At 41.8% G+C, this 144179-nt stretch overlaps 8 protein-coding genes and 1 pseudogene across 21 annotated transcripts; 4 read left to right on the forward strand and 5 right to left on the reverse strand.

Moving 5' to 3' along the window:
• Window positions 1-13623: 13623 nt before the first annotated feature.
• LOC127754268 (heat stress transcription factor B-2b-like) lies at window positions 13624-14372 on the reverse strand. The gene is given in 3 exon segments (XM_052279746.1): window positions 13624-14304; window positions 14306-14332; window positions 14334-14372. Coding segments are annotated over 3 exon segments (747 nt in total).
• A 439-nt stretch (window positions 14373-14811) lies between these two features.
• LOC127754793 (protein translocase subunit SECA2, chloroplastic) lies at window positions 14812-26593 on the forward strand. Of its 3 annotated transcripts, XR_008012896.1 has the most exons (30): window positions 14812-15234; window positions 15350-15414; window positions 15534-15654; window positions 16108-16199; window positions 16366-16431; window positions 16707-16771; window positions 16890-16977; window positions 17102-17167; window positions 17260-17375; window positions 17941-18031; window positions 18876-18959; window positions 19091-19183; window positions 19268-19363; window positions 19457-19542; window positions 20072-20150; window positions 20219-20332; window positions 20434-20529; window positions 20602-20665; window positions 20762-21051; window positions 21442-21497; window positions 21601-21718; window positions 21828-21908; window positions 22224-22303; window positions 22541-22595; window positions 22683-22752; window positions 22820-23009; window positions 23108-23231; window positions 23596-23670; window positions 23758-24028; window positions 24114-26593. XR_008012896.1 is itself a non-coding variant. In XM_052280375.1 (29 exons), exons 1-29 carry the CDS (start codon window positions 14847-14849, stop codon window positions 23929-23931), a joined length of 3183 nt encoding a protein of 1060 aa, XP_052136335.1. In that variant the 5' UTR covers window positions 14812-14846; the 3' UTR covers window positions 23932-26592. The 3 variants fall into 3 exon arrangements, 2 of the variants coding, with proteins under 2 accessions (XP_052136335.1, XP_052136336.1); XM_052280375.1 differs by having other exon boundaries at window positions 23758-26592; XM_052280376.1 differs by lacking the exon at window positions 14812-15234 and having other exon boundaries at window positions 16137-16199; window positions 23758-26591.
• A 6143-nt stretch (window positions 26594-32736) lies between these two features.
• LOC127754879 (lipase-like PAD4) lies at window positions 32737-37081 on the forward strand. Its single transcript, XM_052280478.1, has 4 exons — window positions 32737-32911; window positions 33096-33468; window positions 35136-36337; window positions 36423-37081. Exons 1-4 carry the CDS (start codon window positions 32874-32876, stop codon window positions 36787-36789), a joined length of 1980 nt encoding a protein of 659 aa, XP_052136438.1. The 5' UTR covers window positions 32737-32873; the 3' UTR covers window positions 36790-37081.
• A 13808-nt stretch (window positions 37082-50889) lies between these two features.
• On the forward strand, window positions 50890-53068 carry LOC127753758 (amino acid permease 3-like). The gene is made up of 3 exons (XM_052279182.1): window positions 50890-51623; window positions 51720-52077; window positions 52185-53068. The coding sequence occupies exons 1-3, from the start codon at window positions 51187-51189 to the stop codon at window positions 52818-52820; spliced, it is 1431 nt and encodes a 476-aa protein (XP_052135142.1). The 5' UTR covers window positions 50890-51186; the 3' UTR covers window positions 52821-53068.
• A 3670-nt stretch (window positions 53069-56738) lies between these two features.
• Window positions 56739-58566, reverse strand: LOC127755375 (uncharacterized). Its single transcript, XM_052281031.1, has 2 exons — window positions 58024-58566; window positions 56739-57208 (listed from the first exon to the last, which is right to left on the reverse strand). The coding sequence occupies exon 1, from the start codon at window positions 58344-58346 to the stop codon at window positions 58032-58034; it is 315 nt and encodes a 104-aa protein (XP_052136991.1). The 5' UTR covers window positions 58347-58566; the 3' UTR covers window positions 56739-57208; window positions 58024-58031.
• Window positions 58567-59165: 599 nt separating this feature from the next.
• LOC127755137 (uncharacterized) lies at window positions 59166-60493 on the reverse strand. Its single transcript, XM_052280777.1, has one exon. It carries the CDS (start codon window positions 60355-60357, stop codon window positions 59392-59394), a length of 966 nt encoding a protein of 321 aa, XP_052136737.1. The 5' UTR covers window positions 60358-60493; the 3' UTR covers window positions 59166-59391.
• A 4155-nt stretch (window positions 60494-64648) lies between these two features.
• LOC127754656 (probable pre-mRNA-splicing factor ATP-dependent RNA helicase DEAH6) lies at window positions 64649-66021 on the forward strand. The gene is made up of 2 exons (XM_052280224.1): window positions 64649-65585; window positions 65702-66021. Exons 1-2 carry the CDS (start codon window positions 64649-64651, stop codon window positions 66019-66021), a joined length of 1257 nt encoding a protein of 418 aa, XP_052136184.1.
• A 16427-nt stretch (window positions 66022-82448) lies between these two features.
• On the reverse strand, window positions 82449-85994 carry LOC127755016 (uncharacterized). 12 transcript variants are annotated; one of them, XM_052280643.1, is made up of 7 exons: window positions 85857-85994; window positions 85705-85783; window positions 85396-85469; window positions 84884-85035; window positions 83345-83396; window positions 82744-82780; window positions 82449-82659 (listed from the first exon to the last, which is right to left on the reverse strand). In XM_052280643.1, the coding sequence occupies exons 1-7, from the start codon at window positions 85981-85983 to the stop codon at window positions 82632-82634; spliced, it is 549 nt and encodes a 182-aa protein (XP_052136603.1). In that variant the 5' UTR covers window positions 85984-85994; the 3' UTR covers window positions 82449-82631. The 12 variants fall into 12 exon arrangements, 2 of the variants coding, with proteins under 2 accessions (XP_052136603.1, XP_052136602.1); XR_008012937.1 differs by adding an exon at window positions 83615-83719 and having other exon boundaries at window positions 82449-83396; XR_008012935.1 differs by having other exon boundaries at window positions 82449-82780; window positions 83345-83719.
• Window positions 85995-130334: 44340 nt separating this feature from the next.
• LOC127754657 (uncharacterized) lies at window positions 130335-138472 on the reverse strand (annotated as a pseudogene).
• Window positions 138473-144179: the final 5707 nt, after the last annotated feature.

The raw sequence follows: 144179 nt of genomic DNA on the forward strand, positions 1-144179 counted from the left end.
ATGGAAATGGTTTACTTCGTTTACATATGTGAGATATTTGCGAGATCTTAGCAGCTTAACCCACGATTACGATCGGCGTACGGACTAATCACTTGCTTAGATGATTACCGATCAAGCTTAATTAACTAATTAATTTGCGACCGATGATATTCTGCTACCTAATTTGATTTGCATTATCTTCATAATTCAACTACTTACGCAACAAATATTTCTGGCCGATGGATTCATGGATATATAATACGTACGGAGTACTACTTTCAGGTTGCGATGAAGAGGTTTTAATTATTGTCGAAAAAAATAGGCAACTCATTAGTAACTTTATTAAAATCCTAAACACAAAAGGGATCATTAATCAAAGGAAACTTTTACTTGGTTTAACTTTTTGGAGTAGTTTCTACGTTTTTGTACGTTGGCCGTTGCATCACAAATTTAATGAACTGCTTTAAATTAAATCGGATTTCTTCAGACGTATGGTCATATACAAGTCGTATCCTTAATTATGTCTTGCTTGATCTGATTAAACAAGTCATCCGATAGCGTTATGTATTATTGTCTCCACGTACTCTCCATTTTGCCACATCAATGATCAATCTAAAGCTCATTGCTAGGTTTCAGAAAATAAAAGTTCCATTTAAGAGGAAAAGGTGCAATTAATTCTCTAATAAAATTATATTATGCATGTGATAATTTAATTTGTTTGCCCTTTTGGTGCCCTTTTGGTACAAGATGCTACCACCTGCCATCATTATGTTGAATTAAATTAAATTGTGCATATGCATATGAACACACACCTAGCTAGGCTGCTAGGGTCAGTTACCTTGACATACTTTTCCACATGGTTTACGGAGCACAACTCTAGTTATTTACTTTTATCAATTATATAAAAGAGTATATACTGCATGAACTGGTGGCAAATCAAGTCAATTGTGTACATAAACCAAACCGAAGGTTATTTACCCTATATTTATCTGCAGTTAATTAAGGTTTAAAATTATTGGAGTATATTTGTTTTACTTAAAAGGAGTTTTAAGTTATAATTGTTCACCTTCCTTCGTCAATTTAAGTTTTTTGTTGAATTATGATAGATGCATGCAACCTAATATGACAATAGAGCTAGAGATATCTAATATATGAATCCTGAGTAACTCACAATTATGGATACATTTGGAACACAAAGATTTTAGAAATAATACAGGAGTATTAAAATTCTAGGGATAAAATGTCATGCTCTTTAGAATCCTACAGGATTTTCAACACACACAGAAATACTAGAGTTGATGTCTTTGGTGGTTCAAAAAAGTAAATATAGGGATTTTAAAGGAAAAGCCTCCACGCGAAGGGGAGTGTTGGAGTAAATAAATTGTTCGGTTGGCTAGTTAGCTCTACATATTGTCCCTAAAGCACAATGGTATGGATTGGGTAAGAAAGAGGATGTCGGTGAGAATGAAAATTGCAGGTTGGTATTGCACACACACATGACACATGCATGTACACAGGACCTCCATTAGCCAAAGGAGTCCTTTTTGTACTCTCCCTTTTCCTCTCTTCTAGCATTCTCCTATCTATCTTCTTCGCCAATTTGATTGCTACATTTCAGATTGCACCACCACTTTATACCTACTTGACCTATATGCGTGCGTACATGGTCATCTCTCGTGGTCCACAACGAACTCAACCTGCATATATAGGTGTATTATTTTACAAAGAGATGAAGGCAACAGTGGAAAGTAAACTATGAATCCTACCTTGATAGATTATGATATCTAGAATTGGTTTCTTTAAAGTGGAATTGCAGCTTGGGAATGATTTGTTTGTGACCAAATTGATGGCTCTCCTTTGAACTCGAGAAGAAGATCGAATCAAAAAGGATGAGTGGCATGTGACCATCATTCCAATCGTGAGACTAAGAATGTTCTTTCCTAAAAGCTAAAGTTAACCGTACATGCTATAATCTACTTATATATCCACCGAGTAGGTAAGCATCTATTCCTTTACTCGTGGTATGCATTAGGGCTATTTGTAACAAAGAAAAAAAAGTGAAGGGTCTTCTAGGGATTTGAATTCTTAGGATAAAACTCCTAATAAGTCATTTGGAACAAAAGATTGATGCCTAAAATTTCTTGTGGAGATCTTATAAGTTATAAAATAAGCCATTTAGTTGTAATTTTGGGGAAAAAAATTCAAATATGAGATTGTACCATGTAGATTTCTCTTCTTGTATATGAGATTTCTTCTTTTTTCTTGTGTGTCATTCATATATTTATAATTTCAGTAGGAATTCGAAAGACGAGTTATTGTAATTATGTGTTCTTCTTCTATTTATATGTGTTTAGAAAGGCACCCCATCCTAAAAAAACAACTTCTAGAGCTTAAATTTTGTTAAAAAAATCAACTTGTATCTTCCTACATACCCTTGGTACACAAATAAAAAAATTTATTCCTTAAATAGCTCTTACTAATCCATAAAGAAAGCACGTAATCTTGCTTGGTAAGGCTGAGAGAGAGCGGCGTGGCATTGGAGGCTACTGCTCTCCCAACCTATCTCAAAATATAGCAATATAATACACTCTGAGATTTATCCTAATACAACAAATCTAACATATATCCAGATTTATTGTAAATGTATCATATTCTATATTAGATTATCATATTTTGAGACGGAGGTAGTAGATGTAATTTAGCGGTTGAAAAAAATAAAGATGATTTGGGTAGCGGTCAATATATTCCTCGGTTGGAGGCGGCCGGTTTACTTGGCGCGAGATCCAAGACCACGCGCCAGCGAAAAGAACACCACAAGGATACTACTAGGACTACTACTACTCCCAAGTCCCAACTATCGTCCTATGTGCCTTCTTCCTGTAATAATCTTGCTCTTGAATTTGCTCGTTTTGGTGTGAGTTGGGACCCGGATCAATTTGTTGTTTGGATTGACCCCTTCCAGAGTTTTTTCTTTCAGAGTTTGTTAAGTGCCTTAGTGGTTCGTGATTTCACGTAAACCTGTTTGGTAAAAAAGAGACACCGTTGAAGGGGAAAAAAAAACAATCGTCCTATGCGTAGGGCCCGGAAGTCAGAGCGTGTGTTCCCCTCCTCCAATATCCTTCCGTACGTATGGCGGCCGCCGTCTATTGCTTTCGACACGACACGGGCTGTGGCTCGCGCGCGGCGGATATGGATTTTGGCTGATCGATCCGCGCGCGTCGCGTACGTGCATGCATGTGGGGGGGGGGGGGGGGGGGGGGGGGTAGAATCCGTTGCTTTTCGCACCCGCGCCCGCCCCTCCGGCAAACGCACGGCACCACCGGCCAATCGGCCATGCATGTGCCCGCGCTGCTGGTGCGCGGCGGGTGAGAACAAACGCGGCCGTTTTCACCTCACCGGGGGTTGGTTGGTTGATTGCGCGGCATTTGCTGAGGAGTGCATGTGCGAGCGGGGCGGCGGCGCGCGGTGGTGGCGGCTGGTGCATGTATTGCTGCTCGATCTGCGCACAGGTGTAGAGAGACACAGAGAGAGCCAGACAGCTACTAGAGTAGGAGTAGAGGAGAAGAGAAGAGAGGAGGGAGAGGCCCGGCAACGACTGGAAGGATTCCATTCACATCTGGATCACGTCGCATGGGCTGATGGACACGGGTCCATCTGACTATCTCATTGTCCCGTATACTCTGGTCCCTCCGTTAAAAAAAAAAAAAACCCACTTTTATAGAATTTGAATTTTATCGCACAAAATACTAACTTTTATCATTCTACCTACCCTCAGTACATAAAACGATAAATTTTATTCTTTAATATTTTTTTACCTACCTATCACTCTTACTACATTTTCCAATGATAAGGGCATTTTAGTCATTCTTCATCTCCACTAATTCCACCTCAGGATGCTAGGAGTTAATTTTTTGTGGGGCTAAACTATAAGGATGGACGGAGAGGTGACACTTCATAGTACTATGAATCTAGACAGATTTTCTGTCCAGATTCAATGAAGTATCTCATCTGTCCAAAATTTCGGAGGGAGTAGTACGTAGTATTGCATCGCCGAGATTGCTAATTAGCATATACACGCAAGATTAGTAAGTCGCGCGCGTTTTACGTTCGCAACGCCTACGCTTCACGTGTGACATGGGTATGCTGAGCCCATCGATGAGGAATTCCATACATATACACAAGTGAATGCCAAACTTAATTAGTACTTCCTTACTATAATTTGACACATTTGTAAATATTTTCACTGTGATTGATTAGTAAGTTTAATTAAACTTTTTAATAGAAGGCTTAATTTTAAATTTGAAAATTTTAAGTAAAATTCAATTCAAATTTGAAAACTTTCAACTTAAATCTTGAAACTTTCAACTCAAATTTGAGAACTGTAAACTCAAATTTGAAAAACTTTCAACTCAAATTATGAAAACTTTCAACTCAAATTTAAAACTTTTAACTCAACTTTGAAAACTTTCAACTGGAAATTTAAGCTTTCAACTTGAATATTGAAAACTTTTAACTCAAATATCAAATATTTCAAATAAAAATTTAAAACTATTAAATAAATTATAATTTATGTTTTTTAAAAAATATAATGGTAAGAACTGTCATTAGAGTTAAGCACTATCATTAGCAATATTAACATGAGCTTTGTGGTGAGGCGCAACACTACGTGCACGACCTACGCGTCCAGAGCACACGCTCGAACTTGGAGCCCCCCTACATCGGTATATGCAGCAAGCGCCGACCGCATATGATGCCTACGTGGCCATGGGAACCCATCCCTGTCGCCAGTCAGCCAGACCCATATGTACTGCACTGCACGACTCAGTTACCTAGAGCTCCTTCTGTTTTATATTATAAATCGTTTTGAATTTTTCTTTTTTCAATTTTTGTAAAAGTTTGATTAAATTTATAGGAAAATATAATCATATTTTACACTATCAATTTAGTTTCAATATATTTTGATAGTTTCTTTGTTTATGTTAAAAATATTACTATTTTTTATAAATTTTATCAAACCTATAAGGTTTGGCTTAAAAAAGGTTAAAATAATTTATAATATGAACCGGAGGTATTACTACCTACTCCGGACTACCCTGCACAAGGCCACCTAGCTTACCTCTCCAAGTTCGTTTGGCTGGTTAATTGTTTCGGGTGTTCGGTTGGTTGTCCAAGAATGTTTAAGCTTGTTAAGAATTTATCACCTTGCCAATACATCTTGATTATAGGAATCTCATAAGATTTTAATTTTTATAGGATTTGTTTCTAAGCATTACACATTATGAAATCGTATGTAATTAACTATTATGTAATGTCTCGTGCAAGTTTTGAGGAACATTAATTTTAACACAATATCTGCATTCCGACAAAACAGTCATACATGTATTTTTTTTTATGTGTTGCATTCTTATGCTTTACCCTTTATAATCCTATCATAAATATATCTTATGTTTTATCCAGCCTATTCTTGCATTTTCTCAATCCTACATTTAAAACAAGCCCTTAATCAAATTATACAATACCAATTAATCGATCTAAATTGCGATATTGATATTACCTGGTATTAGTATATACTTATACTTATCATACTACACCGCCACTCATCATTGCGGACTACAACAACATTTCGAACAATGGCTATATACTCCCTCCGTCCCTAAATGTTTAACGCCGTTGACTTTTTTAAACATGTTTGACCGTTCGTCTTATTTAAAAACTTTTGTGAAATATATAAAACTATATGTATATATAAAAAAGTATATTTAACAATGAATCAAATGATAGGGAAAGAATTAATAATTACTTAAATTTTTTGAATAAGATGAATAGTCAAACATGTTTAAAAAAGCCAACGGCGTCAAATATTTAGGGATGGAGGGAGTATATAATTTTGTCTTTGCTACTATTATGTATGTGTCCATATGCATCGCACCCTATATTAGAGCAAAGGAAGCTTCCGATATTTTTTCCCTTTTATTTTGAGGAAGATCTAGTTTTTCTAGAGGAAGATTGTTCAAAATTATTATTGTTAATCCGAATTAAAGGTTGATAACTTGATATATCATATTCCCATGCACCGGCACACGAGCAATTATATAGCAATCACTTAATCAAATAATTAATTAGTACAGATATATATCTATATTTGTTCATATACATATTTAGAAATATGATGTATACATGTATAAGGGTGTATATATATATTACCTGTGCACAGACATGCAACCGATCAAGCATAGCTAATTAGCTACTCCTTCTATTTTATAATTATTTTATATTATAAGTCACTTTGACTTTTTTTTATAATCAAACTTTTAAAGTTTGATCAAATGTATTAAAATGTAGCAACATTTCAAACACAAAACAAATATATTATCAAAGTATTTTAATGTTATATGTAATAAAAACTAATTTGATATTATAGATGTTGCTAATTTTTTCTTTAAATTTAGTCAAATCTAAAGAAGTTTAATTTAAAAAATCAAAATAACTTATAATATGAAATATAGGGAGTAGCTGACAAGCTTAATTTATTAAGCAATTTTACAGTGCTTGAAAAAATATCTTGAGGTATCAAAATTTTACACTAAAATATTTAGTACTATGAGATACTTAGTACCCATAGGTACCAATTATTTTTACAAAAATATAGTACCTCTAGGTGAGAAGGTACATTCTCAAGAATGGTAAAATTGCCCTAATTTATTAGTTGTTCAAGCTATTATTGATTGTTGAATGACTACTCTAATTAATCAGTTAATTTTCCACCCCAGGTTCATTATGCATCTACTTTAAAAATTAAGTTCTCCCAGCTAGCCTGCAGGTTATATTCTCAAAATAATGAGCTAATTAATGCAACATTTTACTCCGTAATTCGAAATTATATATAGCTAACCGGCCTGCTGCGTGCTGCCTGCATATATCATATGCAGGTATATATTATTCTGTCCAATTATATGTGTTGACTACCACTCCAGCTATTACTACTCGCTGGAAATAGTTGGTTGGAGTTCGTTGCAGTGTAGTACTACTAGTGCACGTGCGTGTGTGCAATTGCGAGGAGGCTTCGATCTGATTCCTTTTCTTCATCTGTGCCACATGAGACAGCAAGAACTGATCACCTGAACGGTGAGTTTCATATTTATCATTTTCTTTTTGGGATCTTAGTAGTACTATATATCGATAAATATATATCCATATGCATGATCCACCAACTTAAGTAACCAATCAATCAACTCTCTATAAATTTAAGTCATCCATATCCACCTGTATATATATTCTGCAAATTAAATTAATAGTACACATGCACCTGCACTGGATGGCGTTTTGATTTTCCCAAGCTAGCTAGGCTGGAATTGGATCGAATAGGATCAAGTTCAATTTTATCATTAAAAAAATGAAAAGCTCATTTGTCTAGCTAGTTTTGTACAGAAGCTAATTAAAATTAAATCAATGGAGGCAGAATGCAGAAGGCAAATATCGAAATGTATATTTACAATTGGATTTGTATTGAATGGCATTTGGTTTTCTATTAACTTTTAGGGTATAGAGATTTGTACTCGCGAAAGAAAAAAATATATACATATATAAAAATTTCTATAATATATATACCGATTCTGATTTTTATGCAAAGTTTCTTAGATATCGGTTCAGAGAAACGCTTAGGAATTTTTTGGCTAGCTTCACAAGGTGGTGGGCTAGCTAGCTAGCCTGTTGTTCGAAACCTCATATCTTCTATTTATTTAATATTATATCATTCCCTAATATTTGTGTTTTTTAATATCAGTTTAAGGTGAGTTCTATATAGCGGTTAGAATTAGCTAGTTAGCTGGCAAAAATAGTGTAAGCCTTTAACAACATATGATTAATTTAATATTACGCACTATATATAAACTATAAAAATGTATCAATTTGATCATTTAAGAATTTTTTCTATGTAAAGTTTTAGGACGAAACGTATCATTTAATCTTTTAAAAAGCGTGCGCTTACGTTTAGGAATTAGAGTGCGACCAATTACTTTGGGCGTGTGAGCCTAGCCCGATCGACTAGTAATTAATCGATCGATCCAGCCGAACGTACGTGCACGAGTGTTGGCCACATCGATCGATCGATGTCACGTACGTACGGCTGCTCCACCGACCGACCGACGTGTCCCGACTCCCGATCGATCATCCATGCACCGACCGGTCGCTGTGCGTCGCTGGCTGGCTTGCTGCCTCACCTCAATCGCGCGCGACTGGATGTGGGTCCCAGCTAATTCGCATGTGGCCGCTGGTTGAGAGGCACAGTTTCTTTTTTTTTTCCTTTTTGTCGGGATGGTGTAATATATGGCTAGGCTGTGCGTATATTCGTCCGGTCCGTGCACGATATCTATCGATCGATATATCATGGAGTACCAGTGGCGGATGTAGGTTTAAAATACAGATAGGACGATAGATCTGGCTCTAATTAGATGATAGCACAAGGCACACAAACTATAGCCGCTGGTTCATGGCATTGGCGTAACAACGAAGATTGGTAGTTGAACAAACATATATGACTTGTATGTAGAGAGATAAAACAATGAGAAGTGCTATTATACAATAAGGGGAACCACTTTCAATAGTTCAGGAGTATAAAACGAGATGAAAAATTATTTAGGGGTCTAAGTGCTTCGCCAAAATAGTTCAAGTGAGTAAAATAGATTTTTTTCATTGTAGATTGTATTATACGCTGAAGAAATAGAAAGAAAATCAGATTTTATGTATGGCTAAAATCAGAAACGGTGAAAATGTTACTACTTATACATGAATTTTCATAAATGTTTTTTTCCTACTTAAAATACTTGATTTATCTGATTATTCAATAGTGGTCTAATGACTAATGTATTAGAAATATTTTAGTGGTGTGGGGCGACACGGACCATAGCTGGGCCAACCAACCCACCCTGCCCAATGGAGTATGTTTAACCCACGCTAGCTAGCAAGTTGTTGTCACGTGCTCCTTCCGTTTCAAAATAAACACAAATAAATAAGATGTAATATACTATAAATTTAGATTAAAAAAACAAAGGAGCAAGCAGTAGATTATTTAACTAATCACATTAGCGGGTACATATATATTCGTGTTAGAGTACGTACTACGGAGTAGTACAATATTCGTGTGTTTGGTCGGCAGCTTACAGCTTACCCGTAGCAGAGACCATCTAGATTGACATGCATGCAAGGGCAGCGCAGCATCAGATTGCATTGGATTATATCGAAGCATCAAGCATGGTCGGTCGATCAGGTTGTTAATTATTAGAGTTTTTTTTACCGTACAGCAAGCCAAAACGGTACCAAATCGTCACCGTTGAGTGGGTAGGATCCAACAGCTGTCATCGCTGGTACCGCGAGGTACCAACTCGTCCTTGTGGTGGCACTGTATTAGGATTAGGATGTGGAGGTGGAAGGGTATTTCTGTATTTTCGCATGGCTGATTCGGTCTTATCCACTTCGATCGTTTCGTCCGACGCCGCCTCTCTCTCCATCTCCATCTCCACACCGGTGAATTTTTCCCCACGGCGATCGTCAGCGTGGAGAAGAGAAGCGTGCAGCTGACGGCCCCGGATGACCGCGTCGAGAACGACAAGCTCGGCGCCGCCGAGGAGGAGCTCGTCTCCAAGGCAGAAGCGGCAGCGGCTGATGTCGGAGCGTCCATTGGAAAAGTCGGCGCCGCGTCCGCCGTTGAGAACACCTCCGGCGTCAAGGGTGCTGACGGCAAGACCGTCAAGGCGAAGGGCTCACGATGAACACACACACAAAACTCACGTCGCCGGCAAGAACACACACACAAAACTCCCGCGAACATAGGAATGAACACCATCTTGTTTGGTGCTGCTAACTAGGCAGCTTTTTCCCGACTCTTGTATTGCTTAAATATGCGATTACAAGGAAAGGAAATTATAGCCTCCAATCAGGCCAAAACATGCATGATCACACAATGGATATGTAACTAACCAAATAAAACAAACACTAATCTAGCACACAAGGATTAATCTCAACAGTCGACCGGCGGCCCCGAGGACCAGATGGCTTGAGAGCGTCGAGGAAAGCCGGACCCCTTCGCGTACAGGTTGACGGGGCCTCCTCTTCTCCTCGTCCCCCGGCCGCTGCGCCGTCGACAAGCAGGGCAACAACGATGGCGACGCCGCATCTCCATGGGATGAATCAGCGGAGTCGCACCACACGATGCTGCGCTTCGGGGAAGAGAGAAAGGAAAACGCTCGAGGGGATTGGTTGTACGCGCGGTGCAGGAGCGGTGCGTTTCCACAGGTTCCCATCATGCCCCTTGCGAGCGAACGGCAGGGATGATTTCGGTACCGTGCGGTACCAGTACCGCAAGGTACTATCTGATGGACCAGAGCAAACCTCTAATTATTAACTTTGTCGCCCCGCTGATATGTACTACCTCCACCTCCGTCCCAGAATACCAAGAGTTTTAAAGTTATACACGGTTATTAAAAAAATGTATAGAATTAAATGGTGAAAAATTATGATTTGGTTGAGAAGTGAAGGGAACTAGAAAAATTAAATGATGGAGGATTGCGATGGGTTGAGAAGAGAAAGTTGATAGAGAAGTTGTTATATCTTACTCTATCCGTTTCAGGTTATAAGACATTTTGCCTTTGGTTAAAGTCAAACTACCTCAAGTTTGATTAAGTTTGTAAAAAATAATAACATTTTCAACCAAGACAAACTTATTATAAATATATATTCAATTATTGGTTTAATAAAACTATTTTATTATTATAAATATTATTACTATATTTGTCTATAAACTTAACTAAACTTTAAGCAATTTGATTTTGACCAAAGTTAAAACGTTTTATAACCTAAAATGAAGAGAGCAAGATAAATTATAAAAGCTAAAAAGTTGTTATATTTTGAGACGAACGGAGTATTAATGTCTATATATACATACTCCAGCTCTGGATGCTGCCATACAAATGTGGATTAGTTGGTTGCGCAACTTTACACTAACGAGTGACTAGTTTTAAGGTCTAATTGGGTTAATCCCTTTCTCAAGAGATTATATAGGATTTGAAGGAGAATACTTACACACATATTATATGTTAAATTAATGCTATCCAACCATCATAATGATTAATCGAACAAGATCGAAACGAGATCCATATGCAATGCAACCCCATAAAAAAAGCCTACGGTACAATTTTTTTTACTGTGCATAGGAATAGACCAATGTTGCTACAGCCACTCGTACGAACGGTTGTGTCACTGCGTTAGGCACAGAACACTGCAGCAACAGTGAATTTAAACTTCGCCAGGCCGTGTTCAGTTCCCAGAAAAAAACTTTTCATCCATCATATAGAATGTTTGGACACATAAATAAAGTAGTAAATGTGAAAAACGATCAATTACATAGCTTGCGTGTAAATTACAAGACAAATATTTTAAGTCTAGTTGCCCATGATTTGATAATGTGGTGCTAAGTAAATACTTCCTCCGTTTCGAAATATTTAACACCGTTGACTTTTTAAACATGTTTGACCGTTCGTCTTATTCAAAAAATTTAAGTAATTATTAATTCTTTTCCTATCATTTGATTCATTGTTAAATATATTTTTATGTAGGCATATAATTTTACATATTTCACAAAAGTTTTTGAATAAGACGAACGGTCAAACATGTGCTAAAAAGTCAACAGTGTCAAACATTTCGAAACGGAGGGAGTATTTGCTGTTTGATTAGGCTTATTAAATTCGTCTCGTAGTTTACTGGCAGAATATATAATTTGCTTTGTTATTAGACAACGTTTAATATTTTAAATGTGTGTCCGTATATCCAATGTGACAAAAAAAATTACCATCTAAACCGGGCCTTACTGCAAAAATCCTTGTGAACGGGCCTAGCTATTAATTTTCATAATCTTTCTGATTTTTTCTTTTTTTTTCGATAGCTATATATATTTATAAAAGGAGAAAAAGTAACCTACACAGCAACACATGATCATTTCGATTGGCCGAACCAAGCAAATCCGTCTTAATTAATTAAAGTACGTCGTCATCATCGTCGCGTCTACGTACGTGGTAAGTTCGCCGGCAGCAGAACGCCGACGTATGTAGGCGCGCATATACGCATTTGACGGCCGGCGCCGGCGCGGCTAATACAAGCCATGGTCATGTCTTGAAGTGTGTTGGATTAATTAATTACTCTCTCAGTTGCAAAATAGGTACAGTTTTGTACTGTTTATATTCAACGTTTAACCGTTTAATTAATATTATTATTAAATAATAAAATATAGATATTTCTTTATGTGCGATTATTTTTTTTATTTTTTTATAAATTATTTAAATAAAACGGACAGTAAAACGTTGGACACGATATCCACGGCTAGATTTATTTTGAGACTTAGATAGTACTAATTAAGATTCAGCTAGCGTATCGTGCTAAAATGCATTACCTAGCTAGCACGTATTACTGCCGCTACTGCTACAATATATATTTTATTGCCAGGATGTGTACAAGAGATAGTGCAAGAAAAAAAACAAAAATGATTATACTTGCCAGGTATTTCTATATATGCTTGTATCGAATTTTATTTATCTTTCAGCTAATATGCGAATGGTTATAGCGAGAGTAGCCATCATGAAAGATCCATGACGATCTCGCCGATCTAACGGTGGTGCTCGATTGTGACATTTTTGTACACACAATGGGGGTACACAAACAAGTCGATGTGGCCGACACAATCAGCTCCATGGGCATGGACGATAAAGTGAGACCCGCCCTTCTCATGGACGTGCATGCCGCCCATCATGTGCCAAGGAGCCGAGGACAGGTCCTGAAAAGAAAAATATCACTAATAACATTTTGCAGGAACGTGAGTGTGGTGTAGCGTGTATAGTAATATGTGTATATGCATGTATGTGATGTAATTTATTTAAAAAAAACTATTTCAATCACCATGAGAATGAATTAAATAACGGAGAAATAATACTTGGGTTTCGTTTGGATGAACAAGCCCAAGTAATTATACAAATGGCCCTATTCGTTTTTATTAAAACAGCTATGTGGGGGCTACTTTGCGATGCCTAAATATAAGTGGATGGTGGTTGTGAGACAAACTTACCATTAATAGAGTAAAGATACATATTTTATCTCGGTTTCGTTAGTAGATTATTTTTAAAACATCCGCACAAAAGTTTTATGTGTAGAAATTATTCTAAAATATAGATAATTCAATTTTTAAGTTTAACGTAATTAAATTTAGTTAATTATACGCTAATAATGGCTTTCTCGATGGAATAAGTCCACTTTGACTTCCTTAAAAGTGACCCGAATCTAATCTATATCCCTAAACCGCAAAACCGGATATCTCGACCCCCGAACTATTGAAACCGGTGCAATTTGACTCCCTTGGTGGTTTTGGAGAGCGGTTTTGCTGACATGGCGCTGACATGGCGGGTCTGTGAGGTTGACGTGGCGCTTAGGTGGCATTTGAATTAAAAACGTATGCGTGGGACCCGTTTGTCATTCACACACATAAAAAATTGTGGGGCCCACTGACATGTGGGCCCCACATGTCATCCCCCTCTCTCTTTCTTCTTCCTCGGTTCCTCCCTTCTCTAGTTCTCTCCGGAGCAAGTGCATCGCTGCCGTGCGCCCTCACCGCCCTGAGGATGGTGCTCCACGCAGTAGCTCGATGTCGAAGTACTTGGACATGAGGGGGAGGATGTTGTTGCAGAGCTTCCTCATTTGGCTGAGCTCCCGCGCGAGCTGCACGTCCTCCCGCCGCAACTGCTCGTTCTCATCCCCCATGTCACCGGACTCGACACCGCCGGAGCCGGAGCTGGACGGCGCCTGCGGCAGCATGAGCGGGGGCTTGGGGGATGAGCTGGAGGATATGACCTGCTCCTCGCCGGACAGCACCGGGGAGCAATCCCGCGTCGTCACCGGCAGCGCCATCGGGATCGCGGCCGCGACCGTGACCTCCCCCATCGTCGTCGTTGTCGTCGTCGCTGGCGCCGGCGGCGTCACCTTCTGTCGGTGTATCTCGCAGAGAAGCCGCCATTCCCCTCGCCAGAAGCAATCGTTGGTGACAAGGACGCCACAAGATCCCCTTGCGCGGCGCTGCGGGTTGGTGATGAGGATGCTGCGGAGGAGGCATCCGGGGGCTCGTCTGCTGTGTCGACGCAGCCACACCGCGCAAGAGGATGGCGTTCGACTCGCGGAGGATGGCGTGGCGGCGGTCGGCGGACGTTGCGGTGTGACCGGAGTCGCTTGTGGAGATTGCCACGGCGGTGAGGGGGCACGGCGCGATGCACTTGCTCCGGAGAGAAGAGAGAGAGAGAAAAAGAGAGAAGGGAGGAAGAGGGGAGGAATTGAGGAAGAAGAAAGAGAGAGGGGGATGACATGTGGGGCCCACATGTCAGTGGGCCCCACAATTTTTTATGTGTGTGAATAACAAACGGATCCCACACATACGTTTTTAATTCAAATGCCACCTAAGCACCACGTCAACTTCACAGACCTGCCACGTCAGTGCCATGTCAGCAAAACCGCTCTCCAAAACCACCAAGGGAGTCAAATTGCACCGGTTTTAATAGTTTGGAGGTCGAGATATCCGGTTTTGCGGTTTAGGGACATAGATTAGATTCGGATCACTTTTAAGGGAGTCAATGTGGACTTATTCCTTTCTCGATTTATGTAGTAAAAATAGATGGCCCGTCAGTTCGGCCCATACGGACAAGCCTTTAATGGGCCCGAGCACTGGAGGCCCACGCACGAATCTATGGCCCACATGTAAGTCCTCGTTGCATCCTCCCTCCCCCAACCCCACTGGCCCCACTCTCCCGAGTCCCCACCACCTCATCTCTCACCCCTCTCCCATGGCGTTCGCCGGCGCCGCCGCCGCCTCTCTCTCCTCCTCCGCCCCTTCCATCCTCCTCGTCTCCGCCGTCACTCCCCCGCCCCGCCTCCTCCCCACAAGCTCCATACTCTCGCCGGTATACAGCGCCAGGCCCAAGCGGCCTCCTACTCTCTCCTGCAACGCCGCCGCCGCCACCGTCGCGGCCGCCGCTGCGGGGAAGCCCGGGTCGTGGAGGGACCTATGTAGCCTCAACGCCTGGGTGGTGCGGGACTACCGTCGCCTCGTGGACGCCGTGGGGGCGCTCGAGCCGCGGCTCCGGGGGCTCACCGACGAGCGGCTCAGGGCGAAGACGGACGAGTTCCGCGCCCGCCTCGCCCGTGGGGAGACGCTCGCCGACGTCCAAGCAGGTACTCAACCCGCCGCCGCCCGCCCGCCCGCCCAGTGCTGAAACTGCTGCATTCTGGCGTTTTTGTTTGGTCCCCATCTGATTGCGTCGGTGCGTTGCTTGCTTCTGCTGTCCAGAGGCGTTTGCCGTGGTGAGGGAGGCGGCGAGGAGGACGCTGGGGATGCGCCACTTCGATGTCCAGGTATCCTGACCTCAGCTTGGTCAGTTTTATGTTCAGTAATTGGTTGGGGATGATTGAGCATTTGAGCTGGTGTTGATTGTGGGAGTGATTCAGCTGTGTTTCCTTGATGTTTGTGTTAGATAATAGGTGGTGCTGTACTGCATGATGGGTGCATCGCGGAGATGAAGACTGGCGAGGGGAAGACGCTTGTGTCTACCTTGGCGGCTTATCTCAATGCGCTCACAGGCCAAGGCGTTCATGGTACTATCTGAGTTGATATCGTATTTTGTTGATCAATCTGTCTACTTTAAGTTGTTCTGTGGAATCTGTTACGCCATGTGCAATTAGGCATTTAGGCTTAGTGTATGACTGCACATTTTGTATTTGTAGCTGCCACATTCCATACATTGACTACTGTCTGCTGCTTCTTCACAATGTGTGAAAGAGTTAAGACATTTAGTGGATCAGATCTTTACCTTGTCATTACCTTTAGATAACTACGCATAAAAGACGTGCTAGTCATTTATGTAATCACTGTTAGTATGAAATATATGGTTCTTGGTCATGTTTAAAGATCCGAACAAAGACAATTATCTAAGGTTGATTTTCTTTGTCGCGTATGCTTTGATCTGTCGCACTTAGAACATTTCATATTAAGCTCTATTTATCTTTTCCTTTCATTCAGATTTTATAAGCACTGTGATCCTTTTTCAGTTGTGACTGTAAATGATTATTTGGCACAGCGAGATGCTGAATGGATGGGTCGTGTGCATCGTTTTCTTGGTCTTTCCGTGGGTCTAATTCAGGTATTGACATTATGGTGAACAATGCTTTTGTTGTACTTTCTACACCTTCCTCTTGCTGGCATTGAAATACCTGGTAGTGTTACTTTATTTTGTAGAAATATATCATCGGACGCAAACATATAACATTATAACTTTGTGTCACTCTGTTTTTTTACATATCCTCAAGGCTGGTATGAAGGCTGACGAGAGAAGAGCCAACTATAGGTGTGACATTACATACACTAACAACTCGGTAAGATGTCCAATAGAGGATCAAGATGTCCAATAGAGGATCAACATTTAAATAGTCTTAGCATGTGGTTATCTAGATTTAGGGGACAATCTTTTTCTCCGTGGTATCTTTGTGTATTTCTTCAAGTTGACTTTGACACTTTGATTAGATGCTAATTGTGACCTGCACATACAAATACTTGTATATGTGACCTTTTACCTTCTTATTTAGTACTTTTATGGTATTATTTGGTGAGTTCTCCATCTAGGTTCTCAAAGATTACTCATAACTTACAGGAGCTTGGATTTGACTATCTTCGTGACAACTTATCACGGAACAAAGAACAGCTAGTTATGAGATGGTACATTTTATACTTTCACTTTTACATTGCAGAACTTTGTTCTTCATGTTTCCTTTTTATTCGAAGGGAACACATTGGGAGAAAGTTTCACTATTAAAATTAACACATGATTTAACAGGCCGACACCATTCCATTTTGCAATTGTGGATGAAGTGGACTCAGTGCTTATTGATGAGGGAAGAAACCCATTGTTAATAAGTGGAGAGGTTTATTGCTAATTCTTTCTCTAGGCTTATTCTTTTAGACATTTGTTGTTTCTCAACTGGTCAAAATGTAATATATTTACCAAACTTATTGTAAGACATTTGCTAATTCATGCCCTGTTATTAGGATAATAGACATGCGGCACGGTATCCAGTAGCCGCTAAAGTTGCAGACCTTCTTATGGAGGGTGTTGTGAGTATTGTTCTTGTATGCCAAACCTAAGTATTACAAGGGGTCATGGTTTTCTAGTAATTGCTAAACTGTTGTATTGATTTATTCTGCAGCATTACACTGTTGAACTAAAGAGCAATAATGTAGATCTCACAGAGGATGGAGTTACTTGTGCTGAGATGATTCTTGAGACAAATGATCTATGGGATGAGAACGATCCATGGGCAAGGTGCAATCACTGTTTATTTCTTTATGTAGTTTTTGTCTGAATGTGGTTTTCTTGCTTTGTGCAAGTGCAAGTATTGCAAGTCAACTAATGAAGTGCATTTCTTTGTACTTTTGTCGAATGCATTAAAATTGATGAGCCCTAACCAAGCAAGGCAGAAATGTCATTGTTCTTCCATGGCAACCTTGAGTTGTTTAGAATGGATTGGTAGAGCTAAAGAATGTGAACTATACACACAGTACCCTTTGATGAAATGAAAGAAAGGGCTCCGTGTATCGAGGGCCTCGCCATTTAAAAGGGAACCATAGAAACGATGGAACCCATTATTTTTTAGTATAGTTAGAATTTTTTATTTCTATGCGAAATAACTGAAGGGAGTAGAAGAGAATTGTGGTTGGAAAATAGTAATTTTATGCTGATGCACATCTTTTATCACCTCCACATCCAAAAAACTGCTGAACCTATAGAGTTAATGAAAGCTGCTACATGAGAGGTACAACTAATATAATAGCAACTTGTGCATGCATTAACTAGTGATTTTAACCATAAACTTGTCACAATGCTACAGATTTGTGATGAATGCATTGAAGGCCAAAGAGTTTTACCGCAGGGATGTCCAATATATTGTGAGGGATGGAAAAGCTCTCATAATTAATGAGGTAATATCTCTGTTTCGGTATTGTTGACAAGGATTCTGTTAGTTTCATACTTACCATAAATCCATAATACAGAGACAAAGCTGTCTGTTGCGTAAAATATTGGATAAGAGCATAACATTCTATTTCAAAGAACCAACTCGGCAGATGTTAATTTCAAAACAAGGTTGCTTCTCTAAAGGATATGTTCACAGCAAGGCTTTTTTGGTGGATAGGAAGCAGAAATCTATCGTTGTTACACTGTATCATCCTAATATCGTGTAAAATTAGATTGCAGGAGTCCCAAACAATTGTCAATGTGTTAGGTACAAATATACAATGCTTTCAGTTGTATTGTTGTAAATCTGGTAGAACGTTCGAGAATAACATAGCTCTGTTGGCTCAAACCTTCATTGCATCCAGGATGTGCTATTCCTTTGTGACACTTTCCATTTCTTCAATCTTGGGGTACATCTCCTTCTCTGGTAAAGGTTGCAGTACAACACCCATCTAACAACCACTGAACAGATCCCATTACAATACACCAATGCAATTCTAATGCTGATGTGCCTTGATAGGCTTTGCAAAGTAATCTACTTTATCATGGGATGACTAAGACTTCCAATTGTTGATTTGGAACTTCATTTCATGCTTTATAGATCATAATGTGGAACCTTTCCTTCAAGGTTGTCATGCCCATCCTACAGTACTGCATTGTTCCAATTAATGGCATTAGTATCATTATTCTTACTCTTTTTGAGGTTATGTTCTATATATCCTCTTGATCTTAAATTTGCCTATGGGTCCGTTACCATTACATATTTTGGGAAGCCTATGATCTAGGACAATAATGCTAATGCTTTTCCAGCTAACTGGTCGAGTTGAACCGAAAAGAAGGTGGTCTGATGGTATTCATCAAGCAGTAGAAGCAAAAGAAGGCCTCAAAATTCAGGTCAGTATTGACTTATGCATAGCCGGTTTATACAAATGGATCTAGTATCAGATTACACTGATTAGTTTCCTCTTTTTTTTTTTTGAATTTATGACAATTTCTGTGTCCAATGCTAATTGCAATTTCATTAGGCAGATTCAGTAATCGTGGCTCAGATTACATATCAATCGTTATTTAAGCTTTATCCTAAACTTTCTGGGATGACAGGGACAGCTAAAACAGAGGTACAGATATCTATTTAACTATTTTCTGTGTTACTTTTTACTTTTTATAATTTGTGCTCAAATGGCATGATGATGATTTTACAGGAAAAGGAATTTCTGAAGATGTTTAAGACGCCAGTTATTGAAGTGCCCACAAATCTGCCAAATATACGGGTGGACTTGCCTATCCAAGCTTTTGCAGTAAGGATTGTGATGATTAGTTCATAAAATAATATGCAGTTTCTCTCTTTGGTGACAAAAAAAATTGATCTATATCATTATTACTCGTTGTAGACTGCAAGAGGTAAATGGCAATATGTGCGGGCAGAGGTAGAGTCCATGTTTCATTTGGGTCGTCCAGTTTTAGTTGGCACTACAAGGTGAACTTCCTAATAGCAAATCCATTTTGTTGCAATCCAAAACAATATGTTCATGACTGCTTGAAATAACATCAAATGTACTTTATGAACTATGACTATTAGATTCCATCACCTGAATTTTGAAGTGTGTAATATTTTGATTCTATACTTTTTTCCTAGAGTGATAGTTGCTTCTGTTCATCTGTTGTAACTTGTTTCTATGGTTGTTGGGATTATGAATATATTAATCGTGTAGCAAACAATTTTCACCACATCATCTTATCTCTTAGGGGGTTATGAGTTGATGGGTGGGATGCAGGAGTGCAGATCCCATGTATGCTTTAGAGAGATTCTGCCAATTCAACACAATCCTGATTATCTTCTCTTGTATGATAGGAATACAGTTAAAAGAATTCTAAGTAGTTAGCCTAGCCCAGGCAGAGAGCAAATTTTGTGAGGATGTAACTGTATGCTCCCGTATTTGTTAGTTTGTGCTTGTTTATTTGTCTATTTTCTTGTTTGAAGCTAATGGTGTATATACCTGTTACAGTGTTGAGAGTTCAGAGTACTTGTCAGATCTTCTTAAAGCTCGCAATATTCCTCACAATGTCCTTAATGCAAGGCCAAAGGTTTGATATCTTGCTTTTAGTTCAACTTATTCCTCCTCGTTTATAGCTAATTGCATCATTCTCAACAGTATGCTGCAAGAGAAGCTGAAATTGTTGCACAAGCCGGAAGGAAACATGCTATTACAATTTCAACTAACATGGCTGGCAGAGGAACAGATATTATTTTAGGTGGTAACCCTAAGGTTAGTTATCCATACTTTTAGTCTCTTACCATTGCATTTTCTTATATCTGAAAACCGCTAACAACATTATCTTCATGGTCTGATTTTTTTCCCTTTACTAGATGCTTGCAAAAGAAATTATAGAAGATAATGTGCTTCCATTTCTTACCCATGAACCCCCAGATGTTGAAACCGTAGGCGAATCCACATCCCACAAGGTGGTTCATTTTAGAGCCTTCTCCGCCTAAAAACCTCACAGGTGTTTCACACTTCCCCTTTATTTTCTGTAGGGTCTCTCCAAAATTAAACTTGGGCCATCATCGCTAGGCCTGCTTGCTAAAGCTGCAATCATAGGTATGTATTGAAGTATCAATGACAGTACATTATAGAACTTCTAGAAAACTTTTATTTATTTTTTTTGTTTGGCTCACCCTTTCTTGTTACTTGTAGCGAAATATGTTCAGAGAAGCGAAAGAAATGAATGGCCTTTTCAGAAGGCAAAATCTACTATTGCTGAGTCTGTAGAAATGAGTCATACTATTGGGATGGAGAAACTGCAAGATCGCTTGGCTGAAGAGTCTGAGATGTATCCTCTTTGTGATACAATAGGACTTGCTTATCTTACTGTATTGAGGGATTGTGAAATTCATTGTTCTACTGAAGGTGCTGAGGTGAAGGCATTAGGGGGTCTCCATGTAATAGGAACTTCTTTGCATGAGTCACGCCGAATAGATAACCAAGTAAGGGGACACTTTCTACCTGTGATGCTGCTTAGGTTTTTGTATCACATGAAACCCTACGGGTCAGGTGATTTGATGTTTGAGATCAAATAATTTTAAATTTAGTAAATTAGTACTGAACTGCAAATATGACATGTTGAGATCAGATACTGCTTCTCTCTTCATTTTCTTTTTATATATAAATACAGTCGGTGATTTTGTGTTCATGTTTTGCTATTGTCTCCCCTTTGACTAGTCTGTAGTGTTCTGCAGATGTGTCACATGCAAAATTTGTTCTTCTGATACAATCTTTGACTTCTAAAGCTTGTGGAGTTACTGAATATGGCCCTGAGTTATGAAATGTTTTGCTGCTACAGTGTCATTAAATCTGTATGTTTTTTTCCCCTGTAGTTACGTGGCAGAGCTGGCAGACAAGGTGATCCTGGGTCAACAAGGTTTATGGTTAGGTATGTCTCTTCCCAAACATAAGCATTTATCTCTATAAATTTTGGCATATACTCTGATCTTATCTATTCACTTGAAACTAACTGCCCCTAATTGGTCAACCAGCTTACAAGATGAAATGTTCCGGAAATTCAATTTGGACACTGAATGGGCTGTGAGACTTATATCAAGGATAACAAATGATGAAGACATAGCTATTGAGAGCAATGCTGTTGTAAAACAGGTCATACTGCCTTTTTCTAGCCATGCTGAACGTTAGCAATTCAGTGATTCTTTTGTTTTGATATGACAGTGTTTTGCCTTGTTTACATGCATTACCTTTTCAAATGCAGCTTCTAGGTCTTCAAATCAATGCAGAGAAGTATTATTTTGGTATTAGGAAAAGTCTTGTTGAGTTTGATGAAGTCTTGGAGGTATATTATTATTCCCAGTTAACATACTTATCCCTACTTCTATACGCAATTCGAGTATTTGAACTCTGATTTATTTTACTGGTAGCCACACACTACTGTTAATGTGCATGCCCCTCTTGAGTGTTGATTCATATCAACTGTGCTGTGTGCTACTTTCTAATCCGGAATTCTATACCAAATGGTTTTGCTTTCATTGTGCTTATTACTGGGGCCTTAATTCCCCAATTGACATAACTTGGTTAAGTTCTTAGCCAAATTTTGTATTTTTTCTTCCTTGCATACTTATTAACAGGGCACTGTTTATATTATTGATAGGTACAAAGAAAGCATGTTTATAACCTTAGACAGGTTATATTATCAGGTGACTCTGAAAGCTGCAGTGAGCAAATCTTTCAGTAAGTTTACCTTCTCTTATTAAATTCAGATGTAGTTTATAAAATGGTTAACCAAGAGCTAGACACATTCAGACATATTCTAACATAGTCATTCTCTTGGATCAAAACCGCAGAATAGATAATATATTTTTAAGGGTATAGATGGATAGAGATAATCTATTTCAAGGGTTTAGCCTGATAGGTTTCAGAAGCACGTTACTGACTGGGATATCATTGTGTCCCTTGAAATACTTATAGGTACATGCAAGCTGTAGCTGATGATATTATCTTGGGAAATGTTGATCCCCAGAAGGTACTTCGGCAGATCTGATTCTTAAGTTCCTTTCTAGGATGCATATTTTTTGTTCTATATCAGTTGCTCACCTTACCTTTTCTTCAGCCTCCTAACACGTGGAAGTTGGCAAACCTTTTGGACGAGTTTGGCAGTCTAGGTGGAACGTTACTTGATGGTAATAGACATGATATTTAGCCCCTGCTAATCTTTAGAAGATAGCCTGACCTTGAGATGCTTTGCAGAACCATTCAAGGAAATTCAAGAGGAAGACTTGCTATCGTCACTTGAGCAAATTCATGAATGTGGCCCTGTGAATGTTGATAATTTTACTCTTCCAAATATGCCAGTATCACCTAATTCATCCAGAGGAATCTGGAAGAGAACATCTTCAATGATGCGGTGGCTTGCCATATGTGTTGATGATGCATCGAAGTGAGTTGTGACACCATTTATGCTTTTGCTTGAAGTGTGGTTTTACATCCATCTACAGTTAACAATAGTTTTTCTGTACTCCGTGACAAACAATCCAGGAAAGGAAGATACACGTACATTGTCAATATGCTTCGCAAATATTTTGGGGATTTTCTAATAGCTACATACTTGGATGCTGTGCAAGAGTCCCGTTATGATGATGCATACATTCGAGGAATTGAGGTTTGCTTCTATCACTAATTTGTTTATGCAGTTTTGCTGGAGATAAAACCCAACTAAACCTGTGTATTCTGTGGAGGTCTATATTGGGCACTTCGCAATCAACGAATCATTCTGGGCGTAATGTTATTCTATGTTCATTTTTAAGTCCTGAACAATCTATGTATTGCAGATTATTAGTTCTACAAGCAAATATGTGATTAAAATGAAAAAAAAAACCCTCTCTTATGGGCTAATGTGATCATGCCAACTATAGGGAATTACGGTGTTTATTGACAAATGCTATGCCTTGTTGATATGACTGTACTCTTTTTCTGTAATCAAAGCATATTTGTTGTCCACTATCTTCATTTTCCTTGAATTGCAGAGGGAAATACTACTGAAGACTCTTGATACTCTGTGGAAGGACCATTTGGTGAACATGAACAAGCTTAGTTCTGCGGTAGTTCCAATATGTTCCTTTAAATCTTCTGATTTACTCTTCTCCTGTCACAGCTTTCTGGTGTTGATTTTGATTTTCTTTTTCTAGGTGAATGTGCGGAGCTTTGGACATAGAAACCCTTTAGAAGAATACAAGATTGATGGTTGTCGGTTCTTCATCTCGATGCTGAGTGCCACACGGAGATTGACAGTGGAATCACTACTCCATTACTGGTCATCTCCAATGGAGTCTGAGGAAATCTTCAATACAGGTGATAAATAGCCAAAAGCATCATCATATCATATAAATTTCTCAAGAGAACGCGTATCAGATACTTCCTGAAATTGTGATGCATGGCTCTTCAATATTCCTCATACCGGTATGTGTTTTTGGCCAAAATCACCTTACATGATTCATGAAAGCTTTGAATCAACAGCTTGACTCCTTTTTTTTCCTCGAAGCAGCTTTGACTCTTGAGTCAGTCACAATGAGCTTTCACATGAGTAGATCCCCTGTTCCCCAGGAGTCTAGCTAGTTTAGGCACTTACTAGCACCACATGACATAGAATTAGACCCTGTGTTCACTGTGTAAAAATCAGAACTTGATATGAAGGAGTTTTTATGCTAATGCTAGTTGCGAAGCCTGTACAAATTTTGACTTGCGCTCACATCTTGATGCAAAAGAATAGGGTTCTTCATCAAGAAAGCGGCTGTACTTGTAACGTAGGAGTACAAATTGATAATTGTCCACATTGTATTACCCATATCACCATTGTTATCCCCAGAAGTCCACTTTGTACTTTTGCATGCGAGTGAAATGTGTATCGACAATGTCTGAATTTCAACTTTTTCAAGTACTGGGCACAGAGAGACCTCTCGTTTGCTCACCTCTTGTCAAATGAGTGCATGTGGAATCTCTTTACTTGTGGACAATGAACTCTTGCCCTTCATGTGCTAGTGGCAGCATTTGACGTTGTGTGAATTGCTGCCTTTTCATGATGATGATAAGTCAATCGCCCGAGGTCTGCATTGCCATGCTTTCACATTTGCAAAATACCTTCCCAACCCTGTACATGAGACTGATACATATCATATATTTTGGTATTTATTTGTACCTTGTGTTTGTACTGTTGAGTACTCTATAATTGCATTATCACTATGGAAAGTACCAGTTGATCTTTTATACACTGTTTCCATTTCTATAGCTATTCATGCCATTTAATTGCTATAACTTGATGAGCCAAAGTGATTTTAATTCCTGTTAGAGAAAAAGATTTTAAGCCAATGGGGATAAGGTGCTGCTTGCTGATGATGACCCATGCAACGCGCAGTGCTATGAGTGTTTCTTTTTGGATGTTTTGGAGTAGCTATCAAAGAAGCCATCAGACATGTTGCACATATAAAAAGTATGAGAGGATTTCTCTTGCCTTCCACGCGTTTGTTTCGCGTGGGCGGCTTGCCCTCTCCTTTTAAGCATTGCTTTCATCACTTTCTCAAGAGTGTGCCTCTGACATCATACTGATGATGTACTATATTAGAGCAAGTCCAATAGTATAGTCAACTATTAGCTCCAATTTATCTATAGCCAATCTAATAGCTCATTCATACAATAGTTACATACTATACTATTAATACATGGTCCCACCTGTCAGACACATACTGTGTCTTGGAGTCCGTGCTACAGCTGACTACAAATCTGTAGCCTGTTGCCCTTCTCTCTCCTCATTTATCTCCTTAAAATATGTTTGCAGCTGGCTTATAGCCTGCTATTGTACCTGCTCTTAAAATCATTGCCTGTGCTTGTTATCCTATTACTAGATTCGTCCTAAAATGTAGTAACCTAGTATTGAACTTGAAACAACCAAGTATTATGAATTTAGACATGTTTATCTAGATTAATAGTAGGTTGTGCCTAATTTGGTATCGCTATATTTTGGGACGGAGTAGTATGTCTCATCTACAGTTATATAGTTATCTGGCATGGTTAGGTGGTTCGGATTTAGGATGGATGACTTCCAAGCTTGTGTCAGCATATCTAGTATGAATCATTTTATGACTTCTTAATGATGCACCACACTTCATCTCCTGTTAGTTGTGTATTGTCATCAATCATCATTGCTCAACAAATAAACTAGCATGATACAAGTAACAACAGTTAAACAGAAAAGCAAATTTGGCTAGAGTCTAAGCTAGTATAAAAAATGGATTAGTTTCTTGTGGCATTATATTCCCATCACCAACATACAAGAATGTGATGAACAACATGACAACAGCTATTGCCTCACTGGTAGGGAGTCAGCAGCATCCACAACTTTTATGATTTCAAATTAAGTTCCGAAGCACTGAAGGAGACTTCAAGTGGACTTGGACCAAGACCAGAAGATCTCCATCATTGTAATTGTATGTCCTAGCGTTGGGACAGCCCAACGAGTACATGCATTGTTTGTTCTCGAGGATCTTGACCGACGTTTGCACTGTACTTAGTCGTGTCGTCGCCGACGCACTTCATCTTCCCAGCCAACCTCTCACAATCTCTATCTTGATGTATATGATTATATCATGCATACTAATCGACATTGGCATGAGCCGTTCGATCAGAAACCAACGGCGTGGATCGCATGTTGGATGAAGGAGGTCACACTCAGAAGAAGGGGATGGGGTTGATAGGAGCCTCCTGTGCCTCTCGATCGATGTGAGCCGTCCATCTGGTGTTCTTAGCCTGATCGAACGGCTCAGGTATGGTTTAGCATCATATGACATTACAATGTTTTACTGGTCAAGTGAGGGTACAGACACACAGTGACTTTCACTGTATTATTGTCCTGATGGTCATTAGTTAGTAGGTCCAACATCTGTAGATCTGAAGCAGTAATAATGCAACAAAAAGCATGTAAATTCCTCGAATTTTTTTTCACTGTTTGGCACAGACTTTTGAAGCATAAATTGGCAGTCTTCGCCGAGGGATGATGGATTGAAATCGACTCACATATGATAGGCTCATAGGCAGGCATCAACAGCTAGCTTGGCTTTGAACGAAGACCATGACCACATCTACATCTGGTCAAAGCCTTTGAAGTTAAGTAGTTGACAGTATGGGCCTTTGTCGACAATAGTTAGTTTATTTACCCATAAATCATCCATGACATGTGTCCTTAGGACCCATGTGGCATAGACAGAGGGTAGCGAATCATCAACAGATAAATTTCGCTAAATAATGGGACACCAAATTAAATTTTCCTCTTGTTTGATGAGTACTTTTTTCAATTTATGTGGAGTTAATTACTTTATATAAGATAATTAACTAAAGATAATCCAAATCAGAAACTATCATGCAGTTTTCATACTTATCATGTCATATAAACACTGTGTATAGAGATTATATATCTAATGTGGTTTCTTCAAAAATAAACAGTTTTGCTATAAATCTTTTGACAGATTTTTGGGTAAAAAGTTCAAATCTTGGATTACACAAATCAACGCTTGATTAGCATGGTAGTGTTCATTGAAAATATTTCTTTGAAAGTTGGGAGTCTATTGTCGTACTAATACATCTGAAAAAGATGTAGGAATCCATATAAACAAATTTAAGTATAGGTAATTAAACAAATTTAAGTATAGGTAATTAGTATATATATTAGTTACAGCATAATCACATTATACTTACACTATAATTACAAACTAATTACATATGTAATTTTGAGATACATTTTAGTGTATTTACAATGTAAATACATGTAAACTATTTTTTGGTGAAAAATATGGCGCCATAAATATAGATACTCCCAAAATAAATTCCCATCTAATCACCTCTCTTTTCTCTCCTTTTATCCACCTATCTCCTTGTTTTTATTATTGGTTCTTGTGTAAAGCTAATTTCTTACATGAGAAATGGTCCTTCATCTTTTCTCTCTCACTAACTATTTTACCATCTTAGTTTTTTTTTTTAACTTAAGTGACAATATATTTAAGGGGATGTTCACTGGCTGAGGCGAAAGGTTGGGGCTGTCCTAACAACTCCTGGTCTAAGCATTAATGAAAATGTACACAACCAATACATTGCCATATCTAAATTTGCCGAACCAAAATGGCTGCAAATCTATACTATCTATATAGTTATCTATATAGTTGATGCCTACTAACTTCTAAAACTCAATATACAAGTGTGTTATATCATCACTGACTAGAAATTATTAATAATAATGCATTAACACGATCTAGCATAATTAAGTTTTTCTTTTGCGAGGACCTCAGTAAGAATTTTTATCATTTTGCAAAAAAAAAACCTGATCGCCATCCACCTTCTCAGTTGCTCAGATCCGTATAAATGCTGCTAATTTATCATTTGTATGAATTACATTTTTTTTGTCATATCGAACTAAAAGATCCAGCAAGCAAATCCACCTTAATATATAAACAAAACGTTGTTGTCATACATGGCAAGCTAGTTACCTAGAGAATATTTTTTTCTCCTTTTTATTTCTTAGCCATAGGTTTACAATATTCGTATTCCACGGGAAAAGAGAGAATGACGACGATTTTGATCCTGACACATGGGATGGTAAGAATATGCTCATACTCTTAATGAGTTGATGTAAATGTAGTAACATGAGGGAAACCTCAATTACTCTTTCCATTCTAATTCGATATAACAAGTTAGTATCGAATTTGACATAATAAAGTACTATGAATTTGAATTGGAAATATATGTAAATTCTTAGTATTACCAGGTTGTTCTATTTGGGAAGAGAGTGAATATTTTAATTCAGCTTGCCAAGAAAAATATATTATTTCAGTTTTTCACACCCACACGGCAGGGAAATTAATTAAAGGAAGAAAGAAAAGAGGTTATAAGAAAATGCCAGTAGTAGGGATCTATAGAATTTAACAGGATTCAATGCAGTAACTGTCAGCAACATGTCTTTAGTTCTTTACCCCACCAGTTGATTGATAGATACATTAAATTAAAGCACAGTGTATTCTAGAAGGTAGAATTATATCACCCAATAAAAAACTACTCTCTATGCTCCAAAATATAACAACTTCTAGCATTTAGAATTTGTCTTCAAATATAACAATTTCTCCATCAATATTCTCTTCTCTACCAATTATAGCCCTTCATCATTTATTTTTCCCACATATTTATATTTTTCAACCAATCACGATCTCTCGTCATTTAATTCAACCTACTTTCTTAATAACCGTGTCCACTTAAAACTTTTTATATTCTGAGACAATGTAGTACTGATCGAAATCACTGGAGAAATTATTTCCCTGAAACAAGAGAGGGTCCCGATCCATAATTCCACTTGGGTACTCTAATTCAGTGGTAGTTGAACATATTATTATACTACTCCCTCCATCCCATAATATAAAAACCTAGAATCGGATGGGATATTTCATACAACGAATCTGGATAGATTGCTATATTATGGGACGGAGAGAGTATCATACAAAGTTACACATACAACATTGAGCTCCATCTATTTGGAGTTTAAATGCTTAATTAGGATTATTGCCGTGAAACAATTTAATTTTGTAAAGAAAGGGAAAACGTTCAGGCTCCAAATAGGGCCTAGATGTATTTCTTGTGATCAAACACACCAAAAATTTGAATATAAGACCATCAATATTTCAAATGAAAATAAAACAACCCATTAGAAAACGCTGAAAAAAGGCTATATATATGCTGTAAAAACCAGAAGAGAAATTTTAAACAAGCAATTCCCCATAATTAGTTGAAAAGATTTTAAATAAACACAATGTTCTCAGAATATAATTTGCCCACTACTAAAATTCTTTATTTGATTGCATATAACAATAAGTATTGCTCCAGATGCTAATCCTAAAAGAATACCAATAAAATATAGGTATGCAGTGTCTTTTCTGAGCGTGTGTTCATACTCACCGAATGCATATCTGAGCCCAAACCGGATTCCATATTTTATTGACCTACCAGAATGCAGTCCTTATCGTTGATCAAGCAGATGTTTATTTCAGAGATAGCATGTGTTGATTTTGGCCCAACATTAAAAAAAAGTCACTTGAGATAGAGAATGACGACTTATAAAAATACAAAGTTTTTCCAAGTTCTTTAACAAAATAAGTACTCCTACTTGGTTTTCACCACATTAGTATATATCTAAATGTTCATTTCACCGCTGGAGATTTTTCACAAAAGTGCCCAGAAAGGTAGGGATGTTCCTTCATACAAAGGTTTGGACCCCTCCTGACCCTTTTTAGAGAGCATCCACATGCAAAGGTCAAATTAACCCCAATAGGAAGTGCATATGTACTTAATATAATGTTGGTAAGTATAAGATGTGATGGCCACTTAAAATCTCCACTACATGTACTAATTGACGCCAGTTTGCATGCACACACATGAAGATTATTACCGCATGCACAAAAAAAAAAGATTGAAAGTAACTTGAGGAGAAACGACCAGGGTTTTTCAGCGTAGCTCCACAAGGTGGTGGGTTAGTTGGACTGGTTTCGAGGTCTCAATCCTTCTATTTATTTGATATTATGTCATTTTCTAATATTCACATTTTTAAAGTAACTTGAGGAAAGTACAACACATACATGATAATAAGCATTTGTAATATACCAAGAATTTTATGTATCTCAAATAAATGAAATACATGAGCTTCATATGTGAAATGGGCAGACTGATGACCAAAATGTCAAATTTGTTGTGGTGTTTCCAATAGTTTCTTTTTTCGAAACTGGTTTTCATTAGGTAAGTTTTGCTCTTAGGACTACTAACTGTGGTAGTGTGCATTACATATGTACTATGGCATGTGGAGATGCAAACCTACGGTAGTTATTAAAGCTTTAGTTCTATGCTTATCTCCTAAATTCATAATAGATTCTCTCAAAATTCAGTGAAAATCTTGAAGATATATAAACAAGTTTAGCCTTATTCTTGAATTTTCATGGCTCCACCACCTGCTCATATTCATTCCGATGGATGCTTTGGCATTGAACAAGAAGTTGAGAATTCTAATATGAGATTGCCATCAACCATGGCAACACAAGCCTTCTTGCCAAATACAAAATAATTTGGAAAATAATAAATCTGTACCACTAGACATCAAACAACTTATCATCTTACGGAGTACTAGTACAGTAGAGGTTAGCCATGTGCAGGGTACCGAGTTTAGTGAAGATCATATTTGAATGAAAAAAAAAAGGAAATATTAGTCATTACTAGTAATACTCACTCCACCTGTCTTATAAAAAACAAACATAGGATTTATAAAACATAGGATGAGATGCAACACATACTAATACTATAAATATGGTAGGAGCCTATTCAAATTTAATTTTTATGTGATAGAGGGAGTAATATGTTAGGCACTAATTGACATGTCATGATTTAGGAGAATGACCCTATAAATTCGATCAGGCTCTGCCACTACGTATGTGGACTGGAGTACCCGAAAGGATGGAGTGTGAAACCGATCAATCCCCACCCTTTTTATTTCTGAAGTGGCATCGGATATATACCCTACTTTCTCCCCCCTAAAATATAGCCATCTAAAAGAGGACATCCTCCGGACTGGGAGAATATATTTTAAGAAATTGGTTTTTTGGGATGGAGTAGTATGTTAGGAATTAATAATTGAGATAAAATGTCTCAAATACATAGAGGTTGATATGATTAAAGACATGATATGTTGGGTACGGCTTTCGAGTGCTAGTGAGGTGATAGGGTAACTAAAGACAAAGAATAATGTGATAAAGTTTATATTCTATATATCATACATAGGTGGTGTTTGAATCTCCTGAAGATAAAGATGAAGATTAAGTGTTTCACGCAAAACGAGATGATAATAACGTGTGACTAATTGGGTCTTAATAATTACAAACTTGAAAAATGGATTAATCTAATACTTTAGAATAACTTTTATATAGAAAGTTTTCGCACGAAACACATTGTTAGTAGTTTGAAAAGCGTGCCACGAGTATCTAAATTTTCATCCACATGTTATATAACTTGGATAAACTTTTGGATACTCGTGGCACGCTTTTCAAACTGCTAACGGTACGTTTCGTACGAAAACTTTTTATATGAAAGTTGTTCTAAAATATCAGAATAATCCATTTTTTAAGTTTGTAATAGTTGAAACTCAATTAGTCACATGTTATGCGTGAAACACTTAATCTTTATCTTCATCTTCATTTTCAGAAGATTCAAACACCACCATAAGAAACGAACGGGACCATAGTTTTATTTGAGATAAAATTTAAATTAAAGATAGCTATATATTGAGACAGAGGGAGTACGTAATACATGGGTGAGTAAAATATTTTTCTCAATAGTCCTAAAATATTCTCAACCACTATTATTCAGCAGAACATGAAATCAATCCCAATATACCCGATTCCCAAAATATCTTAGTTCCGTACCTCTATCAACGAGATCCTGTCGTCGGCGGATGGCAAACAACATAACCTTAACACCTCAAGCATATTCAATCCGAACATTACACAATTTCAATAGGAGTACTACCTTTTAACTTTTCCTCGAAACCACAAAACTAAAACTCCACAAGTTCCTTGATACAAAACCCGCCGAATTATTTTGACCAAAATGGTACATCCTCCGTTTTAAAAATATAATTTTTAAGATTAGACATAGGTATTAAGAAAACTGGTGAAAAATTAAATTGAAAGAGGTTATAATTAATTGAGAAGAAAATATGGATGAAGAAATTAATTATATTTTAGAATGAATTTTAAAGATTAAAAGTTATTATATTTTAGAACAAAGGAAACAGAACATTCCCAAAAGAAAAAAAAAGGCAGAACCAAATTAAGGGCATGTTTGGTACAGCTTCAACTCCTAAATATTGCTCCAGGAGTTGAGTCTGGAGTGGAGTTGTGGAGCTGCCTAAACCCAGCTCTACAACTCTAGTATATTTTGGGAGAGAGCTCCACCCAACTCCACTCCCAGTTTTGGTGGAGCTGAAACTGTTTGGCTGATGGAGCTAGAGCTAGAGCTGGAGCTACGCTAAACAGACCCTAGATGCCCATGGCCATGATCTATCTCATCTCCTCTCTGCTCACCTGTTGCCTTGCCCCTACACTATCCAAGAGGAGAGAAGACCACCAAAATAAACTTGACCACTTCCCCTCTCTCTCTCTCTTAAGCCTGGAAGCCTCTTCTCTCTCTAAGACCCCATTTCTTGGAAGCTCACTGCCCCCAACCAGGCAGAGCCATGGAAGACGCCAGCAGGGGAGAAGAAGAAAATTCGATGTAAGTTCCCCCTTCTTTTTCCATGGCTTTTCTTCCTCCCTCTCCTCTTCTTCGCGTGTATATAAACCCGCGCGCGCGAAAGCTTTCTTTTCGCGCCCGATTTGGGGGGCGGAAGAAGGAGGAGGAGGAGAAGAAATGGTGGAAACCAAGAAGCTCAAATGCTTCTTCTTCGTCGTCTTGCCAGGTTCGAGACCAGCCACGTCCTCGGCGCGCTGCTCGCCTCCTCGCCGCTGCTGGCGCGGGCGTGGGACCGGTGCGCGGCCGCGGCCGACGGCGGCGCGTCGTCGCTGGGGTTCGTGCACAGCGGCGGCGGGGGAGGGGAAGGGGAGCCGGTGTGCGTGGCGTTCTCCGGGGTGCAGGCGGCGCTGTCGGCGGCGGCGGGCGGCGGCGGGGGCGCCGAGATCTTCAAGCCGGTCGGGCTCCGCGGGGACGCCGCCGGGCGGCTGTTCGCGCCGCTGGTCGCCGCCGAGCCGGAGGACGCCGGCGGGGAGCCGGTCGCCGTGCAGGCGCTGGCGCTGCAGGGGTTCTTGAGGCTGTGCGGATCCCCTGAATTCCAGGTAATTGACCAATTAGCTGAAAATATCTCGAACTAATCCGCCCCATCTAATTGCGCATTTAAGCTCGCTAATTACGCCTCCTGATTTAGTTTTCGTCTACGATGATTTGACATTTTTTCTTTCGAGTTATTTTGGGTGCAAGTTATGGTGATGTTGATGTGCCTGTCTCTAGTTGGTTGATATGTCATTATGTTCAGACTTCAGCATATGAGGCTTGAGGGAGTTCGTACTGTGATTTTTTTTTGTTTTATTATTGTAAGGTCAATGATTCTGTTTATTGGGTAACTAATTTAGGAGTCTAATTTGGCAAGGAATTCAACAACAGTTTGTGGAATTCAAACAATAACTGGAGCAACCTTCAGTGAAAATAATGATAATGGTTGCTGTGCCATTACTACCATGTGAAGATTGAGTGCTTCAGTTTCTTCCTCCTTAAGCTAGTTTGGAAGGCTGTATTTTTTTTCTGTTTGTTGTTAGAATTGAACTGATTTCTTTCAAATTGCAGTGAAATTCCCACATTCCTTATTCTGCTGTTTTTTCCCTCCTGATTCATGTATTGCCATCTGAAGCCTTGTGTATATTCCTCTCTGTTATCAATTTGTTTGATTAAATTGGTCCCTTTGACAGTAGAGATTTATATGCACGAGTTTATCTTGGAGCTTATAGGACGTGTACATGTGTTGTAATGTGTACAATCCCTATCAAACTTGGCGGCCAACCCAGAGCACAGATGCTATGCACCTGTCTTTTTGTGTCAATTGAAACCAAAAAGTACGGCACAAATGGCACATTGGCACGTTTGGCAGCACACCGAAATGTTTTTCTTGCTCTTGCTCTTTTGTTGTCACTTTCATTTTGATCCATTTGTGGTGGCCCATGTGTGACAGAGGATGATTAGGCGTGCTGAATACAATGCATGATTGAGAGAATGACCCCTGGCAACACTATGTGGGTAGGGATCTGAATATAATATTTTTTTGGCTGTCTGGATCTGAACAAATTCATTGCTGGCATGTGAAAAATGGCGATCCATGATGTGTCATTATCTTCAGATGCGAATAATAAAAGGTTTGAGTATTGATGAATGGAATCTGAAGTATGGACATAGTTGATTTTTGGATGGTAATTTAGATTTAAGCCTGCTTTTGGTATATGTACTTTTCCTGTGCATCTCAGAGATAAACAAGGATATGCAAGAAACTTACAATATACTGAGCTTAGTTATTTCGGATGATTCTTGAATTCTTTAAAGTTTTTAGTTGGCTGTCAGACATATGACCTTCATTCCACTCTTTGAATATAAACTGCAGATAGGTTTTTTGAGGAAAAATAAACTGCAGATTGGTAACTTCAGCATTTGTTGATCTTTTCTATCATGTTTCACCCTGTCTCCATCCGGTGTTATATTTTTCTAGTAGTATTTGTGTTTCATAATCGACTATGTGGCCTATTCTTGTTGACAAATCTTATCTTCATTTCCTTGATGTTTTTGTTGAGCCATCAAAGGTGTTAATGTCCGCAGCTTGTCAATTTAGTCTGTTCGATTATACAGTTAATGCTTCTCTTATACTCATGAATCAAATCTATCTTGAGGCTGCAATTATTTTTGAGACTAGGAAAACTGATCATATCACTTACTAATTGCATTGTGTTGGTTAACACTGCAGGTGCTGCTGAACCAGATCAGAGGCAAGGCAGTAGTGTTCACTGGCCACTCCCTCGGTGGTGCCATTGCTGCCCTTGTGGCGCTGCACTACCTTTGCACATCATCGTCAAGCTCAGCATTTGCCCCTGCTCCTCCGGTGCTTTGTGTCACATTCGGGAGCCCGCTGCTTGGCAATCAGGCCCTGTCTAGGGCTATCCTGCGTGAGCGGTGGGCCGGCAACTTCTGCCATGTGGTCTCACAGCATGATGTTGTCCCAAGGCTCCTCTTCTGCCCACTCAATGTCATCCCTGTGCACATTGTTGTTGGTATGCAGCTGCACCAGTTGCCGGTGCGCGCGCGCCGTGCAGCCGGTGTGGTGGCCACGGTCACTGCCCGCATGGCTGACACCAACCAGGAGTCGCTGCGGCAGCTGATCCAAGAGCACGCCGGTGAGGCAGCAATTGAGCAGAAGCTTGCTGCTCCGGAAATACCCAGTGGGAGCCCATACCGGCCTTTTGGGGCGTATGTCCTGTGCTCTCCGGATGGTGCGGCGTGTGTCGACAATCCAACAGCAGCAGTTCAGATGCTATATGCAACATTTGCTGCAAGGCGTGCTCCAGAGACAGGCGCGGTGCCACCTGAGGCTGCACACTCCTGCTACGGTGACCTCGTGCTGAGCATGCCGCACCACTTGCTGCTCAAGAGGCGCCTTGGTGCCACAGTCACCGCACCTGCCGCGTCCAACTATGACGTCGGCATCTCCATTGCACTGGAGGCATCAGGTATCACCGGTGAAGCTACAGAGGCAGCACTGGCACGGCAGTGGCTGAAGACGTCGAAGCGCGTGGGCCGGAGCCCGAGCCTGAACTGTGCGAGCCTCGCAACGCGGTTGGGACGGATCACGCCATGCCGAGCGCAGATCGAGTGGTACAAGGCATTGTTTGATGCCAACACCGGGTATTACGACGCATTCAAGCAGCGGCTATCACTTAAGAAGTTCAGCAAGGCCAACATGTACCGCATCAAGCTCGCACAGTTCTGGGATGGCGTCCTCTCCATGCTTGACACCAGCCAGCTCCCCTACGACTTCCACCGCCGTGCCAAGTGGGTCAACGCTGCCCACTTCTACCAGCTCCTTGTTGAGCCGCTTGACATTGCCGACTACCACCGAAACAACCTACACCGCACACGCGGCTCTTACATCACCCATGGCCGGGAGAGAAGGTAGAAGCAGTAGCACAAAACCACATTATTCATTCTAGATAATTCATGGACTCCATTAGGCTTATGCACTACCTGTACTCTATAGGTATGAGCTGTTCGACAAGTGGTGGAAGCAGAAGGGCTGCACAGATCCCAGCACTGGTGACACCTCTGCCACCACGACAGCGAGGAGGAGCAAGTTCGCCGGGCTAACGCAGGACCCGTGCTTCTGGGCGAGGGTGGAGGAAGCGCGCGAGCAGACAGAGAGTGCCAAGAGCGAACGCGACATGACATTGCTGGCGAGGATGCTGGAGGACCTGCACAAGTTTGAGCGCCACTCCAGCGAACTGGTGGAGAGCAAGGAGGTCTCCATTGATGTTGTTGCGCCACAGTCGAGCTATTCCCTGTGGGTGAAGGAGTGGAATGAGCTCAAGCTCCGGGAAGAAGTTAGGACAATATTGTTTCAATTTTGAAGTTGAAACAGCTTAAGAAAATTTAATTAATTAATTAATTAGTTAGTTTGTTGAGCATTTGTCATCTAGTTTAGGCAAGATGAATGAATGTTAGCAACATAATATAGGTGATTGTAAATAGATTTAGTCTTGGTAGAGGCATTGCATTATGATGTATCTGTTCTTCATGTTGAAATTTGCAATAACTTGAAGCTGATTCACTTCACTTCTGTCAAGAATTTGCTTCAACCAAATCTGTATGACTCTGCATGTTTTACCTTTACGGATATCACCAAATGTACATAGTTTGATGACAGACTTGTTGAAAGGATCTTGTAGGCTTGCTGACTTCTGACCAAGAAAATTGTGTGTGGAGTTGGATTCTTCTCTCTTCAGGTTGAGCTACTGGTGTGGTAACTAGTACGAGTGTATGACCAAGAAAATATCTGTTTCCCTGATTTGATCCCCAACTCTGTCAAGAGTTTGTAATTTGCATTCTGAATTTCAAAACCGTCTGAAGCTTCCCAGTCTGAACTCCCGAAACTGATCAAACCCCAGCTTCTGAAACTGTGGCTACTCTTTCAGACGCATGTACAATTTCAGCCCAGGAGTCGCAATCTATAAGTAATTTTGTTTTTCCTTTTGCGAGTTTGGTGCATGTAAAAATTCAATTACGCAGCAGAAGTTTGTGAATTTCTCACCAACAGTTCAAAGTTCATCATTACTTCATTCATAATTTGTTTTTTGTTTCGGAGTAAGATTTCATTCACTCAGAATTTGAGAGTGCATAGTATACTCTCTCACAGCATTTTTTGGCCGCATATGCGCCGTCGTCATATCCTTCCTTGGTGGCGGCGGCTGGCGGCCAAGTTGCTCCTCCACGGCGGCGGCGCCGCCCTTTCCTCTTGTCCCACCGTGCGCGCGCCCGCCGTTTGCGGTTTGTCATGCGTGATCTCAGGAGCGTACACCTGCCGGATATAGTGGCCGGCGGCGAGGTCTCGCCGGAGCACTCCTTCCTTGAGTGTCTCAAGAATCTGCAATGCCTTGCTGATGTACGAACAGGATATTGTTCCCATCTCAAATCTGGCATGTAGCAGCCAAATCTTGGTATGATCACGGCAACATCGTCAAGGAAATTCCCAATATCTATCCTTCGTGGTTTGTCATAGACTTTTTCATAAAGTTTTTACTATGTTGGCATGGCCTCTGTGTCCCAAAATAAGATTTTTTTTTTTAAAACGACCCACACAAGTATAGATGGTCATAAGGCTCGAGACCCGACAGTTGAGCCGTGACTGAACCGATGCCTTGGTACGGTGGGCCGTCCCGGCACGGCACGGTTAAAGGAAAATAGTAGAGGGATCTAAAATAGACTTAATGCAGCCATATAAGCAAGGGTAAGCCCCAAAGAAGAGGAATACAAAATAGACTTGCTCCAACCATATAAGACACAACCCAAAGAGTTCAGGGACGAAAAATAGACTTATTATTATATGGAGAAGTGTGATTGGTTGTCATGCCTTATTAGTCACACACAATAAATTTATATACTCCATCGACATACTTCATAAATTTAACTGTCAACTAACGAAAGAGATATAAAAGAAAGGATATAAACTGAAATTTAGGGGTATGAATGGAAATAAGTAAATCTCAGGATATAAAAGGGATTGGATAAAATTTAGGGTTACGCAGGAAATTTTCTCTTATTCTTAACGCAGTTCACCGGCATATGGCAACAATTTTATCACATTAATTGTTTCTGGCTAGCTAGCTAGTTAGAGTGTGCGACTTTGGTCGATCTTGTGGTTAAATATTAGGCTCAAGGAAATTTCTAGTACTTCGACACGTGGTCGTGCCGCGCCATCGACCCATGAGCCGCGGGCCTGTCTATCTCCGCAACTACGATACGAATCATATACATAGCATTATAAAAATATGAAGCTGTTTTTATCGGTATTTTTATAAGTTATCCGTATATGAGTCGGTTTTTAAGTTCGCTTGCTTTTGAAAATACAAATTTATATTTGAGTCAAGTTATAAGTTCGTTCGCTTTTGAAAATACAGAAGAAGTCATATAAAAAAATATTTTTTAAAAAACTCGCATGCTAATTTGAGATGATTGGGCTCCTAATTGCAACTCATAATTTTCTAGAAAAATATATATCCAAGCGAATTCTCAGAATAATTTTTACCTTAACTAAACCATATAACAATAATAAAATTAAAATAGCCTTCACCTGTTGCAACGTACGGGTATTTTTTTTAAGTATACGTATAGTTTTAACTAGGAGGATCGGCGGGAAGTTATGGCTTAAGCTTTAGACCTAGGATCCAAACTTCATGCAAATTATGTATAAATTTAAGAAAAAAATGCTTGAAATTATATAGAAATAAGGCGAAATGAAGAACTCAGCTCTAGGTGTGGCTCCAAGCTGATTTTGTCACTTGTTAGAAGTTGTTTCTCTCTTTTTTTTAAGGAGGGAGTAGGTGCGATAGTGGATAAACGTACCCCATGCTTGCAAGCTACATTTTTTATTTTGTTGAGAAGGGTATTTTTAACCCGATATCTATCTCCAACATGATATATGTAGCTTTTTTAAATTAAGAATGTAGCTCATCAAACAACCCAATCTAAAATTCGCTTGTATGAAGATTTAAATTCAGGATCTTAGAGCATCTCCAACAGCCGCTCTAAATTGGACTCTCCAAACACCCATATAGCCAACTCTCCATTTGATTTGGCTAGTCAAACTAGATAGTCACTCCAAAAGATTCTCTATTAATCATCTCTAAAATAACAACAGACCCACATGTCATCCTCTGCTCCTCTTCTTCCTCTCTCTCCCCCTTCTTCCTCTCTCTCTCCCCCTTCTTTTCCCCTTTCTTTCCTTCAAAGTCGACGCCGCAGAGAAGCTCGCCGCCAATTTCCACCGCATCCTCACCAACCTCGCCTCCGCCGCGTCCTCCTCGGCCTTCACCGAGCTCCTGCTACACTTGCCGTAGAGGGGGAGATCCGGCAGGCGGCGCCGGAGCTCTTGTTCCTCGCCGGATCGGGGCGGCTCGAGCTCAACCTCGCGCGGGCCCACGCGGCGTCGGACGCGGGCGGTCAAGCCCTCGCCGTCGCGCTGCTGAGCTGGTCCAAGCCCCTTGCCGCCGCATCGCTGGAGGGTACCTCTCCATCGGTGCCGCCGAGGGGCTGCAGTGGCGAAGGACGACGACGATGGAGGGGTGGTGGCAGCAAAGGACGACAGCGGAGGGGTGGCGCCGGCAAAGGACGACGACGGCAGAGGGACGGCGCTGGCGGAGGGGCGACGTGGAGGAGTGGCGCCAACGGAGAGCTCGATTTGGGGGAGAGAGAGTACAGGACGGGAGAGGGAAAAGCGTGGGACCATGCGTGAGGCCCACAATTGGCTAGGCTATTTTGGCTGGCCAAATTTTGCCAGCGCGAGGAGCACTTTGGCTAGCCGGATGGCTTGGCCATCCGGTTAGCCAGTTTGTTGGAGCACGAAATTGAGTTAAAATTGCCAAAATTTAACTTGGAGAGTGGGATAAGGAGGTTGTTGGAGATGCTCTTAGGGTGCTACTCGGATCAGTACAACCATTAGCTATATGCCCTTCCACTCTACTTTAATTACACTTTGCAGGACCGGTCGAGTGACTGATCATGATAACATGCATTGCATGCATGCATGTCCTTTTGATTTTTGCAGAGAGAGAATTAATGGGAAAGAGATGATCGAATCCTACCTGCACTAGTGTGAATACCGATCGATCGATCGATCGATCGATTGCCTACCACTGACCATGGTTGCTACTAGTAGCAACACACGGTTAGAAAAATGACCAACGAATTATGAACCACTAATTGTCTCACATATACCACTGCTGATCATATCCATCGATGGTACGTGATGTTGCTGGCCAGCCCGGCCGGCCGGCAGTTAGGTGGATATGTTCGCGTAATCACATCATCTTAGGCTTCTTAGTTTCTTCCTGAGGCCTCTCGATGATCAATTAATTGCAAAGAGAGTTTGCAGTGTCCATGACCAAAGAGACCGGCCACGAGCCCAGGATGCATGGACGCCTGTTCGTTCTTTTTCTCTCTTTCTTTTCGATTGCCCTGTCGCTCTCTCTTTGGAAAGAAAGATTCTACCTATCAAAATCCGGTGATCGATTATTGACAGGATATATATATAAGAGAATAATGAAGCAGCTAACAGTACAGTATACAGGCATGCTTCACACTATGGTGCATTATTGTTTGATTGATACTATAACATAATTAATAATTGAGGGAACATAGCATATATAATTATTGATCATTTTTGTTTTTAGTGCTGAAATATTTGACCCATTATATATTTCACAAATTTTCTCTGCTAGCTAATAGCCTAATAGTATAGTTAGTGTAGGACTTTTATCATTTATCATCTAATGGAGCATTTTTTTTATATATAATGCTGTCTCAACTATTTGCAGTAGATTAATTACTTCTTTTTCTACTGATAGTATAACTATAAATCAACCGTTGCGATTACTTATACTGATGATTAATTACCGTTTTTCCAATTTGGACTTTGGAATGAATCAACATATTTGTCTCAGGGAAATATATGCACATAAAAATGATAACAGTAGATTTTTGCTTCGGGAAATATATACTTCCATAGGGCAATAATATTACCATTCTTCAAATTAAGCTGCATTTTGGTACACGACCAAAAAGCGAACATCGTTAATTTATTTGTGGACAAAAGAGTTAGATGGCAATTAATCTTTTGAACACTTCAAATTTTAGTCAAACTTAGGTGATGCAGAGATGAGGTTCTAACTTGTAAGCTATGTGGCGAATCGATCGTACTGAAAAGAACAATAAGTAGTAGCTAGCTAGTGGGGTGGTCTAACACCTATGATTAAAAGAACCTCACAAAGCTTCATTTTTTGCCAGCTTTTTATGGGCAATGCTATCAAGCTGGCATATATAATATGATACATTTGACGAGTTGCCACGTCGATATATATGCTCTCTTAGCTTTATATATAGCGAGAAGATATTTGCGCATACGTACGATCATATAGTTAACCGGTATATTATTGGAGCTCACAATCGTTTTTTTTTCCTCACTACTCCTTTCACTTGTATGACGTACCGAATTTACCATGAACATTCGGCTTAATTTCACACAAATTCCTCAGTTGCGTTAACTTTTCTGAAACCAAACCGGCGGAAGAACTACCAATTATATATATTTCAATAAGCATGAGTAAAAACCCTAGACGGAAAGGAAATTAGAAAAAAAAACAACTTCATCCTATGAAAATTTTGAGTTGGAATTCTTTTGTGTATGAAATTTCTGAAGTGAGAAAAATCCTTCAATGTACAACCCGCACTTTATATATGGATTGTTCAACTTCATTTCCAATTTGAAATTCTTAATTCAACTCATCGGAAAAAAGAATTCCAACTCAAAATTTGGTAACAGCTTAAGCAAGAATGCACTCTATGAAAATTCCCCATGCTAGTACTCCCTCAGTTTCATAATAACTTACGTTCTAAAACGGAGGAAATAGCTACACAGTTGAACAAATTGGAATTTTGCGAGCAACATCTACACTGTACTTGGCTTGGAAAGTTCATATGCCGTATAAGTACCTGCCCAAGTTTGATTGGTGAATTAGACGGCGATATTATTGTGGTATATATGCCTAAGTCACTATATATACTTGTTGCAGCGTGCACGAACAGTAGTCTACGGTGAGAAGGATGGTCATTTAGAAAAATTCCTCACTTAATTTCCGGTTAATTTGATTTGCGTACTTAAATTTTCTACCACGAAGAAATTTGAGCATCTTGGGATAAAAGGGCATGACGCATGTTAGCATGTATATTATACGCACACACCTGTGGCATCTAAATAATCCAGTTAATTTTCCAGGTGCTCTATTAATTTGACATGACTGTATAAGCGCATATTATTTCCATAGTTACCGAAAATTTTGGATTTACTAATTTGTTATTGTTACTGCTTGAACCTTTTGTATTGTTGAATTTCGAACCATATGTTCGTTGTTAAATCGATGTTCTGCTGAAGTATTATATCTATATATATACTCCCTATGTTCTAAATATAAGTGTCATTGTTTTCACATGCAAAATCAACATTTGAAAATTCTGGCTAATAATTGAACTAAATAATATATGTATCATGCATGTATATTCGTATTTAAATATATTTTTATTGCTATTGATTTTCTAGTTTCTGATAATATATAGTGTAAAAGAAATTAATATATTTTTATTGCTATTGGTTTTCTAGTTTCTGATAATATATAGTATAAAAGAAATTAATGTTCAAAGTATATATAAACGTTGGAGATTTTGAGAAAAATAATACACTAGTTCTATATTTTAGAAAGGAGGGGGTATATATCTAGCTACAACTAACCAGAGCAAACGTCCTGTACTAGATAGATTCTTACGCAATGCAAGTACACATCACAACACAACACAATACAACAAACTACAATCTCTTTCAGAGAAAAATTCTCAAAAGAAGCGAGAGTTTTGGGCATATATATCCGGACCAAGGACGAGATGAAGCATATATACCTAACATTTTCCCATGAATGCGATGTATATATGATGCCGGAACGCTTCTTCCATTTCAATTTGTTTGGCCTTGTTCTTGGTCGATATGCCGACCATGCATGCTACTGTAGATCAATTTGGCCAAGATACACATATAAGACAATGGAGATAATGCGTACGCGTGCACATTATTGTGACCAAGGTTAACCGTCCAATCATTGACTTCTACTTGTGAAGTGAAGTACTCTCGAGAGGATCGATGTACCCTCGTTTTTTCGTGTAGTCTAAATTCTATTATGACTTTTTAAAAAATAATAAGATGGATTAATATATCATTCATCATTTCACAAACATGCATGGTAAAATTTGAGTTTTACAAGTTGCAAAAGAAAAAAAACAATTATGAATATGAATATATGTATATAAGCTAAAGTTTATTATTTAATTTGTTACAACTTGTAGAGGTCAAATTTGAGTTTGTATGTTTGTAGAGTATATATCATATACTAATTTTTATTGTCAACTTTTTCTCATAACTCTTTTGGATGATACGCAAGAAAATGAGGATATATATCCCTGTGAAGAGTTTATAGGGCATGTTTGGTTGTTTACTTCAACTTACCAAGCCACAGGTACGGCCATGCCACAAGTGTGGCGGACGATTCGAGCGCTGCACATTCAACGAAGAAATATGCGGCAGACTAGTTCACTGCTGTTGAATTTTGTGTGACAGCCTCAAGTACCGTAAGCAAACAAACAGTGGGCTAACTATCTGTAGCACGTCTAACTTGAAGTACGACAAGAGGAGGCAACCATCCAAAGAGGCCATAATCCCTAACTTGCTGCATATGCACTTGAGTCGGCAATATCTCCTCATATAGTCTGGGCAAGCGCATTGTTTTCCTTTTTAGCATTCGGCTGAGTATTTTACTCATGTTTTATTAATAAATAGGGCAAAAATCCCATTAGCTTTTCTTTCATTAAAAAAAGCTAGAGATAAACCCTAAAAAGAACCAGAGAGGAAAATAGAATATTTTTCATAAGGAATACATCGGATGTGACAAGGTTTCAACACTACACTGGCTAAGGTCACCTGTGACGGGCCCAAACCCTCATCTTTGACGGCTTCGCGCATGGTCAGTGATCAGTGGTCACTGGTGAGTCTAGTCACCTTTGACGGGTGGCTGGCCGTCACAGGTGACACCCACCTCTGACGGGCAAGTTACTAGAAGGCCGTCAGAGGTATTGGTGTTTGCTTGCCTAGGGCGAGTTGAGACCCGTCACAGGTGACTCATCTCTGACGGCCCTTTAAATAAAGGCCGTCAGAGGTGATGGTCTCCGTAGTTAGAAGCTGTCATAGGCGATCTACCTGTGACGGCCCCAAAAGTAAATGCCCGTCACAGGTAGGTCACCTCTGACGGGCCTTTATTTTGCTAGTCCGTCACAGGTGATGTTACCTTTGACGGATTTTTGTTCCGACCTGTCACTGATGAGTTAATTCCAGAAAAAAAATGCTAAATATTGGCTAGCCTCAGGATTTGCTAGCCATGCCCTCTGAAACACAGATACATCACAGATATATTCCAGTCACCCCCCAATATAACATCACAGATCCATCTCAAACATCACAGATCCCCAACAACACAGATCCATATCAAAAATTGACATCATTCACATATGCAGTTCAAATGCCACAATTTTGCACAGCAAATTCACACCCCTTAAAAGCCACAATTTTGGTCGTTGCTCATATAACCGCATATATACTTACCAAATGGATTAAAGCCATAATGTCCTCGACCTCCACAACCTGTCAATAAGGAAAAAAAAAGGAGAAAATAGATGAATAGTACAACGTAAATAGTAGTTGATCAAATTTGATGACAATTTAGTAAACTACCATAAATATTGCACATATGAAAGTAAATTACATTGCACTCCATAAAAACATATTTTTTTACATCACAAGAAATTATGAAAACATCTTTTTTACATCACAATAAATTATCTAGCCAAGTTCATGAGTCTATTTGACGTAAAAATGTCCTTTCTTGTTCATTATTTCTGCCAGAATGAAGGCACACACTTCGCCTCTGATAGCGCAGGGGGGGGGGGTTGATTGGTGAGATCTTGAGGCCAGCTCTACCTTTCTGTTTAATAAATAAGATGTTAGCACGTTTTGAATAGTAATGTTGGTATTGAAATGACCTTATTCGCCATTAGCAACAACCTCAGGGTCGAAATCTTTCACCTCTCTTAGAAGTATTGACATGTTGTGGCACACGTGGAAACCACATTGGTCTCCGATCTGTTGTGCGCATGCAAACTTGGTGTCATGGTAAAGTTCGTCCTTGCCCTCCTTGTGCCTACCACCCTTTTCCACATATGGGCCCCAAGCCATATTTAAGGCCTTGGTGATTTCAGTGAAATCATAATCTTTGGACTTATTGGAGTTAAGGTAGGTAATCCTACTCCACTTAGGTACGATGACTAGGAGAATCCAATGTCGCCTGCGCAGTGGTTATGTAGCATTAGTCCTAAGAACCTTAACTTCAAAAATAATATACACGAAGGGTATTGTCCTCTTACTCTTGGTTGTGTGTGCACATGATGTACTCCTTGTCTTGATGGGCCCATAAACACCGGTTGACATAGTCAACCACCTCAGTGAAGCTCTGTCGTAAATTAACCTCGTTCACCATGGATGGATCAAGGAACCCAACCTGATTACCAAGGCGACGACTCTCGATCCAACACAACCTTAAAACATTTACGTATTAGAACTAATTTAATTAGGAGATATAGTCCAATCATATCACAAGTATAGAAGGTATGCACTTATAAGGAGTAGCATTTTAGAAGACCAGTGTCCAACTTCTGGATCCTGAAAAGGTCGAAGAGGTCATCAAAGCCTATAGTTATATAGGCAGGCAACGATAGGAACGGCTGGTGGTCGTGATGTCCAACTATGGATGACTCCCTCATTTTCCGCTTGGCATTGCTTAGCTCCATGTATTGCTTATGTAGCTCTCGGCAAGTAATACCCATCACGGCTAACACATTGTCCTCCACCAATGGCATGCCTAGCTCAAATTGGGTCGGCGCCCTCACGACCTTCCCCGCTTTGCTCACCGGCATCGACGTCGTAGCCTTGCCCCTTTTTGGCTCCAGCGCCAACTCCCTGACCTTCCCCTTGCCGCATTCACGCTTTTGGCCTTTGACAAGTGGTGGGGAGCTATCGGCCTTTCTTGTGGTTTTATTGGAGCCAAGCTTTGAGCTATATCTGCCAAGTCCATATCAGCTCCACCAGGAGAATGAGGTACTGACAATGCCGGTCCACGGGGAGCCTCAATTGATAGCTTAGACTTGGGAGGTGTAAGCTCCGTCGGTCGACTTGGACGAGGAATCATCTTCACAACTATGTCTTCTTTGGACCATTGTATGAACGTCTTGCGCGCATCACCCAAAGTCATGATTTCATCATTGGGGGGCACGGGCAGCGGATAGCCTAACCAGGTGTCCTTTACTGTATCGATGGACACCTTGGCATACCCAGCTAGCAGGTATGCGCCGTGGACCTTGTCTGTAACTGAGGGCTTGAAAGCCATGCCCTCAGCGACTTCGGGAGCGAAAGTTGGGTGGACCCTCGCCAGTAGGACACACTGTGCTACGCCCTGCATATGTGAAAGTCTGAATTTAATATTGGAACGTGTAAAGGTTTTTTGTTTCTTGTGTGAATGCTTCAACCATTTGCTTCTTGTTTCCTCCATACACTCCGAACACGCCCATTTCCCTTTCACAGTTTGGCCAGAAAGGTTGCCAAGGGCCGGATAATCGTTGATGGTACAAAACAGCATCACATGGAGGTTGAAATACTCTTGTGCATATGCGTCCCATGTCCGTGTGCCCTCATTCCATAGCCTTTCGAAGTCATCGATTATCGGTTCAAGGAACACATTGATATCGTTGCCAGGTTGTCTCGGTCCTTGAATGAGCATGGCAAGCATAATATACTTTCTTTTGAAGCACAACCAGGGAGGAAGGTTATAGTTAACAAGCAGAACTGGCCATGTACTGTGACGACTGCTCAAATCACCAAATGGATTAATGCCGTTCGTACACATTGCGAAACGCATGTTTCTTGGGTCATTTGAGAATTCCTAGTAAATCCTATCGATTGTCCTCCACTGTACTGAATCTGCTGGGTGCCTCAGCATACTATCGACTTTCCGTTCTTCGGCATGCCAGCGCACTAGCTTAGCTTGTTCCTTATTCGCAAACATTCTCTTCATACGCTCCGCAATTGGGAGATACCACACCACCTTTACTGGGCCTCCCCTCTTTGACTTACTTCCTTCACCTTCACTCTTTGCTCGTTTGTATCTTGATGCCCCACAGATAGGGCAGACATCCAAGTCAGCGTATTCCTTGTAATACAAAATGCAGTCGTTCGGACATGCATGAATTCTTCTGACCTCCAGGCCCAACGGACATAATACTTGCTTCGCTTCATATGTCGTCTGCGGTAAATTGTTCCCCTCTGGCAACAGGTCCTTTAACAGCTCAAGAAGTTCTGTAAAACTCTTGTCCGACCAGCCATTACTAGCCTTAAGCTTCATGAGTTCCAACACGCATGACAACTTGCTGTGCTTCGACTTGCATCCATCATACAAGGGCATCTGACAATCTTCCACCAACTTACTAAACTTCTCAAAATCTCTGTCGTTGTCCTCTGCGTCTTCAATGTCATGCAACATTGTAGATAGACATTGAGTGTCCAAATCTATGGTCTCTCCACCTAAAGGAGAAGGTACGAACATGCGTTCTCGAGCTGCGACGGTGTTCTCTACATCCTGATCCAACACTTCATCAGCTGCGACATCAGGCGCCTCTTGCTCTCCATGCTTGCTCCAGCAGGTATATTTCTTCATGAATCCATTCATTATCAAATGAGCATGCACTTCATCGCTATCTTTGATCATCTGTTCATTCTTACAGTCCCTACATGGACACAACATGTGCATGCTCATCCTACTTTTTCTGTCATTATCCGCAAATGTGACAAATTCAGTGACCCCCTCTCTATACTCGGTAGACGAACGATGCGCATAGTACATCCATCTACGATCCATCTGAAATCAACAACATATGAATAAAAATATATGATGATCGATATATTGAGAAGGAATGGAGAATAATGTGTTTTTTACCTTGAATTTTAGCAAAAAATCGCCCCCATTGCCCTCCCAACCGATTTGTGAACAGTGAACTGGTCGGGATGAAAAGTAGTTGGCGGTTTGAGGGGTATTTATAGACCCAACACACCTCAAACGGGTTAGATTAAAAAAGCCCGTCAAAGGTGTTGGTCATACCTTTGACGGGCTTCAATTGAGTTGCCCGTCAAAGGTATTGACCTACCTGTGACGGGCCGTAAAAAAAATCCGTCACAGGTGGCGGAACCACCACCTGTGACAGCTCATAATGCCACGGCCCGTCACAGGTGAGGGGATACCAGTGACGGGTTGGGAGGAAAGCCCGTCACTTCCTCACCTGTGACGCCTTTTCCTTCCGGCCCGTCACAGGTGAGGGGATACCAGTGACGGGTTGGGAGGAAAACCCGTCACTTCCTCACCTGTGACGGCTTTTCCTTCCGGCCCGTCACAGGTGAGGGGATACCTGTGACGGGCCACGGCCGGATGCCCCACCGATGACGGCAAACCTAGCGACCCGTCAAAGGTGACGTCATCTGTGACCAATTCATAGGCCCGTCACTGGTATGCCGTCACAGATATAGGGTTCTGGCATAGTGCAGGAGGGCATATTTTGTGTGTGCCTCTTAAACGTTTCTTTAGGTACCTCTTTAAACAGTTTTGGACATGTATCAATGCATCTTTTACTTCTGGTAGTTGAAGACTTAATTGGCATCAACAGAAAAAAAAAACCATGTGCGTGGGTGTGTTTAGATCCAAAAAAAAAAATTTTGATCAAAAATATCACATCAAATGTTTGGACACATACATGTAGCATTAAATATAGACGGAAAAAAATCAATTGTACAGTTTGCATGTAAATTGCGAAATGAAGCTTTTGAGCCTAATTGCGCCATGATTTGATAATGTGATGTTGCCGTAAACATTTGCTAATAACGGATTAATTAGACTTAATAAATTGGTCTCGCGGTTTACAGGCGGAATCTGTAATTTGTTTTATTATTAGTCTATATTTAATACTTTAAATGTGTGCTCGCCTATGTTGTTGATAAGTCATGCACAAAGCTGGGGAACGAAATGAGTCTGAGACCAAACAAACCATGTGCCGGAGCATATGCTGAGGCAGAGGATGCATTGAAAATACAGAGCTTCCATTAAATCATATTGAAAGTTCAGCATGGTGTCAGGTCTATGCTATGAATGAGAATGCAGATAGTTCAGGCCTTGTTTAGATCCCACCTAAAAATTTTTCACCCTATCACATCGAACGTTTAAACACCTGCATGAAGTATTAAATATATGCTAAAAAATAACTAATTGCACAGATTACGACTAATTTACGAGATGAATCTTTTAAGCCTAATTACTCCATGAGTTGACAATATGGTGCTATAGAAAACATTTACTAATGATGGATTAATTAGGTGTAATAAATTTATCTCGCGGTTTACTGACGGATTCTGTAATTAGTTTTTTTTATTACTGCCCAAATACCCCATGCGACACTCTATATAATATCCGATATGACACACCAAAACTTTATACCCTAGGTGGCATCAAGAGCTTCTCCCTTTCTTCTTACAACATGGAATGTCTCATTCCATCTTGTCCTAAGTTAATTAGCATGCAAAAAAAGCATGAGGAAAACAAGTCTTGCCCTTCTATATTCTTTTCCCCACAACATACATAGCTCTCGCAAAATCGGCAATTCTTATCCAAATATCTATGTTTGTAACAGTAGTTGGAGCCAATGGTGACATCAAGGCCAGACAGGAAAAATCTTTTATTAGCTACCAATAATTTTTTGTAGTGGTTTTTAGCGGATAACCATGTCGCATGTCAACATTGTTGAAGAGCCACCTGACCTTGTCTGTCCAGGAGGTGGCTCCGCTGCTTCATTATAGTGTGTTTCAGCAAATGGCACCCTATTAAGCATGAACCTCATAAGATCAATACAATTTTACTTCTTTACTGTCAATGTTTTACCATTCATCTAATTCAAAAAATTAATAACATGCTTAAGTATAAGTCATACTGAAAGTTCCTTTGATTATAAAAGATGCCACATCAAATAAATAGTATATATATATATATATATATATATATTAAATAGAACGAATAGTTTAACGCTATGTTAAAAGTTAGCAGCATCATCTATTTAACAAACAGAAAGAGTATATCCTTCCACATCATCTCTATATCCATCCAAAAAAATGTGACCATTAATCCTAATCTAACACACCAAAAGATTATCTGAGAAGAAAAAAAAAGGCACACAAAAGGACATGTGGTGGCTATGATCCCAGGATGCCCAGGTGCACTGCCATTTGCCACCGGCCTCAGTGGCAGTGGCAGTGTCAGTTCATGTTGAAAAGGCAAAGCTGTCCACGCGTGGCGCGCCATGGCGGGAGGAGGAAGACGAAGACGAAGCAGCCGCAACCCTACACGCCTCTCTCACCTCTCCTCTCCTCTCCTCTCTCTCTATATATAGCTCTCGTCTTCTTCCACCTCTCACTCACTCAACCCAAGCAACGCGCAGCACACCATCACCAGCCAAGTGTTCGACAGAGTTCTTGGCGAGCTAGAGGTGTCGAACACCTTTGAAGAAAGGGAGGGATGGGGAAGGCGGCGGCGATGGAGGTGTCGGCGTCGGCGGCGGCGGAGGCGGGGATGATGGTGGGTCATGGGGAGTGGCGCGACGACGACGGGCGGGCGCGGCGGACGGGGACGGTGTGGACGGCGAGCGCGCACATCATCACGGCGGTGATCGGCTCCGGCGTGCTGTCGCTGGCGTGGGCGATCGCGCAGCTCGGGTGGGTGGCCGGCCCCGCCGTCATGCTGCTCTTCGCCTTCGTCATCTACTACACCTCCACGCTGCTCGCCGAGTGCTACCGCTCCGGCGACCCCTGCACCGGCAAGCGCAACTACACCTACATGGACGCCGTCCGCGCCAACCTCGGCGGCGCCAAGGTCCGCCTCTGCGGCGTCATCCAGTACGCCAACCTCTTCGGCGTCGCCATCGGCTACACCATCGCCGCCTCCATCAGCATGCTGTAATCAATCAAACAATTTCTTTGTTTCGATTCGGTTTCGATGGAAACTCTATTGATGATGTCATTGCTAATAGCTTAGTTGATTCGATCGAGCAGGGCGATCAAGAGGGCGGATTGTTTCCACGAGAAGGGGCACAAGAACCCGTGCAGGAGCTCGAGCAACCCGTACATGATCCTGTTCGGCGTCGTGCAGATCGTGTTCTCGCAGATCCCGGATTTCGATCAGATATGGTGGCTGTCCATCGTCGCCGCCATCATGTCCTTCACCTATTCGACGATTGGCCTCTCGCTCGGCATCGCGCAGACCGTCGCCAACGGCGGGTTCATGGGCAGCCTCACCGGCATTAGCGTCGGCGCCGGCGTCACCTCCATGCAGAAGGTCTGGCGCAGCCTCCAGGCCTTCGGCGACATCGCGTTCGCCTACTCCTACTCCATCATCCTCATCGAGATCCAGGCAAGCAGCTCGCCGCCGCCATTGCCGCATCCTCAGCTGTTTCTTGGCTTCCTCTGTTTCTTGTGTCCTAACAGAACAGAGCGTTGTTGTGTGTGATGTCATGTCAGGACACGATCAAGGCGCCGCCGCCATCGGAGGCGAAGGTGATGAAGCGCGCGACGATGGTGAGCGTGGCGACGACGACGGTGTTCTACATGCTGTGCGGGTGCATGGGGTACGCGGCGTTCGGGGACAAGTCGCCGGACAACCTGCTCACCGGGTTCGGCTTCTACGAGCCGTTCTGGCTGCTCGACGTCGCCAACGCCGCCATCGTCGTGCACCTCGTCGGCGCCTACCAGGTGTTCGTCCAGCCGATCTTCGCCTTCGTCGAGCGGTGGGCGGCGGCGAGGTGGCCGGACGGCGGCTTCATCTCCCGGGAGCTCCGCGTGGGCCCCTTCTCGCTCAGCGTGTTCCGCCTGACATGGCGCACGGCGTTCGTCTGCGCCACCACCGTCGTGTCCATGCTCCTCCCGTTCTTCGGCGACGTGGTGGGGCTCCTCGGCGCCGTCTCGTTCTGGCCGCTCACCGTCTACTTCCCCGTCGAGATGTACATCGCGCAGCGCGGCGTGCGGCGAGGGAGCGCGCGGTGGCTCTGCCTCAAGGTCCTCAGCGCCGCCTGCCTCGTCGTCTCCGTCGCCGCCGCCGCCGGCTCCATCGCCGACGTGGTCGACGCGCTCAAGGTGTACCGGCCGTTCAGCGGGTAGAGAGAATGCGAGATCGATCGGTGACCGTCCGATCGAAGTAGTACTAGCACTAGCAAACATGTGTACGTCGTACGGGCAGCAGAGCAACACTGCCGCTGCCAGGTGGGGCCTAGGTGTGAGATAAAAAAGAGCAAGGTAAACAAAAATTATTTACTGAGCTTTGTGTGGCGTTTTGTCATGTAACACCTTGTAGATTCTTGTATTATGAGTTTGATTGGGATAACAAGGCTTTAATGGTTAGTGAAGCACAGCTTACTGTACGTCTCTGTTTTTTTTTTCTCCCTTCGATTTTGCTATTATTGTGTTTAGTTCCAAATGCGCCAAGCTTACTAGTAACAGTATTAAACAGTTGAATATTTCAGTGATATTTCAAGAGGTGGTAAGCAAATGACTGCGTATGCAAATACATTTATACGTTGAAAATGACTTTTTTAAGATGGAATTTTCAATTAAATGGTCAATTTTCTGTTTGATATATGTACTTAGTCTTAATTACTAATGATTATATTAAAAGAAATAAGATTATTTGGAAACTTAAGATGTCTTTTAAGATCAAAATTTTTATGTGGTATCTACTTAAAGGGGTGGTGTTAACAAAATATAATTTGGCTAGGAGAAATTGGAGGGAGTATTATTTATATATCTATATTTCACTGGAAAAGTCCACATGCATGTGATATGTTATTCGGAAGATGAAAATGAAATATATACATGGCGCAATGTGCTTCAGTGTGTTGTGTGCACTGTTGTAAATATTGTGACGTTTGAGGCTACTGATTGTTGAAACTTGCATTTGTACATTTGATGTTGTGATTGTCAGTGAGACTATTGGTGAAGCTTACACTACATTTTTTTTCCAGGGATATTGCATCATTACATATACATTATATATCCAGGTAATTTGTACAAAAGAGCTAGCAGATCGATCTCACTAGCAATGTAAACATGCTAAGGCTGAGTCCATTTCAGCGTTTAGGTTGAGATTTTCAGCAGGACGTGAAACGAGACATTCTATTAACACATATATGATTAATTGAGTATTAATTATTACAAACTAAAGAGGAATAGATTTATTATTTTTTTTAAAAAATACTTATATATATATTTTTTTTGCACGAAACAGTTTAGTAGTTTGGAAAGCATGTTTGCGGAGGTCATTCTGAAAAACACACCCTTGGAATCCTTTGACATGCCTCCACACATGACATGTTTGTTTGATCCTGCAGTGATTTTCTAGACAAGTCTAGAGATGTACAAGCATCACATCATTACACCATGGACACAGTCCAATAATTTGGAGAGGAATATCTTCCATGATCTGTGAAGTGGTGCATCCACTGTTGGTGGATTATGATAACTGATAGAGCTCCATTAGTTCATACAAACCTCTTTTCTGTTCTCCCCAAAAAGGAGATAGTTGAGGGACGGGCAAAATGAAGATAGGATTGGATTTCATGTGCATATATATGCATGCATCCAAGGGTAGGAGGGCCCAAGGGGTGTACATGGCAGTGTTTATCAGGGCCATAGGGTGTTGCTTTCTTTGATTTTGGCAGGTGAATTAAGGCTGTTTTTGGCCAGGGATCTTGGCAGGTACCAAAAAGAATGGCTCACAAAGGATTGGAATCTTTGGCACTCCTGTTTGTTAGATCCTCTTTCTCTTGCAATCTTGCTATCATATGATGGGCTGGTTTACTTTGCTCAGATTTATGATTGGAAGTTGATGTTTGTTGGGAGCTAGATTTTTTGCAAGTTAATACCGTAGAGTATGGGGTTCTAGATGAAGTGCTGTTTGGGGCCTTATGTTGGCATGATGCTTTTTTGGTTCAGTATAAAAAATCAACACTTCCTCAATCCTCATGCATATGAACATTGTGCATGGATCACATCTCTATAACTTAATACAATTGATATTAATACTTGTATGGCTTTAGATAATAGAAACGTTTGCATCTTCAGCCTTTGTCATTAAGCACAGAACCAGTAAGTTTTAATCAATTTGATAAAACAAAAGACATACTAACGTGTAATCCTTTTGCGCGTTCGTGGAAATAAAAAAAAGACATAAGAAGCTGAGACAAATCCAGCCACAACATCTTATAAATGATAACTTGCTGAATTAACGATAATTTTTTTTATAGATGCCATGTAAAGTGGAATAAAAGATTATAATAATTGTTTGATTGATTGTATAAGACAATGAAGTTGATGCCGGCTACCATTAGGGAATATATCCTATATATGCACACAAGCTTTCCGTGCACACCAACTATTACATGTCATAGAAAATTTTTTAAAAAAATTAAACACATACTTCCAATAGTATTGCACCTACGTGTGAAATGCTATCTTTAAATTCATTATATTTTAGCTGTAAAAAAAAGATAAAATTTTGACAGATTTTTACCCTTAAAACTATTAGATTTTTCACTTTTTTTGTTAGGGCTAAAATACAATAAATTTGAATATGAGACTTTACATATATGTGTTATACTATTAGGAGTAAATGCCCATTTTTTTTATACAATTTTTCGTGACATTTGCTAGTTGGTGTGCACGGGAAAGTTACGTGCATAGGATGTTCCTGTTACCATTAAGCTAATAAGAATAAGATGTCTGACTTTTTTTCAACCAACTTTTCTTCCTAGAAGAGAGAAGCAGCTAGTAACTCAGTAATTGTAACAAAAAGAACCAAACCATATATAGTAAGTTGTTTTTACAACAAGAATGAGTGAGTAATGCACGGCAATGGTGTTTTCACAGGAAAATTAGGTTGAAAAGTTGAAAGTAGCAGGCACATATTCTGTACATTCTTTTCTTAAACTTGCGCGCACAGTTAAGTCCCTTTCCACCCAAAGAAAGAAATCAACAAATATTCCTTTTCTTTTGCTGGGAAATCAACAAATACCGGGATAAGAATATATACGGAGTGATCTACATTGCAGACAAGTTATATTCTTCACTCAATGCAGTACACATACATCACCAGATGAGATCAGGAGGGTTTACGCTTTTTTTCCCATGAATATCGTGAAATTTTGACACCACATGAAATTAAAGTAGATTCGAAGTGAAATTTCAAATGGTATCGAGAATGCAAATTTCAAACAATAAAAATTGATCAAACTTTGCCGTAATTTGATGAAAAATGTCATACCGTTAATTTGGGTTGAAATCCAACACTCAGTCGAAAAGATGAACCCTCATAACAGGTAGTGGAGTATTTGCACAGAGAAGCAGGCTTGCACGCATGCATGAGTAGCCCATACTGTTTAACCGAGAGAGATGTGTTTTAATTTAATTTTGCTATCTATTGACTGGAGCATCTGTATTCTGAAAGTTGCTGCATTATTGCTACCCTGGATATATTCTATTCTACTGTTGAAGTATTTCAGATAAGAGTAGTTTTTTAGATAAGTGTAGTTATCCAGAAAATGTTAGACATTGTGGTCCATAAACACTACAGTAAATTGTTCGATTTGAGTCCACGACAACGAAATAAAGTATGGCTGCACATGTATGGTCAGGATTACTGAACAAGAATGGGGCAGCCATATCCATTAAGCTAGGCTTGATCTGTTTGATGTTGAGTCGTTCGTACACCAGTGTTAAGACATGAAGTTAGCACACATTAATACTATGGGCTAATTTGAAATAGATTATTTGCTAGATTATTACCACGGACTAATTATCTACTTGATTATAGGAATAGATTAAATATTTAAATAAATAAACTTAACATATATCTTAGAATAAGTGGTCTGAGCAAGTTTTTTTTTTTTTTTTTTTTTTTTTTTTTTTTTTTTTTTTTACAAAACATACTTTATATGTGTGGAGCAAATAATCGGTGTTAATAATATGGTGAAGTATCTGAAAAGAAATATAAAAAGTATAGCATCTCTTGATACATTTTCAAAGGTTTTATGGATGAAAAATTAAATATCTGTCATCAAAATAATGTAGTCTACAAACAGTTCAAGACAGTATATTATATTTGACCATTTGTGTATGACACTGTCCTATCCATCATCTATGAGATCATCACTTCCACCTTCTCAGAATACAAACAAGATTACTTCAACTTTTCAAGTCATACTTCCAAAAATACAAAAAAGGTGTAGGACAAATCTCAATTCAAGATGAACTGTTCATTCGCATTTTGCTTTGGAACTGCAATAGGTTGCACCCTTTCTTTTCATCATTTCCTTGCAGTTTCAGTGCACCAAGCAGGGGGCTTATATCTGCATTCATGCATAGGCGCAAGACCATATCAAATTCATCCAAATTCTTTGCTATCCTCCAATTTGAATCGATCTGTACATGGAGTTCATCGAATTTAATTCCGCCCTCATCACCTTCATTTGCGTCTTGAATAACTCTAATTAACACTGCAACAAGAAGAGCATCATCATCATTCAACAACAAAATTTGATCTGATGATTATCTATCAAAACACAAATTCAACATACTTGAGACATATCGAGAGGTACCAAAATTTTTAGTGCAAATTTGGTATGTCTTACCACAGGAGATATTAAGATGTATCAAATTTTATATAAATAAATAGAGAAATTTCATGATCCTTAAAAAAATACCTCGAAGTACCTAAATTTTATACTAAATTTTTTGATACATCAAGCTACTTAGTATATATAGGTACCAAATTTTAGATAAAAAACATGGGTACTTTTTAAGGATGGTAAAATTTTACGGAAAAATATGGTACCTTCGGTAAATCCTGAAAGTCACTCCTATCAAAATAAAGGAAACAGATCGCCTGATTTATATAGTTTGCAGTTGTGCCATTGACATATGGGCCCCACTTTGGTATGGCCCACATGTCAATGGCATAACTGCAATCTGCACAAAGGGTGCGTTTGAGGAGAAGGAGATAAAAAAGATTAGAAAGATACGTAAAACGATATGAGCCATTAGCACATGATTAATTGAGTATAAACTATTTTAAACTTCAAAAATGGATTAATATGATTTTTTAAAGCAACTTTCGTATATAATTTTTTTTTTAAAAAAACACACCATTTAGTAGTTCGGGAAGCGTGCGTGCAGAAAACGAAACTAACTCACACACTCCTCCTGCCGAACGCTCCCAAAGTCAGGGAAGTCTCGTCCCAAAATAAATGTGGCCATGATCTTGAAAATTGCCATAAAAAAAATTCTTCAGTAATTAGGACGGTTTGCTTACAGTCAGTTTCAGGAGTCGGCGCGCGAGCGCATGCTGCCGGTGGCCGCCGGCGCCACGGCGGCGGAGCCCATGGCCTGCCGGTCGGCGGCGCGCCTCCGGACACACCGGTACGAGCACGTGGCGACCCAGAACGCCCACGGGAGCGCGACGAGCGCCAGCCCGACGGCGGGGAGCCAGTGCGGCGCCTCGTGCGGCGGCAGCACCACGTAGCCGGCGAGGCACCCGCCGCCGGCGAGCACGGAGAGGAGTAGCAGCGCCGTCACCATCCACACGCACGCGCTCCCGCCCGGCCGCTCCTCCCCCTCCTGCATCGGCGGCGCCATCGATATCGGCGGCGGCGAAAGAGGATCACCACACTAGGCGGCGACGGCGGCCTCGGCGGCGGCGCGGGTCAAGAACAAGGACGAGGCGGCGTGCATGGCAATGGTGGGGCCAACCGCCTCTCTCTCTGGACTTGTGTTCTTGTTCTTGTTCTTGGATTTTGATAGATTGAAAAAAAATGTGCCAAAAAAGTTTTGATACTGTTATGTTGTTTGGGTTTTGTGGATGTTGGAGGAGGAGAAACAATGGTGACCCAAATTTGAAGCAGAGGTGCAGAGGAAATTGCGGGGAGTTAATAATAGCTTGGTAATAAAATTCCATTTAAAAAACTAAAGCAGCGTGTCCTAATTCCATGCAGAAACATGCAAAAACTGGCAAAGATAACAAAACATGCAAAATCTGTAAAATACCAGGTAGCTTTATACGGTATTCACATTAAGATTAAGGCCCTTTTTAGAAAGAAGTAATTTTACAGGATTTTCGTAGTAATTTGTTCAGTTCTTGCAAAGTTCTTTCGAAAATCTTCCAATCCAAAGGAGGCCAGAAGTGTTCACCGGGTGTGCATTCTCAGTTTTGGGGGGAATATGTTGGGGCACTGCACTTCTGAAAAAAAAAAATCTACTGAAACAAACTTTAAGTTCAAACATAAAGTTTAGGAAAGATATCCCATGATAATAGATTTCTGAAGGTTGTGTTGCTCACTTTAAATTGCTTAGGTATGGTTTTCATCATCTGTGCAATCAAATATAGAAAAAAAATAAAATTCGAGAATTTTCAAAAAAAAAGGGGTAAATATTACGTTCCACTGCAGAGTAGGCTGTTCATGATCTGAACTTCTGAAGATACAAACATATAAAAACAGTCAACTTAACAGTGCTTTACATTTACACAATCTCCCCTGCACAATCCACACCAAACCAAAAGCAGAAAGAGAAACAAAAACCAAATCTAAAAAATAAAAACAAATTTGCTCATCCAAATTGCACACAAAGCAGCCACAACCATGAGCAGGTTGATGAGATCACACACACACAGAGTGTGATGACGTCAGCCCAGAACACTGTAAAGATCGCCATTATTGCCGTAGAAGCCATCGTCGCCCTTGTCCTTGGTGCTCTTCCTCTTGGAGAAGATGATGTCGCCGATGAGAGGCACGATGGGCTTCACCTTCCTCGCCTTCCTCCTCCTCCCGACCAGCTCGCCGTCGTCCACCTCGCCGAGGCTCAGCGCGTGGCTGAACGACGGCAGGTACTCGCACGACGTCGCGCGCGACACGGCCGCCCTGTCGCCGACGACGCCGCCCCACCGCTCGCTCCTGAACGTCGCCACCGCCGACGACACGTCGGTCTCGCCGCCGATGCTGCGCCGCGCCGCCGCCGCCGCCGCCGCCGCCGTGTCGCCGGCCTCCATCTCCGCCAGCTTCGAGAGGCCGCGGTGGAGCTGCGCGTTGAGCGACGCCACGGCCATCTCCATCTCGCTCCCCCGCTTCTTCAGCTGCGCCACCTCCTGCCTCGTCTCCGCCACCTCCGCCTCCAGCCTCTTGACGGACCGCATCATCGCCGCCGTCACCTCCTCGTCGACCACTCCGCCGTCGCGCTCGTCGTCGGCGTCGGCGCCGTCGTTCGGCGGCGGCGGCGACGACTGCGGCGAGGACGGCGCCCAGTACATCATCGGCACGACGGCCGGCGCGGCATCCTCCTCCACCTCAGGCTCAGCTTCCATGGCATCCGGAGAAGAAACAGTAGCATCACTACCGCTGCTAGCTTCATGCTTGGCAATGGCGATGTCAACAACGGCAGCAGTGGCATTGCCATTGCCATTGCTGGGTCGCCGGGAGTGGCCGTCGCCGACGAGGATGCGCTCGCCGAAGACGGCGACGGCCTCCCTGACGGACCGGAAAGGGCGTGCCGTGTCGACCTCGACACGGTCGGTGGCCATGGCGATGGAGAAGCACAGCAAGCAGCAACACGAGGATCGATCGATCGATCGAACGTTCTTGGCTGCAAGCAACATGCAGAATCGCTTGGAGGATTATATGAAGGCAAAGATCAGTGGATCATCACTTGGCTGCAGGTAGTTTCTTTGCTTCCACTTCAGTAGCACACTGGCCACCAGCAACTAGTTTTCCCAATAGCAACAAGCAAGAGGAGTGACTTGCCACCTAAAAGAAGTCAGATAAAACTCCCAAGCTAACCTCATCTGTATGTAGGAGTGGAGCTGAAGCAGGGATGCTTTCTGACCACTCTTGCGGCCCAATCATTTGGCTGGAATCGACATATTTGCAAACAAAAAATAAATTTATGAATAAAAATTTTATATACGTGTTCTTAGCGATCTAAAAGCAAAGACTGAAAAATAAACTTCAATGGAAAAACCCCCAAATCAGCTTCAAATTTAAGGTTGAAAATTCAAATTTTGGCTAATAAGTATAAGCATAAGCAAAAAGATGAGCCGTTGGTAGGCATGCAATGCAGGCAGGGTATGCATGCTATTCATAATTCTGATGCTGGAAACTCTTGATGAACCGAAAACAATCAATGAAATCCAGACAAATCTTATCGAAAATTTAAAATTTAGTTTTGGACATGACCAGAAAAACGAGTGGTCTATAGTTTCAATCCGATCCGAAAAGTCTGGATTTTACGAAATTTGGTCCGGTTTCCACCGGATTGTAAACCCTATTAACAGCAGCATGAAGCAGAACAGAACAGAAATTCTGGTGCCATGGGGGTGGTTGGGACTAGGGAGAAATCATAGTTTTTTTCAGTTGGGGCATGCAGTTCTGGGAGTGGACAAGAAAGGGACCTTGTAATAAACATCCCTTGTTGTTATGGCGATTGGAGACATAATTCTAAGATGAAACACCATAAATGCGTATCGGTAGGAAAGTAACACAAAAAACAGAAGCAAATCAAATCACACAAAGCAAAAGGATGACCTAGTCCTTATAGTAGCCTCAAATTTGATTAAATTTTGTAGAAAAAAGTAGTAACAATTTTAACCCAAGACAAATACTCAATTATCGATTTAATGAAACTAATTTGGTGTTGTAAATATTACTATATTTGACTACAAACCGAGTCAAACAAACTTAAAGTAGTTTGACTTTTACCAAAATCAAAACGACATAGGGTGTATTTAGTTCTCTGGGTGTAAAGTTTTTAAAGTATACAGACATACATTTGAAGTATTAAACATAGACTAATAACAAAACAAATTACAGAAACGAATTTATTAAGCATAATTATTCCATCATTAGCAAATATTTATTGTAGCACCACATTGTCAAATCATGGCGTAATTAGGCTCAAAAGATTCATCTCGCAATTTACATGCAAACTGTGCAATTGGTTTTTTCCGTCCACATTTATTGCTCCATGCATGTGCCCAAACATTTAATGTGACGTTTTTGGCCAAAATCTTTTGTAATCTAAACAAAGCCTTATAATCTAAAACAGAGAGAGTATATTACCACTTGAACTATTCCCACCAGTCAAGAATATATAGAGCATATTATCTACTCAAATGAGTAAATTACATTGCTGATACACAAATTTAGATTCATGAGTAAATTACATTGCTGATACACAAATTTGGATTCATGAGTAAATTACATTGCTGATACACAAATTTGGATTCAGACAGCAGTGGCACTCCGAAACGGTCTCGTACGTGCGCGGACAGCTCACACATCTATACCTACTTAAAAAATACGTAAGACTTCCGATCGCCCGTTTCGTCCGTCGTCATCGTGTGAGTCCGAGTCCGTCTTTAATAAAAAATCCCCAAGCATATCAGCCTTCCAACCCCTTTGACCCAAATTCCCAAAATACATGAATCACAAAATCACTCAATTGCCATCCCAAATCAAAACCAAGAATCCCCACAAAATCAACATCCCAAATCGAAAATAGAATCCAAATCCTCACCCTAGCCGTCCCCCGGAGCCACCCTCCTCGTGGTCGCCGTTGTCGCCGCCGTCGTCACCGTTGTCCGCCGCCGTCGTCGTTGTCGTCGTCGGCATAACCGCCTTCCGCCGCGACCGGCTCCCGAGCCCGCCGCCGTTCCCGGCCGCGTTGCCACACTGGGGAAGGGGAGCGGCAGATGCCGAGCCCACATGCAGTCGCCGTCGATGCCACCACCACCGTCAGATCCGCCTCGGGAGGGAGGCGAGAGGGGTCGAAGGGAGGTGCCGCCGCCGGATCTGTCCTCAGCCGCCACTACCGCGGCCGGATCTACCCACGGTCGCTGCCGACGCCGCCGTTGTCGGATCCGTCACGCGAGGGAGGCGAGAGAGGGGGGAGCGGTGCCGCCGGGGAGGGACAGGGGGATGGTGAGGGGGAGGGGGAGCGGCGCTGCCGGGGAGGGGGAGAGGTGCCGCCGGAGAGGGGGAGGAGGAGCGGCAGAGGGGGAGAGGTGGCACCACTGAGAGAGAGAGAGAGGGAGGGAGGGGAAATGTTTTTATGATTAGGGTTTGGATCTTTGAACTTTTATATAGGTCGCGATCAATCAGGACCGTCCATCAGATTGGACGGCTCAGCTTCTCTCGCGTTCCTAGGCCGCCCACACTATTGGGCCGCTTGTAATCTCCTCACAGAATAAGTTTACTTTATGTCCCTAAAGTTGTCCCCGAAAATGTTCTCAGGCCGCCCACACTATAGGCCACCTCATGGGCCGTGTGTACGCACGGAATAAGTTCACTTGAGGTCCCTTAAATTGAATTTTTTTATTTCACTAGAAAACATGCCCGTGTGTTGCCACGGGTGAATGTTATTTTAATCTTATTATTGTTATACGGTTTAGCTAGTATGAATTTTACTTTGGAATTCGCTTAGGTATTTTTTAAGAAAATCATGAACTGCAATTAAGAGTATGACTTTCATCTTAAGTTAGCATGCAAGTTTTTTAAAAGGGATTTCTTATACGACATCTTTAATATTTCTAAGCAAACGAATTTAAAATTTGACTCAAACACGGATCTGTATTTTCAAAAGCGAACGGACTAAAAAACTGACTCCAATACGGGTGACATACCAAAATACCAGCAAAAACATGTTAAATTTTTCATCATTTCTGCCCAATTGTGATATGTAGTTTAGGATTTTAATTTATTTCAATGAATGTTATTTACAACCCGTTGCAACGCACGGTCATTTTCTTAATAAGAGGAGGTGATAAAATGTATAAAAACATAGTAGGAAATTTAATATGAATTTTCAAACATATGGATGTACTTTCAAAAAATATAATCAGTTTAGGAGAGAAAAAAATTGGAGAGGATAAGCATCATTAGTGATAAAGTGTAGAAAAACACGGTAGGAAATTACATATGTTTCTGGTTTAGTATTAATTTCAAACATATGGACATACTTTTCAAAAAAAATAATAATAAGAGGAGGTGATAAAGTGTAGAAAAACACAATAGTAAATTACATATATTGCTGGTTTAATATGAATTTCAAAATATGGATAAGAGGAGGTGATAAAGTGTAGAAAAACACAATAGTAAATTACATATATTGCTGGTTTAATATGAATTTCAAAATATGGGTGTACTTTTGAAAAAAAATATAATCTGCTTTGGAGAGAAAAAGAAAAAATTATATGGACATACTTTTAAAAAATAATAATAATAAGAGGAGATGATAAAGTGTAGAAAAACACAATAGTAAATTACATATATTGCTGGTTTAATATGAATTTCAAAATATGGGTGTACTTTTGAAAAAAATATAGTCTGCTTTGGAGAGAAAAAGAAAAAATTGGAGAGGATAAGCAGCATAAATCTAAGGGGTGATGGGAGTCAAACTCCAAACCTTTGGGCCACAAGTATCATCACCTAACCAACTAAGAACGTGGATGGTTGTGTCATAATGTGGTGCTATACAGTATGAATATTTTTCGGTTAGTGAGCCCACATCAATCGGAGCCCTGCCCTACACGCACGGACGAAAATTAATGGAATCGATCTCGTGCGGATAAAACGGATGACGGACGAAATTTTTCACGGAAGCCTTGCGTATTTTTTAATTAGGTATAGATTAGGAATATATTTTCTTAAAGAGCTCATATCAGGTAAAACTAAACCATAATAATCTAATATTTTTATATTTAGTATAATTTTAGTTTACCCGTTGCAACGCACGAGCATTTTTTCTATCTACTTAAATGTTCTCATCGATGTTTCACTCCGCATGATCTGAAGTGAGAAACGCCGTCGTGTGACCAATGGCGCGCCCCGCACGCCATGGCCACCCCTCGCCGGAGCGCCCGACTAGCAGCTCAAAGGACGACGACGACGACGATGGAGACGCCGCTAGCCGCGGCGCCGCCAAGAAAGGTGCGCAATCCGCGGCGGGAGTTCCACCACTCGGAGAACCAGGCGATGGCGACGAAATACGTGGCGCTGCACCAGGTGGTGCTCGTCGACGCCGGCCCCGGCACCGGCAAGAGCAGCCAGATCCCGCGCCTGCTCCACGCCGGCGGCCACGGCCGCGTCGTCTGCTCCCAGACGTACCGCCTCGCCGCCGTGCTCGCGGCGACGCGCGCCGCGGCCGACATGCGCGCCGAGCTCGGACGCCAGGTGGGGTACTCCGTCCCCCTCGACGACCGCTCCTCGGACGCCGACACGGTCGTCAAGTACATCACGTACGGCGCACTCCTCCGCGAGCTCGCCGCCGACCCGCTCCTCACATGCTACGGCGCCGTCGTGGTAGACGACGCGCACGACGGGATGACTCTCACCGGCGTCGTGCTCAGCTGCGTCAAGGCCACGGCGGCGCGCCGCCTGGACCTTCGGGTCGTCGTCTGCCTGAACCACTACAGCACCCTCTGCAAGGGCGTTGCACACGGCTTCTTCTCCGGCTCCGGCATGGACGTCAAAGAACTCTGGTTTCGTACCTACTCCGGTCTAATCGACCAATATTACCTCCCGGAGTCGGTGACAGACTACCTCGGCGCGGCCGTCGACGCGGTGTGCCGCATCCACTCGACGGAGCCGCCGGGCGACTTGCTGGTCTTCCTCCCGGGCTGCACGGACGTCGAGGCAGCCGAGCACGCACTCAACGGCCGTGCGCTGCCGGGGCTAGCTACATGCTGCTTACACGACGGCCTCCCGATGCACCGGATCCACGACGTGTTCCGGCCGGCGGCCGACGGCAGGCGGAAGGTAGTGCTCTGCTCGGTGTTCGTCGATGGCATCAAGTACATCGTCGACTCCGGCTACTACGGAACGGACAACGGTCCCGTACATCTGATCGGCGCCGGCGGCTCGGCGCCGGCGTGCCTGGTTCGAGACCTGAAAGCGGCCGTCCATAAATGGTGCCACATAAGGCGTAAGGTGAATGAGTCGCCGAAGATGTGGCCGACGGGGACGTTCTTCTGCCTGTGTACACGAGAGAGGAGGAGAAGGGGTTTCCATACGCGTGGAATCCGGCGAACAAGATGGCGGATGTCAACGCCCTCGCCGGCGTCATCCTCACGCTCAAGGCGCTCGGCATCATCGGCGCCGGAGGTGACGACGTCGTGCCGAGCTTCGACTTCTTTGAGCCGCCGCATCCGGAGTCGATTCATTGGACTGTGAGGACGCTCAAGGCGGCCGGGGCGTTGAGCCAGGACGGCGAAGTGACCGAGACCGGGAGGCGGATTGCGCGGGAGATTTCGGGTAGATATTACTAAGCGAATTCAAACGTGCGCAGCACATCAGTGCGAGCCTCTGAACTGATATTTTTAGTTTTATCTGATCTGATTTATAGCAAGGGGAAGATTATATTAGAGCATCTCTAACAGGATCCTCAAACATAGGCTCTAAATCATTGTTGAGAGTTGATGTAAAAAATATGGGTTTAGTAGTAGTCCCTGCTAAAGCCCCCAATCTAGAAAGGCCCCTAGATTTGGCTGTGTATATCCTTCGTAAATATAGAAGCTGGATTAATGAAAATCCATGTCATTGCCGTCCTCCCACAACCTCCTGCAGTTGCAGTTGGGAACCATGTCCCACGCATAAAAAAAGGAGCGGTTCATTAGCACGTGATTAATTAAGTATTAGCAATTTTTTTTTCAAAAATAGATTATTTTGATTTTTTAAAGCAACTTTCATATAGAACTTTTTTTTAAAAAAAAAACACATCGTTTAACAGTTTAAAAAGTGTGCGTGTGAAATATGAGAGAGGGGAGTTGAGAACTTGGTGGAAAGAACACAGCCCTAGCAAGCAAGCCACCAGGTCATTTTGCTCCGGCCGGCGACCCATGCCTCCGATTACGCCCAGGTGAGTCTCGACGCCCTCTCCGAACTTGCGGCTCACCCGCTGGCCACAAGGCCTAGCGCGGCCCATCGACAGCTACCTGTCAACGGCCGCACACATGCTGCGGTAAAAAAAATAAAATCAGAGATGATGGTAATTAAAACAAATCACAATACTAAAGTACAGTTTCGTATGTCCGAATCTCGTTTGATTTTGATCTTTATGGGTCCATGGCCATTAGCTGCAGTACTAAAATATCTGTGCAAAAAGTCAACCTGTACGTGCGGAATATTCTTTGACTAAGGACAAAAAATTTCAGATTTGCTTCATCAATTGCAGCCAGGGGTGAAAACGGTCGGAAACGATCGGAATAGGTAGGTCGGAAACGATCGGAATAGGTAGCATCTCTTTCGAAACGATGCTCGATCGGTCGGTAATTGACTATATTTATCATTTAAACTACTCAGTATCGACACTAGTACGATGCAGAAAAAATTGTGAAAAAACAAAATTTAAAAATAATAAAAAACGGTACCCTATATACGGAAACGGCGCTCGGTTAGTTGTTTTGGCAAAATTTTTTTAATGTATACGGACACACATTTGAAGTATTAAACGTAGACTAATAATAAAACAAATTACAGATGCAGCCTGTAAACTGCGAGATGAATCTATTAAGCCTAATTAATCTGTCATTAGCAAATATTTAATGTACCATCACATTGTCAAATCATGGCGTAATTAGGCTCAAAAGATTCGTCTCGCAATTTACATGCAAATTGTGTAATTGGTTTTTTATCCACATTTAATGCTCTATGCATGTGTCTAAATATTTGATATGATGAAAAAGTTAAAGTTTGAAGGGAACTAAACACAGCCTGTGTGTGTTTTTTTTATGTGATTGGATTGAAAAACCTGCCTGATCGTATTCCAAACATCACTTGTGGTACCATGGTAGGAGTACTTGTGGTTGTAGTACTTTAGTGCACTTCGTTGGCGAGTGGAGAATCTGAATTTGAACGGCGCTAGACTTGTACAAATAGCACTGCATTTGTGGTCGCTTCAAGGCAATCGGTAGTTTATTTCATTACATTTTGCATGAACTATGGGCTGCCTCCAACATTTGATGATAGGATATGCTATTTTCATGTTTGATTTTTTTTGAATTTGAATTTGGTTTGTGGTGTTTCAAACTGTAAATTCGAATATAATTGAATTTGATGTGCTAGGAATATTTATGTTTTAATTATTGTGGTGTTAAACTATGCATAAACATAGTCTATAATAAAATAAAAGAGAAAAAGAAATAGGGTACTGCTGGAGTTGAATGTATTTTTGAGGTATTATAGAATTGGGGGTAGAGCCATTTCTCTTTTAGGGCTCTAAAATAGGTGGTACTGATGGAGATGCTCTTAGTATTACAAGATTTTTCCTCCTTCCAGAAATACCACAAACTTCACAGAGAATCAACGGAGTTAGTAAGTGGACAAAATTGCCCTCACATCTCCCGTTCTCTCATCTCTTCAGCGATAGGACTGGCAATCTCCTGGGCTTTGGTGGTTCGGCCCCGTCCCTCGTGGAGGCAGATCAGGCTCCTCTACCTTTAAAGGCATGCGCGCTGGTATTTGCACTTTCTCCGATTTTCTAACCCATCTCCGTGCCCATGCTTTCATGCAGGGCAAACAAAGCAGCGGATTTGCTTCGAGAAGGACAGCCGCCGTGGTGAGGTGGTACTGCTAGAGATGCTCTTAGTACCAAATAATATTACAAGATTTTTTCTCCTTCCAAAAATACCACAAACTTCACGGAGAATCAACGGAGTTAGTAAGTGGACAAAATTGCCCTCACATCTCCCATTGTCTCATCTCTTCAGTGATAGGGCTGGCAATCTCCTGGGCTTAAGTGGTTTGGCCCCGTCCCTCGTGGAGGTAGATCAGGCCCCTCTACCTTTAAAGGCATGCGTGCTGATGTTTGCACTTTCTCCGATTTTCTAACCCATCGCCATGCCCGTGCTTTTAGGCAGGGCAAACAAAGCGGCGGATTTGCTTTGAGAAGGACTGCCGCCGTGGTGTCCGAGCGGCATGGAGCCCAAGTTGTGAGACACCCACGGACTGCTTCATCAGTTTACGTGCCTGAGCAAAAGGTTGGATCGGACCGGGAAAAAACAGAACCAGAGCCAGGTAAAAGACCGGCATGCAATCTACCTGGCTATGAACCGGTTAGACCACCCGGTGCTTTACGCACGTGCATGGGTGCTGGTGGGGGGGGGGAATGAACAAAAATAAGACCACATGGGAGGAAGTATAATCCTCCACCACCAGGCTACCATGTTCCTTGTGATTAGATAAAATGATTAATATATTTAACAGTTATTGAACTGGATTAGACCAACGATCCAACCGTGAACCATTGAACCGAGAGCCTCACCGGTTCGATTACTGGTCCGGTCTCAATAACTATGTTTCAAACACAGGTAACGGAGACAAATTAGTTTGTATGAGATTGGGTAGCGTCAGTTGAAATCTGTGGTATTTTTGAAAGAAACGTTGTAGAAGATGGATTCCAGGGTGTTGTTTGATCGATGGATAAGTTTACCACATCTCACTTTGCCACAAGTGTGTCATGCCATACAAAGTGAGGTAAGAAATTTGTTGGCCACAAGTGTGGCTAACTTTGGCAAGAATTGGAGTCTTTGACGCGTAGGCCCAATGACTTGCAAAGTGAGGCATGACATGAGTGTGGCAACTAACCAAATACTATACCAAGGGTGTGTTTAGTTCCACGCCAAAATTGGAAGTTTGAAGAAAAAGTTGGAAGTTTATGTGTGTAGAAAAGTTTTGATGTGATGAAAAAGTTGGAAATTTGAAGAAAAATTTGGGAACTAAACTCGGCCTAACAAATTGTGGCATGCCTAAGGTTTGGCATGACAAATTTTGGGAGCCAACCAAACAGCCCCTAATCTCTCCGATGGACATCCACCCGTTTCTTGCATGTCAACTAACTGGTTATGAATTTTTTTAAAAATATTTACAAGATAGACTAATATGTAATATATCACTTTACAAACATGTAAGTTCAAATCCGATTTTTACAAGTTGTAGTAGAAATGACAAATTAAACTCTAACTATTATACGTATATTCACAGTCAAAATTGTTGTATTATTTGGTATTGAGTGGAGATGAAAGAATCTTGTGGTATTATATAATACTGGTAAAATCTTTGTAGTATAGATGGAATTTTCCCCAACAACATTATTGTTGATATTTTTGCAAATATATTGTAATCACTGATCAGTGTAGTATAATATTTATCTCTTCCTCTCGCAAATCTACGCATTATTTCAATTATATGTTACATTCATGAAGTACCTTTTAAGAAAAGTGTTTCATGAAGTTGGTATACACCATATCAAATGATCTACAAGATGAAATTGCCTAGCTGGCATGCTAATGCACCACAGTAATAAAAATGATCTGCAGGTCGATATCTAGTAGAATCGATCAGATATGAGACTCTGAACAAGTTCAGTGAACCATTTGCCTTTCCAAACTTGTGTTATGTCCATTTGTGTTGATTTTCTCCTTGTGCACGTAGTTCCCATGCCCGAGGAACATCTAGGCATCACGTATGAGGGAGATGAACCACCATGCAGAACCAAGGAAAGCCACTTCTCACCATATTGCCTCTCAAGTATGCATGTTTAGGCTATGTTCATTGGCTAAGGTTGGAAACCTTCCCTCTTAGCACATAAAATGGAGTGGTCAATTAGTGCACGATTAATTAACTATTAGCTAAAAAAACTTGAAAAGTGAATTAATATGATTTTTAAAGAATTATTTTATAGAAATATTTTGCAAAAAACAAACTCTTAGTAGTTTGGGAAGCATGTGCGCAAAAAATTAGGGAGTGAAGTTGAGGAAGTGTTCCAAATTAAAGAACACAACTTTAGGTTATCCTATCTTCCTATATATAGTTGGTACTCACTAAGGGGTATTTACTCTTATAAAGCAAGACATGCAAGAAACCACATCATCAACAATTTTAAACCATCAGATCACATTAGTACAAACATAACAATCATTGGATCAAGAAACTACTTATTCATCCAATTCAATCATTTATTAGTTATCCAATCACCTCGCTTTCCTTCAGCTCATAGTCAGACATAATACTGTTATATATTTTGTGCATAACACCATGTTTTCCGAATACAACTCAAATTATTGTTTAAGATGTATGTTTTGTTTTATTATGCATGATTAGATAGCATATAATTATTAGGAACCGTTACCTGAATCAATTTTCAGAAAAAGCTTGAATGAAGCAGAGAGATGCAAATTGTCTAACTACAATGATACTCATATTGCACATGAAAATAATATTCATATATTATACAACACAATGATGCTTGGAAAAACAAAGCATGAATTTTATCGTAGTAACATAAGCCTATATAGTTGGTACCCACTAAGGAGCATTTACTCCTATAAAACAAAAGACATGCAAGAAGCCACATCATCAACAATTTTAAGTCATTAGGTCACATTAGTACAAAGATAACAACCATTGGATTAAGAAGCTATTTATTCATCCAATTCAATCATTTATTAATTATCCAATCACCTCCCTTTGTTCCACCTCATAGTCACACATAGCACTGTTATATATTTTGTGCATAACACCATGTTTTTCGAATACAATTCAAATTATTGTTTAAGATGTGTGTTTTGTTTTATTATGCATGATTAGATAGAATATAATTATTAGGTATCGTTACCTGAATCAATTTTCAGGAAAAGCTTGAATGAAGCATAGAGATGAAAATTGTCTAACTACGACGATACCCATATTGCGCATGAAAATAATATTTGTATATTAGAACAATACATAATAACGATTGGAAAAATAAAGCATGAATTGTATTATAGTAACATAAGGTATATATAAAGCCACATTATCATATATTTTGTATATACATAGAGTTGCACCTAACCATTTAAAACAACGATTTTGTTTGACGATAAAACTACAAAACCCGTGGCAAGACACGGGGTGCCAACTAGTATATTAAACTGGTCAACCTTGGTTTACGTGTGCAATTGACGACCTACCCAGTAACCACACCAATTGGCTTTGGAAAAGCTCTGTCATGAAACTTCCAGTGCTGACGGGTAATCAATGTTAGTTTCATGTTGTGTGGGTAACACATACAGTCTCTATAGAGTTTAAATTGTTCGAACAACTGTGCCCAAGGTCGAGGGAAAATGTGAGGTTATTCTCATAGGACACTTGTGGTTGGCAATGTTTTGTGGGATGGAAATCATTCACAGAGTTAGCATGTGTGGTAGATGGAATACTTGAGTGGATGGAAACAAGTCTATGTGGCCTGAGGTGTCTTAAGGCACCATAGTGTTTGTAGGACCTAAGATGTTTGGTTAAGATGTGTAATTGAGTTGACATCGTTAAGATGTGATGAGCAAATTTTTTTGATGTAAAGTGGAGATGACTTCCAAGGGTTTGACAAAGTAAAAAAAATAATAGAGAAAAAGAGGATAAAATAACTATAGAATTTATAGATTTGTTAATCATTTGTACAAGCTGTTGCAAAGCAACTTGTGAAATGGATTAAGGTGTGAGTCTCTTTCCAATAACTAAAACTTTGACACACTAATGTTTTGCAAAAGAAATCATTTAAACAAAGGTTATTTTCGTAATAAAACCATAGCCTCCTTTGTTAAGCTACACATGCCATCTTTTTCATGGCTTGCTAAGTACTTTTGTACTCACCCTTACTCTCTATATATTATATCAGTATTCGAGGAAGAAGAAGGAGATGATCCAAGAGGAAGTAGATTATGAAAACCTCTAGGGACTTTGAGCCTAGCTCCCAAGCCGTGCATGTGTAATAAGTTAGTTGCTTAGGTGCTTAGGCACGCTTTTCTTTTGTGTTGTGGTGTTGTCCATATGAACTATTATCCTAATGATTTGATGATGTTAGACTGCTTTGTACTAGTGCTGTCATCTGGGACGGTATAGATAACACATCTTTCATACCTATATATATCCAATTTATGTAAAAAATTGGTATTATCCAATGGTTGTGTCCCACATGTATAAATTACTCAAAAGTTGCATAAAGTTGTTTGTTTATATAATAAATCATCACTATTAAATTTGATTAAATTCGATAATATTTTATATGTAAACACAAGTTTAAAAATTTTAGGTCTGAGTTTTACACATATATCATATATATATATATATATATATATATATATATATATATATATATATATATATATATATATATATATATATATATATATATATATATATATATATAGGTAAAACAGATAATTATGAGTATTACCCTCTCATACTAACAAATCAAATGGATAATTTTTACTTACCCATATCTTATCTAAATAAAAATGATGTGGCTATGGATATGTGTAAGGGTATTGGTCACCCAGTGATATCCCTACTGTGTAGCGTTCTATACGCTACAGCTTGTACATTTTGGGATTAGTACATAATATATAAGTACAATACTTTTATACATGTGATAACCCTACTTTATAAGATTTTATGCTTACAGCTTGTGCATCTTAGGATTAGTACATAATAGACAAGTGAATTTTGTATATATGAAAGTTCGGGACGGATATAAGATATATTAAGGCGATGTATATACAAGCAAACGTTGGGGTGAGATGTGTCTGAAACACCTTTCTTAATTAAACCGACAGACATTGGATGGAAATTAACTAAACAAATATCCTGCTAAGTAAGCTATGATGCATTTTTAGTGAATTTGTGATGCATCATAATCAATGGATACCGTAATAGAAAAATTAATAACGATATATAGTAATCATCATGTCGCTATCCTTAAAGAGATCCTACCTGTTATGCCTTTAGTTTGCATTCAATATTGATCAGTTTCATCTAATTAATTGTTTCGTAACAAAAGATGTACTGAAATTTATGTAAATTAGGAGTGTAAGGTGACATCTCTTTTTATAATAACAATTTTAGGAATAAGTTTCTAGTATATTATAGGTTGTATGTAATATCCCGTGTTCTAGAGTATGATTGGGCGAATTCGAGGGTGAATGGGGGAAGAATGTAATGTCCGAGTTTTGAATTAATATATTTCGGGGAATATTAGAGCAAACGCGCAAAAGTTCAACTTTTAAACCATTGTTCGAATAGGCGATCGGGAACCGTGGATGCGTAGAGCTCGCCGAGTAGTGCAAAATAGACTATAAATTTATAGTAATCGGAGTCCGAACGAAGTCCCGAGGATTGAATAGATGTGGGCCGTTAGATCTTGTGTAGTCTCTTTATATAACCAACCAAAAAACAAACGAAAAAAAAATCCTGTAGCCCTAGCCGCAGGAGGTGCTGCGCTCTGCCGCCGCCGCTGCTGTTCCTGTCTCCGTCGGTGCCGCCGCCGCCGCCGTCGGTTCAGCCGTCATCATCCTTCACCACCCCATCCGCTCGTCTCCTCGGTGAGTGCTGCTGCCACCGATCTGGTTTGCCGCCGCCGCGGCTGCTGCTAACCCTTCTTTGCTCCTGCTGCCGCTGCATGGTCTGTTGCTGCTGCTACTAATGCCATGCGACTGCTGCTGCTAGGGTTGCTGTTGCTTGTTCCTTGCTGCTGCTGTTGCTCCTAACGTGGCCATGCTGCTGTTGCTGCTGCTTAATCAGAGAGAAGGGTACCGAGAGGGTGTACAGGAGGAAGAAGGAAAGGAAAAGCAGAGCAACGTTGAGGAATTTTAGCGATTTCGCAAATTAGGGAAATTTGTCGCAAGGTAGTGCTCCTCCCCTGCAAAGGAAATTTCTCTTTAGTCCCTAGAAGTATCAGATTCAAATATAATTTGATTCAATAGCTGCTCGTGCAATTTTTGAGGTGCTTGAATATAGGCTGAAACCGTATTTTCAAATATGGTATTAAACCATCAGGAATCAGGTTAGTTGTCCTAAATAAAGTTTGTAGTCGTCGTCGATATCTTTCTAACGGCACTGGTTTCACTCAATTCCGATAAACGGTTTGGGAGGAACAACAAAAACAGTACTACTGACCGGGTCCAGAAATCAGGACAGCGATTCGTTTTTCTTAATCTGGGATTTACAGAGGCATAATCTGATTTTCCTCCCAACATGAAAGTTCTAGAGAATTTTGTCTAGATGTCCAAAGTTATATTATTTGCTAGATTCTGTTAGACGGTTTGTGATTTACACATAAAACAATAAGGGAACTGCTATAGGTTATTTAATACAAATCAGTAAAAAAAAATCCTATATGTTCGAGGTTATCGATTTTAGTAAATATCCCTTGTAACTGTCATTAGTTGAGTATAGTGGTTTATGCGTAGTTTCGCTCCACAGGTGTGGAGGGTTCTAATGTTGGAGGAGTTGAGTCAGATTATCGAAGGAGTTAAGGCAATGTAACACCCTGAAAATTTGACCAATAAAAACAAAACTCTAAAAATACGGATTTTCAAAAAACTTTTTAAATAAATTGCATCATGCCGATTTTGTTCGACTATTTTATTGAATTTTGATTTCGGAGTTTGTTGATCGCGAATAAAGAATAACTAATTAGGAATAAACCCTAAAAAAAATTAATTGGGCTAAATAAATAATCGGAATACAATTTAAAATAAAGGTTGAGGTGAGGATAGAAATGTATAAAATATTATCACGATCATATTTGTATCAATTAAATTTAAATACGACGGAATGATAATTAACTCTAATTAAAATCAAGTAAAATATATAAAAATAAAATATGGGTACAATTAATCTAGAGTGGATCCATTGGTTGAGATAATACACATATTAAGTAAACTTCATTTATGCAAGATTTAGAAATTATAGAATCAAATTTATATGGGAAATAAACTAAAATCGGGAAAAATAGGAAAAAGACACTATTCATTAGCCCCTAGGTGTTTGATGTGGTCCCCTAGCCCAGCCCCCTCCTCTGCCTCGCGCCTGCGCCCCGCTCCCTCTGTCCCGTCGCCGTCGCGTCTTGTCGCCGCCGCCGCGCCGCGCGCCGTCGCCATCGCCGCTGCCGCGTCGCGTTGCCGTCGCGTCGCCTCGCGCCTCGCGCCCGCGCGCCGTTTGCCCGTCCCGTCGCCGCGATGTGAGCCTGCCGCCTCGCGCCCGCGCCGCTGCCGTGCGTCGTCGCCATCACGTCCCGTCGTCACTCCGAGCCGCGCGCCGCCGCTGCTGCGCCGTCGCCGTCGCCATCCCACTGCCGCGCCGCGCATGCCGCCGTCACCTCGAGCCCCTCCCCGCCGTCGCGTCGCCTGTCCCGTCGCCGCGCACTCGTCTCCTCGCCGCCTCGCGCCTCGCACCGCCGCGCCGCCGTCGCTTCACCCCTCCCCCTCCTTCTCTCCCTTTTCCCCCTCTCTCCCCTATAAAAACCCCGGCCCTTTCCCCCTTCTCCACCCCACTCCATTCCCTCCTCCTCTCCCTCTCCCCCTTCTCCACGCGCCGCCGTCGTCGTGCCGCCGCGCCACCGCCTTCAAAGCCGCCGCGCCGTGCCGCGACTTGCGCCGCCGTCGCCATCGTCGCCGCCGCCGCCGCTGACGGTGAGCCGCCGCCTTTTCCCCACCCTTGCGTCCACCGCCATCGCCGCTGAGAGGGCAAAAAGCCGAGAGAGAGGGAGGGAGAAAGAAGCCGGGAGGGAGAGAGAGAGAAAAGAAGAGAGGAAGGGAGAAAGGAGCCGGGAGAGAGAAAAGAGAAAAGAAGAAAGAGAAAAAGGAGAGAAAGAAAGAAAAGAAAAAAAGAAAATAAAAGAAGAGAGAAAAGAAAAGAAAAGAAGATATAAAAAAAAGAAGATTAGGGAGAGGTTAAGGAGGTTTAGAAAATTTAAAATAATTAGAATGTAGTTATAGATTATTTGTAGTCGTAAAATTACAAAATATTACGTAATTATGGATTATTTTGGTAGTCCCTATAAGTATTCAATTCACGGTAGATATTCGGATTTAATTGCTAGGAATTTTAGCCGTGTATTATATTCAAACATGAATTTCGTTTTAGTCATAGACCAAATTAAATCGTACAATATTATAAAATAATTTTTAGATTTTGTCTGATATTTAGCTCGCGATAGAAATTTCTAACCTATTATATGGATGTAATACTCGGGCTAAATAAATTAAAAACTTGTGCTAAAATATTTATACCACAAATTAGTTTAGGATGGATAAATTAAGATCGGATTAGCTCTATTTCACGAACAAAAATAGATAATGTAAGAAACCAACTTCCGCGCTCGATATCTTCTTGGATTTACTTGGATCTTTATTTGAATTCTAACCGAATTCAAATCGTTTCTTCGCACGTAATTTTAGAGCCCGAGGGAGTTGCGGATCCAAGCGAAGGTCAAGACCCGCAAGACTTTGAGCAAGGCAAGTCATCACTATCCCTTGAACATGTTGATCCCAATTGCGAAATTATTTTTATTTACAAATAAGATTGCATGCAATGATGAACATCCTATTTGTGAATATGCCATACCTTGATTATTGTTTACCCTTATTCCCTTGTAACCATGACTACGTATGAGTCCTTAGTCAACTATGACAAATGCTTAGAAATGCTACTCTAGAATCATGCATACTCATATTTATCAAATGCTATATGCTTGGGCAATTACCTTTGGGAAGGTAATTGAGATGCGGCATGTGGAGACATAAGCGCCACATTGCCGTGATGTTGATGGCATGATTTATGAAAGGAGAAATGAAATTTAACAACTGTTTTCGACTGGGGCGGACGGAGGATTTGGGTGGTATCCGGAAAAGGCTAGTATCGTCCCCGGTCAATTAAGGACCGAGCCATGAAGTTAAGCATGAAACGACCTCTGTACAACCGCACTTCTCGTATGGGTATAGACCTAGCAGAGTAGATAGCTGAGCGGAGGCAGTATCCATGCATAGTGGTCTCTTGATGTGTGAGGTAGGGGCTCTACGGTGGTGCAGCCACTGGTAGAACCGCGAGGCGGGTGTCTACAGTGGTGTCGCCATCGGTAGGACTGCCATGTGAGAATTTAAACATAATTATAACTTAATGCATGTGTGAGTCTTTCCTTCCCAGGTGCGCCAGAACTCCTCTCACTGCTAGAAACCGTATACGCCTAGAGTGCATGAGGATGTAAAGTTCATGGAGCGGGTACTGCCAATGCGCGGTTATCAAAAAGCTTTGCCGTGACGCGTCTCATGTGTTGGGACGAGGCTCATGTGTTGGGCAGTCGCGGAGTGCGGGTAAAGTGTACATCCACTGCAGTGTGAGTAAACCAAATCTATTCGAATAGCCGTGCTCGCGGTTATTGAGCACCGGGACATGTATTACACTTGGCTAGACTCTAAATTCTTAACTTGTGTGGGATGCGATATTGCATGATGATTTCTATGCTGATGGAGCCACTTCCTGAGAGGCGGGAATGTGGACGTCCTCAGAAAACCATGACGACTCAATGGCAGGAAGCTATCCTTGGGATTACAATGGATGGTGGACAGAACCGTCATTGTTTAATATGAACACCGGTACTAAAATTTGATCAGTCTGTGCTAGGTCTTAGGCTTGTGAAAAGAATTATAAATCTTGCTTTGCGCAAAAGAACCATAGCCATCCTTTGAATACCCCTGTCATGTGCATTATTGCTGTGGTGGCTTGCTGAGTACGGTTGGTACTCACCCTTGCAATATACAAACGTAATTAGAGGTCGGAGATGAAGCTTCGGAGGATCGCTACGCTTACTATCAGGAGGGTGATGAAGACGATTGCGCTCAGTAGGTCTTAGTTACGGTCGTTGCCTGTGGCAATGGCGTGCCGCTGCCTTAACTCCGCTGCCTTATCTACTTCTGTTTTTGGAATGTATTCTGGACCGCTCGGTCCAATGATTTAAGACTATGTCTGCGGGCTTTTGATGTAATAATTCGTACTAGACTTTCGTATGTGCATTTGGTATTTCAGCTATGAACTCGTGTGTACCAGACTACTTGATCCAGGGAAATGGTACTGTTTACACGATTGATTCCTGTTATAAAAATGGGGGTCCACAGGCAAGTACAAGACGGACTTATGTGATGGACAAACTGAGTTGTTTTGTTTGGTTTTACTTGCATGATTACTATTCAATTGCTTGACATAACTGATCGTATGGCTCTGATGTTATGCTACTTATTTGTGTTTCAATCCATATTCAAATTCATGACGTTATTCATGTTTCATTATTCCGGATGTTCTGTTTACATTATTCAAGAACCATGCGTAGTCATGGGAGTGAAATTTGGGTCTTTATTCATGATCCTTGAGAAGCACTGATCACGCTTGCTCGGCTTACCGGTAATGCTAAGAGGATATTCATACCTGCCCGGGAGGGAACTACTTTCTTTTGACTTCTTTGGTTTAAAATAAAGTAAATCCAACCCTTCATATTGGTTTCTTATTGCTTAAATCCTGTGTATGTTTTAATAGTTCAATATTGTACTTGCTGAGTATTTTTTACTCACTCTTATGTTTAATTTGGTTTTTAGGTACCTAATGACATTGATCGGCATGGGGCGGGAGTAGCACCCTTGGACTACACATTATTATTGTACACTACTGAAATATAGTTTTAGACTATATTTTTTCTCAGCATAAGTTTTGCATAGAACTTGTAAAGGTCATTTAAGGTTCTAGTCCTTATTTTCATGTGAGATTTGTGGAGCTAGGATGGTTTGGATTGTGTGGATTATATCGATATTGACTTTTTTTATAACTGCGTGTCGTGGATGTCCGTATTTTTAGGGGAGACTCTACTGAAATTTCTAATAATTTTGGGACTTGGTTTTCTAGTGTATTTTGGTGTGGCATTCTAGGTACGTGGTTACCTTGGGTGTTACAGTCTTTATCAAAAGTGCAAATCAATTAAACCAAGATAATTTGGAAGCTGTTGAGAGGACCGAGTGTAGCAATACAGACACCGGTGTAGCAAGACTACATAAGCTTAAGGCTCACGCGATAGTGTTAATTAACTAGAAGAAGATGTATAAAAGAAGATAATCCAATTTTAGATTCAGTTCTAGAACTACCCGACCTTGTACAATGATCTTTTTGAGGTCCTTAAAACATTTGGTGTTGAATGATAAGTCAATTTGAGAGTCAGTTTCAGAAGTACCCGACTTTGTACCACAAAAAATTTGGTGTTACAGATGTCACAATTACTAAATAAGATCAATCCTCTACTCTTTACCATATAAAACTGAAGTATGAAAATGACGGTTGTTCTGTCAAGTAACCATTGTCAATAATCACAAAATGATATGAGTTGTTTACAAGTTACTACAGCATTACGTTGTTTTATTCGTAAACAATCCACACGAATAATACGACGTTGTCACTTGTTTGGCATGAATACCTCCAACTTATCTTGTCTCTTAAATTGGTTTTAAGGTGGTTTTTTTCTGGTGTTTAGATACGTAGCTCCTGCTGCCTGTCGATTGCAGGTGCTGGTCCTCACCCCTCATGCCTGCAGATTTTCATAGACAAACCAGCGATCATCTGGCCCTGTTGCTGTGCATTCATCTGCACTGCAACACGGCATGTTGCATCTGCACAGGTTGTTTACACAAAAAAAGCCAGCATTACAGTTTGCTCCATAAATGAGTACAATTTACTTAACACTCTTGCTTTAGAACACAAACGAGAAGAAAAAAAACAGGGGATGATGACAAAGTTCTAGGCAACCAAATCCTTCAGTTCTTCCTCAAGATCAGAGAGGAGAGGCCTAGCAATCCTCTCCATTCCACAATCGTTTCCAGCAAAAAGCACGCAGGTTTCAAGGTTAGCCATGGTTTCAGAAGCCTTGGACAGTGACTTCACGAATTCCTTTTTCTGATCATTGGTGCAGAGATTGCCGCGCATGACTGATTTAGCAATCCGCCCGCAGAGCTTGACGATACTGAGAGAGATAGGCGTCAACTGACACTGACAGTAGTTGTCTACGATATCATTGAGCATCTCCAGGAATGCACCATCAGTTGGGCCATTCCCTGGGATCATAGGAGCAGAGCTTTCTGCGCCATTGAATTCGCCAAGTAACACCAAGGTCAGGGATAGCAGGGCTTCTTGCAGTTCCTTCATCTCGGATTCATCCTCATTTGCCCGTTCAACGGATGCATTATCATGGGCCATCTTGTCGTTGTGCTTTGGACATTGCATCTCCTCATCGTCTCCCAGTAAAGAAATTCCATGTTTCCTCCCTTCATGCTCTTCCGATACAGAAATGGTTCTTTCCTGATCAGATACTTGTGCTTCGGGTTTTGTTTTAGTAGTCAGTATTTCAGTGAGCACCTGCAACGATGATGCAATATTGCAAGTCACAAGGTTTGAATAATAAAATCACAAAAGCAGAAGATAGTGTCGTGCTGCTTGAGACGTTAGAAATTGATAGAGAAGTGTTTAGATGCATAACTAGAAATGCTCATATTTGGGTACGGAAGGAGTACGTTCTACCCACCTTTTGAAGGAGCAAAGGTTGATTGACGCGTTCCTTGCAGTGGGTACAAAGATTCTCCAAGATCCAGCTGATATTATCCTGTACCTGATGTTGTACATGGCATTAAGCATCCCAGTGAGATGATCAACAATGCTATTATGTTCAGTGAAGATGAGCACAGAGATAGCTTCACTCTTGGACAGGATGGACAGTGTTTCCCCTGCCGTAGATTTAGTGGTCCTGGTGTTGTTCTTGATGGGCATTCTTCTGTTCGTGGAATTGGTGGCATCTTCCTCATCAGAGAGGAAGATCAGCAGCTGCTTCTTGACGAGTTTTCCTCTGGTTTCCATGCTGATGTTGATAGACAGAACCAGAACTAATTCGGTTAGGATCTCGATGGCTGCCATCTGCAGTAGTTGTTGGCTTCCGGCCAGATCGAGAATGGTTTCGAGGTTGTGTGAGCCGCATGCCAGCCTCTCGACAATCCTGAGGCCCTGCACGATCAACTCGTTGCATCCTCCATCAATGACACATCGACTTGGTTCTTCCAATATCTATATGCATATCTATATGCTAAGAAAGATTTGGGACGAACTCATAAATGATGGCAATAATAACGCTGTCACTGTAGATGCCCTCCCGCGGTTCTTCTTCTCTATTTTTTCTTGTATACGAGCCATTTGCTGTCGCCTTTCCAGTTGTCTTTGATCTTTCAGCCGGTGATAGCTCAAGCAACTAACGCTGGTTGAGAGTACGGTTTTAAATCACCGGCTAGCACATTTAGTGATCTGGCTTCTCAAACAGCTAAATTTTGCACATCGAAATAAATAGTAGGCTAAATGAGGTCATAAAGACTGCTAAATTATATGTGGAAACAAATAGCTTAAACCCTCCGCAGACAAGTATATCGGGAGATTTAAAACCAACTAGCAAGAATCACGCGCTACGCTGCGTGCATGGGTATGAATGTTTCAAGCTGTGTTATTAAGATCAAAACAACACAGGTGACTTCTTTTCCCAACTTTCTCAACTCAACTCAATCGTTTTCCACGTGCCTGCTTTTCAAACTACTAAATGGTATATTTTTTGCAAAAAAATTTCTATACGAAAGTTGATTTAAAAATCATATTGATCTATTTTTCAAAAAATAATAATAAATACTTAATTAATCACGTGCTAATGGACCACTCCGTTTTCCGTGGACAGGAGATTGGTTCCCAACACACCCAAACGAACACAGCCACAATATCTACAGTTGTAACTTTTAAGAATTATATATAAACATTGTCTAAAAGAACTTTATGTCAGAAGCATACCCACATATGCATGTACACATTGTGACTATCACCAAGATTTAAATGTGAATACAATCTGTTTGCTCACATAATTGTTTGTACAATCATGTACACTTACAAAAAAGTAGCAATGACAGAGGACAATGGATCTTACATAATGTGGAGTATAGGTTAGAAAAAACAACAATCATTAGGTGATATGAGAATTGCAGCATTTTCTCATAGATACCTTCGTCATGAACTAATTGAATCTTTTCTCATCTATAGCACTGCAGCACAAAGAAAAATTTAGTGCTTTAGCTCAATAAAAACAACAGTACATCACTTACAACAGATTAGTAGACGATTGGTACCTCCTTTGCATAATGGCACATAATTTTGAGGTATCCCCTACAGAATACAGGGCATGTTTGGATGTCATCCATATATTGCTACACAATGAGTATATAGTAGGTAGTACAAATACTCATATAAGAAACCATGTTGAAATATCTCTGTAGCTTTGGAGAAGGGGCAAACATAACATTTCATGAATTAAAAAAAGTTATAAAATCATATTTTGAAGTCAGCTTATTATGAAAACTCTATAAGTATATTTGCAAAGAAAAAATTCAATTGGAAGGATGGGTTATTAGAAAATTCCAAAACAATGCAGCGCTGAAAAAAAATGAAAGTAGGAATAATGCTTGTCAAGAAAAAATTACACCCCAGTGTGCCCTATTGGAACATATGACATGTCTCATGTAAAATTGTTTGAAGTGCATGTCACTTCGTCACACACAAATAAATTGAAATAATACTTTATGATCAAAGCAGAAAAGAGAATAACACAGTACGTATAGCTAGAGATACTAAGGGTTGGATTCTTTGGAATAGCACATATGTATTGTTAATCGGTATGGACTACACAGATCAACCGAGGATGGAACTATGCAGGTTACAACTCAGAAGTACCTGTGGCTTTAATCCTCTCAGGCAACCATGGTTTCAGTGTCACTGAAACACCCTGCAAACAACGCTAACCTATGAAATCAATGTTCCATTAAATATTAAACAATAGTAGCAGATATAGAAATGACTATAGCACAAGAAAAATGTTAGCTAACATACATAGGGCCTGCACTGATTTTAAAAATGTAGTAATTGCGGTCTAGTAAAGTTCACAAATACTGAAATCTTCAATCGAACCAAATAAATATTTGTTCGCTAGATGTACAACATAACCTGTGATTACTGCCTTGACTTATAGACCCAATATTGACCCAATGTATTGGTTACAATATGATTCGTAGAATAATGGAGCTTCCTCCAGATAGGAGGCTAAAAGACCTGCACCATGAAATCATATCATTACCTTAATATCGGCACAATTATCTGTCTATACTGAGCCCTAAAGACCCTGAGGTTTGTCTCATAGAAAATTAACTGCATGATCCAAATATAAGGGTAATATGCCAAGATTGTCAGGCTTACAGTGAATTTCTGATGATGTATGCATCACAATAGCCAATATAAGATTGTCGACAAAGAATACCATCAATGCAAATGCGTATGTTACCATTATGTGTACTGAATTAGCGCACGACGAATTAACAAATAAAATATGATTTGTTGGAGAGGAAGGAAATTGAGGCAAAACCTTCTGATAGCATAAACATGATATGCTATCGTGGAACTAAACCTAAATTATCTGATAAGAAATATGAAGACCACATATATCATCAAAAGAAGACAATAAGAAAACATCCATACCTAAAAACAACAGAAGCATAGAAAGGTGGCAGCAAGAAAACTCATTGACATGCCCACAAAATATTATTACCAGTATTGTACAATGAAGGAATACTAACATTACTTCAGAATTCACTCATTAACATTTACAGGAAAAGGACAACTAAGCAAAGAACATCAAAACTTGAACTCTCCAACTAACTTTTTATATTTTGAAGTATATATCTTGGGAAAAAAATCAGATCTGCCATGTAGTACTATATCATATACATTTATCTACAATCCTGAATGAGCGTAATTGATAATAATAAAAAAAGGTTTTTTTAAGTATATATTCTTGTAGACCAATTTGTTAAGATTCCAGAAACAATTGGCATATATATGTACCAATGTACATCAGGATTTCATTATGAAGGATCATGTACACATCTTTAACCTGTACATTTCTGGTAGTTGACATAGATGGTGCACTGTCATCTTCAATATTTTATCATTATTAGTGAAAAGTTTTTTACGCAGAAGTTAGCTGGCATAAAAGTTATACGACATTATAATTAAAAAAGTTGCAGGAACAAATGTATTTGAGAATAAACTTAGATTTGCCACTAAAAATTTTACCAAGCACATAGAAGGCTTTTGTTAAAGAGAGAAATTTTACTGGCGTCAGCCTAATCATTTCTTCTCCTCCTTATCTCAGAAGCCCACATAGGAGCCGATCAGCCGAAGAGAGCAAACTGAAAAGGAAGAAATTCAGCAGCATACCTGAACGACTATGGTGTTATGTGCGGTGACAACAGAGGAGCAGATTGCTCCCAGTGCGGCGCAGGCCTTGATGTGGGCCTGGATGCCGCCATCGCTGCCACCAGCATGAACAACACATGCGGCCATGGCATCTAGTGGGCCATCGTAGCAGGCTATTGGTGAGGGGCACAAATGCTGTTAGGAGAAGATGGTTGAGAATCCATAATAATATACATTTCAAATCCATTTTCTATAATAATATTTTCATAGTAAAATTTTGCTGCTCCTATATAAAGCTATTTTGATTTAGCACGACATTCATATAGTGTAAAAAAAACATATACAGATGACCAAGAAAATCTGTCAACTATTACAGTGCAAAAGATCTTAATCATATCATATAGGCAGCTGCAGTAATCCTTAAACTTTTGTAGACATAATAGCAATCAACAGAATGATGTCAGCAACCTGAAAACATATATTAAATTCCAATACAATATATACAGGACAGAAGGAGAGGATTTGATCTGTACCTGGACGGTGATGTTTAAACTTTAGTACTGAATAATCTAGCATTCTAGCCTGCACTCCCTTTTTTCTTTCCTTCCTACCAATCATGTGAAACTCATAATGAGCAGCAAGTCAAGAATAGAGATCAGGGGCTAGAACAGATATGTATATATGCATATAATAGGGATTTAAGTAGTACTGTACCAAATTGTGTCTGCTGATGGCTTCAGCAGAGGAGTAGAACAACAAATATGGAATCAGCGCAAGCAAGCAGGCTGGATCGATCATATATATTGATTAAGAGGATTAGGCAAAGGGAGTGTAAAGTTGACCTGGGGAGGAGTAGAATGCGTGGTAGCAGATCGTCAGGTCGCCAGGTCGCAGAGGTGACGAACCAGTCCCGGCAACTCCCTACGGTGGCGAACTAATCCCAGTGAGATTCGGCGACACCCAAACTGTCAGGGGAAGGGAACGGAGACAGTGCCTGCAGCGAGAGGGCGCGGCCGGGGAATGAGATGGCGCTTCCACCATCCCGCGGCGAGAGGGCGAGTGAAAGGAGACGGCGCCACCATCGTCTTGCAGCGAGAGGGCGAGGCGGCGGCACCAGCCATCGGGCGTGGGGGTGGGGCGCGAGGTTGGGGGCGGCTGGGTAGCGCTAGGGTTTTGTGGGGGAGGGTGAAAGCATGAGATCTAAGCCGTTCATTCCCAAATCACCGATCCGAGGGCAGTGAAACATCCGCCAGCTAAGCCACACGGATGGTCGGATCGAGCCTCACGGCGATCGTACGGTGAACACAAACTCGGACGTGGGCATTATTTTACGAAAGCAGGAGGGTTTTTCTGAAAAAATCGCATGACGTGGCGCTGTAAATTCCAAGCATTCCCACGCGTTTAAGTAAATCAATATGGGTAAGAGCCACGCAAAGTAACGCGATGTCTCAGCGCGAGGCCGACGCATCCCGCCACCCGCTTCTTGAACCTTGACTGTACGTCTGTGGGTGTCGCTAATGGGCGGGTGATCGCTGTGGGCGACCACCCCCCAATCCCCCCTAACACGCTCCTCTCTCCCTTCCTCCTCCCCTTCTTCTCTTCCTACTACACCATAATTTTTTAAAAAAATAAAAAAAAACAAAGTTAGAAAAATTTATGTATGGAAATACTATATATAAAAAATATTTGAATTCAAATTCAAATTTGAATCGGGTATATAAACTTTTTACTTATAAACTTTGGGTCTATAAGCTTTAGGGGTATAAACTTTAGATGTATAGAAAATATTATATATAAAAAATATTTGAATTCAAATTCAAATTTGAATCGGATATATAAACTTTTGACTTATAAACTTTGGGTCTCTAAACTTTAGTTGTATAAACTTGAGATGTGTAAACTTGAGGTGTACAAACTTTAGGTACATAAATTTACTAAAATAGGAAAATAATGCGGTGCCAAGAAAGAAAACCACGTGGAGGAGGGGGTGATCGCTCCGGGCGATCGATCGCCCATTAGGCTTTCCGTACGTCTGTACATGCTACGCCCCAAGTGAAATCCCAATCCCATTGAAAGTATGCCCATGTGGGGTGAGATACTAAGCCCAATATTGAATTTTCTTCTAGGGTAATTTTACTATCTTTGAAAAAGTACAGGAGATATCATATTAATTAACCGGCACACCTCTTATGGGCGGTTGCCCCCGCGCGCGCGAGGAGCAAGGAGGGGTTAGCAGCGACGTGTAAAACAACGAGATAGCCCAAAAAAAATTCAAAAAACGGTGCGGTTAGGGGAGTTATTGATTGATTCATATTTTTTATGTAAACTTTGGAACCTTTAATTACTAAAAATTTTAGTGTAAAATTTAGGTAACTTGATGTACTTTCTTAAGAACTGTAAAATTCCTCTTTCTTGTAACCTTGCAATTTCTGGTTTTCGCTCTGGTGATTCCGAGATTTCCTTCGTGATTGTCACCGCTAGCTCATACACATTGGTAACTTGTAATAACCCAGTTAATCCAAGGCAATATCAGTGGGTGGCGGTAATGTTTTTTTTTCCTTTTCCCGGCTATAACCTTTCAGAATTATAATTTTGTATATTTTTTCTATTATATTCAATAAAACTTTGCACGTTCTAAGGGGGATTACTAATGGGCCCCATCCCTCCCCTAACACGTCCTCTCCCCCTTTCTCCTCCTTTCTTCTCTTCCTACTACACCATAAGTTTTTTTTTTAAAAAAAACAAGTTAGAAAACAATCTATGCTCTTATTTATGTGCATAGACTTATAATTTATACCGTAAACTTCGCACGTATAAATTTTATGTATAGAAATACTATATATATAAAATATTTGAATTCAAATTCAAATTTAAATCGGGTATATAAACTTTTTACTTATAAACTTTGGGTCTATAAACTTTATATGTACTCCCTCCATCCCGAGAAAACGAATCTAGAACTGGATGTGATATATTATAGTACAACGAATTTGGATAGATGTATGTCTAGATTCATAGTATTAGGGTGTATCACATTCAGTACTAGGTTGGTTTTTTATGGGACGGAGAGAGTATAAACTTTAGATATGTAAACTTGAGGTGTACAAACTTTAGGTGCATAAATTTACTAAAATAAGAAAGTAACGCGGTGCCAAAAAAAGAAAACCACGTGAGGGGACGATCGCTCGGGGCGATCAATCGCCCATTAGGCTTTTCGCGTTCTAAGTGCCTTCATTGAACAATAAAATCCATTCCTCAGCATCCATCCAACATGTTCCTTTGTACAACGATGGCGACTCAAGTTTTATACAAGTCACGGTTCACCAAACTACAATTCTTTATTTCGAGTTACAAGATACAGCATGTTCTTCTATTCCAAGAAAAACAAAACATTTAAAACAACGTGAAGACGGAGCTCTACTGAAGTCGTGATGGCATATTTGACTGCAAAGGAATGCAAAGATCTTCAGGGGAGAAGAACCAAACATGAGAAGGACATCGCACCAGATCATCCAACATATTCATGGAAACGGCTTTGCCTTCCAACCGCCATGATTGTAGTCTCTCTGTTCGGTGTTCGCACCAGGCATTAAGGTCTTGGTCTCTTCATAAGTTGTATCTCGCTCTGATCGTGTATCACCAACATGTAAACCGTGATTTTCTCTCTCTCTAATATATTCGGCAACACTCTTGCTGTTATCTTTTAAAAAAAATTAAGTCCACGGATATTGTTCTAGACATCTAGTTATTGGAAAAAAAAAACGATAACAAAACATATAGATCTGTGTGCAGAGCAGAGTATAATATCATATTGACGAAAACGACATTCATCACACTGTACAATTCTATATTCACTATTACAGGCCAAGTGAGCATAATAATATCATATTGACGAAAACAGCATTCATCACACCGTACAATTCTATGATCTATGTTCACTATGACAGGCACTCACAAAAGCAGCATAAAAATTACATTATGTTCAAAGTACATCTTATTTTAACTTAACACACTTGACGTAGAACAAAAGCGACAAGTAAAAGCAACGATCACGTCATAATAATAATCAAGTTCTTAGGCAGCAAGCCTTTTCAGTTCTGCCTCAAGAACAGAGAGGAGAGGCCTGGCCGTCTTCTTCAGATCACTGTCAGCCCCAGCGAAAAGCATGCAGCTTTCAAGGTTAGACATGGCTTTCGAAGCCTTGGAAAATGACTCCACGAATCCCTTTCTCTCATCGGTAGCGCAGCCGCTGCGCCGCATAATCGATGCAACAATCTGGCTGCAGAGCTTGATGATCCTCAGAGAAACAGGCGTCGCCTGACAGTTGTCGTCTACAATAGTCCTGAGCTTCTTCACGAATCCGTCATCTGGGTCATTCTCTTGGACCACAGGAGTAGAGCTTTCTGCGCGGAACAATTGTTCACGTAACACCAAGGTCAGGGATAGCTGAGCTTCCAGCAGTTCCTTCATATCGGCTTTCTCGTCCTCATTTGCTTGTTTATCTTCTTCTTTGGAACTACCATTTGTTTGCTGATCTTGTTTTTTGGAACTAACATTTGCTTGCTGATCTTCTTTTTTGGAACTAACATTTGCTTTTTGATCTTCATTTTTGCCTTGAGATGCCTTGGCATGGGTCTTCTGGGCATTCTCCTTTGAACTTTGCATTTGATTCTCCACGTCGTTCCCCTGTGAATTGTTTTTCGGGATCTCTACATTGCCTCCCGGTGCAGAAGTGGTGCTTTCTGATGCTTCCGTTGTGGGTGGTTTCAGTATGTCATTGAGGACCTGCAACGGTGATGCAAATTTAGAATTAAGTAAACAAAAAATCACAGGCACGAGGTATTAATTCTTTTGCACCTTGAAATATTGTGAGAAAAATCTATAGATAGAGAGCTAGGTTTTTCGCACCTTTCGCAGCAGCGTTTCCTTGACGTGTTCATTGAAGTTGGTACAAAGGTTCTCCAAGATGTTAGCTGACAATATTCTGTACCTGATGTTGCACGTGGCATCAAGCATCCCAGTGAGAGGATCGATTACATCATTGTGTTCTTTTATTATGAACATAGAGATACCTTCGTCACACTTAGACAAGATTGACACCAGTGTCTCCCCAGCTGTAGCCTTCAGAGTCCTCTTGTTATCAGTAGTTACTTCCCCTCCGTGAGGAAGGAAGATCTCCAGCTGCTTCTTGACGAGGCTTATTACTCTTGTATCTTCGTTGATGACGTTGACAGGAGAAGAATGCAAGACTAGCTGGGTGAGAATCTCCATGGCTCGCATCTGTAGTTCTTGGCAGATAGCTTCGGTTGCTTCGCTTGTTGGATGAAGAATGCTTTCCAGGTTGCTCATCGCCTGTCTGTTAGAGGAGATGTCATGGCGCAGGCTAATTGTACTGCCGGGAGCGGCATGGACGAGGAGCTGGTGAACCACCTTGAGCGAGGCGTTTGCTATGTCGGCCCATGGCTCGCTGCTGCCGATGTCTCCGATCAGCGTGGTGGAGTAGAGCGGCGTCGTGATCTTGGCGACGAGGCCGAGATCGCTGCAGATCTCCACGCAGTTGTGTGCATCGCGCGCCAGACCTTGGAGAATCCTGAGGCCCTGCAGGATAAGCTCGTTGCAGTTGCCACCTCGTCCACCGTCCCCGGTGGCTGCATCGACCTTGTTCTGTTGTTGCATTTGCTCTAATATCCCTGACATTCTCCATCCTGCACCTGCACGAGCCCTTTCCTGGTTGTACTTTGTTTCAGACGGAGAAGGGTAATTTTGGTTCTTGTTGATCCGGCATGGCTGGCCATGGACAGTGGTTTGGAGCAAGGATGACACCGACCGGATCGCTCCAGGGAACCGAGAAAGCTGGATGCCGCCGGCAAGACCCGCTGTGATCCTCGCGGCGAGGACTCTGATCTCTGCAACTGCATTATTGTCGCCTGAGCCTCCTGAACCTGAAGATGTTTGGCCCAGAGTAAGAGTATCGATCAGCCTCTGCACCTTTGCCCTGGAGCTAAGAATGATGCTGGTATCCCCGTCGTCCTTGATGAGCGCGTCTACCATTCTTGCCGCCGAGAGGAAGTCATCCCGCGACTCGGAACCCAGCAGCTCGATGGCATAGCCGAGCAAGCTCCTGGACTCAGCAACCGCAGGGTCCCGCGCATATTTCTCTCGTGTATCCCGGATGTACGCCGAGACCGAGCTCTTGAACCACTCCTCGGGGAACAGGTTGTTCTGGTTCTTGAAGTGGAGGACGGCATCAGCCGTGGATTCCTGCACCAGTGCCACCAAGAAGGAGAGCACACCTTGGCAAAGAGCCAGGCTATAGAAGAAGTCCAGCGCAGGCGTCAGGTTCGCTTCTCCGTTGGAGTCGGAGGCGCCGTAATCTCGTTGCCTCAGGCGCCACGACGAGAGGCCGATGTAGATGTAAGGGCCCAAGACGTTGAAAAAGGCCACGAGGCTAAGCATGCAATACACTGGAAGCGCTACTAAAGCAAATAGAAGTAGCACGGCGTCCTGATCGAGAAGCGTCAAAGCATGGAACTGTGAAATGAACGGCCGAAGCACGCCGGTGCCAGTAATCCATGCTTCGAGATTCAGCCTGCCGTTCGACTCCATGTCGTGGAAGATTCTGTGGGAGAGGTAGGCATATGCATACGGAGTAATCAGCGACCCATTACATTGTAGACTTTTCCCATTCAAAAACCATACAACAAAACCTAGAGCTCCGATATCCTGCCATGCATTTGTTTATGGAAATATTAATCTAAACTTTGTTAAAAGCCACATGACAACTAGCTAGCTAGCGCTACCTATATATATTTCTCAGAAGAGCAATTTTACGGTCCTTGAGGAGGTACCATGATGTACCACTTTTTCTATTATAAATTTGGTACCTCTTGGTACCTAGGTACTATGAAGTACCAAAATTTACACTAAATTTTTTATACCTCATGGTACCTCATCAAGTACCGTAAAATTGCTCTTCTCAAAAGCGGTAAATCTGTAATACCACGAAATCCCATCAAAGACAAGATGATACCTACTAGGTACCAAAATCTGATACCCATAGGTACCAAGTTTTGATATCTATAAGTATCAGACCATATCTACAAGGTATCAGTCAATATCCTAAGGTATCATCTGATCTCAGTTACAAACCTGTCGATACCGTGATGTTACTACTTACTAATTGGTAGCAGAGAGAACAAGGAAGCGACGACATGATCGATGGGGCTGGTGCCGAGGGCAGCTTGAGGATGGGAGCGGGTCTGAGTGGCCCAAGAGAAGGAGCGATTAGGGATGGCAATTTCCCCCGTGGGGCCGGGGACCCGCAGGGGACCCGCCCCTACGGGGGCGGGGGCGGGTACTGATTTCGACCCGCGGGGAGTCGGGGTCGGGGCCCCGGCCATGGGAGGGGACGGGGGCGGGGGAGGACATCCCCCCGCGGGTGACCCGCGGAGCCCCAAGGATGTATATTAGACTATTAATACTACCATATTGCAAGCCCAAAAAGCCCATCTAACCTATCATATATAAACCAAACCCTAATTTCCTTATCCTCTATCCATTCTCCTCTCCTCACCCATCCAGCCGTCACTCACTCACTCTCCACCACCAGCGCTTCCTTCGGCGGCGGGGAGGCGCGGCCGGCGCCAGCGGCGGCGGCCAGGCACGGGCGACGGCATCGGCGGCCAAGAAGCGGGCGGCGGCGGCGGCGGCCAGGCGCGAGCAGCGGCGGCGGCGGCTGCCAAGCGCCGCCATCCGCGTCTGCGTCGACGGCCACGGAGCTCGCAGCGGCAGTGGCAAAGGGGCGGGCAAAGGCGTCGACGGCCAAGGCGCGAGCGGCGGCGGCTGATGCCGAGCGCTGCCATCCGCGTCGGCGTCGACGGCCATGGAGCTCGCAGCGGCAGCGGCCAAGGGGCGGGCGACGGCATCGACGGCCAAGGGGCGGGTGGCGGCTGTGGCAGCCAAGCGCCGCCATTGGCGTCGGCATCGACGGCCATGGAGCTTGCAGCGGCGGCGGTGTCGATGGCCATGGGCACAGCCAACCGCGTCGGCGTCGCCGTCGGCGTCAAGGACGGCACATGCGCAGCGGCGGCAGCGGCATTCCATCTCGTCTCGTGTTTGCTCTCGCGTTTGCCGTTGGTGGTACGGGGCCCTGCTCACCCGCGGGTCCCCTGCGGGGGCGGGGACGGGGGATATTTCCCACCCGACCACCTGTGCGGGGTCGGGGTCGGGGGAAGAAGTCGGGGAGCGGGGGCGGGGGCGTTCCAGCCCAACCCGCCCCCGCCCCGCCCTGTTGCCAACCCTAGGAGCGATTAGGAGGCATGTCGGTGATAGTGAGATGCACGTCAGCACCTGGGAGGAGCTGGTCCGCCTCTACCACTCACTCAACGAAATGTTTATAGTCAATGAGGTCGTGTGTCAAGGAGCGTCCCCGTGATCTCCTAGACATCGCTCGACAGTCGCCAACGGGTCCGCTCCATCGGGCACAATCTCGTTGGTTGCTAGAGGAGTGGATCCACCTCAATTCCAAAAAACCTTGTTGGTTCCCGAGCGGGTTGTCCGCCTTAATCTCGGCTCCCACTGATTCGTAGGGGGGAATTGTGGTATCCCATGCAGGCCTTGGGACGGGATCCTGTCCCCAAGCATTCCGTATCTCTCCCTATAGTTGAGTGTAACAACCCAAGCTACAATTAGTATACCAAGACGATGGCTCAAACGAGTCAAGAAGCCCAATAATACCATCAATCATGTGGCCGCTTCCTTGTTTTTTCTGCTACCAATTAGTAACGTCATGGTATCGACAGGTATTAACTGGTACCAGTTACATACCAGATCAGGTGATACCTTGGGGTATCAAACTGATACCTTATAGATATCATATGATACTCATAGATATCAAAACTTGGTACCTATGGTTATCAGATTTTGGTACCTAATAGGTATCATCTCGTCTTTGATGGGATTTCGTGGTATTACAGCTTCAAAGAAATATATATAAGTAGCGCTAGCTAGCTAGCTAGTTGTCATGTGGCTTTTAACATATGCATGGTAGGGTCGGAGCTCCGGCTAGGGATTTTTTTTATTTTATATTTTTTTATTAAAATGTTTTAAATTTTTTTATTTTAAAGGGCATTAATGGGTCTAAATGTAAATTTTCCAATATAGCTTGTTAACTTTATGATTTTGTAATTTTTAAATTATCATATAAACTTGGATAAAATCAAAATTTATACCAAAATTGTAGTTCTTGAAGAAATCTACAATTTTTTAGTTAACAACCTTTTCATTTAAGATTGTTTAGATGTTCAAATATTCGTTAGAAAATCTAAAATCTATTTTTACAAAATCTCATATCTACATTTCAAATGGCATCGGGATGGAGACAAACTTTATATAAAAGTTGTAGATCTGAGATCTACAACTTTGTAGTTTAACCATTTTTCATTTAAAATAATTTGGAGTGTCAAATAAGCATTACTATTTTTTGAGTAATTACAACCGATGCAATTGTTTGAATACAATTTACTTTAGGCCCCTTAACGCTATTTGGAAGGGCGATTTTAAAAAAAATCCCTTTACAAGGGCACGAAAAATTATTTTTGTAAATATTTTAATAAAAGCAAAAAAAAATATGTAAGCATGTGTGAGAGAAGCAAGGGTTATCGAACTTTTAAGAACCAGTACTGTCTCCAATCCTTCCTCTATACAAATCTCTCTTCCTCCCAAATCATATACTTCCTCTGTTTCACGAAATAAAACTGTCTAACATTATCCACACATATAGATGTTAATGAATATGTGTCATTCATTAACATCTATATGAATATGTGCAATCCTAGAAAGTCTTACGCTGTGAAACGGAGGGAGTAGCACATACCGAAAGGGGCCCAAATCAAACAACCAAGGTGACTTAGGTGGTATTTGCTAAATTGCTAATTCAAGGTGAAATTTGTTTTTTTAAAAGTATGGCAAGACGTACAGACACGTACTCCAAATAATGCAAAATGCATCAAAGGAAGTCCCCAGCTATGCAATACACGTAGGTACCACCTATACATTTGTCGACAAATTTTCTGCTAAAAATTTGACAGATGTAATTATAGTACAATCGTAGTGTAATTACACTGTAACTTGTATGTAATTACACTGTAACTTGCATGTAACTACAGTGCAACTTGTATATAAGTTTCACGTAATTTTGAATCGTTAGATCTATTACAAGATTTGCTTTGGTGAGGAAGAAAAAAATCACAGCACACATATATGTGAAAGAATTTGTTCCCACAACCTCCATTTTACCAAAACAACGTGTTACGGAGAGATTTTTGAAAGTTACATACAAGTTACATTATAGTTACGGTGTAATTACATGCAAGTTACAGTGTAATTACATCTGTCAAATTTTTAGGAGAAAATTTGTCGATAAATATATAGCAAAATTGATACACATATACCTGCATGTATACACAGCTATCGTAGAAGCGGCTGCTCAAATTTTATCGACGGCATGCTGAACTTCTTGAGTCATATATAATTTTATATGATCATGCAGTTTCACATTATTTAGGAAATTGTAAACAAAACAATCGACCCAGCATATATATATATATATATATATATATATATATATATATATATGTATATATATATGTATATATGTATGTATATATATATATGTATATATATATGTATATATGTATGTATGTATATATGTATGTATATATGTATATATATATATACATACGTACTCCAAGAAAAAAATGTATTAATTACTAACCTTATTGCATCAATAACAGTAATGACTGTTAAGCACTGGAAATCCTTTTTCTGCAGCGAGCTGACGTAGCCACCCATGAGGACTACCGTGGACCACGTAAATGCCAGGTAGGTCATGACCGTCACTGCCATTCCGAGAAACACCTGCACAGCCAGACTGGCCTTGATATTCACTTCCAGCTGGGCGAGCCTCTCTCGCCGGCCAGCTCCGCCGCCGCCGCCGCCGCCGCAACCGGCAGCCATCCTCCACCACCAACTATATCTGTATGTATGTCTTGCTTGAACGCGGCGAACTAAGCGGCAAATGGAATGATGGATATAGAACGAAATATGGATGTGAAATTTTAACCAACTGGTGCCGGCCACTTGCAATTTATTTGGTATACATTGGGTGAGTAGAACCATCATTAAATTCCCTTATCAAGATTGATTATGCAGAAGTACGTACGGAAAAGAGAAACCGGCAAACAAAAATCAAAAGCACCCAAGGCCGTACTACCTCTATCCGCTAAATATTTGTGCTCTCTGTCCCAGTATAAGTGCAACGGATGTGATATATTTTAGTATTAGCTGTTCAGATTCATCGTAATAAAACATGTCCGTTCATTATAGGTTGTAGTTATACTGGAACAAAAGGAGTACGCAAGTAGCACAATATAAAATTATATTGACGAACAAATTAAAGTGGATAATGGAACAAGACATGACGTACCTCGTACTCCACCCAAATAATACACATTACTCCGTCATAAATTTGTAGCTAAAACTTACTACTATATTTTGAGACGGCAGTAATATTACCGAACGTTGTGTATTATACCGAACGTTTTACACCCGACTTTTTAAACCGGACCAAATATTCCCGCCTGAATCACAAGTGGTTTAGTCCTATATGGCATTCACATATCCATAGGTGACCCACTCTCAATCCCTATTCATCTTCTTCCTCCTAATTAACTCTCTCTCCGGGTCTCCCCCCTCTGTTTGTTTGTTGAGCTTGGAGCAGTGCAGCCGCAGACCTTCGAACTTCTCAAAAGCTACTGCTGCGGCGCTGCCATCCTGCTCCTCGTGTGCCTACGCGGCCGCCGCTACCTTGCTGCTGTACTCATCATTTGTGCATGTGCCTAGTGGCCACTAACCGCTTTCAGATTTATGCTTTCTCGTTGAACGACTCCTTTGTTGGTTCCTAGGTACAACAATTTTTTTTAATTCTTTAGTTTCTTGTCACTTAATTGCCCATTTGAAATTGTTTTCCAGTTAGTTGGTTTCCTAGCGAGCTCCCCACACCCCCACCGAACCACCTTTTAGAAATGAAAGAAGATGGTGCAAATATAACTCACTCATGTGGTAAAATTCCATAAAAAGGGCTTAATTAACCCCGCCTTCACAGGAGGCCCTCGCGTCGCTCCGCAGGCAGGGGCGACACGGGAGGCGACCCAGCTGCCACCGCGACACCACCCCTCGCCGCCCTCCTTCCGCCTCGCTGCCACCCGAGCGGGCTGCCTGAAACCACGCGGCCGCAAGGACAGGGTCGGCGGGGCCTTCTCCCCCGAGGTCGCGGCGTTTGGAGCCCACGACCTTGACCTAGCTTCGGGGTGACGACAACCGTGGCAGCGACGCTGCGCAACGACAATGGCACTGGGCAACGGCGAGGCGGCAGCGCCAACGACGGTTGAAGAGGTGGACGACCGGACATACGTCGACAAGGCGGCAGTGCCGGATCCGGTGCTCACATGAGTGGATCCGGCGTGGGGGCCTGGACCCCGAGCCGGCGACGGTGGTGAAGCGCATGGAGGCGGCGGGGTGGCCAGATCTGGCCCCCTCCTATCCGGATCCGACGCGGGAGGCCGAGCTCCGGCCCCTAGGCGGCGGGGTACGGCCGTGCGGAGCCGGTGGCGGCATGGCGCGACCGTGCGGAGGCGGAGGCAGGGTGGCTCGGCCATGTGGAGGCGGTGGCGCGGCTGTGCACATGCGAAGGCGGCGGGGTGAGCCAGGGAGGACGGCGGCAGCAAGTGGAGGTGGGGTAGTAGTCGGGCGGCGAAAAAGGAGGAGACCGGGTGTGGGCGCAGGCGCGACGTCGATGACAGGAAGCGGGTGATGGTGACTGCGACAGGAGGCACAGGCGGCCGTGGACGGCTAGCCGGGGAGGCGTGGTAGACGGCCGCGTCTGGGCGGCGCGGTAGTGGCTGGAGGAGTGGTCGGAGGCCGGCACGGCACGAGGAGGCGCGGCCGGCGGCGGTGGAGGCTGGCACGCGTGAGGAGGCGTGGCCAGCGGTGGCGGAGGCCGACACGTGCGAGGAGCTGTCGGTGGGTGCTGTGCGGTTTTTGACGCATGATGGCTGGCCGACGGGGGGCGGTGGTGCAGTGGTCCCACGTGTCGGTAGAGGTTTGACGGTGGTGGAGCATTAGTGTGTCAGCCGTGGCATCGCAGGTGGTGGGCAGTGGGTGAAAACCTAGCCCGGCCTTAGCCGAGCCGGCAACGACGGCATTTCGAACGTCATCCCTTTCTGAGGGCATTGTCGAGCCGTCTCACCTCCTCCAGTTAAACTACCGGGTGAAAACCTAATCTTGGCTCTCTTTGAGACCTTGACGGATGGCGGTGGCTGTTTTTCGTTGTTCCTCTCCATGGAGACGTCGTCTAGGCAGCCCTGGCTGAATCCTCCCAGACTTTTGGTGCAAGCTCGTTCTCTAGACGGATGTTCTCTTGTGTCAGCGCCTTAGCTTATGCAAGTTGGCCACGTCGGAGGGCTTAGGGGGGAGAGCGGTTCCATCCTTCTCTCCCACCCTCTCTCTCTCAATCCCAAAGATGTGGCTAGAGCTGGGGCTTGGTATCAGTTGTTAGGGATAAGTTTGGGCGACCTTGGCTTTAGTTCCTTTGTTGGCCTAGCAGCGGCTGGTTCCGTGCTAGCCTTCTCCTAGGTTTGTGTTTGGTGCTGTTGGTGCGTGGGAGGTGGAAAATCTTTGTTTTTTTCCTGGTGATGACCTCCCAGGATTATAATCTTGTTTTTTTCTGCTTTATCAATATGAACTTCTCACTGTCTGGTGCGAGTCGTTCAAATAAAAAATTCCTTCAAAATAGCTGCAATAAACAAGAAATTGTTTTCTCCCTCGAGATGTCACATAGTAGTTCCTTACATGTCACCTAAATCATTATAAAAATATTTAAAAATAATAATAATAATATAGATTAATGTTTCATATATATCACTTCATAAACGTATAAGTTTAAATTCTACTTCTATAAGTTGTAACTAAAATATCAAGTATAATTGTGAATATGCTTTTCTATTTTAAGTTTAATTTATGTGTTTGTTATAACTTGTAGGTCAAATATGATTTACATGTTTGTGGAGCTATTTATCTCACTACTGAAGAAGTGATCTTTGTCCGGTTGACAAAAGATCACATTAGTCCTGGTTCCAATAGGAACCGAGACTAAAAATCATTTTTAGTCCTGGTTAAAAAGCCCAATGAAACTTTTTGATCTTTAGTCCCGGTTGGTAATCATTTTTAGTCCTCGTTCAAAAACATTTCAGACCCCTGTTATCTTTAGTCCTGGTTAGTAACACCAACCGAGGCTAAAGATCTATCTTTAGTCCCGGTTGTTTATACCAACCGAGGAAAAAAAAAAGGGAACAGTTGCCCCGAGCCACGCGCCGAGCCGCATCGTCCTTATCTCCTCCCTCTCTCCTCCTCCCCTCTCATTTTCTCACCCTCTTCTCTGCCCCCTCCTCCTCTTCCTCCCACTCCCCTCTCCTCCCTTTCCCCTCTGCAAAGCCGACGACGGCGACGGCGGGTGGCGGGGAGGGGAGGCGGAAAACGGGCGGCAGGCAACGGCACACGAGGGAGAGGTGACGGCCGGCGGCGGTGCCCTCCCATCCGCCGGATCTTGCGGGAGGGGAGGCAGGCCAGGCGGCATGCGGCAGTGGGGGGCAGCAGCGCATGAGGGGGAGGCGGCGTGCAGTGGTGGCACCCTCCCGTCTCCTCCCCCTCCTCCCCTTCCCCTCTGCGAAGCCGACGATGGCGACGGTGGGCGGCGGTTCCCATCCCCTCTGTCAGATCCGGCGGGAGAGGAGACAGCATGTGGCGGCAGGGGGAGGCGGCGGGGGGCGATGGCACATGACGGGGAGGCGGTGGATGGTGGATGATTTTTTTATTAAGATGATTTGTTGTGGATGAATTTGTGGATGATTTGAGTATGATTTGTGAATTTGTGGATGATTTTAAGTATGTCGGGAACAACTTGATGTGGGGAATGCAAGCAGCCAAAAACAACTGATCTTTAGTCGCGGTTATTTTAATTGGGACTAAAGATGGGAATCTTTAGTACCGGATTGGGCGTCCCGGTTTGCAACCTAGGACTAAAGGGGTTTGCAAACCGGGACAAAGGATGGGTTCCCTAGCAGTGTCTCATATTGTTAACGACCAAATTTGGTAAATCAAGTATCGGAGATAGAGATAAAACCGAAGCAGAATCAAAGGGATTGACGGTTTTGGAAACAGAGTCCGCATCGGCTAAGATCGAATCGGCTAAGGATATGCATCGACAGAGTTCGAGTCGGACAGTGTAGCCGATGAAGCCGATTCCAACAATATGACATTGGAATCGTTGTTGGATCGGGTTGATATGCTTCATGAGTATTGCCATACATGGATTGAGTCCGAAGAAGGCAATTGTATCTATATTTTATGTAATTTACTTACGGTCTGAGTCGGTAAGGGTCCGCCTTAGGGCCTTGTTCGTATCCTGAGTTGTAATAGAGTTAGGAGTCGTGTCCGACAAGGGCATATTATGTACTTTGGGTATAAAAGTAAGCCCAAACCCGGGTAATCAATTAACAATCAGTTCAATAACAATCTCTGCGCATCGCCAATCTTTCACTTTCGTTTACTTTCGACGAGTTCTTGCTTTCGAGTTGGGCTGCATCGGTTCGATCTCCGACAACAAGGTAAAACTTGTTATGGCGGCTTGTCTCGGGATTAGTGCTTCCACATCTATGATACTGTAATCTTGTTTATGTAAGTTGTTGATTTATCATATATTCTATATAATCTAGATCAATATTGCTATCTAACCTCGAATCGGCTAACATCTCTTGTTGGAAGGCAGCCGATAGGGTTAGATACCAACGTTGACTTAGATTATATAGCATATCCACCATCCTAAGAATAAATCAATGGCTTGATTGTCTAGATGTTATTCTTCTTTTCATACTTATTGCTGCATCAGTTAAGTTTGATCTTATAAGTTGTCGATGTTTTATATCGCAACTACGATATTTGCATAGTATGGGGATCATTGGTACTAGGGTATATGCGAGATTGAGGTAAAAAAGATGGAGACGAGGATTTTTATACAGGTTCGGGCCCCTTAACTGATAGGTAATAGCCCTACTCCTGTTGGCCGAAGCCGGTCGTTGCTCTTATTCATCATAATTACACCAGTACAATATTTGGGATAGCCTATCTAACTGTTGTCGACTTGGTGGCTTGAAATACCATCACGTAGTCAATAACAGGGTAATCTTCCTCCTTGAATCCGCATCCGGCGAGATCAAAGATAGCGCTAAATCCCTCCTTATGGTATCCGTAAGCACCATATGGGGATTAGCTAGGCTTATCTCTGAAATCGATATCCAGCGGCTTGTCTTGGCTTATGTTGGCTTGTATGTTGATCTGTATCTTGATCTGTTGTCTCGTGTCCCCTATCCTTCTAGGGGTCCTTATATTTATACCCATAGATGTCCCCTTGTCCAAGTAAAACTAGGGAGACCAATATGGATACAATCCGAGTAGTCCTTATCGTTTCTATGTAGAACTCTATTTGTCCTTCCTTATCCGGAGTTTCTTCTATATTTGAGGTTGGATTCCGTATAAGACATGGTATGTGGTGGATCCTGTCGAGATTTAGTCAACTACTATTAGGTATGTGGTATCCATAACCCTGACAGTAGCCCCCGACTTCAATGCAAATGAACGAATTCATGTTCTCGACCGAAAACCTTGGAATAACTGTTGTCGTGCTGATGTGACCGTTCTCAATAAGAGATACGCTAGATTACCCTTATTGTACTGGGTTTGTCTATGTTAATCTCTGATGTTGACCGAGAAAGTATAAAGTATGCGACTAAGTCTCCCGTCTTGCTGTAATCGAGAATTTGGATTGAAGTTAAGAAATTTTATCTCGGCGGGTATACCATTTCTTCATTCCGTATTCTTTGTCGAGATCCATGGACCGTTCTCGAGTGATCGAGAAGGCGTAGAGTCTGCGATGAAGCCTTGTCAACATTAGTCGTACTCGCTTTAGTCGATCCCGGTGTAGAACCATAGAGACATAGAGTTTTCGACAATGTTGAATAAAAACTTTCTTGAAATCAATACTCAGAAAAGAATATTAGATAGAAATAGCCCCCCGAGCAAACGCTCAAGGTAACTTGCTATAATATGTATGGAAAATTGAAAATAAATTGAATATGCGTGTGAGAATAAAAGAGTACGTTCTAGAGTTGCCCTCAGCAAACGGAGTTTGGTACTCTTCCTAGCCCCCAGCTGTTTTTATGGAAAAACTATTTTCCACAAAAGCAGCTTGAATCTTATAACAAACCATGCCGAAATTGATGAATCCTAGCCCCTAGTCGTGAAGTTGGAAAACCCAATTTCTGATTACACGACTTGGTTAATACGCACGGTGAGTACTCTTACATGACCAGGTATGACATGATCGTTCGGCTCTGCTGAATCTGACAAGACCTTATCTGCTCTGCGCATCCCTAGCCGAAATTCCCTTAGGTTTCTCGGAGGCTTATCAGGACGGCATATAGGGACGGTAGGACCGAATTCAAGACGAGGCGATATAAGAAAAGGGGATCAACGGACAAATATTGCTCATTGTTTACGACGAAATTTGGTAAGCCCAAAATCATCATCGGCTTAGAGTCAGTATCGGCTTCAGAGTTATGGAATCAGCCGATGGGAGTCGTCAAATCGCCAGCAACCGTGTTCTCGATGGAATCGGATCAACTAAAGGGAATTTATCTAGAAGAGTCCAAGTTCAAGAAGGATGCGGCATGGCAGTTTATCTATTAATTAGAAATAGTTTGTTAGTTTCCTTTTATCTTTAGGAAAGTGTGTTTAGTGTTCTTTTATCTTTAGGATAGTTTCTTTCTTGTCCGATTCTTTCTTGTCCGACAAGGACTTGTATCAACCCAAGGGTATAAATATGTACACCCGGGATCTATGTAATCAATCAACCACGATCAATACAACTACTCTCGGCGCATCGCCACTCACTCTCTTGAGGTTTTTACTTATCAACCGGCAGAATTTGGCACCTGACACGGGGCTGCATCGGCTTTCGATCTCCAGCGAAGGGGTAAGTCCTATGTTCCGCCGGCCCTGGTGAATCTATTGGCTACGTTGGTGTTGTTCAAGGCTGCATCACTTCGATCTCTTGGATCGCTCTAGATTGGTTGATATATTTGTCTACCTGATAACTCAATTCTATCTCTAATTACATTGTGTTTAGAGACGCATCGGTTTAGTTGGAACTGTCTCGGTTAGGTCTGATCTTCTATCTTAGCTGATATATCTCTATAATCGCAACGCTGTTATAAATAGATTTGTTATATCTGTCACATTAGACAGATCTATTGGCCCATCAAATATTAGATTATCATATACAATCTCGTGCTGCATCGGTTAGGTTCGACCTACTAGATTGTTGTTGATAATATAAGTCTTGTTAAGCCGATAGACTCATGCTAATGTTTTATCGGGGTGCTAGCCGATAAGTTATCTAGATGTTGCATCGGCTTATAAGGATTACATATATATACAAGTTGGATTTAACCGATGACAACAAAGGTTTCACTATTTAATCTAATCTTTGGATTTTATGGCATCGGACCTCCAGCCGATGTATGCTTTAACCTTCGGATCAGTGCTTATTCTATCATATCATTGCTATCGGAGGTTTCTATTGGATTATGTTATTGTTATATTATATTATTATTTACATCAAGTATCAAAATCTACATTGGACATATAGCCGATAGCTCAAAACCCTATCGCTATCAGCTGGTATCGGCATCGGCTGGGATTGCTCCATGAGCAGTTTAGCCGATCGGCTATTTGATCTACTATTTACAAATCTTGTCAGTTGCAGGATCAAACTGACTAGCACGTCCGCATCTCACCAACCTTTTGACCTGCACTGGAGCTAAGCAGATCTCCCAGGCCAGTGTGTGTTTTTTTTGCATCAACACACATATAAAAACTTACAGAAATTGACATGTATGCTGAGACGACCACCACACTGGGCGAAGACCAGGTGTTTAGTTGTACTCAACAAATTGTAGAGGTAGTGGAAGAATCGCTACACTGCTGGTCGAAAACCAGTTGTAGTCATAACTCGACCACTTGAGGTGGAGGTACGAGAGATCGCTACGACCTACTGGTTCAAAAACCAGGAGTAGGAGCCTTTCGACCGTTTGAAGTCGTGGTACGAGGACAACTACGCTGCTGGTCGGAGACCAGTCGTAGTCGTACCTTGACCATCTGAAGTCATGGTACGAGGACCACTACGCTGCTGGTCGAAGACCAGTCGTAGTCGTACCTCGACCACTGAAGTCGTAGTACGAGGACCGCTACGCTGTTGGTGGTAGACCAGCCGTAGTCGTACCTCGACCACTGGAAGTTAAGGCGCGAGAGATCGCTACGTCCTACTGGTTCGAGAACTAGGAGTATGAGTCTCTCGACCATTTTGAAGTGGAGATACGAGAGATCGCTCCGACCTACTGGTTGAAAACCAGGAGTAGCTAGGCATCTTTCGACCGATTGGACTCGAGGTGCGAGAGATCGCTACCATTGACTGGTTTAGAACCAGCGAGTAGGTGTCTCTCGACCGATTGAAGCTGAGGTGCGAGAGATCGCTACGATTGACTGGTTGAGAACTAGCGAGTAGGTGTCTCTTGACCTGATTAAAGTCGAGGTGTGAGAGATCACTACGATTGACTGGTTCGAGAATCAGCGAGTAGGTGTCTCTCGACCCATTGAAGTTGAGGTGCGAGAGATCGCTACGATTGACTGGTTCGAGAACCAGCGAGTAGATGTCTCTCGACCCATTGAAGTCGCGGTGCGAGAGATCACTACGATTGACTGGTTGAGAACCAGCGAGTAGGTCTCTCGACCGATTGAAGTCGCGGTGCGAGAGATCGCTACGATTGACTGGTTCGAGAACCAGCGAGTAGGTATCTCTCGACCGATTGAAGTCGCGGTGCGAGAGATCGCTACGATTGACTGGATCGAGAACCAGCGTGTAGGTGTCTCTCGACCGATTGAAGTCATGGTGCAAGAGATCGCTACGATTAACTGGTTGAGAACCAGCGAGTAGGTGTCTCTCGACCGATTAAAATCATGGTGCGAGGACCGCTATGCTGCTGGTCGAAGACCAGCCGTAGTCGTACCTCGACCATCTGAAGTCGTGGTGCGAGGATCGCTACGCTGCTGGTCGAAGACCAGCCGTAGTCGTACCTCAACCATCTGAAGTCGTGGTGCGATGACCGCTACGTTGTTGGTCGAAGACCAGCCGTAGTCCTACCTCGACCATCTGAAGTCGTGGTGCGATGACCGCAACGCTGTTGGTCGAAGACCAGCCGTAGTCGTACCTCGACCATCTGAAGTCGTGGCGCGAGAGATCGCTATGTCCTACTGGTTCGAGAACCAGGAGTAGGAATCTCACGACCGATTGAAGCCGAGGTGCGAGAGATCGCTATAATTGACTGATTTGAGAACCAGTGAGTAGGTGTCTCTCGATCACCTATAGGGGTGCTAAAGTTGGTTTATTACATGTGTATCTCATATGGCCAACATGACTTACATACCCAACTTATAGCATATCCGGATGTCCATTCGCAATCATGTCAAGTGATCAAGCCGACAACGTTCACAAGGAATTATCCGTTAACAACCTTTTCTCGAATAGCCCAGCCATGGCCGGTGCTATGAGATAGGTTGTTAGTCTTCGTCAGTAGGTTGGGTGCGACAAATCTGCATTAGTCGAGAACGTTCTCGATAATGTGTGTGCTTGACCACAACCTACTCGAGTGCTCAATTGTTCCTAAAAAATATTTTCTAGAAGACAAGACATATAGCAGATAATATCGAGTATGTACTCAAAAAACTGCATGGATCTTCTTGTATTATCACGATATAACGAGCAGATTAAATATCAGGCATTATGTAAACCGTAAACAAGCATGATTCATCCAGAAGAAAATAAAGCGAGCCCCCGGTGTTAAACCGTTGTCGGCCTAACATCGAAAATACTCGCACAATAGATATTGTATAAAAAGCATGCTGTAGATAAACATAATAAATTATTGATCTGTCAAAGTTTATGAATCTGAAGATAGGTACGGTAAAAAATATTGCATACCTTTGTAGATACATGCCGGATGTATCTATGAAATTAGTAGATTAATTTAAAAAACCAATCTACCAATTACCTTATTGCATACTCGTTCGACATCATACGATCTGACATCTCTTGGTACGCCGCGCATCTTGAGGCTTGGATGATCTCGATAGACCAAGTTGTTGACGATGATGGTTCCGATCTTTTCGGGGCACGTACACTGGTCAGGTTAGATCTCCCAGGTTCAAAGTCATTAAAGTATCCCTCGTCAGAAAATCCATAGTGACGATGACATGGCGAAGCTTGACGAAGATCCCGATCCGTCGGAGAACGCGCTTCGTTCGGGTCATATCACCTAATATACGACGTCGTTGAGTAGTTTGTTATTGAAGAATCCATCTCTTGAACCCATCTCGTCGAAAATCTGAAGCACCAAAATCCCCCTACCTAGCGCGCCACTATTGACGTTTGATATCACGACTACGGTATTTGCATAGTATGGGGATCGTTGGTACTCGGGGATTTTTATATAGGTTCGGGCCCCTTAACTGACAGGTAATAGCCCTACTCTTGTTGGCCGAAGCCGGCCATTGCTCTTATTCATCATAATCACACCAGTGCAATATTTGGGGTAGCCTATCTAACTGTTGTGGACTTGGTGGCTTGAAATACCATCACGTAGTCGACAACAGGGTAGTCTTCCTCCTCGAATCCATATCCAGCGAGATCAAAGAGCGCTAGATCCCTCCTGACGGTATTCGTAAGCACCATATGGGGATTAGCTAGGCTTATCTCTGAAATCGATATCCGGCGGCTTGTCTTGGCGTATGTTGGCTTGTATGTTGATCTGTATCTTGATCTGTTGTCTCGTGTCTCTTCTCCTCCTAGGGGGCCTTGTATTTATACCCATAGATATCCCCTTGTCCAAGTAGAACTAGAGAGACCAATATGGATACAATCCGAGTAGTCCTTGTCGTTTCCATGTAGAACTCTATTTGTCCTTCCTTATTCGGAATTCCTTCTATATCCGAGGATGGATTCCGTATAAAACATGGTATGTGGTGGATCCTGCCGAGATTTAGTCAACTACTATTAGGTATGTGGTATCCATAACCCTGACATAAGTCGTGATTAGAATCATAATCTCTGGCTTGTTTATTGATTGCCGATTAAGATTTCATCGGGGTTTCAGCTGATCTTATCTCACTTAGTTGTTTTGTTTACTTTATGTTTACTTAATATACTAAATCTGCCCTTTATATTAAGATCTCACTGTAATTAAATATATTAAGCTTGTTATTAATCTGTTAATCTACTTTAATACTTGATTAATCCATGTTTAATATATTTTGTTTATATTGATATCTTAGTATAAAGTGGTATCGGAATATTAGCCGATACATGTTAGATCTACAATATCGGCTATGCTATAAACATTTATAATCTTTATATTGAAGTACTTTTAGACATAAGTGATTTATACTGTCTCGGCAAGCTGTCCAATCTATCCCAATCAATTTGTTTAAACATAATTCGATGCATAGATTATATACTGTTGATATCTACAGCCGATCGACTAGATCTAACCTTATTTTTGTTTTATATATCATCGCCAATCTAATTTACGTTACATCAGCTAGGTTACAAACGATTCGTCATCGGCACATGGCCGATCTGCTATCGTTTATGGATTTAACTGTGTTTCTTTCTTTGTTTCTGTTGATTGCTGGATCAAACCAACTGGCACGCCCTCGAACTCGAAACCAATATTTGGACCCGTACTAGAGTTAAGCAGATCTCTCATGCCAGTGTGTGTTTTTCACATCAGCACATATTAATATATTTTATTAAAATAGTTTCTAGAATATTTTAATAACTATTTAAGGTGACATATGAAGCATCTAGGCCCCCCGGTGTTAATTTTGGTAATTAATGACAAGCGCTAATTGTGAATTAACCGTTGCTATTGAGACAATATTTTAAGGTAGGTCCACATCATGTGTGCGCGTGGATGACTATCAATGGATTAAAATTTGATGGCGCGAAGCGAAGAAAAAAAGACGGTAAAACTAACGCTTTAATTTAGAATTGATCGAGGTGTAGGGCGATCAAATTTACTAGTTTATTTTTAGTTTCGCCGTACTATTAAGAGGGGTAATGACCTAGCAAAGAGATGATTTTAATTGCCACATTAGGTCACACATTTTCATTTGTGCTCTCTTTTTCATCACACACACATTCACTTGCAAATTCACTAGGTTCGGCCTGACCAGGGCCGGTCAGACCGGCCAAATAGTGGCGGTCTGACCGGCGTGCCCTGGCCGGTCTGACCGGCCCCAAGCGGGCAGTTTGACCGACGCATAAGGCCGGTCTGACCGGCGCCACTTCCCCGGTCAGACCGGCCCCCTGGAGGCCAAGATGATGCTGCTCGGGATGGCCGATACAAAGCCGACGGAGCCGTAGTCGGTCAGACCGAGCTGATGGCGGTCTGACCGAGCCGAGGACGGTCTGATCGGCCACCCCATGTCGGTCTGACCGGCCAGGCCGATGGGGCCCTCTGACAGCACTTCAACGGCTAGTTTTCTAGCCGTTGCAGAGTAGCACGGTCTGACCGGCCACATACCTTCGGTCAGACCGGCAGAGCACAAAGTTGGGGGATTTCGCCCCCAACGGCTAGTTTTGGTGGGTGGGAGTATAGATATGTGGGTTCCCCTATACTCGGTGGTAAAAAGAATGCCATTTGGGTGCCCAAAGCTTTGGTCTCTAACCTCCAAGGACCCAAACAAGTTTGGGTACCTAAAAGAGCTTGATCTTCTTTTGTAGGTGAACTACCGCATCGGTGGGAGCCATTGGGTGCTTGATAGTGGATGCACTCAACACATGACCGGTGATAGGGCTATGTTCACCACATTTGAAGTAGGAGGGAATGAACAAGAGAAAGTGACATTTGGAGACAATAGCAAAGGAAAGGTAATTGGGTTAGGTAAAATTGCTATCTCTAATGATTTGTCAATTGATAATGTCTCTCTTGTTAAATCTCTAAATTTCAATTTGCTTTCGGTTGCTCAAATTTGTGATCTTGGCTTGTCATGTGCTTTCTTCCCGCAAGAAGTTATTGTTTCTAGCCTTCTTGATAAGTCTTGTGTGTTCAAAGGTTTTAGATATGGAAATCTTTATTTGGTTGATTTCAATTCTAGTGAAGCAAATTTGAAAACTTATTTAGTTGCAAAAACTTCTTTGGGTTGGCTTTGGTATAGAAGGCTAGCCCATGTTGGCATGAATCAATTGAGCAAACTTTCAAAACGTGATCTAGTTGTGGGCTTGAAAGATGTGAAGTTTGAGAAAGATAAGCTTTGTAGTGCTTGTCAAGCCGGCAAGCAAGGTGCATGTTCTCATCCTACTAAGAGTATCATGTCCACATCTAGACCATTGGAGCTGTTGCATATGGATTTGTTTGGCCCAACAACCTATAAGAGCATTGGTGGTAATAGTCATTGTCTTGTGATTGTTGATGATTATTCTCGCTATACTTGGGTGTTCTTTTTGCATGAAAAGTCTGTTGTTGCCGAGCTTTTCAAAAAGTTTGCAAAAAGGGCCCAAAATGAATTTAGTTGCACTCTTGTGAAAATTAGAAGTGACAATGGTTCCGAGTTTAAGAATACCAATATCGAGGACTATTGTGATGATCTTGGTATCAAACATGAACTTTCCGCTACCTACTCACCTCAACAAAATGGTGTAGTGGAAAGGAAAAATCGTACATTGATTGAGATGGCAAGGACTATGCTAGATGAATATGCTGTTTCCGATTCCTTTTGGGCGAAAGCCATAAACACTGCTTGCCATGCAACCAATAGGCTTTATTTCCATCGTCTCTTGAAAAAGACTTCCTATGAGCTAATTGTTGGGAGAAAGCCAAATGTTGCCTATTTTCGAGTTTTTGGTTGCAAGTGTTATATTTACCGAAAGGATGTTAGACTAACCAAATTTGAAAGTCGGTGTGATGAAGGGTTTCTTCTAGGTTATGCCTCAAATAGCAAGGCATACCGGGTCTACAACAAGAACAAAGGTATTGTGGAAGAAACCGCCGATGTTCAATTTGATGAGACTAATGGCTCCCAAGAGGGGCACGCGAATTTGGATTATGTAGGTGATGAAGGCTTGATGAGAGCTATGAAGAACATGTCTATTGGAGATGTCAAGCCTATTGAAGTGGAAGACAAGCCATCCACCTCCACTCAAGATGAGCCATCTACTTCCGCTTCGCCAAGTCAAGCTCAAGTTGAAGTGGAGGAGGAGAAGGCACAAGATCCACCTATGCCTCCAAGAATACACACCGCTCTTTCCAAGGATCACCCAATTGACCAAGTGTTGGGTGACATTAGTAAGGGTGTTCAAACTCGATCTCGTGTCGCTTCGATTTGTGAACATTACTCGTTTGTTTCTTGTCTTGAGCCAAAACATGTAGATGAAGCTCTTTGTGATCCGGATTGGATGAATACTATGCATGAAGAGCTCAACAACTTTGCAAGAAACAAGGTGTGGACTTTGGTTGAAAGACCTAGAGACCACAATGTCATAGGGACAAAGTGGGTCTTTAGGAACAAACAAGATGAGAACGGATTGGTGGTGAGAAACAAGGCAAGGTTGGTGGCGCAAGGTTTCACACAAGTTGAAGGTTTGGATTTTGGTGAAACTTTTGCCCCCGTGGCAACACTTGAGGCTATTCGCATCCTTCTTGCATTTGCATCATGCTTTGATATAAAACTATTTTAAATGGATGTGAAAAGTGCTTTTCTAAATGGTGAAATTGCCGAACTTGTCTTTGTTGAACAACCTCCCGGTTTTGAAGATCCTAAAAATCCTAACCATGTTTACAAACTCTCAAAAGCTCTTTATGGTTTAAAACAAGCTCCTAGGCTTGGTATGAAAGATTGAGAGATTTTCTTTTGACAAAGGATTTCAAAATTGGAAAAGTTGACACCACTCTTTTCACAAAAATCATTGGTGATGATTTCTTTGTGTGTCAAATTTATGTTGATGACATCGGTTCTACTAATGAGGTATTTTGCAAGGAATTTGGTGATATGATGTCTAGGGAATTTGAGATGTCCATGATTGGAGAGTTGAGCTTCATCCTTGGACTTCAAATCAAGCAACTCAAGGATAGGACGTTCGTGAGCCAAACCAAGTACATCAAGGATCTACTCAAGAGGTTTGGCTTGGAGGATGCGAAGCCCATCAAGACACCTATGGCAACCAACGGGCATCTCGACCTTGATGAGGGAGGTAAACCGGTAGATTTAAAGCTTTATCGTTCCATGATTGGTAGCTTGCTTTACCTTACCGCATCTAGGTCGGATATCATGTTTAGTGTTTGCATGTGTGCACGGTTTCAAGCCGCTCCTAAGGAGTGTCACTTAGTGGCCGTGAAAAGGATTCTAAGATATTTAAAGCATTCCTCTACTATTGGCTTGTGGTACCCAAAAGGTGCTAAATTTAAGCTTGTTGGCTATTCCGATTCGGATTATGCCGGTTGCAAAGTGGATAGAAAGAGCACATCCGGTAGTTGCCAAATGCTTCGTAGATCCCTTGTGTCATGGTCATCCAAGAAACAAAACTCCGTAGCCCTCTCTACCGCCAAGGCGGAATATGTTTCTACGGGTAGTTGTTGTGCCCAATTGCTTTGGATGAAACAAATCTTGTTGGACTATGGCATATCCTTCACCAAAACCCCACTCTTATGTGACAATGATAGTGCCATAAAAATAGCCACTAACTCGGTCCAACATTCTAGAACCAAGCATATTGACATTCGCCATCACTTCCTAAGAGACCATGTTGCCAAGTGTGATATAGTCATTAGCCACATAAGAACCGAGGACCAACTAGTCGACATCTTTACCAAGCCTCTTGATGAAACCCGCTTTTGCAAGTTGAGGAATGAGTTAAATGTCATAGATTTCTCTAATGTGGCTTGAGATGGTGCACCATGGTTGCTTCTTTTTGCATATTGTATATTTGCTCTTATTTGCTCTTATACTTTGGATTTATTGCCATTTGGTTCTTCATTGTGAAAAAAGAGCATGTCACATTAAAGGGGAGTTTTGCACTCTTGCATGTGCTCTACCTCCCCTTATATGTGAGCAAATCAACTAGTGGTGCTAGTAGTATTTTCAAATGTCCAAGTCAACATAAGTCAAAACTTTTGCAAAATCAATGAAATTTGAAAACTATCTCTTGGAAAATGTTTCAAAAGGGTCCCTATATGTTTTCCAAGCCTCATATTGCAAGAAAAATGTATTTTGGATGAAAATGGCCTTTTGGCCTTGTTTTGAAGAAACTAGAATCTTGTTTTTGGCCAAAATGAGATTAAACCCCAAAATGAGTTTGAGAAGGAATTTGAGAAAAGTTTCAAAACAAAATTGGTAGAGAGGAGGATTTGAAATGTTTTTTATATTCAAATCTTATTCAAAAACCAAATATTTCAAAAGTTGTTTGAAAATCAAATTCGTCCAAAAACCCCTATAGACCATAAAAGGTCACCTCCTAGCACTCAAGTGAGTTTTGTTGCAAATCTTCATAAATTTCAAACATTATGAATGGTTGGCAATATTTCAACTCACACATTTCAAAATTGCTCCAAAAATTAAATTTTTGTTGAATTTTATTGTGTGGGGGTTGCCGACTTGTGCAAGGGCTGTGCACAGCTGGCAGGGCGCTGCCCGGTCTGACCGCCCTTATAAGGCCGGTCTAACTAGCGTGGCCGAGGCGGTCTGACCGGCCGCATAGGGCCGGTCTGACCGGCCGAGCTGGTGGGCCCAGGTTTTTTTTCCCTCTTCTTCTCCATCCCGCACCTACCTCTTCTCTTCTCATCTTCGGTTGTGCTACTGTCAGTGGCGGTCTGACCGGCCGAGGGCCGGCGGTCTGACCGGCCGAGACCGTCGGTCTTACCGGCCGTGAGCCTCCGGTTTGACCGGTCCAGACCGTCGGTCTAACTGGCCGTGAGCCTCCGGTCTGACCGGCCTATGGCCGTCGGTCTGACCGACTTGGGGCTTGCAGTCTGACCGGCCTTGGCTCTCGGTCTGACTGCCCCTGACATACAGCACTCCCCCTTCTCCCACTTCACTATGTGGCTTCTAAAATTGTTGCTTATCCATCCTTTGCTCCTTGTTTTTCAGCTATGCCTCCCCGCACTCGCCATGGTCGTCGTGAGCCCCCGCCCGATCCCGTCAGTGAGAATGAGGAATCAAGCGGAGATGAGTATGTTCAAAGTGATGATGAAAATATGGAAAATGTTCAGGGTGATGAGATGGAAGTAAGTGATGATGGTGATGACAATGGGAGTGGCAATGGTGAAGATGATGAGGCAAGTGATGATGGGAGTCCTCTCGATTCCACCATCCAATTTGTGCTTAATTTGAGGAATGCTCAACAATACACTATCCTCTGTCATCATGATCAATTCTAGAGGCCTAACGATTATAATGATCCAAGATTTCATACACGGTTCCAGAAGTCTGTGTATGAACAAGTGTATGCCAACAAAGCCTTCGCCGAACACAAGTGGATTTCTTGGAGGCACATTGGTGAGACACCGGAGTTTGACGATTTGCAAGAGATGTTCCGGACCGTTGGGATTGATTGAATTGTCACCATGAAGCAACCTTTTGATGAAGATCTCATCCGGCAATTCTATGCCACCGTATGGGTGTCCGGCGATTGTGATGCAATGAAGTGGATGTCGGGGACCCTCCGATGCTCTATCAACCGCCGTGAATTCAAGGAGCTCTTGCACAATCGCTTCAACAACGGGGATGACCTTCATGATGAGCACACCCACAACCCCTTTCCCATTGATCATTTTTCTCAGTTTTATGAAGAAGGGGGAAGGCAAACATATGGAAAGGTGGCGGGTTTGAGGGCTCTCCCAAGTGTGATCAACCGCATAGTAAGGGCCACCATCCTCCCAAGATGCGGCAACAATGATGACATACGCGGAGTTGCTTGGCATGTTATTGATGCCATTATGGATGGTCGTCGGTTTGATGTTATCAACCTTATGATGAAGGAGATTGCCATCTCAAAGGGGACTATTGGACAAGGAATCTATTATGCTCCCTACATAATGAGGTTGATTCAAAGCAAGTTGGGACAAATTGGTCACAATTTAAAAGAACATAAGGAGTACAAGCCTCGTCTCCAACTCTCCTCCCCTAGAGCTCCTCGTGTGCGCCAACCAACATTTGATCAAGGTGCAAGCTCAAGTGCAGCCCCCCCTCCTCCTCATGGGTGCAAGCTCAAGTGCAGCCCCCCCTCCTCCTCATGGGTATGATCCAAGTGCCTTTTTCCATCCACAATATGCCTACTTTGGAATGCAACCTAATGAATTCTTCAACCCGGTCCTTGAGGCTATTAATAACCTAAGTGAAAGCATTCAACGCTTATCCACCGCGCATGAAGTATTGCATGAGGATGTTCGTGGCTTGCGCACCGATGTTGACAACTTGAATACTTCGGTGGGAAGATTGCATACTAGGGTGGGTGTATTGGATTCTCGAGTCCAAACCTTGCAGAGTACCCAAGCTTTTGTCTATCATCGCCGCCGTGATGCTTCTCATCCTTCCACTTCGGCGCGTCCTCCTTCTCCTCCACAAGAGTGACCTTTTTGGTTCTTGATGCCAAAAGGGGGAGAATAGTGTGTTTCTATGTCTTGTGGGTTGGGACTAGTGGTAGTGAGGTTAGTCACCTCATATCTAATAGGTTAAGGAGGTATGGGCTATATTATGTATGGGAATGGGCTATTACTCTATATTGTATGTTCCTTTTCGTTTGGTTGATCTCTATGTCTTTTGGACCCTTCGTGGTCTTGTAATAGCCTTTATTTATTTGTGAGCCTTTTATGTGGTCATAATGTGAACTTGTGCTATGATGGATGGTTGGTGTGACATTGATATATTTGTGACCATCTTATGCTCATGAATGAATATTTCTTGAAGTTCACATTGAGATATTGCTCTTGTGTTTGTGAAATGTTGAAATGTGAAATTGAATTGTGCATTGGCTCCATATTTGCTATTTGTGATTGTTATGCATATGTTTAGGGGGAGCTTTTGCTTGTCAATACAATATATGTCCATGTGCTCTATGTTTGATTATATATATTTGTGATGTTTGTCATCAATTACCAAAAAGGGGGAGATTGAAGCATCTAGGCCCCCGGTGTTAATTTTGGTAATTAATGACAAGCGCTAATTGTGAACTAACCGTTGCTATTGAGACAATATTTTATGGTAGGTCCATGTCATGTGTGCGCATGGATGACTATCGATGAATTAAAATTTGATGGTGCGAAGCGAAGAAAAGAAGACGGTAAAACTAGCGCTTTAATTTAGAATTGATCGAGGTGTAGGGCGATCAAATTTGCTACTTTATTTTTAGTTTCCCCGTACTATTAAGAGGGGTAATGAGCTAGCAAAGAGACGATTTTAATTGCCACATTAGGTCACACATTTTCATTTGTGCTCTCTTTTTCATCACACACATATTCACTTGCAAATTCACTGGGTTCGGCCTGACCAGGGGCGGTCAGACCGGCCACATAGTGGCGGTCTGACCGGCGTGCCCTAGCCGGTCTGACCGGCCCCAAGCGGGCGGTCCGACCAGCGCATAAGGCCGGTCTGACCGGCGGCACTTTCCCAGTCAGACCGGCCCCCTGGAGGCCGAGATGATGCTGCTCGGGATGGCCGATACAGAGCCGACGGAGCAGTAGTCGGTCAGACCGAGCTGATGGCGGTCTGACCGAGCCGAGGCTGGTCTGATCGGCCACCCCATGTCGATCTGACCGGCCAGGTCGATGGGGCCCTCTGACAGCACTTCAACGGCTAGTTTTCTAGCCGTTGTAGAGTAGCACGGTCTGATCGGCCATATACCTTCGTTCAGACCGGCAGAGCACAAAGTTGGGGATTTCGCCCCCAATGGCTAGTTTTGGTGGGTGGGAGTATAAATACTCCCCACCAGCAGCAAGGGGGCTCTCTTGGCACCCAATTCAATTGCATACACCCCTTGCACCTCTCTCACACTCACTTGAGCTTTGTGTTCATCCATCTAGTGTGTTAGAGGGTTGTTTAGCCAAGAGTCAAGTGCATTTGCTTCCATTGTAGAGCTAGTGTGGCACTTGATCATCTCCACACCAGGTCATTGCTTGTTACTCTTGGAGGTTGCCGCCTCCTAGACGGCTTGTGGAGGAGTTGCCCGGTGACCTCTCCGAGAAGATTGTGGAGGAGGCCCGGCGCCGGTTTGTGAGTGGTTTGGAGTTCACTACCTTCGGAGTGAAGGAAGAACTACCCCGAGTGATCGAGGCTTGGGTAGTCCTCTCCGTGGGCCGGCTCCCACCTTGCCCACCCCTTGACAAAGGGGGCGTGCGGTGGCTTCGTGGTTGAGCGGTGGAGTTAGGCTCGCCTCAATGGGGAGTAGGAAACCGGCGAGTTTCCGAACCTCGGTGAAAAATCTCTTGTCTCATTGTCTCATTTGATTGTCGCATTTACATTTGTGCAATTTATATTTCTAGAGACATACTTGAGATCATATCACCCTAGGATCGGAAAACATTGACATAGGAGCGTGATTTACTTTCCTAGAGATACAATTGAGCCACTATCACCCTAGGTTTGCAAAACATAACTTAGTTGCTTAGTTAGAGTTCACCCTCACCAAGCCTAGCAACTTAGGTTAGATTTGATTAGGTGTTATTTAGTTTTAAATCGCCTATTCACCCCCCCTCTAGTCGACATCTCGATCCTGCAACATGCAAGAAATAAAGGATGTCCATTCGAGTGATAAAAACCTATCTCTGCAATAAACAAAGAGTAAAATGCGAAAGAGCGTGTAGCCTAGTGGTTACAACAAACTCAGTAACACCTGAGGTCCTGGGTTCGACTCCTCATGAGAGCGAATTTTTCAGGATTTAATAGCTTTGTGCTTTCAGTGGTAGGCGACGTACCCGTGAACCAGTCTTCGAAGATGCTCATAGGGGTAGGGTTTGCGTGCATACGTTCATACGGGTGAGTGTGCGTGTGTTGTGAGTGTCTGCATTGTACTATGTAATTCTAAAAAAACAAAGACTAAAATACATCGATAATACCACACCTCGTGAGATGAGTGCAATTTGATTATTTATCTTAGAAGTTGCTTATACCATGGGGTGGATCTACCATAGGGGCTAAGGAGTCTCGAGCCCCACTACCGGCGTTAGGAACATGGGAGGCCCCACTGAGCCCCCTCTAAATTTATTTGCCATACATCTATTGGAAATAGAGGTTTAAGTTATATTTAATTTTTTCAGGCCCCACCTACTATTATTTTATCTGCCACTGACATACCAGTCCCATGTACGGATGAAAACGGTATGGAAACAGATGGAAACCACCTTTATCGTTTTTGTTTTTTTTTAATCGGAAACTCCGGATATAAAAACAGAATCAAATATTATCGAAACCGAAAATGGAGCGAAAACAAACCGGCGTGGAAACAGTAATGAAAATTTATCGGAATATAAAAACCTCTCAAACTGAGCTTCAAACTTTATTGAGTCCAATTCTCAAATCTCAACAGTACATCACAAAACACAATCTAAAATAAATGATCTATGTTTAAGAGATTAATATTGTTGATAAATTCTAATCCAGGAATTTAGGAATTGGGCCGGGTTATTATTGTGTTGTATGGGCTGTGCTATGGGTCCAGAAATTCCGAGAAAATTTTTAGAAAGTTTCCAATCTATTCCAAGTTCCGATGGAAACTGTTTCTGAAAAATTCCGAAAAAGTTTTGACCGACAGGTTCCGTTTTCGAAAATAGTTATGGACTCCGGAAAGTTTTCCTAACGTTTTCACCCCTAGTCTCGTATCTTATTTCAACAGGATCCAAATATCATTAAACACTTAAACACATGTAGATAGATTGTTCGCTGTCAAATACGTTGAATGTCGTATTGACCTTAACATGATGGTTGTGTCAATCACAATACTATTCGTTGAGAATGTACTCTCACTCCCAGGCACGGAAAACGGAGCGGTGATTAACATGTGATTAATTAAGTATTTGCTATTTTTTTTTAAAAATGGATTAATTTGATTTTTTTAAGCTAATTTTGTATAGAAACTTTTTTTGCAAAAAACGTACCGTTTTAGTAGTTTAAAAAGCATACACGTGGAAAACGAGGAGAGATTGGGAACCTCGAGGTTCAAACGCAGCAGGCAGTTGATCATCAAAAAATACGCAGCCTTAGAGCAAGTTTAACAACTATTGGCTTCAAATCATATATAGTTAATTTAATAACCAATTTATACAATAGTTACCTATAAACATATACCACATAATTAATATCTGGACCCATCTGCCATACACACATGCATCTTGGAGTCTGTGTTGTAACTAGCTATAAATCTGTAGCCCGTTGATCTTCTATCTTCTTTTTTATCTCCTTAAGATATATTTATAGTTGGTTTATAGTCTGTTATTGTACCTGCTCTTGGTATGCTGTCCCGCCACCGGTTTATTCTTTATCACGGCATTCGAAGGCCCTCGGTTTCGGTTCCATACTTTAATCAACTTTCATCATTAAAAGAATAAAAAGATAAAGCATCTATCAATTTTTCCATATTTTTTAGCCGGACCGTCCTGTTTATATGTCAGTGAAAAATAAATTACCCCCATACTTTGAAGCGAAAAGAGCATCTCGTATATGAATAGTGAAGTACAAAAAGGCCTGGACTGTCCGGCTGTTGTGCTTGCCAGTGGCACTGGACTTTGTGGTCTACGACGTGAAGCTTAAGTTAAAAGACTTACCCATGGCCACCCTACTTTGTTCTACACTTCCGGTAAACGACGGTGGAAGTATTTCAAACAGAGCTAGTATTCCACAACGAGATTTACCTTGCAAATTGCAATAATTAGATAGGCCCACAGGTAGATGACGCAAGTGCAGCCAGCAAGAGAGCTTAGGACAAATTTTATAATAGAGGTGATCGTCACCTCTAATTTTATCTACATCATATCCATCCATAAAACTAAAACTAACTTATATAAATGCATTGCATTTAATACACTTTTCACCAATCAAACCCTCTCATTTCTTTTGTTTTTGAAGTTTATATGGAGGTTGTCCCTTGCATAAGGGGTGGCTCCTCCTCTCTTCTCTCTCTCTCCTCTTATCTTCTCTCCTCCACATCATCATTTAAGCATGCATGATATTTTAGGGTTTGTGCTTAAAAACCTTACAGTACTTGCCTTTAGGGCAATAGCAGTACGTCCGGACCTCAGTAAGAAGCCCAAGTCTCTAAGTAGGAAATTAAAAGCAAATAAAACTCCCATCTCACCTGTGCACATATAGCTTTAGGTGGGTCCGTCACCAATTTTTTTTTCCTAGGCCGACCCTATCACGAAGATCACTTTCCTCAACCATCTCCTTCCCAGAGCAAATCTCCCACACCCACTTCCCCATCCTCCGCTGCTCCTTCCCCTCTCTCTCTGTGTGTCTCTAGAAGACGCGGGCAGCGGAGCAAGCCATGCTCGTCACTGCATCGCCTCTTCGAGTACCGCTCTGCGCCGGTCCACTAAGCGCGCCATGTACCTCTGTGACGACTTCTCGTGCACCGAGCTCAACCTTAAGTCACTCACGCAGCACCACACGCATTTAGGCGTCTCACTTCTCTCGCCCAACCAAATTGCATATTAGGAGTACTTATTTATAATTACATATAAGTTATATACTATAATTGCATCTAACATATTTTGTAATATAAAAATGTCGGCATATTTTTAGACACACCCTTGGACCCCCGTCTACTTGGCCTTTGGCTAGGCCGCACGACGTACAGCCGCCCACCCACTGACCGAGATGAGCACATCATGAACAACTACGCAGGCCGGTTTTGGAATGTTGATGTTTTAAAACAAGTTTTTTTTTTAAGAAAGGGCAAAATCTTTGCCACTTGTGTATTAATAGTACAGAAGTTTTACAGAGTGGTTGAAAAAATGTGGGTGGTATACCATATAGTGTTAGTGTGAACACAAATGTGATCTTGCGGCTAAACCAAAGTCGGCAAGAAAGATTTTTTAGGGCAATCGCTACAGTGATCGCCCCTTCAAGAAAGTCCCTGATCGGGGGATTTACCGCCTCCACTAGTGTCGATTCCCCCTGTGTGCAGTGGCTATAAATAGAAATCAACACCTAAGTATTAAACCCTAAGAGATTTCTCTCGCTACCTGATCAAGCAACCCACTGAGAACACAGAGAAGAGCCATAGCACATCTCTCTCTCTCTGCTTCCAATCGAGAAGTAAAGAAAGAAGAACAAAGACCTAGAAATGGGAACCTCTGGAGATCAAGGTATGATCCAAACCTATTTTAATTTGTAGTTCCACTTTGTGCCAAACCGATCCAAAGCATATCCAACAATGGTATCAGAGCACCGGGTTGGCCTGAAATTGGAACTCAATAAGTGTTCATGTTTAAATTGTTCTTTATGTTCAAGCCCAAACCCCTCTGTCAAGTTGAGTTAAGCCCAAATCATGCAATCCCGAAGCATAAGAAGTAGAATTAGGCCTTCTAGGGTTTCGGCTTGAAGAAATTAGAAGAAGGGGAAGCAAAAGTTCATGGAAATCTCAGACAAATCCCCAAGAACCGAAACCCTAGCTACAGTAAAGACCTCAAAATTTCCCCAAATCATGAAACCCTAACCCTAAAATCATGAAGAAAAGAAGTGCGGCGGGCTTACCTAAGGGCATGGTGGCCGGCGGCGACCTCCGTGTCGCCACCGACGCAATAAGAGGCGAGCGCGCGCCCGAGGACTTGGTCCCCGAGCGGCCTCGCGACCCGCCGTGCCGGCCCAGCTCCTCCTCCTCGCCGACACCGCCTCGCTGAGGTAGCTGTCGCCGCCCCGTCTCGCCGTCGCTGCCGCGGATCTTCCTCGTGCGAGCGACCGGCGGGTGCTTAGGGCACCGTCGAGCAACGCTCGACGGGGATGCGCGCCAGCTATGGCGGCACGCAGCCCCGGCGAGCAAGGCTCGGCGGCGCCATCACCACTCCCGCCGTGAGCCGTTTCGCCGCCGTCGTCGTCTCGCTCACGGTCGCCGCGGGTGTGAGAGAAAGAGAGGAGGAGAGAATGGGGCTAGGGTTTCGCGCGGGGGCAGCCGCCGCGCCGGTTTTGTCCCGCGCGGGAGCGATCTCGGCCGTTCGATCAGATGGACGGCGCGGGCTGACGAGGCCGCGCGGGAGGCGGCGAACGCAGGCCCAGGCCCAGGTTTTTGGGTCTGGAGCCCAGGCGGGAGGGCGGCGCGGCTGTGATGGGCCAGGCCGAATGCGGCCTGGCTCGGGGAGAAAGGCCCAGCTCAAAATTTTTCAAAAAAAAAAGGTTATGTGGGCTGCATAGTAATGGGCCTAATTAAAAGGATTGGGTTGAGATAATATTACAATTAAATTTTTCTTTTTGAAAGAATTATAATTATGATTATGATATTTGTGTTTAAACATTGAAGATATTTATTATGTTTTAGTTAATGATAATAAGAATAATAAGTGATTTTGTTATGTGATAAAATTCTCTTTCATTTATTTATTTATTTTATGATCATATTATATTTATTAGTTAAAATTATTATTGTTTTATGCATTATGAAGTTTATTTCCGCTACAAATAAATATTATAATTAAGTGTGACAAATAATTGTCATTCTGGCCAAAGCTGATTGACTTTTATTTGATCACAAAATTTTATTAATTCAATTCAAATCTGGCCAAAGCTGTTTTGATTGAATTAATAAAAGGAGTTTTAAACAAATTGATAAAGTGTGGTTTGTATTTATTATTCTGGCCAAAGCTGATTAATAAATACTTATTCACAAAATATTATTGTTCATTTCCTTCTCTGGCCAAAGCTGTTTTGGATTTGATCAATAAAAGAAGATACTTATTTAGCTGCTGATTCTCTCTTATGCAGCATCTTATGCCTCACAAATTTCCGGAATAATGGGAAATATTGAACAACTTAATGGAAGTAATCATGCTTCAATTAAAGAAAAGCTGGAAATTACTCTAGCTCTGTTGGATATTGATTATGCCCTCCATAATGATCCTCCGGTTGAACCTAGACCAGAAAATGAGAATTATGAGACCCTAAAAAGGATATATGATGAAGTAAAGGCAAAATGGGATATTTCAAACCGTAAATGCCTTATGATTATCAAAAGCTCCATTATTGACGCAATAAGAGGAGCAGTTCCAGATACTCAGACAGCTAGAGAATATCTTGCTAAAATTGAGGAGCAGTTTAAAGGCTCTTCTAAGGTTTATGCCACCACTCTTATTAAAAGATTGGTTAATGAAAGATATGATTTTTCTGGAAATCTGAGGGAACATATTATGAAGAAATGTCACATGGCTTCTAAGCTTAAATCAATGGAAATGGAAATCTCTGAAGGTTTTCTTGTCCATTTCATTATGTCATCTCTGCCTCAGGAGTTTTCTCCATTTACAATCAATTATAATACAATGAAGATCAAGTGGGGCATTGATGAATTAATAGCCATGTGTGTACAAGAAGAGGAAAGGCTTAAGGCAGAAAGAGTTGACCATGCAAATCTATTTAAACACTCTGAGAAGAAAAAGTATATGAAATTTAAGGAGTATTTGAAGCCTAAGCCTATTCAGTTTAAAGAAAAAGGGCAATCTTCGAGTCAATCCCAGCAGAATAAATCTGGAGGAAATCCCTATACAGAAGAAAAGGGAAAAGAAAAGGATGGGTGCTACTTTTGTGGAAAAAGTGGACACCGCCAAAAAGACTGTATTGGGTTTATGAGATGGCTCAGTAAGAAAGGTACTGATGTTATTTCTTTTGTTGATGAATACCTGAATATTGATTATGCCACCAATTCTTGGTGGATTGACTCAGGAGCGACAATTCATGTTGCAAATTCCTTGCAGGGATTCGCTATGAGGAGGACCCTAAGAAGAGGGGAAAGAAGAATTAGAGTTGCTAATGGAGTTGAAACTGAAGTTGAGGCTATTGGAGACTTCACTCTCACACTTCATACTGGCTTCAAACTTCAGCTGCATGATGTTCTTTATGTACCCTCTATGAAAAGAAACTTAGTTTCAGTTTCACGTTTAGATAACGGTGGTTACTATTGTACTTTTGGAAACAATAGATGTATAATTATGCATGATAATAAAGAGGTTGGTCTCGCCGTTGGACGGGAACAACTTTATCAAATCTCTGTGTGCGATGCCACCTATAATGTGGACTCCTCCTCAAATGCAAATATCAGTACCAAACGAAAACATAACGATAATGAGACTTCTTCGAAATTATGGCACTACCGTTTGGGCCATATTTCGAGGGGGAGAATTGAGCGTCTCATTAAAGAAAACATTCTTTATCCTTTGGACTTCTCAGATGCAGATGTTGATCACTGCATTGATTGCATCAAAGGAAAATATTCCAAGCAAATCAAGAAAGGTGCAAATCGAAGTATGGGAGTTTTGGAAATTATCCACACAGACATTTGTGGTCCATTTAATGAAAAGTCAGTGGATGGATTTGATTCATTCATAACATTCACCGACGATTACTCTCGTTATGGATATATCTATCCAATCAAAGAAAGATCTGAGGCATTAGACAAATTTAAAATCTTCAAAGCAGAAGTTGAGAATAACATGATCGAAAGATCAAAATTGTAAGGTCTGACCGTGGTGGTGAATACTATGGTAGACATACTACTTATGGTCAAATTTCTGGACCTTTTGCGAGGTTCTTACAAGAAAGTGGCGTTAAGGCCCAGTACTCAGCACCAGGCGAACCCCAGCAAAATGGAGTAGCTGAAAGGCGTAATCGCACTCTTATGGATATGGTACGAAGTATGTTAAGTCACTCCACTCTGCCGGTAAAGTTATGGATGGAAGCTCTTAAAACAGCTACACACATTCTTAACAGGGTTCCCAGTAAATCAGTCCCTAAGACACCTTTTGAATTATGGACTGGGAAGAAACCAACCCTAAATTATTTTCATGTGTGGGGTTGTCCTGCTGAAGCACGAGTTTTCAATCCAAATATGGGAAAATTAGACCTCAAAACAATCAGTTGTCATTTTATCGGTTATCCTGATAAGTCAAAGGCATATAGATTCTACTGCCCAAATCAGTTTACAAAGTTCATTGAGACAAGACACACTGTGTTCTTGGAAAATGACATAATCAAGGGGAGTATGACACCCAGAGAAGTTGTTCTGGAAGAGAAACGGAATTATGTTCCAATGCCTATAATTGAAGAACCCGTTTTCTCAACACATACTCATGTTGCACCTTCAATAGAAAGAAATAATGATGCAACACCTGCAGAAGCTCCTGCAACTACTTCTAGTAGTGTATCAAATGGTGAAAATAATGAGGATGCTCAGCAACCCCAGATTGTGATAGATGAGCAAAATAACGAACCCGTCAGAAGATCACAACGAGTTAGAAAGTCAGCAATTCCAAGTGACTATGTCACTTACATGAATGAAGAGGTGAATGAACCTATGAGTGAAGAGGTGAATGAGCCTATACTAGATAATGATCCCATCTCATTTAAAGAAGCAATGAAGAGTGAACATTCGTCTGAATGGCTAAAAGCTATGAAAGACGAAATGAAATCCATGAGTACAAATAAGGTCTGGGACTTAGTAGAAATTCCCGAAGGAGCCAAAACAGTTGGCTGCAAATGGGTCTATAAGACTAAACGTGACCCCAAGGGAAATATCGAAAGGTTCAAAGCAAGGTTTGTAGCAAAAGGATTTACACAAAGAGAAGGGATTGATTATAATGAAACATTTTCTCCAGTGTCTACTAAGGATTCATTCAGAATTATTATGGCACTAGTTGCTCATTATGATTTGGAATTACACCAAATGGATGTTAAGACGGCATTCCTGAACGGTGATCTGTATGAAGATGTATACATGGCACAACCAGAAGGTTTTGTTATGAAAGGAAAAGAACATATGGGATGTCATCTAAAGAAATCAATTTATGGACTAAAGCAAGCATTAAGGCAGTGGTATCTAAAGTTTGACCAAATCATAAGACAATTTGGTTTTAAAAAAAATAAAAAGGATGACTGTGTATACGCTAAGTTTAAAGAGAGTAAGTTCATCTTCCTAATATTATATGTTGATGACATACTCTTAGCCAATAATGACAGAAATATGCTACTGGAAACAAAGAAATTTCTGGCCTCTAAGTTTGAAATGAAAGATCTCGGTGAAGCCACTTATGTGTTGGGTATAGAGATTTACCGAGACAGATCAAATGGTGTTTTGGGGTTATCTCAGAAAGCATATATAGAAAAGGTACTGAAGAAGTATAATATGCATAATTGTTCAGCCTCGCCTGCTCCTATAATGAAGGGTGATAAGTATGGAAAGTTCCAATGTCCTAAGAATGAGTATGAAGCTGCGCAGATGAAGTTAATACCATATGCTTCAGCTGTCGGAAGCATAATGTATGCACAAGTGTGCACTCGCCCTGATTTAGCTTTTGTTACCGGGATGCTTGGCAGATATCAATCTAATCCAGGTCTAGAACACTGGAAATTAGCTAAGAAGACTTTGTGTTATCTACAAGGCACTAAAGACCTCATGCTCACATATAGAAAGTCTGAAAACCTTGAAGTTGTTGGTTATTCGGACTCTGATCTTGCAGGGTGTGTTGATGATAAGAAATCCATGTCAGGTTATATATTCACCCTTGCAAAGGGAGCTGTATCGTGGAAAAGCTCCAAACAAAGAGTTACTGCATCGTCGACAATGCAGGCTGAGTATGTGGCATGTTATGAAGCTACTGGACAGGCAACATGGCTAAAAAAACTTTATCCCGGGATTAAAAGTGGTCGACAGCATATCAAAACCACTCAAATTATACTGTCATAACAAACCAGCAGTATACTATTCGAGTAACAACAAATCAAGTGCTTCTGCCAAGTACATTGACATCAAGTACCATGTTGTGAAAGAAATGATCCAGGATCAAACAATCAGCGTTGAGTATATGAACACTAAGTTGATGTTAGCGGATCCACTTACAAAAGGCCTACCACCCGCTGTATTTAAAGAGCATGTTGCCGGCATGGGTTTGGTAAAAAAGCCTTTGATCCTGGAATAAGTAGGAACCTATATGGCACTGACTCCCCATAAAACTAAGGCGGACTCATTTTGAAATTAAATGGGAACCATAGTCACTTGGTTCAGTGGTGCTTAATTGACTACTGTAATCTAGTATCTTGATGTACTATTTTATTGAAAAGTGAGTCCATAAGTTTGTATAAGCCTAATGTAATAAGTTCAAAGAGCTCGTAAGATTAAAGAAGTTTGTTTTAAAATATAATGGTATGCTATAGTCACTGGATTCTGTGATGTTTTATATTGGTCACTGTAATCTTTTGTCTTGGTATACTATTTTATTGAGAAATAAACTTATAAGTTTAGCCTCACGATCAAGGGGGAGAATGTTAGTGTGAACACAAATGTGATCTTGCGGCTAAACCAAAGTCGGCAAGAAAGACTTTTTAGGGCAATCGCTACAGTGATCACCCCTTCAAGAAAGTCCCTGATCGGGGGATTTACCGCCTCCACTAGTGTCGGTTCCCCCTGTGTGCAGTGGCTATAAATAGAAATCAACACCTAAGTATTAAACCCTAAGAGATTTCTCTCGCTACCCGATCAAGCAACCCACTGAGAACACAGGGAAGAGCCATAGCACATCTCTCTCTCTGCTTCCAATCGAGAAGTAAAGAAAGAAGAACAAAGACCTAGAAATGGGAACCTCTGGAGATCAAGGTATGATCCAAACCTATTTTAATTTGTAGTTCCACTTTGTGCCAAACCGATCCAAAGCATATCCAACATATAGATCTCTACGTGTGAAGTGATGATAAAATAGATGGCCCTAACAGATTGTCATCGGTGCACAGCTGATTGTACATACAGTACTCTTGAGGGAGCACAATCTCAAAGTTGACGAAAACAGCAGCATTCACACTTTAGAACTCCACGTTCATTATTACAGGCACTCACAAAAGCAGCATAAAAATTTCAATCTGTTCCTTAAACAAAGTACATTTCATTTTTATTTAACTAACACACTTGACGCAGAAAAAAGCGAGAAAGTAAAACCAAATGATCAAGCCATCACGATCAAGCTCTAGGCAACCAACTTGTTCAGTTTCTCTTCAAGGTCAGAGAGGAGAGGCCTGGCGATGTTCTCCATTCCACTCTCGGTTCTAGCGAAAAGCATGCAGCTCTCAAGGTTACCCATGGTCTTCGAAGCCTTGGACATTGACTCGAGGAATTCCTTCTTCTGCTCACCGGTGGTGTAGCGGTTGCGGCTGATAGCGATCTGGCAGCAGAGCTTGACGATCCTCAGAGAGATAGGCGTCATCTCCTCACAGTTGTCGTCGATGATCGCCTTGAGCTTGTCCACAAATGCATCACGGGCAGCACTCTCTTGAACCATAGGAACTAAGGCTTCTGCGAGAAACAATGTAACTCGTCATGTGTCACAGAAACACAGGAACAATTCGTCGTGAATCACATGAAGATAATTTTGTGCGGCGAATAATATGTTTTACCATGTATGACCAAGGTCAGGGATAGCATTGCTTGTTGCAGTTCGGCTTCGTCCTCATTTTCTTGTTGATCGGATGCATTGCCACGGGCATTCTAGCCCTGGCCATTCTGCTTTGGATGTTGCTTCTCGACGTCGTCTCCGTGTGATGAAATCTCGCCGATCTCATGGTTGTCACCCAGTGCCGAGATGGTTCTTTCAGATTCTTCAGTTTTGGGTTCTGTCAGTATTTCGATGACCTGCAACCGTGATGCAACTGATGATTAAGTAATGAAGGACGAATAAATTCAATTACTTAGGATTAACTTATGTCGTGCTAGCCTGCTAGGTGCTGAAATTGCAGTAATCGATAGAAAGACACAGAGTTAGTGTTTTCGTACCTTTTGGAGCAAAGTTACATTGACGAGTTCCTTTCAGTGGGTGCAAAGATTCTCCAAGATTTCAGCTGATAATGTTTTATACCTGATGTTGTACTCTGCATCAAGCATCCGTGCAGTGAGACGATCAACAATGTCATAAGGTTCCTTCACGGTGAACCTAGAGATAGGTTCACTCATGGACAGGATTATTGACAGTGTCTCCCCAGGTGTAGCTTTGATGGCCTTCTTCGTCGTCGTCTTCTTGTTGTTGTTATCGTCTTCCCCTCCCTCGGAGAGGAAGATCTGCAGCTGTTTCCTGACGAGGTTTTCTGTGGCTTCCCTGCTGATTTTGACAGACGGATCAATGACTAATTCAGTCAGGATCTCCATGGCTGGCATCCGCAGCTGTTCGCTCCCGGCCAGATCAAGAATGGCTTCCAGGTTTCTGACCGCCCTTGTGTTGGAGGAGATTTCACGGCGCAGCCTTCTGCCGGCTCTCCCCGGAGTGGCATGGATGAGGCGGTGCACCGCTCTGAGCGAGCCACCTGCTACGTCGGCCCACGACGCGTTCTTGCCGACGTCCTGGATGAGCGTGGTGGAGTAGAGCGGCGCCGTGATCTTGGCGAGGAGGCCCGGAGCGGCGCAGATCTCCCTACGGTTGTGTCGGTCACAGGCGAGCCTCTCGATGATCCTGAGGCCCTGCACAATCATCTCGTTGCAGCCTACTACTTGTTCTTCTTCTTCTTCCTTGCCACTGTTGTCGTTCTGTGTTCCTAGTATCTTCCTTGATATCTTCTCAATTGGACGCCAACACATTTCGAGTGGTGGACCACGCACGTATCCTCTTTCGATCGGTGATAGCTCGTTCTGCTGATTGCTGATGGTTTCGAGCAAGGATGACACGCACCGGATTGCTCCAGTGAACTCGGCAAGCTGGATGCCGTCGGCCAGATGCGCAACGATCGTCGCGGAGAGCATCCTGATCTCTGTGTTGTTGCCACTGCTCCACCCGAGCATATCCAGCAGCCTCTGTATCTTTGGCCTGGAGCAAAGAATAAAGCTACTGGCATCTTTCCCTTGCTGAAGAGAGGTAGTCTTCCTGCGACTCGGACTCCAGCAGCCCAACCGCGTGGCTGAGGAAGCTCGTTCGCTCAGAAGCAAGAACAGCAGGGTCCTGCAGGCACCTCTCACGGGTGTCCCGGAGGTATGCATCAACTCTTCTCCAGCCCCATAGAGTTAGGAACTTGCATAGCCGGGATAATTCAGTAGTGAGATAAGCCTCCGAAAGGACAAGGAGTAGCAAGAGGCAGTAGAGCACACCATGGCAAAGAACCAAGGTATAGAAGAAGTCCAGCCCCCGCGTCAGGTTACTTTCGTCGTCTGCGCCGTGGCCATTGTAATCACGTTGCCTCAGACGCCACGACGAGAGGCCAATGCAGACGACAGGACCATACAAGTTGAACAGGAGTAGGATGTTGAACATGTATCCCACTAGTATCGCAGCAAGTGCAACAGCGGCCGACCCCCGTACAATCACCGGAAGCGACGACTCGGACACAGCAATGAGTATCTCACCAGTTATGTTCCAGATGCCGATTCTCACTTTGTCCTGAGACTCTAACGCTACAAGAGGAACCCCCTTTAGCAATACATATATGTATTGCAAAAAGTGAAAATAAGCATTGCTAGGGTCTCTATCAACTTATTTAATATGCGTTACCTATGCTGCTGTTGCTAGCACCAATAACAACACATACACAACCGTTGGTAATATGTAAGAATAAACGTTGCTAGTTAGCAACAAAGTAAATAGTTTTCAGCCATACTTGTATGCGTTGGTAGTTTCGGTGATGAACAATTCTATATAATCCTTGCAATGGCTATAATTAAGTTGCACCAACACTTACAAGTATTGCAATATAGGCAACTATTCATTCTAGCATGCCTTTGCCCAATTATCTTGTTGGGTTAGAGGCCCATAAACTCAAATGATGTACACATGAGAAAAACCAAGTCATTCATTAAACTAATTGTAATTAAAGAGAATTTTTTGTATTACATGGAAAATCATCCTCATAAGTCATGACATTAAATTTTGTTTAGAACATCATGCACAAATGTAATCTAAACTATAGAAAAAAAAAACATGCATCAGAAGTTGCCACTATCATTGCCACCATCTTCCACATTACAATCATCATCATATTCACAAGGGATCTTTAGATGACATAGTTGTCCACCTTGCAGTAACCATATTGCCCCAGATCATCATCCATTTATCTTGTCAACCTGTAACAGAAAAAAAAAAACAACCATTGATACAACATTGGAAGAAAGGAGACCACATCTAAAGAAATTGAGGGATAGCACCGTACAAAAATTGTTGGCCACACAATATCAAGTTCTACGACATTGCCAATAATTTTGTAGCCTTTGTATGGCCTGATCAATTCTTCAGATTTTGCCAATGGAAAATGAAGCGAACCCGCTCTATGACGGCTAAGTTACATGCCATGCACCATCAAGTATTCAGTTCCTAGCTCAACACCCGCAACTTTGCGTGTTGGATCACAGCTTACAATTGAAGCAAAGCCACATTCTTATTTCGATTTTTCCAGCTTTTCAAGAATACATTAGTTCCAATCTGGTGCATAAATATATGTCCATCAGCATTATCTCTATACAAAGAGCAATTAAGTATGAAAAAGAACATCATATTAAAAGTTTTACCTCCAATGAATTGGCATCCATAATGTCCATTATGTTGCACTGTTGTTTCTGTACAAAGTTATTTGGATCAAGATTCAATAATTTAACTATAAAGTACAAACATATTATACCAAATAGAATTCTATAGCTAATCTATATTAGGTGGCTCCAGAAGTGAAAATTTACCTTATAAGCATTAGAATTATTATTCCCTTGTTGCATGTGATCATTCTGGTTCATGTTTCCTTTATTCTGCATGGAATATCAAAATATTGGCACAAACTACAATAATCTAGTTATTTTTATAATTAAACACTGTGAGTTCCAATCAATAAAAAAGTGAAGACTAGCCTTCACACAAATAATCTTCCTCTGTTTCCCAAGGTGATTTTGGCCAAAAGTTTGATTGCTCTGTAATAAAATAAGACATAAAATTGTAATGAACAGCTACAATAAACGTTGACAGATGCAAACAATTCCGAGATCATATAATGCTATGTAGTGAGTTCAACATAACAAATAGGAAGAGAATGACCTTATCTATAGTAGATTGCTTGGTTGGTAGTTGCAAAACCTTGACCTGAACATGGATATTTGTGTTCTGATATGAAAGAGAGACAGTATTACTAGTTAGAAAATAGTGCAACTATTCCCAACTAAAAACACTGTAATTTTTATACATTACCATAGCATTGTTTTCATGCTCAATCATATTGTTTTGCTGCTCAACCATAGAATTTTCTTGCAAGGGACGGTCAACACACACTTTCTAACAATAGTAGAAACCAAATGGAGATTCGGACCATATATTTATGAAGCAGTGTAGAGTAAAACTTTAATATGGTTTATCTCCATTGAATTGTTAGCGATAAAGTTTGTTGTGCTGCACTGTCTTTTCTGTAAAAATAAGAATTTGTTTCGATCATTAGTTTGCATCTTAACTGCATACAGTCAAAATAAATATTGAAGTGCTAAAGCAAAACATAAATCTATGCACAAAGTCAATCCCTTGCAAAATATAATAGAATAAACAGTACTAACCTTAGGAGCAGCAGTTGGTTGGTTTTGGCCTAGTCTAACATGGCTCTGAGCATTTTTTTTCTCTTTCTTTATTCTGCAATGTAATCAAAATTACTAGTCAATCATACATGTTATATTTTGTAAAGAACAGAAATTTATAGACATGGTGAATAAAAAATAACCTTGGATGCTTCAACAACTTTTCGTGTATTCATCACATGGTTTTCCTTGTCAGTTTTTTCTTTCTATAGAAGAAGGCAAAAAACCATTACGAAAACGTATTCTTTTTGTTGTCAATCTGGTCCGGACAGACCGGATGAAATCCGGACGTAACATATTTTTATCCTAAAATAATAGTTATTTAATTTATCTTAGCACGACCGAAAAACCATGTGTTTTTTTTGTTGTCGACCCGGTCCGGACACACCAGATGAAATCCGGACATAACATATTGTTGCCTTAAAAAAGTAGTTAGTTTATTTATCTTAGCACGACCGAAAAACCACATGTTTTTTTTTTTTTGTTGTAGGCCCAGTCCGGACAGACCAGATGAAATCCGGACGTTACATATTAATCATTTAATTTATCTTAGCATGACCGAAAAGACGAGTATTTTTCGTTGTCGACCCGGTCTGTCCGACGTAACATATTTTTGTCTTAAAATAGTAGCTATTTAATTTATCTTAGCATGACCAAAAACCACCTAATCTTTCATTGTCAACCCGGTCCGTGACATACCGCATGAAAAACAGACGTAATATATTTTTTTTGTCTTAAAAATATAGTTATTTAAATTATGTTAGCACGACCAAAAAAACCACCTGTTTTTTTTTGTCGACCCGGTCCGGACAGACCGGATAAATTCCGGGCGTAACATAATTTTTGTCTTAAAATAATAGTTATTTAAATTATCTTAGCACTACCGAAAAAACACTTGTGCTCGGATTAAATCCGGACGTAACGTATTTTTTGTCTTAAAATAATAGTTATTTAAATTATGTTAGCACCACAAAAAAGCCACGTGTTATTTCGTTGTCGACCCGATTCGGATAGACCGCATGAAATTTGGACGTAACATATTTTTTTCTTAAAATAATAGTTATTTAAATTATGTTAGGACAACCAAAAAACCACATATTCTAAAATTATGTTTTTGAATGGTTTATTTTAAAATTTACAAAAATCTAAGCCGACAGAATTTAAAAATTTTTAGGAATCGCCACTAGAGAAGAAATGAAAAAAAAAATATGCATTTGCTAGTATTCGAACTGGAGTCCTCAATTCAGTAGAAACAGCCAAGTACCACTAGGCTATGTCCACTTCATGTTGGAGATGTCCGTTTTATTTATTTATTTATTCACGTTAGGTGCCATTCATAATGTAAATAGTTTTCTGCAGGTATTTGTATAAGATGGAAATAGAATAACACAACACAGATAAATGCAAAAATTATAGTCGGCCATTCCATTTTCTCATCATATAAACAATATGATATCCTATATATTGAAAAATAAGATCTAACCACTAATTATGTATATAACTAATGTAGAACATAATTACACAAAGCATATATATGCAAATAAAAAAATGCATCCATCTGGCTCAATCACTTGGACAATCCAAGGAACTCTGCGAACGACACAGTAAAGCTATTGTGGTGAAGAAGCCTCAATCACATTAAATCTCCATCCAAAATTACTGCCATAAAAATAAAGAGCTCGCCAAGTGAGGATATCAACGATATAAGGAAATCAGTGATGATGGACAGAAAGATAGAGAACAACCTTCATAACCCCACCTTTAATTAGTTACCCTGTTATTGACAGTTGTTCCTTCTATATCTCTTCGGACCCATGTCTGACCATCATGTACAATGTTAAATAGCTCCCCAAGATTACTGACATGATATGGTTCACATTCCACATCATTCCATTCTTCGCCCAGTTCAAATACATCTCTGGGTTTCATCTTCCTTACAATAGACCACCCTGGATTTAAATGGTCTTCAATGTAAAACACTTGGTCAACTTGATTTGCAAATACAAAGGGCTCATGCTCAATCTTTTCACCGGTATGAATTTTATTTGAGAAATTCACAAGTGTGCAGTCAAACTTATATGTTTTCACTCCTTCTTAAGTTACATCGACCCATTCTCATTTAAACAACACAACTGAGAAATTTCCATAGTAGTATAACTCAATTATATCAAGTATCCTTCCGTAATACATGATATCACCAAGGATAGGATTGGTATCACTCGTGGACGTGTAGCTCGATGTTTTTGCAGTCACAACAACTCTACTATTTTGAGTCACCCTGTCATAACGCTTTGATCTGAACCTATACCCATGGGTATTGAATTCTCTATGTCGTTTTGCTACCTCAATTGGTCCACGTGCCAACCATCTAATATCCTCATCAATGCTATCGATACCTCTTTGATTCTCCAACTGCAAGATCTACACCAAACCAAAAGATGCATTAGTTTTACTCATATTTGAAAAGCAAAATCTAAATTTTGAGACTTACATGATCTCTAAACCAATTAGGGAATTGTTCATTTTGCATGTCCTCAATGTTTTTTGGAGTTAACCTTTTGCGCTTATTCCTTTTCAAATCAGCAGCATGTTCTCTGCAAAACAAATAAACATAAAAGGCTAAGCAAAACACTTTACGCCAGATATAAAAGGCTATGTCAGGACAATATGTGTAGCGCCCGTTCCGTCGTGGCGCCTAGCGGAAAAACTAGCTCATAAAAATCCTATTTGCGAAATCCGTTTCTTTGCTTGTTGTCTAGTGCCCGTGCCATCTCAGATCTCAAATCCCCGAGCCATCGTCGAGTTCAATCCCGAATCCAAATCCTTCCCAAATCAAATCCCTCCGCAAAAGTCTAATTCGCCTCCCTAGGGTTCGATGGGCCGAATCCCTCTCGGCCCATCTCCCCCTCCCTCCCCGGCTCTCTCTCTCTCTCTCCCTCTCCCCGCTCTGCCCGAGCGCTGCACGCGCGTGCGCGCGAGCCGCGCGGAGCCGAGCCCTCCCTCCCGCTTCCCGCTGCCGTTCCCGCCGACGCCGCCAAATCGTCGCCGCGCGCCGTTGCTTCCCCCGCGCGCGCGCGCCGTGGTGGCCGACCGCCTGGTCGCCGCCGCCGTCAGCCTCTGCCGCGCCTGCCGCCCGTGTCGCCGCTCCGCTCCAAGCCGCCTCCGCCGTCATCGCCGTCGTCATCGACTCGGCCCCGCCACTCCCCGCGCGTGCCTCCAAGGGACGGAGGCAGAGCCCCCCCCTCTGCCGCGTCGCCCCCGCTCCCTCCTCCTTTTCCCAAAGTGGCAAGGGACAAGCTCCCTTTCTCCCTTCCTTTTTCTTTCTTTCTCTTCCTCCGCCGGCGTCATTCCCCTCCTCCCTGTCGCCGATTTGGCCGCTAGCCGAAGCGCCAGCTCGCTGGCTTGACCGTCCAATGTCGGTTCCCCTCCCCCAAACCGACATCGCCGCCCTATAAACCCAGGCGCCCTCCCTTTCTTTTTCCCTCCCAATCTTCCCCGTTTTCCGCTCGCGCCATTGCCGTCTCTCTCGCCGACCGCCGCCGTCGCGTGTGCTGGAGGAGCCGGCACGAGCAAGGACGCGGAAGGGGACTCCGGGCGCGCCCTCTTCTTCCTCTTCCCCGGCCCGAGGCCGGAGAGATCGCTCCCGCGCCGTCGGTTCTCGTCACTGCGCCCCCTTCCCCGCACGGTAGTGCCTCCCTCCGTTCTCCCTTCTCGTTCCATCTCCTCCTCTTAGACTTGGGTAGTAGCACGAGTAGCCTCCCCGTAGCTAGCTGGCGCCGCCCCGACTGTTGCCGCCGCCCGCTGTGTGCTCGCCGCCGTCGCCGCCCGTGCTCCGTAGCACCCGCTCGTCGCCGGCCTCGCTCGGCGTAGCTCCGCCCAATCCGACACTAGCAACGGATTCCCGTAGCCGCGTAGATGCTCTCACCGCCGGGAATCGACCCCTCGTGACCTCGTCGCCGTTTCCCCCTTCCCTCGCCGCCGGTTGCCGCCGCCGCAATCCGCCGCCGTCGAGCATCCCCCGGCAAATCCAAGCCGTTGGCTCGTCTCCTCTTGTCCCGTGCAACCTCCCGGAGTGCTCGCTTTCGCCTGTATCGCCGTGGTGCGCTCCGCCGCTCGCCGCCGTCGTCCGCCGTCCGTTTCGGCCGACGTCGTCGTCTACCTCCCGCCGGCCCACGTGGCAGCCACGTAGGCGCCACGTCGGCGCCAGCTCAGCCAAGACCGGGTCGAGCCGACCCCGGTCAGCCGCTCCCTCCGGCCCCGCTCGCGCACGCGGTCCACCGTGAGCCGTGAGGCTGCGCGTGGGCCCGCCGCATCCGCGTCCGCCGCGAACCGCGCGCGTGCACCGCGTCGCTCTCCCCGAACCCTAGCACGCGCCGCGTGCACCTCGCTCACGGTGAGCCGAGTCGCTGACAAGCGGGTCCCACTCGGGACCACGCAGAATGGACCCGGCCCACCGGCTCTCTCTCTCCCTTCCCCGCCCGCACGCGCCATGGGCCGCCTTCTTGGGCCGGCCGGCCCATTAAGCTTGGCCGAGCCGCCCCTTTCTCTCGGGCCACGCCCTAGCCGCCCGAGGAAAGTCTAATTCCCCCCCTCCTTCTTTTCTTTTCTTTTCTTTTTCAAAAAAAAAGGGTTTAAATAAATCCTTTTCCTTTAGATCAAAAATCCAATAATCTTAGAAATTCAATATCTTCCCAACCGTAAGTCCGTTTGACTCCGTTCAACTTCCAAAATTCCTCAAATCTCGAGATCTATCTAATGGCATGCTTAGAGGTCAATAATAGGGCTTTATTTTCGCCGTTTGTTGAGTTGTCCCGTTTCGCGTGTAGTTTCGGTGCCCGAAGACCCGCAGTGCGAGGATTTCGAGGATCAGGCTCAAGATCTCGAGCAAGGCAAGTCACCTTTGATCATCTTGCACCAATAATTTAAATCTAAGTATTTCTTTCCGCAAATTTTGCATGAATAGGATTTACACAAGTAATTCGGCCGCGGCTCGCGAGATAGCCTGCCGGCCCCCAACCCTAATTGCTGCAATTACCCTCCTTGATTTATTGAACACTTAAACCTCCTTTGTCGACTGTTGTGCTTCGATGCATGGGCCTTCGGGCACGGGCATCGGAACACCTCCCCTCAAATTTAAAATATCCAATGATGAGTAAAACTTGGGTTTTACAAAAGACTTGAAAAACCCGACACCTGGGTCGGTGCTTGCGAACTAAATGAATTTCCAAAATCGCGGACCGGGGAACGTACCGGGTGTACGGTTTCCCGCTCTTGCACTTAAGGACCGTTTCCTTGGAATTTCATCCGAACATAAGGCAAGTACGACCACATGGGTGGAATGGGACACCCCTGGCTGAGAAATTAGCTAATCAGGGGAGCCTTGATGCCAAGAGACATGTGGATTCGCCGGGGTGGTGTCGGGGAGGACCCCTGGGCTTCCTGGCACAGTATGGTCTGGGACCTAATCTGGTGTTGGTCTGGGACCCCTCTCGTTGGCATATGGTGAACCTGTGTCGGCTTTCGAAACGCCTTGTCATGAAAGCCTTAAGGTCTCTAGTCATGGCCGTTCTGCATGGGCTGGATGATCCGGGTTAGTAATGTCGTGTGGGTAAAGTGTACCCCCTTTGCAGAGGTTATTAAACTGTTCGAACAGCCGTGCCCACGGTCATGGGCAGTTGTGAGGTGATTCCTAGCGTAGTTTTGTTTGACTACTGCCTTGTGAAATTTGCTGTTGAGGAATGGGTTTGATGTTTGGAAAATCTGCGGCTGATGGGATCAGCCAGGCCCGGGTGGCCGTTTGAAAGCTGTTGGCTGGGTGCCAAACTTGATCAATTCAAAAGACTGATACATTGCACATACTCCGACCGGACACGACGCACTGTCTCATCCGTGTCGTTTGAGAAGCACTCATTTAGCTGTTTCAAAAAGGAGTTTAAATAAAAATTAATTGCAAAAACAACAGCCTTTCCTTTGAAGCCTGCATTAAACACTTATTTCCCATGGCTTGCTGAGTACTCCCGTACTCACCCTTGCCCTATATACTTAATCCCCCCCCCCAGTTGTTGAAGAAGATGAAGCGGATCCCGCTGACGAGGAGTTCTTCCAGGAGCAAGCCGGATACGATGAGTTTTAGGGTTTCGGCCTAGTTCCCAAATCGCGCCTGTGATGTTTGGTCCAATTCTTGGCTTCCGCTTCCCTTTTGAAATGCAGTTGTGAGCTCGGGATCTGTCCGTAGCCCAACATGACTGTACTCCTACTCTATAATAAAGAGACCTCTGTTGCTGTGATATTCTGTCTTCCTGTGATACCAGCACTGTTTCCTGGGACTAGTATCGATTAACAGGTTAATTTGGAGCGTCACGGGCTAGTTCCTCTCGGGACTAGTTCGGGGCGTGACAATATGTACTTTAGATATGGTACTACAGTATCACAGTTGTATAGCACATATCTATGGGCTTGCAATTTCTCTCTATCAGTTAAGGAGTACACTGATGGTTTTCCCAATGGTTTTCCTGAGGAAACAAAGTGGATTCTTGCCTACTCATGGGAGTCTCAAACTGATCTAGTTTGTCATTATTCTTTGATGGTAGGTTATGCTTGGTAGGGAAACCTTCCAAATATCATGAACAAAATGCCATACACTCATCTACCAAATATGATTCTACAATTGAACCTTCTGGACGCGCTTTGTTGCAAACATTTCTAATAATTTATCAAACAAATACACTAATGAAATAAGTGGAGCAGGCCAGGGATTGGGCTCAGATCTTAGTTCTGCAGCCTTACCGTAGACCACCTTCACCCGCGTTCACCCCGTCAGCGGACGTGGAACAGATCGGGGCGCTGCCAAGTGGTGAGACCTCTGGCGATCGGCTGCGGGGTTGAAAGTCACGACGTTGACGGAGGATCTGGGACTATTAAATGATAGAGAGAATTTTTTTTAGTACAAATGATTCAAGGTTAAACATGAGAAATAAAGTATCAAAATTATATTATAATCCATAAATATAAATTTGTCTCTTGAAAATTTAGAACTTAGTTAATTCCTTTAATTGGAAAAGAGGCAACATAAATGAAGGGGATCATCACTTTGGTCTAAATCTAGTAAAAATATTATTAGCACAAATTTATTTAAAATCCTATAGGCATGGCAATGTAGAGAAACATATTGGTAATTGTTTTATAAACAAATCCAGCAGCATAACATATTGGTGTAATACTTTCCTACTATTAACTACAACTTTGCATGATTAACAGGGTAGCAGAAAGTTTGTGCGGCATTCAATAGAATGCCGAATGTCCATGGTCTGCTCGTACATGGCATGAACTAGTCAGAATATCATGTTCAACTCAATAGCTAAATAAGTTTAATTGGTGTTTGCATCATTGATAGTGCCATATCATCGAACAGGTTCAATGCACCAAAAATCTTTTAGCACTATGACAGGAGATCAGGCCCATCACGTAGCTATCCCATGGATAATGTGCTATACGTAGGAGTTCGAAAGAAGCGGTTGAGCCTCCAATTCCAAATACCGTTTTTGGAGACTGGGGTTGGCAGTCGGCAGCCCGACGAAGGAGGCGGTGGCCGGCGGTGCTGTGCCCGGCGGCGGAGGACGACGGCGGCGCGACGCAGCGGAAGGGGGGGGGGGGGGACGGCGGAGCGGCGCGGCGGCGGAGGGCGGCGGTGCGCTACGACGAGAGGAAGAGGCCAGCAGAGTTGGGATCGAGGAGGCGGCGCTGGGTTGAGCCCACTGGACTGTATTTCATTCACTTATATCGTTCTGTTGGTTCTTATTAATTAAATTACTATATATAGTCTAGTAGTTATGCCTACATATAAACAAAAAGCATCACATTACCAGTTGGTTAGGTGACTGCGCGGAGAGCACTTTTTCACGAATGTTGCGTCTCGGTTTCGATTAACACTGGCACATTCGTTTTTTTTTAAAAAAAAACTTGCTTGATTATTTAAAAAAAACAAAAATAGCTCGCCCGGTACACAATGTAAAAAAACAGCTCGCTCAATTATTATTATTTTTTTAAAAAAACTTGCGTAGTGCAAAAGTTTTTACATGGCAAAAAAACAACTCACTTGATGATTTCTTAAATAAAACAGCTCGCTAGAGGTCCGAAATGTAAAAAAAGAAATATCCCGCTCGATTATTTTTTAAAAATAAACAATAAGTTTGCTTAGTCCAAAAGTTTTTACAGGGCATTGAGACCATTGCAACGCATGTTATCTATTGCAAAGTAGACTAAGACGTTGCAAGATACTCAATCTCTGCAACATATGTTCTGCAACACATATTATCTATTGCAAATTGGGCTCACCCACTAATAAGCGTTGTTATGGTCGCATTTTGGCAACACATGCTTAATGCGTTGCCAAGCATGTATTGCTAGAAGGGGGTTCCTGTTGTAGTGTAACTCGTCGAATATACTGTGCATTCAGAGATGGACAAACAGAGTAAGGCCGTGTTAAGGTCGTGTACCAAAATTTTTTTTGAGTGTAAAACACCCAGGGGTTTTCCGGCTAGCTCCACAAGGTGGTGGGCTAGACGACCTGGGTACGAAGCCTCATCCCTTCTAATTATTTGATATTAGGTCATTCTCTAATATTCGCGTCTTTTTTTAAGTATACGGACACATATTTTAAGTATTAAACGTCAAATTACAGATACCGCCTGTAAACTGTGAGACGAATTTATTAAGCCTAATTAATCCGTCATTAGCAAATATTTACTGTAGCATCACATTATCAAATCATGACGTAATTAGGCTTAAAAGATTCGTCTCGCAATTTACATGCAAACTATATAATTGGTTTTTTTGTCCACATTTAATGCTCTATACATTTGATGTGACGGAATTTTTTGAAGTTTGAAAGTAACTAAACACTGCCTAAGTCGGCCGCCCGGTGCCTGTTCCCTAATATACTACTAGTATACCTCCGTCTCCGGTTTTTAATATATACTAGAAAAAGAAAAAGTGTACATACGTTGCAACGGGAAAAAATAAAAGTACACCAAATATTAATAATTTTAAAAGTACATATATATGTATATGTATATATATATATATATGTGTGTGTGTGTATATATATGTATATGTATATATATGTTTGTTTACATATTTATACATTATTTTATTACATTAATAAAGAAATATTTATTCACATTTGTGGCTTAGAAATCAACACATGAATTGAAAGAAAAATATACGCCGTTGATCACAGTGGATCTAGAAAAAGTTTTGGTCCATATTTAGATACAATGATGTATTTTTATAAATATAAGCTATATCTTTATAATTAGAATTAGATTTAATCCAAATCATGATCTCATACCGGCCAGCAAACCGAACTTTTTTTACTGCCAACACAACACATATGAGATACAGTTGGGGTCGGGGAACATGAATACAAAATAAACAAAAGATCATTTCAGCAATTATTTAATTGAAAAAAGGAATCAAAATCCTCCCTTTCAGATTTGGGCTGAATATGGAAAAGTTCATATCTCGTCCTTTTGTCTCTTCTCTGTTTCTGGCCTGTTTCCTTTCTCCGTTAAAGTCCAGTTTGGGTCCTCCTTCAATCAGGCCTAGGAAAAGAAGTCCCAGCAGAAGTGTAATTTACCTCCCTCTTGCTACAGTAGCTTCTTCGAGCCCCAGCCGAGCCAGAACACCCGACGCCACCCCAATCCCGTGTATGATTCAACCAAACCCACGGAGAGAATCTCAAATTAGTTAAGGGTTTTTTTTGTCTATATCTCCTACTCTATCTTTTCCCTCAAGAAATTGAAGAAAATCCCGTGGAAATCGCTCCTATATCGAGCTCGAACTCGAGTTTATCTCTCAGGCGAACTCGAGTCTTGATTCAACCAAATTAGCGCGTTGACGGACGAAAACGCGGACAAAATAGAGATGACGAGCGGAAAATTACGAATTTTTTAATTAGTTAAGATATAGATGACAACCGTTACGTTTCATCGTTCTTCTAATTTAAAATTATTATATTATTTTTTTTATTTTGTTGTTACTTTGTTTATAATTAAACAACATGATATCTATATATCTATCTATATATTATATATACTAAAAATCCATTAAACTCTCTACAAACGCTCCCAAATAGTCATGTCAGACTCCTACGAATGCTCCCAAGCCATCGTATGGCATTCTAATAAATTGTAGAAAATCATAGAAAACTATTTATTATATTAGAAATATAGCTTCGAAAAGAGGCACCATGTTCGCTGTGGAGGTTAGAAATTCCAACATTTATCGGAGAAAAAAAGTTCAAGTAGAAATTCAATTTAAAAATATCTAAAAATTCAGAATTAAAAATAAGCAATATTCGAAGAAGAAAACATATAGAACCCAATACGAGATTAATAAAAATTCGAAATAAAAAATAAAATAAATTCTAAAATTAGAAAAAGAAGAAAGAGAGTTCATGTAGTAATAAAATTTTTAAATAACTAAAATAAAAAATAAAGAATATTGAAAGAATGGTCCATCTAGAACACAACAATAGTTTAAATAACAAGTAGCTAAAATTCGGAATTAAAAATAAGCAACATTCAAAAAACGAATCCATATAGAACCTGATACAAAATTAAATAAAATTCAAAACAAAAAATAAAATAAACTCCGAAATTAGAAAAGGAAGAAAGAGAGTTCATGTAGGAATAAAATTTTGAAATAACTAAAATAACAAATAAAAAAGGAAAATATTGAAAGAACGGTCCATCTAGAACACAACACGAGTTTAATTGAGAAATAGCTAAAATTCGAAATTAAAAATAAGCAATATTCGAAGAAGAATCCATATAAAACACAATATGAGATTAATTAAATTCAAAATAAAAAATAAAATAAATTCTGTAATTAGAACAAGAAAAAAGACCGTTCATGTAGGAATAAAATTTTGAAATAACTAAAATAAGAAAATATTGAAAGAACGGTCCATCTAGAACACAACATGAGCTTAATTAGAACTAAAAATAAAAAATAAAATAAGTACCAAAATTAGAAAATGGGAGTACAAATAGGATTACAATTTAGAAAAAACCTCGGAGAACAAGAAAAGAAATTCAAGTAGGAATACATTTTAGAAATAGTCAAAATTCAGAACTAAAAAAAAGCAATATTCGAAGAAGAATCCATATAGATTTTAATATGAGATTAATTAAAATTCAAAATAAAAAATAAAATAGATTATGAAATTAGAAAAAGAAAAGGAGAGTTCATGTAGGAATAAAATTTTGAAATAACAAAAGTAAAAAAATAAAAATAAGAAATATTGAAAGAATGGTCCACATAGAACACAGCACGAGTTTAATTAAAAAATAAAATAAATACCGAAACTAGAAAAGAAGAGTTCTGGTAGGAATACAAATTATAAATAACTAAAATTTGAAACTATAAATAAAAATATTGGAATAGAAGATCCATCTAGACCACAACACGAGTTTAATTAAAATTTAAAATAAAAATAAAATAAATTTAGAAATTATAAAAAGAGAGTTCAAGTAGGAAAACAATTTAGAAAGCAATTGAAATTCTAAACTAAAACTAAGGAATATTGGAATAACAACCCATATAAACCTAATATGAGATTAATTAAAATTCAGAATAAAAAATAAAATAAACTCCAAAAACTAAAAAAAGAGGAAAAAGTGATTTTAAGTAGGAATAATATTTAGAAACTAAAATTCAGTATAAAAATTAGGAACGTTGAATATACAGTCCATCTAAAACATAATAAAAATAAATTCTTAAATTAAAAAGAAAAAAAGTGTCCAAGTAGGAATACAATTTAGAAATAAATAAAATTTGAAATAAAAAGAAATATTAAAAAGGAGAGATCATCTAGAATATAACACGGGATTAATTAAAATTTGAAATATAAAATTAAATAAATTTAGAAATGAGAAAAATAAAATTGAGCGTTCAAGTAGAATACAATTTAGAAATAATTGAAATTCAGATAAAAATAAGGAATATTAAAAAATAGTTCATGTAGAACACCACGAGATTAATTGAAATTAGAAATGAAAGTTAAAATAAATTCTGAAATTAGAAAAAAATGAGAGTTTAAGTAGAAATACATTCTAGAAATAATAAAAAATTGGAATAAAAAAGGAATATTGAAAGCAGTTAATCTATAACACAATAGTGGCAAATGGCAAAAGAGGAGGAGGTAGCGGGCAAGCTGTAAATGAGCAATGTTGTGGCGGTTGATGAAACATCTAAAAACTACAAATAAAACCCTCCTGTGATAATCCCAATGATGATCAATGTGCAGACGATTAGGAAAGGCAATGGGCAGACCGTGAAGCT

Source organism: Oryza glaberrima, chromosome 11 (genome assembly GCF_000147395.1).
Source record: "Oryza glaberrima chromosome 11, OglaRS2, whole genome shotgun sequence".
In the NCBI taxonomy this organism is placed as follows: Eukaryota; Viridiplantae; Streptophyta; class Magnoliopsida; order Poales; family Poaceae; genus Oryza; species Oryza glaberrima.

Bases quoted from the DNA above. Each gene is read 5' to 3' on its own strand.
- LOC127753758 (XM_052279182.1), top strand. From the start codon at position 51,187: ATGGGGAAGGCGGCGGCGATGGAGGTGTCGGCGTCGGCGGCGGCGGAG. The intron at 51,624-51,719 runs GTAATCAATCAA...TCGATCGAGCAG, and splicing joins GCCGCCTCCATCAGCATGCT to GGCGATCAAGAGGGCGGATT. The intron at 52,078-52,184 runs GCAAGCAGCTCG...ATGTCATGTCAG, and splicing joins TCATCCTCATCGAGATCCAG to GACACGATCAAGGCGCCGCC.
- LOC127755137 (XM_052280777.1), bottom strand. From the start codon at position 60,357: ATGTTGCTTGCAGCCAAGAACGTTCGATCGATCGATCGATCCTCGTGT.
- LOC127754879 (XM_052280478.1), top strand. From the start codon at position 32,874: ATGGAAGACGCCAGCAGGGGAGAAGAAGAAAATTCGAT. The intron at 33,469-35,135 runs GTAATTGACCAA...TTAACACTGCAG, and splicing joins GCGGATCCCCTGAATTCCAG to GTGCTGCTGAACCAGATCAG. The intron at 36,338-36,422 runs GTAGAAGCAGTA...TGTACTCTATAG, and splicing joins ACCCATGGCCGGGAGAGAAG to GTATGAGCTGTTCGACAAGT.
- LOC127754793 (XM_052280375.1), top strand. From the start codon at position 14,847: ATGGCGTTCGCCGGCGCCGCCGCCGCCTCTCTCTCCTCCTCCGCCCCT. The intron at 15,415-15,533 runs GTATCCTGACCT...TGTTTGTGTTAG, and splicing joins TGCGCCACTTCGATGTCCAG to ATAATAGGTGGTGCTGTACT. The intron at 19,184-19,267 runs GTACAGATATCT...ATGATTTTACAG, and splicing joins CAGGGACAGCTAAAACAGAG to GAAAAGGAATTTCTGAAGAT.
- LOC127754656 (XM_052280224.1), top strand. From the start codon at position 64,649: ATGGAGACGCCGCTAGCCGCGGCGCCGCCAAGAAAGGTGCGCAATCCG. The intron at 65,586-65,701 runs GTCCCGTACATC...GAGTCGCCGAAG, and splicing joins CTACTACGGAACGGACAACG to ATGTGGCCGACGGGGACGTT.
- LOC127755375 (XM_052281031.1), bottom strand. From the start codon at position 58,346: ATGGCGCCGCCGATGCAGGAGGGGGAGGAGCGGCCGGGCGGGAGCGCG.
- LOC127755016 (XM_052280643.1), bottom strand. From the start codon at position 85,983: ATGGCTGGTGCCGCCGCCTCGCCCTCTCGCTGCAAGACGATGGTGGCG. The intron at 85,036-85,395 runs GTACAGATCAAA...CCTCACCAATAG, and splicing joins GTTTAAACATCACCGTCCAG to CCTGCTACGATGGCCCACTA. The intron at 83,397-84,883 runs GTATGCTGCTGA...CGTTGTTTGCAG, and splicing joins ATAACACCATAGTCGTTCAG to GGTGTTTCAGTGACACTGAA.